The sequence below is a fragment of the Telopea speciosissima genome, chromosome 6 (genome assembly GCF_018873765.1).
Source record: "Telopea speciosissima isolate NSW1024214 ecotype Mountain lineage chromosome 6, Tspe_v1, whole genome shotgun sequence".
NCBI classification, from domain to species: Eukaryota; Viridiplantae; Streptophyta; class Magnoliopsida; order Proteales; family Proteaceae; genus Telopea; species Telopea speciosissima.
In genome coordinates this window covers 57771420-57893315 of record NC_057921.1, presented here as the reverse complement: position 1 = coordinate 57893315, position 121896 = coordinate 57771420, and the positions used below count along the sequence as shown (strand labels likewise).

General features: G+C 41.7%; 8 protein-coding genes and 1 long non-coding RNA gene across 19 annotated transcripts; 5 read left to right on the top strand and 4 right to left on the bottom strand.

Annotated features, from left to right (window-relative positions):
• The first annotated feature begins 1890 nt into the window (after nucleotides 1–1890).
• On the top strand, nucleotides 1891–4540 carry LOC122666252 (receptor protein kinase-like protein ZAR1). The gene is made up of 2 exons (XM_043862413.1): nucleotides 1891–3642; nucleotides 3775–4540. The coding sequence occupies exons 1-2, from the start codon at nucleotides 2187–2189 to the stop codon at nucleotides 4446–4448; spliced, it is 2130 nt and encodes a 709-aa protein (XP_043718348.1). The 5' UTR covers nucleotides 1891–2186; the 3' UTR covers nucleotides 4449–4540.
• An 823-nt stretch (nucleotides 4541–5363) lies between these two features.
• Nucleotides 5364–26391, bottom strand: LOC122666253 (protein NONRESPONDING TO OXYLIPINS 2, mitochondrial-like). Of its 4 annotated transcripts, XR_006333518.1 has the most exons (5): nucleotides 26144–26391; nucleotides 25857–26024; nucleotides 7380–7454; nucleotides 5794–5841; nucleotides 5364–5558 (listed from the first exon to the last, which is right to left on the bottom strand). XR_006333518.1 is itself a non-coding variant. In XM_043862414.1 (3 exons), exons 1-3 carry the CDS (start codon nucleotides 26311–26313, stop codon nucleotides 5533–5535), a joined length of 315 nt encoding a protein of 104 aa, XP_043718349.1. In that variant the 5' UTR covers nucleotides 26314–26391; the 3' UTR covers nucleotides 5364–5532. The 4 variants fall into 4 exon arrangements, 3 of the variants coding, with proteins under 3 accessions (XP_043718349.1, XP_043718350.1, XP_043718351.1); XM_043862414.1 differs by lacking the exons at nucleotides 5794–5841; nucleotides 7380–7454 and having other exon boundaries at nucleotides 25906–26024; XM_043862415.1 differs by lacking the exons at nucleotides 5364–5558; nucleotides 7380–7454 and having other exon boundaries at nucleotides 5721–5841; nucleotides 25906–26024.
• Nucleotides 26392–28202: 1811 nt separating this feature from the next.
• On the bottom strand, nucleotides 28203–53400 carry LOC122664231 (NO-associated protein 1, chloroplastic/mitochondrial). 2 transcript variants are annotated; one of them, XM_043859965.1, is made up of 13 exons: nucleotides 52900–53400; nucleotides 52585–52770; nucleotides 50715–50801; nucleotides 50517–50596; nucleotides 46877–46958; nucleotides 34510–34530; nucleotides 32428–32473; nucleotides 32141–32256; nucleotides 31795–31908; nucleotides 31616–31711; nucleotides 31462–31518; nucleotides 30067–30176; nucleotides 28203–28532 (listed from the first exon to the last, which is right to left on the bottom strand). In XM_043859965.1, the coding sequence occupies exons 1-13, from the start codon at nucleotides 53326–53328 to the stop codon at nucleotides 28280–28282; spliced, it is 1677 nt and encodes a 558-aa protein (XP_043715900.1). In that variant the 5' UTR covers nucleotides 53329–53400; the 3' UTR covers nucleotides 28203–28279. The 2 variants fall into 2 exon arrangements, with proteins under 2 accessions (XP_043715900.1, XP_043715899.1); XM_043859964.1 differs by having other exon boundaries at nucleotides 31429–31518; nucleotides 52900–53399.
• LOC122664234 lies at nucleotides 31429–31789 on the top strand. The gene is made up of 2 exons (XR_006333314.1): nucleotides 31429–31514; nucleotides 31612–31789. It is a non-coding gene; the product is annotated as an uncharacterized LOC122664234 (long non-coding RNA).
• Nucleotides 53401–57740: 4340 nt separating the features above from the next.
• LOC122664232 (probable plastid-lipid-associated protein 11, chloroplastic) lies at nucleotides 57741–67164 on the top strand. Of its 6 annotated transcripts, none has more exons than XM_043859966.1 (4): nucleotides 57742–58292; nucleotides 58380–58445; nucleotides 63010–63123; nucleotides 66955–67164. In XM_043859966.1, the coding sequence occupies exons 1-3, from the start codon at nucleotides 57781–57783 to the stop codon at nucleotides 63107–63109; spliced, it is 678 nt and encodes a 225-aa protein (XP_043715901.1). In that variant the 5' UTR covers nucleotides 57742–57780; the 3' UTR covers nucleotides 63110–63123; nucleotides 66955–67164. The 6 variants fall into 6 exon arrangements, with proteins under 6 accessions (XP_043715903.1, XP_043715901.1, XP_043715902.1 ...); XM_043859967.1 differs by having other exon boundaries at nucleotides 66940–67164; XM_043859972.1 differs by lacking the exon at nucleotides 63010–63123 and adding an exon at nucleotides 60315–60428 and having other exon boundaries at nucleotides 57743–58292.
• A 6480-nt stretch (nucleotides 67165–73644) lies between these two features.
• On the top strand, nucleotides 73645–74308 carry LOC122665021. The gene is made up of 2 exons (XM_043861073.1): nucleotides 73645–73806; nucleotides 73892–74308. The coding sequence occupies exons 1-2, from the start codon at nucleotides 73709–73711 to the stop codon at nucleotides 74184–74186; spliced, it is 393 nt and encodes a 130-aa protein (XP_043717008.1). The 5' UTR covers nucleotides 73645–73708; the 3' UTR covers nucleotides 74187–74308.
• Nucleotides 74309–81750: 7442 nt separating this feature from the next.
• On the bottom strand, nucleotides 81751–83029 carry LOC122665001 (metalloendoproteinase 4-MMP-like). The gene has a single exon (XM_043861047.1). The coding sequence runs from the start codon at nucleotides 82892–82894 to the stop codon at nucleotides 81785–81787; it is 1110 nt and encodes a 369-aa protein (XP_043716982.1). The 5' UTR covers nucleotides 82895–83029; the 3' UTR covers nucleotides 81751–81784.
• Nucleotides 83030–98687: 15658 nt separating this feature from the next.
• LOC122666329 (squamosa promoter-binding-like protein 8) lies at nucleotides 98688–121266 on the bottom strand. 2 transcript variants are annotated; one of them, XM_043862528.1, is made up of 4 exons: nucleotides 120662–121266; nucleotides 120240–120406; nucleotides 119927–120160; nucleotides 98688–98716 (listed from the first exon to the last, which is right to left on the bottom strand). In XM_043862528.1, the coding sequence occupies exons 1-3, from the start codon at nucleotides 121255–121257 to the stop codon at nucleotides 119928–119930; spliced, it is 996 nt and encodes a 331-aa protein (XP_043718463.1). In that variant the 5' UTR covers nucleotides 121258–121266; the 3' UTR covers nucleotides 98688–98716; nucleotide 119927. The 2 variants fall into 2 exon arrangements, with proteins under 2 accessions (XP_043718463.1, XP_043718464.1); XM_043862529.1 differs by lacking the exon at nucleotides 98688–98716 and adding an exon at nucleotides 115481–115496.
• On the top strand, nucleotides 99161–112213 carry LOC122666328 (squamosa promoter-binding-like protein 7). The gene is made up of 3 exons (XM_043862527.1): nucleotides 99161–99730; nucleotides 99847–99965; nucleotides 111723–112213. The coding sequence occupies exons 1-3, from the start codon at nucleotides 99180–99182 to the stop codon at nucleotides 112181–112183; spliced, it is 1131 nt and encodes a 376-aa protein (XP_043718462.1). The 5' UTR covers nucleotides 99161–99179; the 3' UTR covers nucleotides 112184–112213.
• Nucleotides 121267–121896: the final 630 nt, after the last annotated feature.

The following is a 121896-nucleotide window of genomic DNA, read 5'->3' as shown; positions in this document are numbered from 1 at the left end:
ATAAATTAAAACAAAAATGTGATAGCATAGAAATGATATCATGCTTAAAACACGTCCCAACCGATTTTATTCACATGGCTAATGATGTGATAGTTTTCATCTATTGGTAAGGTCCATTATGGATTAACATCGGTCAAATTATCTGCAAAAATTCAATCATTTGCCCAACTTGTATCCAATTATGCTTGTGTATGTTGAACATCCATACTTGAATTGTGTTCAAATTTTATAGGTAGGCAAGATATGATGGGATCGTTATCCTTTGCTGTCCGCTGCCCGAACAACACCTACTATCCCCTGACATGGGGGCGAAATGACGACTTAACCTCCCTGCCCGAACACACTGCCCGAGGGAGGTTAAGTCATCATTTCGCACCTCATGTGAGGGGACAGCACTGTGTTGTTTGGGCAGCGAACAACAAAGGATAAAAGGGCCTACTTTTATACCAAATGATTACGAAGTAGGGCTGCAACAAGGTCGGGTTAGACCAGATTTTTTAAAAACCTAGTCCAATCTTGAGTCCTCTTAGTTGGGCCAACCCTGAATCAGAGCCAGAGAAATCCAACCCAGACCCACCCTCAGAGCTGGGCCAGATTGACCTTGATTGATACTAATTAAACATGGGGTGGGGGAAGGGAAAGGGCCACAGTGGGGAGAAGAAGAAGGAAGAAGAAGACAAGGTTGGGGTAGGTCGGGCTGGGTCGACAGGGCTAGAAATTCTCGATCCTGACCTGCCTTCAAGACCAGGGTATCTCAACTCAAACTCTATTCAAGCTCAGGACAGGCTCGGGCTGTTAGGGCCAAACTTGCACCCTTAAGTGCACCACAAAGCGGGGTGTACTCATAAATCTCTAATAGGAATATGTGATCGATGGCAAGAGATAAGTGCCTAAGAGGAATCCTCTCGAGAAATAGTGAAGGAAAGAAATAGTACCATTCACCATTCACCACTGCCTTCCTTTGTGCAGAACTGGATGATCTATATAGTGAAAGACTGCTTTCTTTCTAATAAACTACATATCTATTCTACTCTTTAATATAAAAGTAGGATTAACAGAAGAAAAGGTAGCAAGTTTTGGGTTGTAAAGAAAGAAGAGATCTGATGATGTCTGAACTCTCAACCTCCGACCTCTAGGCGAAGTTATTATTGACATGGGTGGGTGATGGCCCTCTCTGCGCTGTGCAGCTCTTGAGCTCCTCTTCAATCCCCACAGGGCACAGACCCACACACCTTTACTAATAAATGTATTTGGTTTTCTTTAATTTGAATTCCTTTATGATATTTTTTCACCTGGGGGTTGGGGCTTTTCAAACTTTATTAATTTGGTAGACCCACACAGCATGGTACACATGGTCTCTGTTATGTCGTCGGATGTACAACATCGCTCCGCCAGTACTACACAGAATTTTAATACTGTAATATAAGCATAGAATCCATAATAAAGTGTAGAGAGCAACTCGAAATATCCTGTTTAGTTACATCATATGCATTCAATGAGGGCAAAATAGGTACAATAATATAATCCCCAAGAATCAAAGCATATCAAAAGCCAGGAAATTAGATTACTAATGTTTTCTTTAATCAAGAAGGCACATTAACACACCCAATACCATTATTACGAAAGTGCCCAAGTGGGGTTCAAACTTTCACTCTACTAACGGCTACTTCCATTTGTCATACTCTCATTCACATGTTAACTTTTCCAACTATTTCTATTGGAAAAGGTTCTGTACTACATGGTCCGACCATAACCTTGGTTGGACCCTTGTTACATTCACATGGAATTGGTTCGCTCATGCGGGTGGGATGGTCGATTCACAATTGTTCTGGTTCAACCGATTGGTCTGATTTGTAATCAAGTTATCAACCCTGTTGCCTCTTTCATCTGGTCTTTCTTTACACTTCCACAATCTCTTTCCAGTCTTTCCAGTGCTCTGCAAGCTGAAACGCTTTCCCATTCTCCAACCCTTCTATCCTACATTGCTATCAAAGCTTCAAGAGTCCAGATACCTGTTTACTTATTCTCTCTCTGTATCTTCCTTCTCCATCGTTTCAAGGCCACTTCAGGCTCATTTATATAGTTTCTTTGGACGGGAAAGTAAGCACTGTAAGAGACAGTATCTTCTATGCTTTGGGTTTTGCTGCAACGGTCATTTCTCTCCACAAGTCACAGAATTTGCAGTAATGGCTCTGGTTCTTGTATGGTTATTTCTTCTTCTCTGCAACTCTTCTTTTCTTGTGGGCTCTTTGAATGATGAAGGCGTAGCTCTTTTGTCACTCCTACGGTCGGTTAGTGATGACCCAGAAAGGTCATTGAATAACTGGAACTCCTCTGATGACAACCCCTGTTCATGGAATGGGATTACTTGCAGAGAAGGTAAGGTTGTTTCTATTAGCATACCTAAGAAGAAGCTTGTTGGGTTTCTTCCTTCTGCTCTTGAATCCCTCAGTGCGCTCCGGCATGTCAATCTTGCGAACAATCAGTTCTATGGGAGCTTGCCCCTTGGCTTGTTTAATGTGCAGGGACTCCAAAGTTTGGTTCTTTACGGAAATGCTTTATCTGGGTCTATTCCTCCTGATATTGGCAAGCTTAGTTACCTTCAGACCTTAGATTTGTCGCAGAATTTTTTGAATGGGTCGTTACCCACTTCGTTAATTCAGTGCAAGAGATTGAGATTTCTCGATTTCAGCCAAAACAATTTCACTGGTTCTTTGCCATCTGGGTTTTGTACTGCTCTGGAAAAACTCAATCTTTCATACAATAAGTTGAGAGGTTCCATTCCTAGCGACATAGGTAATCTCTCGAGCTTGCAAGGTGCTGTTGATCTGTCTCATAATTTGTTCAGTGGTTCAGTCCCATCCAGCCTTGGGAATCTTCCAGAGAAGGTTTACATCGATCTTTCTTACAACAATCTAAGCGGCCCGATACCTCAGAGTGGTGCTCTCCTGAACAGAGGACCTTCGGCCTTCATTGGGAACCCAGGTCTCTGTGGACCTCCATTGAAGGACCCCTGTTCTTCAGACACTGCTGGTGCCGGTGCTCCATCTTCTTTTCCCTTCATACCCAACAATGACCCCTCTACTATGATCGGAAAAAGCAGAGGACTGAGTAAGAATGCTGTGATTGCAATTGTGGCGAGTGATGTGGTTGGAATTTTCCTCATTGGGTGGTTGTTCTCTTACTGTTACTTGAAAGTGTGCGATTGTGGGAAAGGTAAAGATGATCGTGGAAGTAATTTTGAGAAAGGATCAAAGGGGAGAAAGGAGTGTTTGTGCTTTAGGAAAGATGAATTTGAGACTCTCTCAGAAAATATAGAGCAATATGATCTTATTCCATTGGATACACAGGTGGGATTCGATCTGGATGAGCTTCTGAAGGCATCTGCCTTTGTTTTGGGTAAGAGTGGAATTGGTATTATGTATAAAGTTGTGCTTGAAGATGGAATTACTTTGGCCGTGAGGAGATTGGGTGAAGGAGGTTCCCAAAGGTTTAAGGAATTTCAGACTGAAGTAGAAGCGATAGGAAAGCTCAAGCATCCCAACATTTTAACTCTTAGAGCCTACTACTGGTCTGTAGATGAGAAGCTACTCATCTATAATTACATACCAAACGGCAACCTTGCCACTGCTATTATTAATGGTAAGCCAACTAAAGCTCAAATTTTCACTCATTTCTGGTTATTTTGATTTGCCGCAAATGTGTTTCCATCTATGGCGGTTACCATTTTTAACATTGATGATGATGTAATAAGTTTTCAAAAAAAATTATCAGGGAAGGCTGGAATGCCATCGTTTACACCCTTGAGGTGGTCTGTTCGACTCAGAATCATGAGAGGAATAGCGAGAGGTCTAGCTTATCTGCATGAATTCAGCCCCCAAAAGTATGTTCACGGTGATCTGAAGCCAAACAATATACTGCTCGGAAAGAACCTGGAGCCTCAAATTGCTGACTTTGGAGTTGGGCGCCTTGCCAATATAGCTGGAGGCTTCTCAATGCTGCAATCCAATCGAATGGTTTCAGAGAAACCAATGCAACAACAGAGTGCACCATCCGCCGAAGTCATTACGATTAGTCCAACTCTATCCGTAAGCACAGGATCTTGTTATCAAGCTCCTGAAGCCGTGAAAATGGTGAAGCCATCACAGAAGTGGGATGTGTATTCATATGGGGTGATTTTACTGGAAATGATTTCTGGAAGATCGTCAGTGATCCAAATGGGCACATCAGAAATGAATCTTGTTCAGTGGATACAGCTCTGCATTGCGGAAGAGAAGCCACTATCAGATGTCTTGGACCCCTTTTTGGTTGAAGAATTTGACAGGGAAGAGGAGATGGTTGCAGTTCTGAAAATTGCTCTGGCCTGCGTTCAGACTAGTCCTGAGTGGAGACCTTCTATGAGACATGTCTCAGATGCTATGGCTAAATTGACCACCTCTACAGATTGAGAAAGAGAGTCAAACGAAACAACAATAACTTCTCCAGAATTTGATTGCATAGATATGGATATAATGAATTATGGTTTGATACTTAAAAATCAGGTCATTCTGTTCATGAATAATGTATGTTATTTGTTGATTAAGAATGTATTTTTTTCCCCCTTACGGGAGACGGAGATTTGGGGGAAAGAAGTGTATCCATCAAAGTTTAGTTTGTTTGAAAGGAAAGGTTTGTTATGGTTTATCTTCGAGAGTATTCGGTTTGTATTGCTGATTTTTGATTGGGGGGGGGGGGGGGCATATCTGTTGGGTAGTATGCGGTTGCTGGAAAGGGTTCTTCCCCCTGAAATTTGTATGTTATGATGTCCTTGCAATCCGATTCTACTTCCAGATGATCCACAATGAGAGACATGACCTCCAGAAACTCATTGCGGATGGCTAGCACCGAAAATCCCAATCTCTGAGTTCGTAAAAGCCAAGGTTTCTATAAGGTTGCAGATAAGCACCCCAATTCCACCTATCTGGTCTGCCGAAGGTAAAGAATGTTTTAAAGTTGGCAAGAACAACCACCCTAGTTTCTTTTTTGGCCTAGGTAGGATCCTCTCCAATCACTTGAAAATACTAGTGAACCAGAAAGGGAAGATTGAGGAGTGTTGGATTCACCGGACCCCACAGCTTCCCCCAACCCGCCCCCCCCCCCACCCCCCACCCCCCCACCCATTATGTTTTGTTTCACCAGTACTTCAAGTGACTGCAGAGGAGCTACACCGGGTTTTCTTGTGTAATTAACCCTAAAGATTGGTAGGGGTTTTTTTTGGCCTCAATTAAAAACCACGTAAAAGGGAACAAAAGAGAGAGCAGAAGCAGAGAAGCCATTGAAGATGAATTAATTGCATGCCTTATGTGAACAAATGTTTGGCCACCTTTTCTTTATCAAAAAAAAAAATAGTTTTATCTCAGTTGGTAAAAATCAAAACCAGTTTCACTGCTCCATAATGATTTCCAAAGCAGTTGTTGAGTAGGAACTACAAAAGCCTCATATGTCTGAATGTGAGAAGATAAATGTCGTAACAATGGTTATCTGCTTGCACTGTCACCTTGGAACGGATAGGCCGAGCTCTAATATCACAATCAAAGAAAACTTAAATCAGAAAGTGAAATGAGGAGCAATGATTAAAATTCATATGTTACAGTCCTATCAACATTACATTTGTCAACTCATTATGGCACGATGGATTGTCTATACTAATAAGCAAAGCAACAAAATGGTAAAATGATCAATTTGATGATGAGGGAAAATAACACCACAATTCAGCTGTTTTGTGAATAAAGCATGTACATGACAGGAACCCACCTTCTAAAACAGCATGAAGCAAAACGATTCACGTACCATCAATTCCATCTGGGAAAAGGAGCAATTTCTGTTACCATATTATTACTATTATTAATCTACATATTAGTACAACCAAACCCATATGCAACAATTGAATGTGCAAAAACTCTGACTAAAATTGGCATATTCAATAATCTGATGTGCCCACATCATCACAGTCCCTCCACAATTGGAATGTTATCAAGGCATCGAACTTGGAAGACTGCATGCCATAAATATCAAGTTTGGTAGGGCAGCCCAAATCTTCTCATCCAAACATCACAAGTACTTCATCAATGTATATCTTACCCACCAAACAAATGGATGCCTACACTGTAGAAAGTAGTACTATTGGGAGTTGGGACTGGAACATCTGGCCAGTGTGATCTGGGAACTATATCAGGCGATACAATCAATTGATTTCACTAAATATCACAACGATGCAATCACCAAAAACTCATTGTATATCAAATAATCTATTACTGATACAATTTGCTTTTTTGTTTTGTTCTACTGTTTTCCTTTTGGATTTGATCAAACATTTAGTTTAGTGCATATGATACATTGTCATGATTTTGCACGTGTTTCCCTAGGGAAACCCTAAGAAGGGGATAGATGCAAAGTAGAGACACCAAAGAATCAAGTAGAAACCAAAAGTAGATGGGCACAAAGTTAGAAATGATTTCCACTCCCCCCCCCCCCCTTTTTTGGGTTTTTAATTTGTAAGATTCCCCTGTGGCTTCTGTCATCAATACATAGTACCAAAATTTCATGGTACATTTAGTCAATGGTATATTTCAATCTTCAAGGATAATTTGGACTACATTTTCTTTGACCAAAAAGAATGCAACACACACACACACAGAACTGGCAAATATTTAAGAAAAACAAGGAAAAAGAAAAAAAGGAACTTCGTCCATTATTATATATGAATGTGTGGAAAATTAAGGAAATACTTCAAAAGAGAAAGAGAGAGTGTCTCATGTCTTTGGATTGCATTCTCCCAGAAGGCAAAAACAATTTCTTTTGAGTTTTCAGAGGAGGAAGGATGGAAATTTGGTGGCTTTTCTCTGCTGCTTACTGCTGATTTTTCCTCCCTAGGCAAAGTCGAAGGGAAGTGTGCACTTGGGGGGGGGGGGGGATGGAATTGTATTTTTTTTTTCTGCAACTTTGTTTTTTCTTTGCAAATAACTGGAGCCTTTGGGCATACATGGTCAAGATAAGGAGTTTTCCGTGTCAGATAACTGACAAGAAGACACATCATTGAGATTTCAATTGTAAAAAAAAAAAAAATATGCAGAATACTTTGAAGGTGCATTACAGAATAAAAAGGGCATACATTTTTTCCTAAAGGCGTACATCTAATATTGACCAAGGGGAAACAATAAACACATAAGAATAGCAGATCTCAAGATGAATGCCTCTATTTTCCACAAAAAGGAACCATCTTCCACATCTCAAATTGTAAAGAAATTCTAGGTACATTCAGATGATTATGTTAAATGATACATGGATAAGCAATCAATTGGTAAATATGTAACTAGTCTGACTGTTAATGGTGTTCGTACTTGATGATGCTGTGAATCATGGTTCGCAGGTCAAAGCCCAATCTATTTCTTTCAATCATTGGGAGATTCATGTGCCTGCAGGAACCAAAGATCTCAAGTTGGTCTCCAGAGATGGTGAAAGTGATGACGTCTAAAATAAACAAAAGAAACCATCTCATCACTTCTCCCTTTACTTAAGGAAATTCAAAGCATCTGGTCTCACATATATGGAATGCACAATACAACAAACAACTCCTCGAAGTCATATGATAACACAATGTTTTTGTGAAGATTGGTCTTTGGACAGAAATACAGAAGCAGAGGATGGTTCTTTACATGTGAAGACATGAATTTATTTCTTTCTAAAACCAGAGAATAATTGAGGTTTGACATCCCATGGTTCTACTGTGAAAGAATAATACATTATTATTTCACCAAACCTAGTCCACTAATGGTCAAAAAACGAGATCAAACCATACGCCTTGTGCATACAGATAAAAACAAGGAAAAAGGCATCCACAAACATAGTGGTTTTGATTGACATCCGAATTATTTTATAGATTTAGATGCATATAATCCCAGCCTTGAACACACTAACGGATCAGAAGCTGATTGGAATTGTCATCAATGGATTCCATTCAGGTTAGAATTATCTTATGCTGCAATGTGTCAGCGACAATGAGTTATTGTTATTTATTTTCCTTCAAAGAAAAGAAGACTATCTTTAACATTGGGTTTGAGGAATATGGCAAGCAAAAAGCAGGCATCAATGCACCACATGAACGTGATTGTAATGTAAGACTAGAACCTGAATAGGTCTAATCCCAGGCAGGATCAAATAGAAAACCTTTCCATAAATAAGAAATCATATGAGGGAACCAAGAGAACAATGGGAACTCAAATGAAGGAACAATCTTCTTGGTTGAAGTAACAAATAAAAACCCACAAATTTGTAACCTGTTGACGCAGCAATGATCTTGATGTGGTAATCTTCAAGAAATCGATGTGACAATCAACTGAAAAAAATCCCAGCAGCTTGTAGCACTTTTGAACTCGATTCAAACAAAATTAGGGTTTGGATTCAATAACCGATAGAAGGGGATGGGGGAAGGGAATGGCTATCTCAGCTTGGGCATCTCACCCATCCTATCTCAGGATTTTCACAAGGCTTTCATGAATCAAATTCGTGTACAATACTGACCTCCCTTGCAAACTTATATAGAAGAATCAAAAATAGACTTAGACATTACAAAGGAAAGGCCTAACCCTATCATTTACTAATAAGGTAACCTAAACTAACTAGGAAAGCGAAATAATAAAGAAAATAGACTCAAAATAGGACTTTAACTAAACTAATGAAGCAAATCCATTTCCCTACTTTCTATTTTAGGCTCATTAAATTGGCCAATTACAAAGTAAACCTATGGGCTCAAAGTAGGGGTGTCAACCGGTCGGGCTCGGTCGGGCCTAGCCGGGTCTCACCAATTTTACAGGCTGCACCGTGTCCGACCGTTTAGGCATTCAGGCTTACCTTGGGCGGGCATGGTACGATTTCATTTCAGTCGGTCGGTGTTCGGTCCTTAATCGGGGCAGCCTTATTTGGACGAAACGGGCCTAAACCGGATCTAAAACGGGCTAATGAACCGTTTAACTCTAAACGGTGTGGGCTTACTAATTGACATGCAACCAGAATTTTAAGTTCAAACCATCACACCGTTGGGCAGTCACTGTACACCTCAACTCAAAGTCAAATAAAGCTTATCCCAACTAAATAGCAGCACAACACTGAATAGAAGAACATCTAACAAAGTAAGTAGAGGGAAAAATAATAGTAGCACAACACCGAATAGAAACACATCTAACAAAATAAGTAGAGGGGAATAAAAAAATAGCAACACAACACCGAATAGAAGCACATCTAACAAAGTAAGATCTAAAAACTAAAACTAAGCCTCATCTCACCTACGTTAAGTATATCTAACCAATAAATGTCAAAGACCAACAAAGAAACAAACAAAAAAATGGAAATTTGGAGGGAAGGGGAGGGAAAGTTTATAAGTTAAAGGGTCGGGCTGGGTCGGGCGCGATCTAGGTCGGGCCTGGAATTGGTCGTTCTAGTCGGGTGGCCTATGGGCTAGGACCCCACACCAGGACCGCCCGATTACTAAACGTGTCGGGCTTAAGCCCAACACGTTTAGTAATCGGGCCGGGCCTGGAATTGACACCCCTAGATCAAAGTCCCAATACAAATATAGCCCAACCCAAAGCTTATTTTCAATAAAATAAGCCCTCTAAGTGACTTATCTACATCAGATTGTCTTTTCTTTGGCAGTGGGTCAGAGGGTCAAGATGGGTTTTCAACCAGTGGTGTCAACTCACTCACGATTATAAGCAACCAGTTTGCATTCAATACCATATTCAGAGTTTATTCAGAGTTTTTCATTGATTTTCTTCGATGATTACAATAGAACTGATAAGCTGCTTAAATAGAGAACACAACAAACCCGCGTTAGACAACCGCGGTTAAAAGTCTTCAACTAACCTAACCATAGTTGGTACAACTAACCTAACCATAGTTGGTACAAAGTCTTCACCTAAGCGTGGGTTGGTACAAAAGTCTTCACCTAACTGTGGTTGGTGGACAAAGACACCACGACATGGAGTGGTGTCGACATACATGATACATACTCGATACTTGTCGGATACGACATACATGATACTCACTACATACATACTCAATACGCAATACAGACATACATTCAAAAATAAAAACTAATCCGTATCAAAGTCGGTATCGCTGGTGTAGGGGATGAAGAAGTCTAAGGCATGGTCGACCTCGAACTCCATGTGCTCGCTCATGATGCGGTGGATGAACGGATGTTGCAGGACGTTGTTGACCTCCCATGTTGTCATCGGTACTTTGCGAGAAGCGAGAGGGCAAGAGCGGCGGATCAACATGGTTATGGGTGCACATAGTTGTCATGAAGGAAAACCATCGAGCTTTATGCTCGTCGTCGACGGTCACGATGGATAAAGATATCCCGAGAGCTGGATTCATGGAAAGAGAAGGTAGGGTCAGAAGCAATGAGATTATGATCCAAAATGGGGGGAGTAACCAAATGATGATGAATGAAATCAGGTGGTCGATGAAAAATATAAGTGACAAAGGGAAGTTCATCAAGGGCTGAGAGGCTATGGAGCCAAGTAGGAATAGGAGCAAAGAGGCGGAGAAAACGGGCTAAGCACTGGGGTCTTTGGAGACGAAAATAGGCTGAGCCTGTTGGGTTGGAGAAAATGGTGGAAACGGTGCTGAGGTAATGCCAGAGGGTACGGTGAAGGATTCCGCTCAAGCCTCTTATCTTATTTCTGGCCGAGAAAAAGAAAAGCGTCTTCTGGAAGAACAGCTCCGATTAGCCCAAACTCAAACTTATCCGGCTAGTCCAACCCGGTTTCCTGACTCTGTCGTACCCCCTGTTTATCATGACTATATGGCTCCGCATAGCTTTCCTACAGCTATGTTTAAGGAACTCCAGGATCAGCAGAGACATCTGGCTGCACACAAGGCACGATCCGCCAAACCCAAGCGCTCTCATGCCTCGTACCCATCAGACTCCCAGCCAGTTTTTCAACCTTCTCCTATAACTCTTGCTAAGCCTATGGTGCAACCCACTTTCCAACCTTTACCCGAGCAACCTTCAGGACCTCCTGGTTTTGTCCCCTGGGTTCCTCCCAGATCTAAACCATCACCTCCTGACTCCGCTTATACTGTCATCCCAGCACCTTCCCATCCAAATACCCTTAGCAATTATTTGACCCAGTTAACCTTAGCTCCTCCAGCCATACCTGCTTTATCTCTCTCTAAGGTTTCCTCTGTCACTACTTTTACGGACTCAGACTCCCAGTCTTCGAGCCCTATGCCCATCTACCAGACCAACCCCTCGTGCACCAGAAGCAATCGAACCCATCATCTATAAGCGTGTGGCCGGACACCGCTCCACAGAGCCCAAAGCTCGACCTCGAGGCCCAAGATCCCACGATGCCTCCTCGAGATCAAGCTCCAAGCTCTTTTGGCAATCAAGACCCAAACACTGCTTACCTTTGATGGTCTTCCTTTCCATAAATGGCACGACGCATCTCCGAGTTTCATGCCTGGCTCATGCGAAATGTTGGTTGCGGTGCTCTGGACAATCTCTGTCATCACGAAGTTTTTGGCCCGTTCCCATGGTACTCTCGAGAGAATGGTTTATGGCCCTTGGTGGTTATCGGCACTCCAATGGACTCGGATCCCATTGATGTTTTCATCGCATCAATTGTATAATGAAATGATTGGCCCTATTGAGAACAACCGCATCAAAGCTCGTGAAGAATACTTCCAGATGAAGTGCTGCTCTTTCCAAAAGGCTGATCTCGCCAAGCATTACACTCGTACGCTGGACCGTTTCTACATCTTAGGTGGACTGGATGATCCTAATATGAAACAGGTTTTCCTCAACTCTTTTCCTGAACCTCTGGGAAAAGAAGCTTCAAAATCTTTACAGCAATTTGGCCTACGAATTGATCGAAGCCCCTATTGACGTCTTTACAAGAGATCCTCGGTGCCTGCAGGCTTTGTGACTAACACTCTTCTTCAAGCATAGGAGAAGACTACCCATAAGCTCACATGCGTGTGATACCTCTATCTCAAGATCAAATGTAAAGATAAGGGATTGCTCATGTCCTTCAGAAGAAGTCCCATTTCTCTAAAGTCCATCCCGTGAGTTCCGTTCTAGACATGACCGGCCTCATCGGTTCAAACGGAAATCACAACGAAACTGCCTTACAAATTCTTCAAACGCAAGAAGTTCGGACAAAAGACTTCCGCTAAGTGCTATGCTTGCGGCAAAATTGGGCATTTTGCTAAGAATTGCCCTGACAAGACTAAGCAAGCTAAGCTCATGCATATGCTTGCTCCCTTTTCCATCACAGATGATCCTGATGCAGACGTTGAATCTCTCTACTCTATGGACGATGATTTTACGCCAGATCTACTGTTCGTTCTTGAAAATTGGAACGAAGATCCAGATACTTCTTCACCCGAGTCCGATGGATTTGACCCCATCTACCCGCTTACTTCACCCTTATCATCTTCAGACCCTCCTAAGCCGCCAGTTTTGGCTATCACCAAAACCCCTTTACCACAGGCTCTTCTCTCTATTCTCCCTACAACATGGGATCGTCCTATCAAGGTTATTGGCTATTTTGATACCGGATGTTCTCTGACCATCCTAGCCCCCCATGTTCTTCCTTGAGACAATTGGAAGCCTCATCGTCGGTTTTTCTGCACGTGATGGTCAAACCTTCTCGGTTGATCTCATTTCCAGACATCCCATTAAGTTGAGATTGTTCCCCAATCTTACCATCTCCCATACGGTGTTAGGTTCCTCTCTCCCTGGTCGAGATGCCCTTATTGGCTTTGACGTCTTATGCCGCTTACCCCACCTTCGATGGAGTATCCATGGCCTCGGTATAAGAAGCATTTTATCCCCTGGACCACTATTCCCAAATTGTTACTAATGGCTCCTATTGCGTATCGAGGACCAATTAATCCTTCGTTGCGGTGCGGACAATCATAATGAGTTCCTCACAAAGTGTTCCAGCCCCCTCGGCGAAATACTAAGTTCTTTATCCGCTCTTCCTTTCAAAGAACGAGGATATCAATCCTACTAACGCCACCATTCGTACGTGAACCCCGAACATCTCACCGATCACCGTCGAGATCGCCCTCTTGGAAGCCCAAGGTCTCATCGAGAAGACATCTTCCCCGGGCCTCGCGAAGCTTTCATGTCAATAAAAGAGCGAGAACAACGGCGCGCAAGCTCCGCCTTGTGATCAATTATCGCCTCTCGATGCGTTTCGCTTGATGACAAGTTCCCATTACCAACCAGGCCAGCTCTTCTCCTCCAGCTATCCAAGGCCAAGTTCTTGACAAAGTTTGATCTCAAGGCAGGATTACGCAGCCTTGGTATCCATCCCGAAGATCGCCCCAAGAGCAGGTTTGTTTTCCTGGAGGTCATTACCAATGGGTGTTCTCCCTTTTGGATGAAAGTGGCTCCATCGTTGTTTCAAGCGAGCCATGTTACAAATCTATACTCCCATTCAAGAGCATGCTCTCATCTACATTGACGACATCCTCCTTTTTTCTACCACTGAGGACGAACATGCCCTCCTCCTTCAACAATTCTTGGACATTACTATGACCCAAGGTATCATGCTCTCTCCAACGAAGATGGTCGTAGCAGTCAACACAATTGATTTTCTTGGTGTCACCATCTCCAATGGACAATTCCAGCTACAACCCCACATTGGTCACTCCTTGCTCGAATTCTCGGACGGTCCCCTTACCCGTTAGGAAGTACGACAGGTCCTCGGCATCATCAACTATATGGCCGAATTCCTTCCTCATCAAATCCGTATGACTAGTCATCTTCACCGCCTTCTGAAGAAAGATGCACCACCATGGTCCACTGTTCATACTTCGGCAGTCAAAGATTTGAAGACTCTGGCTCAGGATCTTCCCACTCTGCAGATTCCTTCTACAGGTCTCCGTATCATCCGGTGATGCTAGTGATACACAATGGGGTCTTGTTCTCCTCGAAGAACTCCCATGACATACCACGACGTATGTCGTGGATATCGTAGTGGTGAATTCAGCTCTCCGAAAAACATTATCATTCCACATTGAAGGAAATTCTGGCGGTCCGACGCGGTATTGAGAAGTTCCAGTTCTTCCTCATCGGACATTCCTTCCTGATAGAAATGGACATGGCAACTTTCCCAAAGATGTTACAGATTCAAATAAGCGGCTCCTCTGAATCTCGGCTCCTTCGATGGGCTCGGTGGTTTTCCCAATGGTCATTCGAGTTCACCATGTCAAAGGCAAAGACAATGTGCTGCAGACTTCCTCTCTCGCGCTAAGAAGAAATTACCATTATCTTCTTCCATCCACATCCTTTGCATGCCCTAACTCCAGTGCTTCCTCTTCCTCATCCGCATTCCACCACTTTGATCCTTTGCTTGAGCCTACCTACCCTGCTACCGAGCTCTCTTTTCAATGCAATCTCTCTCTTCGCACTCTGAAAGCATATAGTATCTCTACATACCGGTCTATTCTTCTCTCCATTATTCATACCAGTGGACTCGATTCGGCCCAGGTTGTACATCGCTTTGAGACTATCCATTCCTTACCCCATTTGCCATTAATCCAAACTCTTTGTTTGATAAAGAGTGTGGTCTTCTTACGGCACCTTCTTGCGATCCATAAGGTAGCTCTCACCTTCAACCGTCATACCCTCTCGGCATTACCTCGGCACCGTTTCCACCATTTTCTCACCCAACAGGCTCGGCCTATTTTCGTCTCAAAGACCCCGTGCTTGGCAGCCCGTTTTCTCCGCCTCTTTGCTCCTATTCCTACTTGGCTCCATAGCCTCTCCTACCATTGATGAACTTCCCTTTGTACTTATATTTTTCATCGACCACTGATTTCATTCATCATCATTTGGTTACTCCCCATTTTGGATCATAATCTCATTGCTTGACCCTACCTTCTCTTTCCATGAATCCACTCTCAGGATATCTTTATCCATCGTGACGATCAGGACGAGCATAAAGCTCGATGGTTTTCCTTCGCGACAACTATGCGCACTCCATAACCATGTTGATCCGCCACTTGCCCTCTTGCCTTACGCAAAGTACCGCGTCAGATGGGAGGTCAACAACGCGTCCTGCAACATCCGTTCATCCACCGTGCATCATGAGCGAGCACATGGAGTTCGAGGTCGACCATGCCTTAGACTTCTTCATCCCCTACACCATGATACCGACTTTGATACGGATTAGTTTTTATTTTTGAATGTATGTACGTATTGCGTATTGAGTATGTATGTAGTGAGTATCATGTATGTCGTATCCGACAAGTATCGAGTATGTATCATGTATGTCGACACCACTCCATGTCAGTTCGGTGTCTTTGTCCACCAACCACAGTTAGGTGAAGACTTTTGTACCAACCACAGTTAGGTGAAGACTTTGTACCAACTATGGTTAGGTTAGTTGTACCAACTATGGTTAGGTTAGTTGAAGACTTTTTTAACCGCGGTTGTCTAACGCGGGTTTGTTGTGTTCTCTATTTAAGCAGCTTATCAGCCCTATTGTAATCATCGAAGAAAATCAATGAAAAACTCTGAATATGGTATCAGAGCCTTGTGAGTAATCTTTTTGGCTCTTGTTTGTTGGAGCTCTGCTCCCTGCTCCTCTGTCTCTTCTTTTGGTTTCTGATGGTTCTTTTTTTGTTGCCTAAGTATGCTCTGCAGTTGCCGTCCTAGACGGATCCTCTGCATCAGAAACAGGTGTGAATGATTAATACAGGTCTTCCCAATCTCAGGTTGGTAACGTCCATTGAGGCAGGTGTGGGTATGCAGGCATGGCCGCTATAAAATCCCGGCACAATCGGGTTACCTCCGACCTGGGTCTAAGAAGCCTATTATTTATCATTTTCTGCTATATTTAACCATCTCCTACCAAATTTTTGACAGCCGGTCCAGGTGCATCTCTCGCAAACAGTGGTCCTTTTTCCCTTCAAATTTATGGCTTTACAACCTCCGAATACTCTTCCGGCTCCAGTCACTCTTAAGCAATCCCATGCGTCTAAGGTGGATTACTTGTATGAACTCAGTTACACTCCGGCTGAGCAACAGATTCATCCGACGAACTTTCCAATCCTCAATCCCTATGATGTCTTCCCACAGACGTCGTCATCTTCGGTTACCAGGAGGCTTCGGACTATTATTGCTCCCAAGAAGACTCAGGGTCTTAAGGAGTATGTTCAAGCTCCTCCGTTTTCGCAGAACCAGGTTACTGCCAGTGGCAAGGAACAATACTTCCCGGTCAATATCAGTCCAGACTTGATCCGCCAATGGATCCATCTTGGCTACACTCATCTTCATTTGGGTGCGGTTAAGATAGCAACAACTTTCCACGGTCGCAAAGGACTCCCAGTGGCGATGCGTCTCAACTTCCTGGACACTCATTTCCGGAATTTCCCTCATGCCACTATTACAGATGTTCAGACCACTCTGAACGACGGCACGATCTTCTATCGTATACTGACTTCTGATATTTCTCTTGAGGATCCCAATCGAGCGGATGCACAGCGGTTCTTGACTCACAAACTACCGGTGCTCCTCGAGAAAGAATCAAGTTGATGCGGCCGTTGCAAAATTATCGAGATATGCTTTTCAGTTGCGAAATCATGCATTGAATCTGTATTTTGGTTTCTCCGGTAGCCAATGATGCGGCTCTCTTCGTCAGGATCGGCGAAAGGAAGCGGGATCCCAGCGATAAAGCTCATGTCCCCCGACCAGTTGATCGAAACAGCTCATCAAGCTCATCCCGAGTCTTGGATCACGACTACGAATCTACCCACTGACTTACTGCTGCTTTCTGACCCCTCCGTTGTGACAGAACAAATCCGTCTACAAATCACTCGAGGACGGACGTACCATGCGAGTTATCCACGCCCATACAGATATGGGTATGATTCTCCCCCATTCCATCCTCGGATGGCGGTTTGATCAAGTGATGATCTTGATGATTCCCCTCCTCCTACGCCGCCTCCGAAACCTAAAAAGAAGAAGCGCGGCCCGGACTACCTATGGCTCCGTTATCAAGCAGGCTGCCCTAATGTTGGCCCTCTTGCGGAAGATCGTGGCGATGCGGTCAGTTCATGTCAGTATGGCAGCAGCAAACCCTGCATTGCATGGATGTTGTTACTTGCTTTTTGATTCTCATTGACTCCTCCACGAAATCCGCTCGCTTATGCGAAGCCCGATCTACCACCTGCTCCTCCATCTCCCCGGCGGAACACTCAAGCTCGTGCTTTAGCGGCAATGACCCATTCCATGTTTTATGGCTACCCGATTCACGCGGCATCAGAAATTTCCCCTCCTCGATTGATTATGAGGATCTTTGATACTTGCCCGTCATAAATGGAAGATCATTCCACACTAATGTTCTTGGCAATGAATGGCCGAGATGGCTATAACTCCTCTGTTGAAGCCTCAACTTCAATCGGGCGCGAGAGAATGCTCGGTTCGAGAATCGCACTCACCAAGCTTCTTCATACCAAGAACATCACACGCTTGCTCTCGACGAGAATGAAGGCGACACAATCCGTTACTTGAAATCACGGATTGAATCCCTCCACCAGAGCTTATGTCCATAGCTACGACGGTGAAGGATTCCGCTCAAGCCTCTTATCTTATTTCCTGCCGAGAAAAAGAAAAGCGTCTTCTCCTCGGAAGAACACTCGATTAGCCCAAACTCGAAACTTATCAAGGCTAGTCCAACCACCGCTTCACTGCTGCACTCGCTTATCATGACTATATGGCCCGCATAGCTTTCCTACGACTATGTTTAAGAACTCCGAGATCGCTAGAGACATCGGGCACACAAGGCACGATCCGCCAAACCTCAGCGCTCTCATACCTCGTACTCCATCGAGACTTGCGGCCAGTTTTTCAACCTTCTCCTATAACTCTTGCTAAGCCTGGTGCAACCCACTTTCCAACCTTTACCCGAAAGCAACCTTCAGGACCTCCTGGTTTTGTCCCCTGGGTTCCTCCCAGCTCTAAACCATCACCTCCTGACTCCGCTTATACTATCATCCCAGCACCTTCCCATCCAAATACCCTTAGCAATTATTTGACCCAGGGCTTAACCTTAGCTCCTCCACCCATACCGCTTTATCTCTCTCTAAGGTTTCTCCTGGTCATCATACTTTATGGACTCGATCTCCCGCCTTCTCGAGCCCTATGCCCATCTACCGAACTGCAACCCCCTCGCACCGTATAAATCGAACCCATCATCTATAGCAGCCGAGCAAATGGGCTGACATCGCTTCCACGTGCCCAAGAATACCAAAATGCCCAAGATCCCACGATGCCTCCTCGTGATCCAAGCTCCAAGCTCTTTTGGCAATCAAGCACCCCAAACAATGCTTACTCTCATGGTCTTCCTTTCCATAAATGGCCTCGAACGCATCTCCGAGTTTCATGCCTGGCTCATCGGCAGAAATGTTGGTTGTCGGTGCTATCGATCGACATACCGCTATCACCAAGTTTTTTGCCCGCTCCCACGGCACTTCGTGAGAATGGTTTATGGCCCTCGGTGGTTATCGACACTCCAATGGACTCAGATCCCCATTGATGTTTTCATCGCTCAATTGTATAATGAAATGATTGGCCCTATTGAGAACAACCGCATCAAAGCTCGTGAAGAATACTTCCAGATGAAGTGCTGCTCTTTCCAAAAGGCTGATCTCGCCAAGCATTACACTCGTACCGCCGGACCGTTTCTACATCTTAGGCGGATCGGATGATCCTAATACGAAACAAAGTTTTCCTCAACTCTTTCCTCGAACCTCTCGGGAAAAGAAGCTTCAAAATCTTTACAGCAATTTGCCTACGACCGATCAAGCCCCCATCGACGCCTTTACCAAGAGATCCTCGCGCCCCGCAAAGCTTTGACCAACGTGCTCTTCTTCAAGCAATGGGAGAAGACTACCCATAAGCTCACGTATGCGTGTGATACCTCTATCTCAAGATCAAATGTAAAGATAAGGGACTCGGCCACGTCCGCCCAAGAAGAAGTCCCATTTCTCTAAAGTCCATCCCGACAAGTTCCGTTCTAGACATACGACCGGCCTCATCGGTTCAAACGGAAATCACAGCAGCAGCGGCCTTACAAATTCTTCAAACGCAAGAAGTTCAGACAAAAGACTTCCACTAAGTGCTATGCTTGCGGCAAAATTGGGCATTTTGCTAAGAATTGCCCTGACAAGACTAAGCAAGCTAAGCTCATGCATATGCTTGCTCCCTTTTCCATCACAGATGATCCTGATGCAGACGTTGAATCTCTCTACTCTATGGACGATGATTTTACGCCAGATCTACTGTTCGTTTTCAAAATTGGAACGAAGATCCGATACTTCTTCACCCGAGTCCGATGGATTTGACCCCATCTACCCGCTTATTCTACCCTTATCATCTTCGACCCTCTAAGCCGCCGTTTGGCTATCACCAAAACCCCTTTACCACGTGCTCTTCTCTCTATTCTCCCTACAACATGGGATCGTCCTATCAAGGTTATTGGCTATTTTGATACCGGATGTTCTACAACCATCCTAGCCCCCCATGTTCTTCCTTCAGACAATTGGAAGCCTCATCGTCAGTTTTTTACTGCAGCCGATGGTCAAACCTTCTCGGTTGATCTCATTTCCAGACATCCCATTAAGCTGAGATTGTTCCCCAATCTTACCATCTCCCATACAGTGTTAGGTTCCTCTCTCCCTGGTCGAGATGCCCTTATTGGCTTTGACGTCTTATGCCAGTTACCCCACCTTCGATGGAGTATCCATGGCCTCAGCTATAAGAAGCATTTTATCCCCTGGACCACTATTCCCAAATTGTTACTAATGGCTCCTATTGCAGGTATCAAGGACCAATTAATCCTTCGTTGCAGTGCGGACAATCATAATGAGTTCCTCACAAAGTGTTCCAGCCCCCTCTGGCGAAATACTAAGTTCTTTATCCGTCTTCCTTTCAAGAAGAACGAGGATATCAATCCTACCAACGCCAGCCATTCAGGCATGAACCCTGAACATCTCACCAGTGCCCGTCAAGAGATCGCCCTCTTGGAAGCCCAAGGTCTCATCGAGAAGACATCTTCCCCTTGGGCCTGCGAAGCTTTCTCATGTCAATAAAAGAGCGTAACAACGACGCGGCAAGCTCCGCCTCATGATCAATTATCGCCTCTCAATGCGTTTCGCTTGATGATTAACAAGTTCCCATTACCAACCAGGCCAGCTCTTCTCCTCCAGCTATCCAAGGCCAAGTTCTTCAGCAAGTTTGATCTCAAAGCAGGATTCTGGCAGCTTGGTATCCATCCCGAAGATCGCCCCAAGACAGGTTTCTGTTTTCCTGGAGGTCATTACCAATGGACTGTTCTCCCTTTGGATGAAAGTGGCTCCATCGTTGTTTCAAAGCAGGCCACAGCAAATCTATACTCCCATTCAAGAGCATGCTCTCATCTACATTGACGACATCCTCCTTTTTTCTACCACTGAGGACGAACATGCCCTCCTCCTTCAACAATTCTTGGACATTACTATGACCCAAGGTATCATGCTCTCTCCAACGAAGATGGTCGTAGCAGTCAACACAATTGATTTTCTTGGTGTCACCATCTCCAATGGACAATTCCAGCTACAACCCCACATTGGTCACTCCTTGCTCGAATTCTCGGACGGTCCCCTTACCCGTCAGGAAGTACGACAGGTCCTCGGCATCATCAACTATATGGCCGAATTCCTTCCTCATCAAATCCGTATGACTAGTCATCTTCACCGCCTTTTGAAGAAAGATGCACCACCATGGTCCACTGTTCATACTTCGGCAGTCAAAGATTTGAAGACTCTGGCTCAGGATCTTCCCACTCTGCAGATTCCTTCTACAGGTCTCCGTATCATCCAGACTGATGCTAGTGATACACAATGGGGTGCTGTTCTCCTCGAAGAACTCCCAGACAAGACACGACGTATCTGTGGATATCGTAGTGGTGAATTCAAGCTCTCCGAAAAACATTATCATTCCACATTCAAGGAAATTCGGCGGTCCGACGCGTTAGAAGTTCCAGCTTCTTCCTCATCGGACATTCCTTCCTGATAGAAATGGACATGATAGCTTTCCCAAAGATGTTACGTTCAAAAGGCAGCTCCCTGAATCTCACTCCTTCGATGGGCTCATGGTTTTCCCAATGGTCATTCAAGGTTCACCATATCAAAGGCAAAGACAATGTGCTTAGACTTCCTCTCTCGCACTAAGAAGAAATTACCATTATCTTCTTCCATCCCTCGTCCTTTGCATGCCCCTAACTCCAGTGCTTCCTCTTCCTCATCCGCACTTCCACACCTGATCCTTTGCTTCAGCTTCTACCCCTGCTACCAGCCTCTCTTTTCAGCAATCTCTCTCTTCGCACTCTGAAAGCATATAGTATCTCTACATACCAGTCTATTCTTCTCTCCATTGTTCATACCAGTGGACTCCAGTTCGACTGGGTTGTCTGTCACCCAGACTATCCATTCCTTACCCCATTTGCCATTAATCCAGCTCTGTTTGATAAAGAGTGTGTGGTCTTCTTCTGGCACCTTCTTGCAGTCCATAAGGTAGCTCTCACCTTCAACCGTCATACCCTCTGGCATTACCTCAGCACCGTTTCCACCATTTTCTCCAACCCAACAGGCTCAGCCTATTTTCGTCTCCAAAGACCCCAGTGCTTAGCCCGTTTTCTCCGCCTCTTTGCTCCTATTCCTACTTGGCTCCATAGCCTCTCAGCCCTTGATGAACTTCCCTTTGTCACTTATATTTTTCATCGACCACCTGATTTCATTCATCATCATTTGGTTACTCCCCCCATTTTGGATCATAATCTCATTGCTTCTGACCCTACCTTCTCTTTCCATGAATCCAGCTCTCAGGATATCTTTATCCATCGTGACCAGTCAGACGAGCATAAAGCTCGATGGTTTTCCTTCATGACAACTATGTGCACCCATAACCATGTTGATCCGGCCACCTTGCCCTCTTGCCTTCTGCAAAGTACCAGTACAGCATGGGAGGTCAACAACGTCCTGCAACATCCGTTCATCCACCGCATCATGAGCGAGCACATGGAGTTCGAGGTCGACCATGCCTTAGACTTCTTCATCCCCTACACCAGCGATACCGACTTTGATACGGATTAGTTTTTATTTTTGAATGTATGTCTGTATTGCGTATTGAGTATGTATGTAGTGAGTATCATGTATGTCGTATCCGACAAGTATCGAGTATGTATCATGTATGTCGACACCACTCCATGTCAGTTCGGTGTCTTTGTCCACCAACCACAGTTAGGTGAAGACTTTTGTACCAACCACAGTTAGGTGAAGACTTTGTACCAACTATGGTTAGGTTAGTTGTACCAACTATGGTTAGGTTAGTTGAAGACTTTTTTAACCGCGGTTGTCTAACGCGGGTTTGTTGTGTTCTCTATTTAAGCAGCTTATCAGTTCTATTGTAATCATCGAAGAAAATCAATGAAAAACTCTGAATATGGTATCAGCGTCAATTACATGGTTGCATTGATAATATTTGCACTTCAAGATTATAAGCAGACCAGTTTGCATTCAATACACCCACAATAGTGTCAATTACATGGTTGCGTTGATAGTATTTGGACTTCATGGCAGCAATAGGATACATAGTTTGGGTCTTAAACGTATTGTTAGACATGAAGGCTCACTGGTTCTTCCCACTCCCACACAACACAGCCCCCTGGCCCCCCGCCCAAAAGAAAAGGTCAAAAGAATTCTGTACGGAAGTGTGGCCTATGCCAGTCTCCCATGTGTCTTTCTCTCCTCCCCACGTGAAAAGACATTTCTGCCCTTTGTTTTGGGAATGAGAGAGATACATACAGGGAGTGCTGGTGTAGGCTGTGCTCCCGGACAGAGAACCACTTCCCCAAAAAAAGAAAAACAAATGGTAGCTGGTGTGCCCAGGAGCCATATTACACAAGCCACTCTTAAATTGCAGATACTAAATTACAGAGCCAATTTCAAGAATGAGAGGGTATAAACAATCAAGCAAGAAACTGAAGTACTTGGTAGTAGTTCAGCAGATCTCTTCATAACTTGGCTACTGAAAGAGAGTATTTTTTACCAAGTTAACTTCTGAGAATTAGGAATGTGTTTCTGCACCAAGATCGATGAAAAGGCTAAACAGTTGACCAAAATAAAAAACAAGATGATAAATTAACAACCTTTTTTTTTTTTTCTGGGGCATGCTAGGAATATACAATCGGAAGCAGACCAGCTCCATGAAAAGAAAAATGGAAAGAAAAACATAAAGTATAACCATCTGCCAGAAACCAACTAGACTTCAAAGCAACTTTCATGCACCCATATAATTCCCAGAAGCACACCACTGCACATGGTCATATGTGAATGAATTTACATTACATATATTCATAATTCGAAATCTCAGTTAAAACCACCGAGATTTTACGAAAGATTTCGGTCTCGATGAAGGTCGAAATGAAACTACGTACAATTCAGTAGGAAACCGAAATTTCGGCATTTTGGGCGAAATTTAGGTTTTGACTCGGTTTCAATACCAAAAAAAAAACATATAAAAACACTTTTTCAATCAAAATTTCTGTTTCGACTTGGTTTCAAGTTGTTTCGTCTGTTAGAGGGGGGAAAAACTCCAAAAAAATCCCAGACTCGGTTTTTTAGGCCAAATCACCTACATTTCTTGGTGGAACATAGTGTTGGGGACTACTACAACGTATCCACAGTGATATAGAGTTGAACGAACAGTTTCGCATGGGAATTCTAACCTTGGTTGTACATTTGTACAATTGTACTAGACTACTTATAACACTTGTACACTTATACTTGTAATTGTAACACTTTGACATTGTGTAATATCAAATGCTTTTCCATCATTTCTAATGCATATCTCTATTGTTTTCATTGAATTTTGTGCGTTCTAATACTAAATTATGTGTAGAATATGCTACATCTGACAGTATACAGCATGGTACAACATACACTACAAACCTAGAGTACAAAACTACCCTACCATTTTTGGGGTGTTTTTTTTTTTTTTTTACAATCAAAAGGTTCCAAGATGTATAAAAATGCTTAATTAGGGTTTCCCTGAAGTTTCAGGCCAAAATATGACCATCTGACCACTGAAATGGCCAGCCAAAACATCCATAGTTTCAGTCGAATTTCAATCAAAACCCGAAATCTCAAACCTTGGCATATATTTAGCTGATATCCTTTACTGTTTGCTAAAGAGAAAGTCTTCATTGCCCATAAATCTCTCATTTCACAGGTGATTATTTGATGCCCCAAAAAACAAACCAAGAGGCTATTGTTGGATGGACCAACTCAACTCAATTAAACTAAGCCTCTTTCCAATTAATGAAGTTGGCTACATAATCTTGTTTCACCATTCCACTCTGTTTGAAGCCACTTTTATGTCGAACCAAAGAAATTTCCTAACCACTTCTTCCCAAGTAATTTTTGGTCGACCAATTGGTCTTTTAACTCTTCAAATCTGATTCTTACCACTGGTGCACTCAAATGCCCCTAACATAGATATTTGGAGTCCCGAATAATGCAGCATTTCCTCATCATTCAGGAACATTGTTCAATTGATTTCAGCTTCCACTGAAAACTGTCAATGGATGAACTAGGTTGAACAGGGCTTGCTTTTCGATGAACAATAAAACACTATTAGAAGAAAGAAGGATGCCTACAAGAAGGCAATACCGTGATACAACTTAAGAAGCAAACAAGACTAGCCAGCCAAAAGCATCCACTTACAACCATAGAATAGCTGGACAGGCACTTAACACAACTGAAGATATTGACTAATGTTTGCAATTCACTCCCGCACCTAGTTGCTTAGCTAACTCATCATCTAATGAATTACTCCCTTTAAGTAGCCAATGAAAGGGTAAACTTAATCTCGACCACAGGTCAAAGTCATCAAAGGTTTCAAAATCACAGCAATAATCCCCACGGTGCACTTATCACAAGACGCCATCCAACCTATAACTGCATATTCCTTCCACCTTAAGCTACAACATCCATGAGAAGTCAATAAGCTGTGAATGACAAGGAGGGCTATAGTCTCCATATTGTTTGAATTCCCTGGCCCCAGCAGGCCCACAAAACAAAGAAAATTTTCATCACTATCCACAAAGACACTCCTAATATTTGAAGAACCTGGATTGCCAAGAAGGAAAGCTGTTGAGATGAGATTGACAGAGTACACCTGAAAGACGGGGAAGCCCAATGCCTAAATGTCTGAAGGGAGAGCAGAAATAAGTCAATCTATTGCTAATGCAATTATGCATGGGAGCTGATGCATCTTCCCTGAAATATATCCAAAGTTGAACTCCACCGAGTAGTCTCAACAATGTTGGAGTCAATAATTGGCCAAGGAGAATAACCAGAGCCTAACAATCCTAGTATGGCTATTCCTGCCAAGTGCGGGAGTACTGTCGCATGACTCGATTCTTGTTAGTGGAGAATGTTCCGATGCAAAGGCGTTTAGTTTTAGGGAACAAGATGCTTCTAGATTACCTAATCAGAGAACTGGGTCCCCTTGCCAGTTATAATCTAAGAAGATTGTGCATAATTTCATCTTCAATGTTCTGTTCTTCACATCCAAAACTCACTCACTCCAATGGAAGGCCAACAAACACTTATCAAAGAGGTCAGTTTCAGTTTGCCTTAAGTTTTGCTTCAGCATACGTTATGGCAGAAAATGACTAATTCATAGAAATAGAAAGGGGAGAGGGGGACCGATCAATTCCTGATAAAGCATAGTTAGTGAAGCAGCTACTCACACTCAAACAAAAAAACATTAGAGTCCGGGAGAGGTACGGCAGAGGGTACCCTGTGAGAGAGCGCGGCAACTCCTCGAGTTCGAGCTCAGACATGACGTAAGCTTCGCAACTGCAACGGCGCTGTGGAGAGGCAACAGAGATTGCACGCCTCCAAGTTCCGCTGGAGATCTATTGGACAAAAACCAATGACAGACCACAATTAGTACAGACACCAGGCAGATCAATACCCAATCAACCAAACACAAAAACGAACCAATAAGAACGATCAAGAAAGAATTCTGAGTGACCTGCTCAACAAGGAAAACCGACGACCAGGAGCTGTACAGTTTGAGAGAGGGACTCTTGAAGCTGGCGCTGTTACAGTCGCCCCAAGTGATGTTGTTCGAACATTTGATTTAACGGCGGATTTGATGAACGGAAGAGCCGTTCTTCTGATGAACCTACATGCAGACGCCATGGTAGGACTACACTCCAGAGACGGTCAAAAGCTCTTCGAACGCGAATGAAGTTGCAGGCTTTGATTCCTTTACTAGGGTTTTACGTCTAGTTGCAACTTGCAAGTAAAAAGGAAGGGAAAGGAAGTCAAAATGATTCAATGGAGACTAAAGAGGGTTCATGCCGCACAGGAAGCGGAGTAGTGGACTAATAAGATGCGATAACATGGTACTTAAGGGCAGATATGCCATTTCATGTCAGGAGAGCGGTTCCAGGTGTGAACCATAACCGAACCAAATCGATTCTGAAAAGCGATACTCAAACTAAACTTGCTTGGTTTGGTTCGGTTTCAATTCTTATACGATTTTGTTCCGGTTCCTGTACTCACTTCGTACAATAAACGGAAGAGTTTTATGACCCTACATGGGTGTATTTTTCCGTCACCAACAGTGGAGAAAAACTTTCTCCAAAAATAATATATAATTATGATTATAACTTGGAAAAAAGATCTCTACTTTGCGGTGTTTCCTACGCCCTCTCACAGGACACCCTGAGATGACATCTCTACTCCTGAATAGATATCACCCCCGATGGTTTCTCTCCACTCACCACCATTATCTCATTGTTACTCTCATCTCTATTGACGAAGGTTTAAAATATCTATTTTTTTGTTCCAAAGTCGAATTCAAGCGTCAGAACCCATGAATAAAGAGATTCTCCCTTCATTGTGGGTGACAAAAAACTCAGCCCTAACTTATTTTGGACTAAGTTTTTTGTCACCCACTATAAAAAGAGAATCTCTTTCACTTCATGTGTTCTATCGCTCTGAGGAACTCCTGAAACAATGGAGAAGGGTAATTCAGCCATTCACATACAACAAGGAAGTCATTATGGCCTCTTAGTCAAGGATGTATTTCACGTATGTTGATACCAATATCGATACATATTGACCTGTATTGAGTTGGATACAAGATCAAAACACTATTTTTTCATAAACCATATTTGTATCAAGTAGGTATCTGTATTTCTTTTGGTATTTGTGTGTGGTTTGTGTGATTACACTTTCATAAAAAATTTAAAAAAAAAAAAAAACAGGTAACCGTATTGCTCACAATCAATATCGATACATGGCAGGTGTTTAGTTGCGTGAGTGGAAAACCAAGGAAACTTGTTTACCTACAAGGCAACCATTTATCCCACCCCACCATTCTCCTAGGTCTCACAATTTTTTCTGGAGGGAGTGGGAAAGGAAGGGAATGACTTTATTACATGTGAGGCCCGAAACTTTATTACATATTAGAATAAAAAATTATCAAATTCCATCATTTACCATAGTTTCAAATTTCCTTTTCTTCTTTAACCCTATTACATATGATTGGGGGACTAAAATCCATTTAGTGATCTCTCACATACTCCCTCTCATCATCACCAATTTCAACACAATTATTGGGCTTCTTGTGGATTATAGACCCCCTTCCAGTCTTTGAAAGCACCACCTCCTTGTACCAGCTAGGCCCTGGTGGCTAAGGGCTAACCCTCCAATTTGGATCCTTTGCTGATGCCTGCCCGTGCGGCCGGCATGCAGCCTCACACAGGCCCGAGCACCCTGCCTGGGTGGAGTCCACGCCCTGCCTCTGTGAGGCTGTACACCGGCCGCATGAGCAGGCAGCAGCAGAGGATCCCAATCCCTAACCCCCACGGTTCAGCTTGAAAGCTATGGGGGAACCAAAATTTGAAAGACAAATCAATTCGTGAGAAGAGACTCATTCTTTTCTGTAATGAAATCCATGCCTAACCAACCTTTTATCTTGGGAAGCCGAATATCTTCCTACTGATGAAGTGAACTTTCATCCCCTCTCACAATGGTACAAGAAATACCTCACTGAGAACTAAACTGACTCGTACACATAATTACAAATGATATTCAAACAGGAACATTGACGCCAAAATTGATTTATACAGCATTGGAAAGTACAGATTTGACAATATCAAAAATACCATTTGGGCCTCAATTCCTCTTCCTTCTCTGTCAAATCTCTGTACTCATACCACTCTTCTCCAGTCTTGCCCACAGGGATGGAAGGCCGAACAAAAATCTCAACTGGCTTTGGAACATGAACAGCCAAATGCAACTGTTCTGCGTACTCCTCAGGACTTGATAAATCAGAACTCTCAAGCAGTTTGTTTATTGGCTCCACAGTTATCCAACCTAGACCTGAGATGGCAACATCACATGCAGGCCTGACAAATAGTAAAAGAAACAAGTAAGATTAAATACTAGCTTTTCAATCAAAAGAAAAAGATTATAAACTAACTTGTTATAATGAAGACCTCAAGTAGAACCTTACCATCCATTTTAATGGATTGTTAGTACCAGTAAGAAATTGTATTTTATAGTCTAATAGCACCACATATTGTTGGCTAATTAAGGGAAGAGAGATTAATTACTATTATAAGGAACAACGAACAAGTTCATTGCAATATAATAAATCCTAATTTAGTATTTTTCCTTTTAGAAGGTTCTTTAAGTGACTGTTTTAGTAGGTGTAGCAGGACAGGCAGCCTGAACGAGCCAAGTGGACGGCAACTGATCCTACTCTAGGATAGATAGAAGGCCCTCAATATTGTCCACACGTCAAATTTCACACCACATCAAATGTGTGGTCCAGATGAATTTGATTTTTCCCTCTCAGTATTTTGCAAAGCCCAAAATACAACATGAGTACAAAAGATGGGATCTACCAATCTGTGCTTTTTAGGATACCTGCCCTACATTTATCAGTTGGCCAATGAAATAAATAAGCTAGATTAATATCATTTTCTACAACCCAGAATAAAGAGAAAGTAGTGAAGCTAGTGAAGAAACTAATGTCAACTCAAATAATCTAAACACTGGAGTTTTGGCAAAAGGTTTCCTGGAACAGATGGGAATCTATGGACTGTCCACCTAATTGTGCCATGTGGAAGGTGATTGGCAATACCTACCTTTTCTTATAAATAAAAAATTGGTCAGAGTGGCTACTCGTCTAATTTCTAACTTGTATTTAATCATATATATTCCCAAGTATGCACCTTCTCTGTAGTCCAACTGTATGTATTGCGATGCACCCATGCACCTCTGGATTTTTAATATGTTATCTTGCCACTTGGACAACTCATTTAAGATTGAAACTCGATCACCAGGGGACCTTGGGATCTACCTGTCTGCAAACTTTCAGCCCGATCTGAACTGCAATGTGCCAGATATTTGGGCTGGTCCAGAGATATCCTTTGAACCGTCAGACAAAGAACCCCACACTACCAAGTTTTTACCTGACAATTACAGGGAGTCTATGACTAAAAACAGAGCACCTATACGTCAGCTAAGACTGATTATGGCTAAATGAATATTTTCAACGATTGTAAGAGCTACTTCCAATTAATTTGAGCTTGCCACATGAATATGTTCATTGGTTGGGACAGACACAATTAGACAGTGTACAGGGAACTACTGAGCACACACGTGGGATAATAACTCACTCAGTTTGTCGCTACAAATGGTTGCAGCGTTTAAAACCATTCAGTATCACTTCCTATGCTTTCCTCCCCACTACCTGGAAGAATATGATGCTAGAATGGAAGACTTTCAATACATAACTTGCAAGATACTCCGTCACGAAACCTACCTTAAACTCACTTCCATAGCCACAAAAATAGTCCTCTATGCGCAGCAACGCAGCTTGAAGAGGAAAACATAAGACTTTCACACCATAAAATGCGAGAGAATCAATCGTACCTCTTCTGATCTTCAATTTTTATCTGCAATTCTTGTACTGTTTGAAGTCCAGCCCAGTTGTCAGCACTTTGTTTCCCAGTTGGTGGTGTCAACAGAACTCCAACTTCCCGCTGGAACAATCAAAGCATATTGAGATATCCATCCATATACGCATCAGCATAAGAGAATAAAAAATGAGCATCTATCTACTTACAAAGCAAACAATCTATGCACACTCATGCAGTCCAATGTGTAAATTATGATTCTAGTAATCAAGTTGCAGACTTCCTCTCAAGATCACATAATGATTCCAGGGAGACTCAATAGAAAAAACAAAACAACAATCCTAAATACATCAAAATGCAACATTCAGAAATTTTATCATTACAATTATCTCTTATCATTACTGTGTTAAAACACTCAGTAATCTTCCAATCATTCTTAGTCATGTCCACAAAGAGAATCAACTACTCGATTAGCTTCTATCTTCATTTCTATACTTCCAATAACCTGCAGTGCAACAAGGAAAGTAGAATTCCCCTCCCACTCTGGGAACTTGGTGGTACAAGAGGAAAGGGAAACAAGTGTTAAAAAAAGAGTTGCAAATAATACTTGCATATTTGGGCGCAACCAAAGAAGCTCGAAGGAAAAAGAAAAGAGTAAGTAAGTCAATAAACTAGGGAACTGGCTGGACTCCATATACCAGAGTCAAACTGAATTATAAACTAAAATGTGGGGCATGAAAAATAAAATTGACCCCAAATATGCATGTGAAGGTCATCACTATTTTTTTCATGACTCTACGGTTGCTAAGTAAATACACAAGATCATGCTACACATGAAATGAAAGAGACTGCAGCCCTCGCAAACTAAAACTGTCATGACCATCCTGAAGCTATGCAAATAGCCAAGTTGTTTATGCCTGGAACACTCATTGCCAACAAAATTTATCATGAAAGCTTGCATTCCAGAGAATCATGTCATGACAACAATAAGCACGTGAAAGAACCTCACATGCATTCAACTCCACCTTCAAGAAAATCAGAACTAGTTTTAGGCCAGCAACCATCTACACATGGAAAAGCTTATGAACAAGAACAAGGGATATCTTTCTGGAGAAAAAGGTTTCCTGACAAATGAGAAGACAGAATTCAACAGTACATGGATTATATTGGTTACAAGGGCACAGTTGCGCAATTATATTCAGAGTCCAGGAGAAGATTTTTCAGCAAAGCAACCAGGATTATCAAACACTCGAAATCATTTTGGTTAAGAATAAGATAACAAGAACTAGAATTAATTAGGATGAAATGCAAGCAACCCAATAAAGTAGGTCAGAATTTAACAATTAAAATAAAACCATACAAAGAATAATAACCTTACCTGGTAAAAGTCGCTTGCTTCAACAGTAGGTACCATATGAATCTGCAGTGCCTTGGGTCCATAAAATGTCAAATGTGTCAATGGATGTACCTGAAATTTCGTGCACCATAAGTTTGCAACCAAAACACAAGTAGAAACTGGAGAAACATTCTGGCTATAAAATAAAATTCACTATTTTAATAGAAACCTTTAAGACATCAATTCTGACAAGACCTCCCCAAAATAGTGAGTATCCATTCAAGCCATTCCCTTTGATTTCACCATTTCTCTCATGAGAAGTTACCTGAGCATTCCAATAATAATCAAAGTGAAGTTGTTCAAGGAAGTTTTAATGATGAAGAAAAAAGGAGAAAAAGAAAAACATACAGGGAATGATTGACCCCTGAGACGACTTCGAGGAGCAAGGGCAGGTAGATCCTCTGAATGGATAACTGCTGCTTGCTTATGGTGGAGATGCACTCCAGGTGTGTCAAACAATTTCTGAAGTATATCAAAGAAAAAGTTGTCATGGTTCTAGTTTTGGGAGGAAAAACCATATGATAAAACATTAATTAGTCTCAGATTACTAGGTGAATACAAAGGATATGGTGATATTGTGAGATCTGAAAACATAAATGTTAACACACAAGCAAGAATAGAAACATGGTCAAAGCAATAGGAAAGCTAAAAACATATTCCCAGTCACTTCCAATATTTAGATAAAGGAACATACCCCTCCTACGAAAGCATCAATTTGGATTGGGCCTAAGGTAGTTCCAGGAACAGCAGATTGGATTGGTTTGTATTTTCGTGCTGCTGCAGCTACTGGATCCTTTTCTGCCATCATCTCTAATTTTTTTTCACAAAATAGGATATAAGTACAGAGGTTGAGAATTCCCTTTTTCTTTTTTCCATATTGATAGTTTGCAACTTTCCCAAGGGAGACTTGGCAATTAAAAAATCGGGAAGAAGAACTGGAAGGAAGTTTTTTATCTAGAGCATAAACTGAATAACACTTACTCAGTAAAGCATTGATGAATGCCGATTTTCCAACATTAGCTGACCCCTGTAATAAGCAAGAATGAGAATTCCTATATATACCATACAAACAGAGAGAAGCACAGAACAAGTTGAAAGCAGGCTCCAATGACAGCTAAACCTTGAAACAAGGAGACATTGAGTTTGAGCATAAGTAAACAGTGGGGAAACAAAACAAGCAAAGTAAATGAAATAAAAGGAACTACTGTTGTTAATGTTTCATCATAAGGTCTAAGAAGGTTAAAAGCCATGACTAAGTAGAAGTGCAAAAACAACTGCATCATTATGAAGTTCATGATATTTCCTTGAGGTGGAGGGGGAAAAGAAAGGCACCTACTCTTAAGGCTAGAAATGCAGCAGGAGCATCTATATATCGTCAATACAACAAATTGAGGATGAGTAAAAAATAGGTTACTTTAAGTATTTTTATTATCTATTAATTATGTAAATAAATTGCATGACCCTTCCAATATGTGAATCCCAAATTTCATACCAGAAAGACACCAGATGTGAATTTAGGTTAAATACAGAATTTGACTTTGCAATACAACCTTCATTAAGATGATTAAAAGATGCATATTAATTTGTCGAATGATATACTTCGTGCAAATAGTCAAGCATACCACAAGTAAATGGAATTGTACTAAGAAACTCTATCCAAGTCTTGCAACAGGTTTGAACTACTTGACGGAGAGGTACTGACCTTTTTTTCTTTTATTTTTTCCCTTTCAAAGGCCTCGAGGTTCACATTCTTTTCTTTTCATTTCTTTGTAAGAAAATTATATTAAGGAAAAGAATAAGTAAGAGAGATTAGTGGAGTGAATCCTTTATGAACAAAATTTCACATTCTTTACCCTCTTTGCCCGGTGAGTTGACACTCTTAGCATCTAGAAGCAACTCCACTTGGAAAATTTTCATCTAATAGTAATTCATACAAGTTTGCATTCCATTGCAAGTTTTTGATATATGATTATGACATTGCAAGTTATTCTATACAAAAATACTAAACAACTACTAATAAAATAAAACCTCCAAGAATTCCCACTTCTTCAACCCAAGAGACGGGTTAAAGAAACCAATATTGATGCTCCAGCTTCCAAAAACATATAATTGAACCACTTAAGACTGGACAATTCTTTGGGGGGATAAATTGAAAATGCACTAGCTTGCCAATTTGTTCCATGATATGGTATTCCAGGAAACATGAAGCACTCCTTGGAAACCAAAACATCTTTAGTGACCATATTCTTATGCATATCTGGCTAATAAATTACTTAAAATATATTACCAAGATGAAACCTAGATGGCTAGATTAAGTAAAAAAGCATCTACACAAAACATCCCTTAGAAATAGTTAAAAAATACTCAAAACATAATGAGACCCTATTGTGTTACAAATGTGTAAATTGACACGTGACCCGTAAGGCCCTTGCAAGTTGCATCGACAACCTAGCATATGCACACGTCCAGGCATGGAACCTTGCCACACAGGATCATGTGAACAAGTAAATGCAACCATAAGAGAAGAAAAAGGAATTGTATTCCCATTGACACCGTCTTCCTAAGAATCAACCCTTTCTCTTGAAAAAGAAAAATCAAATGAAAGCCACTAAAAGATTTGTGTTTCATCATAAAGAAGACAAGTATAATTACTATGCTAACTACCAAAAGTGGAAATACAAAATGAACACTCAGTCAAATAAAGCTAGAAGTATCCAATAAACAAATCTCAGACGGTGGAGATTGCAGGAGCAAACAAGTGCAAGATGTGGCACAACAATTGCATAAAGAGAATTGATATGATGTCCATGAAACTGGAAAAAAAAATGAAAAAGAAATAAGCATCTGATCTTAAGAGTCAAAATACCATATATACATAAAAAAAATAAAATCTCTTCCTTTTTCACACCATGATCCATGTAAATAGAGCAACAAAAGAATTTAAAATGAAGCCAATAATGCCATGACATCTCAGGGAAATATAGACTAGCAGGAACCAGAATTTGGTGACAAAAAATACTTTGCACATTAACTTCAAGCTTTGCAATTCAGGAGCCTACTAACCAGGATGTAGACATCCCGCCCCTGCACAGCAAATTTTACTGTCAGTGTTCAGAATGATACTGTTTCATGTCAAAATATAGAGATAACAACATCAAGCCATCAGAACTAAGATAAGACAAATCTGGATATTCATGAATCCTGAATCTCCCAAAAAAAACTGACTGAAATCTTAAATATAACTAAAAGAGCAGATTGCTGCAAATGAATGATAAAATTGATGGAAGACAAAGTCTCGTGGTGATCATTAAGAATTCAACTACCGAGAATAAATTTGGACAAATTTGATTCAAAAAATAAAAAACCAATAGTTTCTCAAGCTCTTTCTTAAGACTAGATACTATTGAGGAAATAAACAAAATAGAAGTCAATACGCAACTCATAAAACCTGCCGTTCTTAGCTACTCAATGCTGCCCATACGTTAGATTTGGAAAACATGAATTATAATGACCATTCTGTCTGCAAAATCTCACTAATAACAGCAATATTTTGAAGATTTTTGAGGAACTACTTTTATACCTAATCAAAGAGCTAGAGCTTCAACGGATACTTTGCACCAATATCATTAAAAAAAAAATTCCAGTCTAGTACATCCATTATTGGAATCGTTCAATGTTCCCAGTTATAACCTTGAGATGGGATAGTGCTATTCTAGAACAAAGAAGTCTACAGGTGAAATCTAGACACAGAGATCCAATGTTTCTAGCAAACTGATCAAAGATGGTTTTGTGACAAATTATTTCAAAAATCACAGGTAAAGTCTAACCTTTGCTGTTTAAATGCTTTGGTATCATTAGAAACAACTTCACTGCCCAAGCAATAATTCAACTTCACTGTAAGGCATGATGCAGGTTAAACTTCTAAACCAGACACCATCAGAAATCAAATAAGAAAATGTATTTCTTACTTTTTCTGTAGGAGTAAGTTCTCAGTCTTATATAACAACCAATTTCCATAACTATTAATCAAATCTTTCAATTAAACTGATAATCAACTTTGCATCAGCCACCTCATCAATAGGAGGACTACATCCCAATGAATCGTGGAACCAGGAGCTACCATTCCCTTCAATTGATATTATTAAGACATACATCACTTCATCCACTGTACTCCCTCCCTGTTCTTGAAAAGAATCTTTGAACGGCTAGTAACAAAAGAGGCATAATATTTTATAACCCAGACCTCCTCCTTCAGAAAGCACCGGTGTTTGTCTTCCCATACTCCTTCCATGACTTACTACTCCCTTTGTCTTCATTCCAAAAAGCAGCACGCAAGTTGAGGCTAAGATAATACTAGGTGGGTTCATCCTATATTCTCAAAGATATTTTATATCTCAGATTTCTTGAATCTTAAGAATTATCATTGCAATGGCAAAGGCACTAATTTCTCAAAAATATAAGATAACGAGAAAAGCCACCAATGGCAAGCTCGTGTTGCATTACCATTCAAAAGACCAGATGGAATCATAGTTGTCACGGCGTCTAGGCGACCCAAGGCATTGGAGGGGGCTTGAACGCAAGGCAACACCAATAAGGCGACCAATGCGCCTGGGAGCCAAGGCGTAGCCTGGGCGACGCCTTGACAACTATGGATGGAATGTACATCAGGTCGGCAGCCAGAATAAAGTTTTGCCAAATCCCCATGCATGAATCTTAAGTCCTAGTTTTAGTAGAATGCCAAAACAAGGTTACGTAATCAAACCCAAATCATAAGAATGAGGAATCGAATGATGATGACTAAATAAAGTCGGGGACACTCGCAATCATCACCCATCTGTTCCTCTATTCTGAGTGGTTGTCATAATTGACAGTTTTGGAACTACACTTGATCAAGTCACCTCCTACGATGCTTTACTTAGAACCATATATCCATCTTCATTAATGACCTCCAATTGCCAAATATGATATCATAAACTGAGGTAACAGGGCCCTTCAATTTACCCAAAGAACACAAGATGACAAGGGTATGGGTGTGGAGAATGTGTTACATCCTTCAAATTTATACCCAATTTCTCATGTTGAACTTTTTTCGATTATTATGTAGCCTTTATTTGAAGATACACCAACTTAAACAATGGACTAGAATTTTTCTACAAGTTCATACCCTTTTAACCTTACATATTCTAGATATTTAGTACACCATCACACTGGATTTCTTGATGCCATGTTGCAATTGGCAAGTTTGAGACTGCAAACCCTGTCACTTAATTTTATTTTTTTTGTTAAATGGAATAAATAATGGATGCATGAGTGGTATGGATCAGCAATGATGTATGAAGCTGAATGTTGGGCAGTGAAGAAACAACATCTAAACAAACTTAGTGTATCTGAAATGAGGACATTGAGATGGATGAGTGGTAAAACTTGAAAAGATAAAATAAGCAATAAACAAATTTTATTATTTTTTTTTGGTTTAAGGAATAAACAAATTAGAGCTAATTTAGGAGTAGCTCTGATACGTGATAAGTTGCGAGAAAGTCATTTGAGGTGGCATGGACATGTGCAACAGAGGTCTTTGAATGCTCCAGTACAGAGGGGTGATTTGATTTAGATTGAAGGAGCCAAAAGAGATAGGGGTGAACTTAAAATGACTCTAAGAGAAATGGTGAGGAAAGAAACGCATAGCTTAAGACTAATAACAAGTATGACTTTGAATAGAGCTGATTGGAGAAAAAGGTTCCATGTAGCCAACCCCGTTTAGTAGGGATAAGGCTGAGTTGTGTTGAGTTGAGAAAAATAATCAATGCATCTAGAATATTAACTTGCTTGCTTACTTGGAAGTTGTATATAATTGTTGTTCGCTACCAACAAGAACAACAACAGAAAACTCAGCGTTATCCCAACTTAATGGGGTCGGCTACATGGATCCAAACAAAACAAAGTAGGGAAAAACTGAGGTCTAAACAAAAAAAGGGGAATGAAGAGATGAGAAAGAGGAATGTGGAATGAAATGAGAAATGGAAAATGGGAAATGATAAATGAAAGATGGAAAATAAAAAGAGAAAGAAAGATGAAATATGAGAGTTTGAGGAAAGATGCACAACCCAGCAAGTCAAGAGAATCTCAGCTTAATGGGGATTGCTAGATGGATCCTTGCCCTCCAACAGGCTCTATCCAAGGTCATACTTGGTACAAGACCTAGACTATGCATGTCCTTCCTCACAACTTCTCCTATGGTCACTTTAGGCCTGCCCCTAGTTCTTTTAGCGCCTTCAATCATAATCATATCACTCCTCCTTACTGGGGCGTCCATAGGCCTCCGTTGCACATGACCATACCACCTCAAACAACTCTCTCGAAGCTTGTCATTGATTGGGGCAACTCCCAAGTCAGCTCTAATACGTTCATTCCGTACTTTATCCTTCCTAGTTTTTCTGCACATCCTCATCTCTGCTACACATAGCTTCTCAATATGGCATTTCTTAACTGCCCAACAATCTGCCCCATACATCAAAGCCAATCGTACAACACTCATATAGAATTTTTCTTTAAGCTTTAAAGGAATACGTCAGTCGCGTAGCACTACGGATGCACCTCTCCACTTCATCCATCCCACTTTAATTCTCTATAAAACATCATCCTCTATGTCATCTTCTTTATTTATGATTGACCCCAGAAATCTAAAATAGTCACTTTGCGATATCTCTTTCCTCAATTCGTACCATGTCAGTATCCACCATAGAGAGTGTCACTAAAGTTACACATCAAATACTCCTTCATTCTACTAATCTTAAAGTCTTTTGTTTCCAAGGTTGATCTCCATAGCTCTAACTTAGCGTTAATCCCTTCTTTTTTCTTATCCACCAAAATGATATCATCGGCGAAGAGCATACACCAAGGGACCTCGTCTTGAATGCTCTTAGTTAGTTCGTCCATGATAAGCGCAAATAGGTAAAGACTTAGAGTTGATCCCTGATGTAACCCAATTGTAATTGGGAATTCCTTACCTTGACCTCTCGTGGATCTCAAACTAGTCACCACTACCTCATACATATCTTAAATTACATCTACTTATTTACTCGAGACCCCTCTTCACTAGAACATGCTAGATTAAATCTCTAGGGACTCGATCATAGGCTTTTTCCAGGTCAACAAAGACCATTTGGAGAACCGTCTTGCTATCACTATATCTTTCCATGAGCCTCCTCAATAAGTAGATAGCTTCTATCATGGATCTACCTGACGACGATATGAGTCTCTCTTCTCAAACGGGCTTTAATAACCTTCTCCCAAAGTTTCATAGTATCGCTCATTAGCTTTATGCTTCTATAGTTATTGCAGTTTTGGATATCACCTTTATTTTTGTAGATCGGGACTACAATGCTTCTCCTCCATTCATCTGGCATCTTTCGTGTGTCCATAATCCTGTTAAACAGATTTGTTAACCAATAAACCCCACAGTTCTATTGGAATCTCATCTAGGCCTGGTGTCTTGCCTGTTTTCATCTTTCTGTCAATTCTACTCAACATATCTCCATTTAGTAGTTCACATCTCATCCCAACTCTTAACAATGTCTTCATCCCTTACCAACACTCTTTCATCCTCACCTGATCGAGATCTCTACTCTTTCTTTATCTAATCTTAGCTATCTTATACATAGTTTTTTCCCCTTCTTTTGTGTTTAGGTTGATATAAAGATCCTTGTATTTCTTCGCCCTACCCATCCCCACAATCTTCCTAGCTTCATTTTGGGCACCATTATACCTCTTTTTATCTTTCGTATCGTTAGTCCTTTGCCAAGTCTTAAAACAATCTTTCTTAGTCTTAATGGCAACTTGGACCTCATCGTTCCACCACCAAGTCTACCTAGGGGCCTGACGACTACCCTTTGCTTCCCCTAGCACATCTTTTGCTACTTTCTTAATACAACTCATCATCTCGTTCCACATCACATTGGTGTCGCCCACAAAGTCCCACTTTCCTTGTTTGTCGACATTATCAGTAAATGTCCTTAAAGACTCCCCTTTTAATTTTCACCATCTTATCTTAGGGTGGCTTAGGTTCCCTCCTTCTACCCTTCTGAGCACTGAGGCACAAATCCAGGACCACCAGTCTATGTTGGGTTGTTAGGCTCTCCCCAGAGATAACCTTACAGTCCTTACATGCCATTCTGTTTGCCCTTCTTATTAGGAAGAAATCTATTTGGCTGGTATGATTCCCACTTTTATAGGTAACTAAGTGCTCCTCTCTTTTTTCAAAGAAAGTGTTCACAATGGGAAGATCATAACCTACCGCAAAGTCTAGGATTGAGGTTTCCTCGTCGTTCCTCTCCCCAACCCCGTAACCGCCATGGACCATAGTTAGTAGTTCGGGAACGGCAATAATACGGGAACGGATACGTACGGCAGTCATACGGATTATACGACAATAATACTTTGCAAAAAATCCGGCACAATAATACGGTACGGCAATAATACGATTTGTGTTTAATACGTGTATAATACGGTTGCTCTGTAAAAATCCGAGAGCAAAAATACGGGCATATATTCTGTTACACCCACGCCCAAAATACACCCTAATATCCCAAGCCAAATTGAAATTTTGCTGACGGGTGTCGCCACGATGCCAATGCCAACGATCAACTCCTGTGACCTTGGACCGTAACAGTCAAGGGGAAAGCTCAAACACAATGATTGTATTCACACCTTGATGGGCGAGTGGACTACACAATGGGTAAGCTTTGAACCCTAAATTTTTGGTATACATACTCCCCTTGAAGTCCTTGAAGTGCGGGTCAAAGCCCCATATCCCCTACTGTTGATTTCGGCCTTGACAGCAGGAACGGAACCATGAACGGATCCACTACTGGTGAATCCGTCCGATAATCCGTCCGTGCTGTCATGCTGGTTTTATATGTTTTCTCATGTAGGGCCCACGTGCCTGTGCTCCAGACATCGTGGTTAGGTCCCCGGACATGGTGGACCCCCACCCTTACCTTCTTTTGCATTTTTGGACCTTGTATGTGGGGCCACAAGGCCCAAATATGATTTTAATGAGTTTTTGTGGTAAAGGCCTAAACCAAACAAGACTTAAGACCTTAGCACTTAAGGTTTTAATGAGAAACCAAACGGACCTTAAGGCCCATGTTTTATTCTAAAACTAGCTTTAGATGTGTTTCTTGTTAAATGAACTTTTAAGCTACCCTACCCAAACAGGCCTTAAGTTACAACTAAGAGACCCTAGCCAAACAAGCCCTAGACTAAAACACATTTTTGGGCCTTAAGCTAAGCCAAACATACCCTAACTAATTGGACCTAAGAACCTTAGCCAAACTGGCCTTAAGGCCCAACTTGAGTTAAAATAGATTTTGGGGTTTAAGGACCTAGGTAAACGGACCCTAAGGTCCATTTTAATCATAAAAGGAGGAAGCTCTTAAGCTTTTCCTCATTTCTCCAATTGCTGAAAACGTGGGAAGGAGAGGAGAAAAGGAAAGGAAGAAGAAGAAGAGAAGGGAAGGGAGAAGAGAAGAAGCTGCTGTCCTCCCCTCTTGCTGTCCGGAGAAGGAAAGAAGAAAAGGAAGGAAAAGAAGGGAGAAGGAGAAGAAGAAAAGGAAAGAAAGGAAGAGGAGAAGAAGAAGGTGAAGGAATGAGGTCAAGGGGGCTCACCTAGCCTTGGATCTTATTTCCCTATTGGTGGTAAGTTATATTTCCAACTCTCCCTCTCTATTTCTCTATTTATTAGCTTAGGGTTTTAGATTTTGGGGGTTGGGGATGACCTTGGATTCTACTCGGGACTCAATGCCCTTATGTGAGGCTTGTTCTTAGTCACTTTGGGTGCCATTGCACACCCTTAATCCTCCCAATGGTGTACTATACAACCCAAGCCATGAAAACTTAGGGATTTCACCCAAAAACCCAAGTTTGGGTTGAGGAATTGGGTATGGATCATAGATGCCTTGATTCATTGTGTCATTAGGGTTATTAGGACCCTAATGAACCTTAGAAGCCATCCCTACAAGCCCTTGAAGCCATTGGGGGCCTTGGGGATCAATTTGGATGAAGTTCGGAGTTGAAAAACTCATTCCTGCTGCGAACGGACTCAGCGACGGACTCACAATCATGCATCCTTCCGTGGATCTGCCCCTCTCAGGTGTGTCTCAGGGTTCGAACGGATGCACGGGCGGATTCACACAAGTGGATCCGTTCGTGAATCCATCCGTAGTTGACAGCTTGACTGCTGTTCAGTATTTTGTCTGTAACTTTGTCTATACATATCGCATCGACGTGATTCAAGTTGCGTTGTAAAGTAGACTCAAAGGGCTACATTTTCTATGAAGGAACTGTGGACCCAATACAAATAAAAGACCCTCAAAAGTGGGCCCAAACCTAGCTGATGTGTTTTGACAGCAACTTTAGAACATAACTCTAATCCAGTGACTTCACCCACATTGTGGCTGCTTGTGTAAGACTTAATAAATCTTATTGGGGGTTAATTACCACCTAAATTGTCCCCAAATATATTAATTAATTGACCTATCGAGGTACCAAGGTCTACCCTTGATACCTTCAAAATCCCCCTTGCTGTCCTAAGGGACTTGTGACCTCATCCTAGAATTGGAAAACCCTAAAGTGATTCCAAACCCGTGAATCCCAAGACTAATGCTTAGGCTAGGCCTTGATGGTCTTGTTGGACCTTGATGTGATCCTCTTAAGGGCCTAAAACCATAACACCTATAGAGATGAAGATTGGAAGTGAATGACTTAAGAAGTTTGTGTTGTATTTTGTCAAACTTAACAATAGTAACACTTGGGGAATCCTCATGGGATCCCACCTACACTCTTCTGCCACTATTCTCACACATCCCTAGGTTACTTAACCAGTACAAGAGAGCGTGTACTGAGGCAAACCTTATTAAATACCTCAACCGTGATCGAACAACAGGTGAGTGGGTTTTGGGTGATGTTTGGGCTTGTTATATATATATCTATATAGATAATATGACTACTCTTATGCTTGCATCCATTCTTAACATGTTGCATTCTTGCATATAAACTATGTTGGATACGAATTGGTGCAATGTGGATATGTTTATTTTACATCATTGTATCGGGTTACGGTGCCGGGTATGCCGGTGCCGGAACCCCAGAAATGCTTACGAGAATTATTGATTGTCATCCTGATCTGTATGCGCCGTGCCGTGCTGCTACCCGGGTACTAGATGGAATGGGATGTTGATTCACCCAGAATACCTTTCGGGACGATAGGACTTGCATGTAGTATATCTGTGGCTAGGATTATTATTCTCTTATGCTACGACCCTTGCCAACAGGGGTTTATGTGTTGGATAGTCTGAGCACTTGTTGCCTGTGGAGGTGGGAGAGGCCAGGTTAGGGGTAGTGATGGCTATCGGGGTCTGCCACTAGGTGGTCTGATTGCTTCTACCAGCGAAGGCTCCCTTGTGATAACTGAGGTTTCCCTTGGGCGATAGGTTAAGTGACCCTTAGTGTCTCCCGAGTTATCACAGTAACATACACTTGACTTAGACTGTTTGTTAGGTGGAAAATCTATTAACATTTACATGCATCATGGACTATGTGTGAATTGTATGTTTGTGCATGCCCCATCCCCTCACTGGGCTCAGTGGAGCTTACCCCCGTTGCCCAACCCTTTTTAGCTGTATGCAGGTGATGTATGATGGTAATCCTCTTTTGATGTGGACTGATCGGAGCTCGTGATTTTGGATATTGATGATGGCGTACACTCATGGACTGTGCCATTGGGGCAGGGCACAATTATATCTTTTATTATTTTTTTATCATGAGTACTGTATATATTTGGTAGTATTTCTACTGTTTCAGTTTTTAGTTAATCCTTTTGGGGGTCGAAATGTAAAACATTAAACTATCTATCACGTAGACTTTGAATCCTTTGTATTTGTAACGCTTCCGCTTATTTCTGATCTTTTGGAATGAAATATTCCTTTACTTTCCGCACTCTAATATTACTGTAATTTAATATTAGTTTAAGACTGTGAGTTGACCACTGCATCGAGATCCTGGTAATGATTAGGATGTTGGTAAGCATCCTATCATACCCCTTTTATAGTATTTTATCCTTTATTGGGATGGGGGTGTGACATATTCACTATGCAACAGACATGTACACCTAATAAACACAATAATAGCATTTACTGATGTGCCTAAATATATAGTTTGATTGGTTAACAAGCCTAGATTCATTACATTCTTTATTGTAGGGCTTAGACTGGCCAATCAAAATGGATGATTGAAATGAATATTGCTCATATCCCTGTTAAAGTCCAAAAAATAACAGTTGAAATGAAAACAAAAAGGCATAATCCAATTAGCTGTATTTCTTTAATTGGGTTTCACATTTCAATTCCTTAATTAATTGGCTTAAATATCTCCCTAATCTCATTTGTAAAGGTGATTCTGTTTCTTCAGTTAGGATTCCTTATAAATATATATATTATATTAGATGAACAACAATATATTAATTCTGTGTTCTTCTTGTTCTTCTCTTTTCTTGTCCCTTTAGTATTTTCTGGTTCGATTCACCATTATCTGGGATCTCTGAGAGAGAGAAGGATGGGTTGTGGGATGAAACTAGTGTTGTTGGGTTTTCTTATTTTGCTAAATAGTTGCAGCACAATTGATGGTGCAATTCCAACTACTACCATGAAAAAGATAAAGAAACAAAACGAGAGAAGGAGGGTTTTCTCCATTACCATGGACTCAAAAGGGCATAAAGGCATTTCAAAACAAAGTCCAATTAAAATAACATCAATGGTCATGAATATATAATGGAATAAAACTTTCATCAGTGGGCAGTATGCTTGCAGAAACAGACTTGGATGGAGCATATTGTCACGGTGCAGCAACAATAACAATAGGTTTATAATACCTTGACTTTACGAAGAACAATATCAAAATTTAAAAATTTATCAACAAAGATAAATCTATTACCAACAAATCAGATATTTAGAGAAGGCTTTGATTCCAGAGAAACCAACCACAGAGAAGAGGAAATGGTCAACAAGAATAAGCCACTAAATCGCCGGCTTGACGAACGCAAGAAGCACCGCTGCAATCGCCGGCAGAACTCAAGAACTGGAAGAAGAGAGAGAGAATGAAGGGGGGGAACCAGCTGCTGAAGGTTTGGTTTTCCACTGGAGAAGACGAAGAGCCTAGAGTTTGATACATGGTAGATTTGAGGTTTTAATCTAACGGTTATTATTAGAAATTTAGAATTGGTTTAACAGTTAAGATGGATTTTAGTTTATATATATATATATATGAAAACGTATTACACGCGTATTATACGCGTTTCATTCGAGTATAATACGTCGACCCTTAAAATACGCATATTTATCCGACTCTGAAGTATTATACGCAATACGACGTCTTTTCCATTCAAACGTTCGGGTACACATATAATATGCATATTTACTAACTATGCCATGGACACTTTCATATCCTCTACGATCACTCCCAACATGTCCATTTAGGTCACCTCCAATAATAATCGATTCATCTTGGCCAAAACCCTGCATTAAATCATCCATGTATTCCCAAAATTGACGCTTACTACGTTCATCCAGTCCTACTTGGGGTGCATAAGTGCAAACAATATTGACAACCTCTTTTTGCAAAACCAGTTTGATGGATATAATCCTGTCACCCAATCTTTTGACCTCTACTACATCATTCTTTAGATCTTTGCCCACAATTATGCCCACTCTGCTTCTATTACTATGATCTCCTGAATACCAAAGTTTGAAGTCATCTAACACCTTAGCTTTTTTACCTTTCCATCTTGTTTCTTGGATACAAGCTCAAACTGTTAGGGAAGGGCAGCGCCATCATAGTTCGAGAACTCGCGAGATCTCGCAGAGTTTCTCGGTTTTTGGAAAAAACGAGACGAGACGTAAGGCGAGTCCCAAAAGTGTGAGACCTCGGATCTTGGTTCGAGATCTCGTTTTGAACCATTTTTATGAGGTATCTTGTCCATATCTCCGCGAGATCTCAGATCTCGGGTCGATATCTCAGTTTGATCCAGTTTTAATGCCCATTTACCCTTTTAATGGCCCATCTAACATTTTAATGCCCACCTAAGTTACTCTTTTAATGCCCATCAACCCTTTTAATGGCCCATCTACCATTTTAATGCCCATCTACTCTTTTAATGGCCCATCTACCATTTTAATGCCCATCTACTCTTTTAATGGCCCATCTACCATTTTAATGTCCCATCTACCATTTTAAACTATGTGTAGAGTAGGGTATTTTAGTACGTCGTCGCCCTTGACGCCTACCAACCTATGGTTCGAAGTGAAACTCATATTTGGACTTTGTTTTTGCAAAATCTGATAGTGCCATTATGTTTAAATGGCCTAAAATAGGCTGAATACCAAGTTTCAGACCCAAACTAGGTCTAAAACCCACTAAGATGAGGCTTCGAGTCGGGAAAAAAAAATGCACCAACTCGGCAAGATCTCGACTCGACACGGTTTTTCCCAAAACCGAGTTGGTACCGAGATCCTAGTTTTAGAACCTTGAGCGTCATTGTATACATCCACACTCCCCCACACGTGCAGGTCAAGATTTCATGATCTTTGCACGTGGAGCTCACATGGCACTTCCTTCGCGCGGCATCGAGGGAGAAGAAATTTCGGGATAACTCTTCCAATGCACTTCCCAGGAGTCGAACACTTGACCTCCCTGCTTTGATACCATGGTCGCTACCATTTCACCTCAAAGCTTGAATAGTTAAGGAAGGGCAGCGTCATTGTATACATCAACAATTGTCAGGTGTGACATTTCCATTTACTGGTGGTACCCAACAGCAGATCTGTATTAGCTAAGCCCCAGCATCCTCTAATTAATGGTCAGGAAGATTCAACTGTTAGATACATAACCATACCCGACACCAACGTCAAACCCATGTAAAACAAATTATAAAGAACAATAAAATAAGGATGGGAAATCAATAACCAAAATGTAATTACTGCCATCTGTTAAAGATTTTATATAATTTTCTCAATGAGGTTCCTGAGATGGAATATATGTACAGTAAACATGTCAAATGAATGGAATACTGGACAGTCCACATCCTCCGATTATGTGAAGTTTGTACAAATGCTTTAGTTCAGAAGCCAATATCAGGTATTTTGTAATGTGGACTTCTGCATAATTTTCTCCTCAGAATCAATAAGTAATAAATGATCTAAGGAACACAGTTTCTTGAATATCAGATATAAAATCAGCTATTACAGCTTACAGAATGTAATACTTCAGTATAATGGATTAAAGTGGTTCCTGTGAGCATCACTTGCATTTGTGCTTCTTGTTCAGTGCAAGCAGTAACATAGAAATGAGGTCATAATTATACAATAGAGAATTTATGGACCTTTTTCTCCTTCTGAATGTCTGAAGCAACTCCAGCAATTCCCACCAAAGACTTTGAACTCGTCAAGTGAACACTGAGGACACTGTAAAGAATGATATACTTAGGCTGCAGTGCTTTTGTTGGTGAAAGAATAACATCTGAACGTCAGTTGACATGCTTGAAGAAATGGAGTCAAAGAGGGTAAAATATTTAATATATCTAAGATTGATATAACAGGAGTTGAATTCTCATACAATTTAGGACAATATTTTATTACAGTTCCATCCAAGAATTTTTTGGAAAATTTGAAATCATGACTCCATTTTGCGAGACTGTATAACAGTATCTATTGAAAGAAAATATGCAACGCATGTTGTAAAGCATAAATTAGGTTTTGTGAAGTATCATACATGCATAACCTGTACTTAGGAATGGTAATAGTGATGGTCCCAGTACGTCACTTAGAGGGGGTGAATCAGTGACCCTTAAAAATTATGTTACGATACTAATCACACAGACACACTGATTGCAGTAAAACAGATTGCTTGGAGCTGACCTTTTTAACCATCACACACAGTTGCATGCATGGAAGAAGAACTCGGTCGAAACTGCGCAGGCTACCAAGACGAGTTAAGGGTCGAATTTAAATTCGACCAGGTTTCGATGGGTTTTGCATGGTTTCGACACTGTTTTGGCCATATTTCGGTAATTTCACAAGTTTTGACCTGAACACCTATATAAATTCACTTATCCCCATCGAAACTTGAGGAAACCTGGCTCGAAACCAGGACAAACACTTATTTATGAATAATATCTTAAGTAAATGAATAAAAACGTTTACTTAGATGATATTTGGCATAAATAAGCAAATACCCCCCTATTTGAATCCAATAAAAATAGTTAAAAAATCAAATTCTAAAAGATAAAAATTCAACCCCTCAATTAAAGAACAAAAACTGGATTTTTTAAGATAGGTGCAATTTTCAACTTTTAAATGCTGGATTTTTTCTCAAATCTAAAAATTCCATAAATCTTAATATGATAAAACATTGTTAAAAACCAAAAGAGCGGTAAAATATTCATTTGTTTTGATGTCTAAAAATTTATTCCATTTAGAGCGATTTTAAACAACATTCGTGCACACCAAATTAAATTTGATCGGAACATAACTCCTTCAATATAAATTAGATTTAAGCAATCTTAGATTTGTTGGAAAGCTTTCAAACAAATCCAAGATTGTTTAAATCTGATCTATATTGAAGGAGTTATGTTCCGGTCAAGCCTTATTCGATACCATGTCCAAGAACAATATACACTATCAAACTTGGGTCAAAACCACAAGTATTATTTTGAGTGTTCTCTATGTGAAACTAATGCATGTATTGGGTTCAAAGTGTCAAAAATAGGTAACACAACATGAATCAGGACAACAAAAACAACTTTTGGGCTTCGAAACCAAGATTTCGAGTTAGCCTAGAGAAAGTACCAGGTTTCAACTAAGATATGGTCAAAATGTGGGAAATCTCGGTTTTTGGCTGGTCGAAACCAGTGTCAGCTCCCAGTTCTTGAACCTTACTCGTATGCAACACCTTGCCTTTCAACTACATGCATTCACAAACATGAGGTAAAGTGTACCCGGTGTGCAAATCCATCCTGCATCAAACACACTCCAAATATATCTACACAATCGCACCACAAGAAACAAGATTTTTACATAGTTTGGCAATGTGCCTACATCAACGGAGCAACGCTCTAAAAAGGCTTCGTATATTGCTCAATATACTAACACTATTTTGATCGCTACAACGACCCAGGAGCACCTACACCAGTTACAATCTTTTGCACCCACAAAAGAAAAGGTAATCTACCAAGCACCCACTTGATAGTGATTACAAGAATAATCAAAGTAAGAAAGCAAACCTCAACTACTATTACATTCAATGAACTATTACGCACTCTTTCAAGGGTAGCTGCTTCTAGGCAAACCTCTTGGCTGTCTCTGCACCCCTACCTCCTTGAAAGGAAGTTAGATGATCAGCAAGCTCATGATCTGATTCAAGAGGTGACCCCTGAAGAAGTGAGACAAGCTATGTTCTCTTTGAAGGACAACAATTGACATTCCCTTTTTTTTTCATTTTAGTTATTGACATCCCAAGGGGATAAGTAAGAGCAAACAGACTTGAGTTGATTAAAAAAATGACTCATGGCTCAAGCAGCGACCCTTCTTCACCAAAACGGGGTTCCGCATTCTTGCAGCGTCAGATGGTTAAATCTTGCTCTTCCTGAACTTCTCAGAGAGACATGGACTTCTCAGATTCACCTTCTTGTCGATTTGGAACTTTTTCCGTGTTTGACCTTCTACTGATTTGTGCACCAATGAGAAAATTGTCATATCTCACTCTCCCAATGTTGGATTGATCTGATTCCAGCGACATTGGAAAGGACTCAAAGATCTACATTCCTTATGTTTTGAGCTTCCACAAATTCCACGTGAAGGTCAACTCTAAACTCCCATCAAGTCATGCTTTGTGCAGAAACAAGATTCTGGGCACGATGTGCAACAACTGCGTTCGAGAGGACCTTTATCCGCCGCTGTAACTGGAGCGCTGCTGTGCGCATCGTGCAGCGCAGCAGAGGCCATGTGTGCACAGTGGGGGCCGCTGTGCACACATGGCCGCTGCTGCGCCACACGATGCGCACAGCAGCAATCCAGTTACAGCAGCGGATAAAAATTCCGTTCGAGATCATAGCTTCCTCATCTGAACTCGGATTGACCCAATTCTTTAGGCATTGCGAAGCTGCTGACTCATAGGAATAGGGTCTTTTAGTTTTGAGCTTCAACTAATTCCCCATCAATGACAACTCAAAAGTCTCATGAAGGTTCCGTACCATGCCAATCTCCCTACAAATCACTGCACTTGACGTTCAAGCTTTGCCTTCTTTCCAGTCTGTCCGCCTCATCATGCCAACTATCTAAGCCATGCCATACACATTTGTGAGTATGAGTTGGCTCTAAAAGGACCAAGATGTTGCCAACAACAATAACACTCTATGCTTGTTGTCTACTCATGCCATGTGCCCAACAAATAGAAAAACGGGGAGAAAAATAAAGCTACTTTTCTCCACTCTTTTCCTATACTTGATAGTAGTTTCTTGTATATGTGAATTTGAGTTAAAATAATTGGTAGGAATCATTATTCAAGCTCTTATCGATTCTCTATAAAGCATAAACATATCCTTTTTATCTTTGCTCATAACCTGGATTAGAACAAAGAGGTCCCACTGTTAAGGAGGTGGATTATATCCTTGTGTTGTTCCTATCAAAATGTTGAAGCATACTTGTGTTTCATGTCTTTAGCATTGCAGCATGCTATTTTGATACAGATAACTGTGCATGACTTATTACACATTTCATGCAAATCTTGTTAGAAGTCCACATGTAATGCTTCCACATGACAAAAATCAATGCTGTATCAAAATGAGAAAATGACACAGTAGCAGGATTCAGAGCCATGACTCAAGTTTCATTTAAGAACACTACCTAATTGGAAAAGTCTTAAAATCTTTAGCCTGTAAAGTTTCTTAAAAAATTCCAGTCATGGCAAAAGATAGTGTATTTGATATGCAAACAAAATGCCTATGCAACAAGCAGGACACTTACTTGAGTTTTTTCTTCATGGTCGCTTCCACAACCCAATCACCAATGCAATTTAAATTAGTCCCCTTTGGAAGGAGATCAACCTTAATGAAAATGAAAGAAATAATTATGGCAGGGTCTTTGATTGGAGAAACAAGAAGAAGAAAGCAACTAAAACAACTAAGATAAGGGAAATAAATTTCCACAAATGGAGAGAATTACCTTAGTTACAACTAATATAATTGGATTTGCACCAGCAAGATCACGTATTCGTGTCAAGAAACTGCCATTAAAGTCAACAATATCAACCTACATATCATTGAGGAGATAAACAAGAGGACATCATTATCAACATTAACCAATTTGCACCTAAAGTCAGAGGCATCGTCAACATAGCAAGTTTATTTGAACTATTTTTTAGAAGAAAGAAAACAACAGTAAAATAGAAACAATAGGATTCCCATGGGAAAATAAATGATGGTAGAAAGATTTTGACAGCATAGGCAATTCTTTAAAAAATAAGACTTCTGAGAAATCAGTACAATGGATTCAATTCAATATTTCAGAACAACCATTACATTAATTAACTCAAACTACTACTTCTACTATACCCCCTTTTTTTTTAATCAAAACTTAAATTATAAAATTGAAAACATGGTGAAAGTTTTCAAACATACCCCCTCAACCGTAGTCGAAAAAAATGCAATCATAGATGAAGTGACAACTCTACCTTGTTAATCCAATAATCTTTGTGGTCAATATGATAACCTTTATGGTTGATATGTGCATTTTTACTTAGCACATACCTCTATAATTCATTAATAACTGACTATCTAATTTAATAGGATAGCCAATGTACAATTACATAAAGAAAAAGAGTTGGTGTGATTGGCATTCTCTTTACTTCCATCTTGATGGAAAATTGAACATTGCTTGGGCTAAGCTGGTAATTAAATGTCATTGATGCATCTAAACTACCAGAAGACCACCTAGAACTAGAGAGAAGGAAATAAGTTTGCTGATCTATTTGCTTCTCATGCTCTTCAAATAAGACAGGAGTTTTCTGATATCAAAGTCAGCTAACATGACAAAATTACTATTTTTCATGTACTTAGGAGTTAGGCTTAGCTCCCTCCCATAGTACATAGATTCTTTATACTATCAGTACAACTAGCATTAAGAGCATCCCTAAGGTCTTGAACTGTGTGAACAGAGCACTTGAATTTTCAGAATTCTGCCATGTTGGTCGCTGGCTTCTTTTCTAAGCCTGTAAAACTCCATAGGAGGTGTTATTTCACACACCTTATTTCCATGTCAGACAGTAGTGCCCATGTCTTCGTTCTTGTTACTTAGGTCATTATATATTTTAAAACAACAAAACTATTATGACAACTAAACTACATGAGGGTGCGGACTAGCTATGGGTAACGTCAACTTACATTATTATCTAAATCAAAATTTAAAGAATAATTTATTTTAGTCAATAATAACCTGTTACTTTTTGTAAATAACTTCACTGTACTCAGTAGTACTGACTCTTTCTCTTCAACAAATGTTCAGGATGTGATGGAATAGTACTAGAATCAATTTAGTTTATCGTATCTATCAGTTAGTAGGGATAGGGTGAAAAATCAAGTCTGTCGCTTTTTAATGGGTATGTAGCCCTGTCCTCCATCTTCCTCCCACTTCCCCTTCTTACCAAATGAACTAGTTTCATTGTCAAAACACCAACAAACTAAGAGATTTGGCCAGCAAAGTAACATCCTCCAAGCAAATACTTACCAACCCCCTCAAATCCCACCAAAAACAAAAAGTATTTTGGCAGAATTTCATTCAATGTGAATGTAACCCTAGACAATATATGGCGTCTTACTCGGCAATTGTAATGGACTACAACTGCTTCATTAAATCAACAATGGCATTGACATCTGCACCATGTTTTTGAAAGAGAGGGGGGGGGGGGGAGACAGAGAAGCCAACCCTCAAAATTTAAATTCTTATGGAGGTAGGTTGATAGCGTAAGCATTTTCATCTTATACCTCTCTCGGATCATACATAAATGACAAGTCAAAATATTTCCCACGGTTCTTACCAATTTAATTATCAAAGCCTTCTCATGACGTAAGTGGGATAACTTCTCCCTAAGCTCCTCCGCTGAAATAAACTGCTTCCCTCCAGAATAACCACCATTTCCTCCAACAGCAGTTACCATATGTCCATGAGAAAGAAGTCGACACCTCCCACAAAGAACAGTTTTAAGCTGGCGGTGCTTCTTCTTCTGCAAACAAATATAGGAATTTGGAAGCAATGGTAAGTAACTCTTCAAACGCATCGTGTTCCACAAACCAATACTTCAGAAACCAAATTCTAAAACATCGACAAGCAAATGAAGAGTAAGATCTATTACCAATTCGTAGGTCTCAAGATTGACATAACCCGGGGCATCAACTTCTGAAGTCTGCAGTGGAGCACCACAGCCATAACAACAAGCGATAGCAGAAGAAAGCTTTGGACTCTTCTTCCCCTTTTTCTTCTTCTTCTCCGAAGCAAGAACGAGCGCAGCGGCTGCCATGGATTGCTGACGTTCCAGAAATAGCTGGCCACGAGTCGTCGCAGCCGTACCAGTTCCTTCCAGCTCAATGTTAGGGATGGAGACATGAGGTTCAGAGATTGGTCTCTGTCGTTGTGTCTCTGAATCCGTGGTTTTGCAGGTGATAAGAGTAGGTTTGTGAGGATGAGTTTTGAATACAAGACATGGAAATGGGTTTCCAAGTTTGTGGGAAAGAGAGAGTGGAGATGACGAGATGGAGGATGAGAAGAGGGAATTGGGCGCCATTGATGGCCGTTGTGGACGCTCTATCAGTTGGATTTAGTCGACTGAGCAGAGTCCGCAGCTCCTAACCGTAGTGTAGTTCGAGAAAATCATATTCTGTAAGACTTGCACATACTTCGCACGTGTCACCACATATAGCTGAGGTGGATTTTTCTCTTCGGCCACATGGCAATGTGTGCTGATGATATATGCTAGCTGGGGTGGTTTTTTCTGCCAAGGGGCTATTTTTATTGAAACTGATGAGCAATACTATTACCGACCAATCCCTAGGTGACGCGTGGTAGAATAGAACGGCTCCGACCATTTGCCCGGCCCAAACTGAACCATGTGAATTACCTACGAACCAGATCAAGACGGATTTAATCGATCAGGACGGACATCAGACACTGGCCTAACCTACCTGATCGATTCCTGATTTGGCCGGGAGGCCGATCCGAGGAGTCGGCCCAGCCCACTCAATCAACTCGGAGTCCACTCACCATACAGCACATGACTCCACGTCATTCATACTCGATAGACAGTGGACGAATTCTAAGCTTGGATGACAAGGAATCAAACTCCTGCAGTGACTTAACCTAACCAAAGCTCGAACTGATTAAGGTCACGCCTTCTTCATGACTACCATTTCGACAAGTGTCTAACTCCAAAAGTAACTTCCATACATATACAAGACGTTCCCTACCATCTCTGATCGAGGAAATCATACATCATCTACCATCTTAACCCTATAAATAGCAATGCCTAGCTAGCCCAAGTAAAGGGGTCTCTCATCTCCTATTTTTTGGATTTGAGTTTTATCTATTGTAGAGGTCTAACTTAGGCATTGGAGCGTCCTAATCGATTCAGGCCGGTACTCCTTTGTTTTGTGTTGTTCTCTTATGCAGACCAGATAGGCCAAAGAGGACATCAAATCAAACTTCGCCGCAACAAAAATAAAAAATTTGTGGATTGTGGTCCACCTCGTCATCATGCCATGGCTATGTTCCAAACTAATGATCTTAGAACCTTTAACACACAAGAGAGAGAGAGAGAGAGAGAGATCCCTCTTATCCTGAATCTGTTGATCATCTCCTCATCCTTTGCCCTATAGCTCGAGCTGCTTGGTTTGGAAGTAATCTTTCTATTGGTATCCTTGCTGATGGCCCCTTCACGCTTCCTCCGCTTTTGCTTCACTGGCCAAACCTGAATTTCCCTGATAAGAGAAGCAGTGAGGATGTGTTTTGCCTTCTCTCATTCATGTGCTGGAACGTCTTGTTGGCCATAAATGAAATGGTGTTTGGTATCAAAGAATGGACCCCTGAGGATATTATCTCTCGTGCCCAAGCGTCAGGTGATGAATTCTTGTCAACAACTAGGGGTACCACCTCCCTCGATCGAAGTAGACATGAGGTCCAATTTGTAAGCAGGCAGTGGACTCCTCCAGAACCAGGTATTACCAAGATAAACTGTGACGCTGCTTTATCTTTGAATGATCCTGGCAGTGGTATCGGTGTGGTGCTACGAGATCATTGGGGTAATCTTATTCAAGCAGCATCTAAGCCTGTTCCGTTTCACGAGGTATTGCTTGGCGAAGCCCTTGCTGTGCTCTATGTTCTGCAGCTGGCGAGCATTGGAGCATTCACCAAAGTCTACATTGAATCAGATAATGAGGACTTGGTGTCGCTTATTAGGGACCCCTCTAGACCCCCCCCCCTCTTTTCTTACGAAGCACTCTGCAGGATATTCGGGTGCTTATTCCAAGCTTTAGTATTTGTAACTTCTCATCTATCTCTAGAGATGCAAACCTTGTTGCGCACTCTCTAGCTCGGAAGGCCTTGTCTGTGGCAAGTCAGACTTCTTGACCTATTTCCTTTCCCTGGCTTCTTGATTCCTGTTGTAAGGATGCCAGGTGTTTTGCTTGCCCCCCTTTGCAATAAAATTTTCACTTACCAAAAAAAAAAAAGAGACCAATGATTTTTCTTATAGTTCTTTAGTGAAAATTTGCCTTCAAATATAATATTAGCACTATTTAGTTTTATAAATAAAATTATAAGATAAAGAAAATTGAGTATCATAGTGTAAAGACTAAGGAGAGGGTTTCCTGAAGGCAGCATGGTGTTGTGGCCTATGCGCCAACAGAGGCCAATGGGAGTGTGTGTAAAAGCATCAACAGGGGTGAGATTTCCACCTGTCATGGGGAGGGGTTGTCATTTCACGTTCCTCTGTGTTTCCTGGAAAGGCAGCGTGACCGCTATGCCAAGGGGGGCCAAAGTAACATGCATCAATAGGGGTGAGATTTTCACATTTCATGGAGCGGGGCGGTCATTTCATGCCCTTTTGTGTCTAGGCATAAGGGTCATGCTACCTTTCAGGGTTATTTTTTACCTATATTGTAATATCAAAGCTTCTAATCTCCATGGTGAAATATGCATCAAGATAAAAAAAAATCTACGAAATATATGGCGATGCACACAACATGTATACGAAGTTGCAGCTTCAATCAAAAAGACACATGTGTGTATACACAATTCTTCTTCTCGTCTCTCTTCACAAGAGGAAGTAAAGTCTAGGACTCAAAAGTTAAGGAGGCTTTCTAATAAAACACATGGAAGGGAGCTTCTACATCTAATAAAGGATTGCTTATGCTTGGACTGATGATGCTAGTAAAATAACTAGTAAGTTGATCTTTATTTTGGGAAAAGGGTATTTGTGTACTTTATTAAAATGGAAATCACAAACAAAAAAAGTATTTAGTTTAACATATTTAAAATGGTTCAAAATTTGAGTATAATGATCAATCATACAGTCAAATATGTTGAGAATGGTATAGATTTTAAATGTTTAGATTTAAAAAATGGTAAACAAAAAATAATTAAAATTAAAATATAACATTATTTTTATCATAAAAATTTTTTATTTTTTTTTTGAAGTTTCACTTAAATGGTAAAAATTAAAAATGGATGGTATAGATTTTAATTATTTGTTGGGACTAATCTACCTAATTCTGATCTTGATCAAGCAGATCCCTGATTCCCCCTTGGGGTACATACTTTAGCTTAAATGCAAATTGATATGAAAACCTTTGAAAATAATGATTCTCTTTTGTATGTCACAACTAATTTGCAATTTTTTTCTAAAAAAAAAAGAAATTGCAAAATTTTGGATCTTATACCAACAACATTCAACTGAGGAATCTTAGAAAAAAAAAATGAATCTCTTTCTTAAAAAAAAAAATCCAACCAACTGTTTGGGATAGAAAACGATAGACACAGGGCGTGTGAAATGACCATTGCACCCTCAGGCATTTTCGTTTGTTGATGGGGTGTGGCAGGCATTTTGCATGGCCATGTGTCTAGCGCAGGAGCTGCGCGTCGCACTTGGACCAGGTAGCTTCTTTCTCCTAATTTTTAAATAATTTTGCCTGAGTAAATATGGACCTTTTTTTTTTCATCAAATTTTTTTTTTTGGTAGAAAGAAGCTTCATTGACAAACAAAGTCCTTACAAGCAGCGACATCTTTATCACATAGATTAAGAAGCCATTGAGAGGTAACTGGCCAATCAATCGGGAACTCATCCGAAAGGGCCAATTGGGCCAAGGAGTCTGCAATTGCATTAGACAACCTTGGAATGAAACAAAACAAACAAGACACAAAGGAAGCTTGAAGCTGAAGAATGTCAAAACCCACATTGTTGATCTCCACATCAAAACACCTGGATTTGATCTGGTTAATGAGGCTAGAACAGTCTGATTCCACCACTACATAAGAGAAATTATGCTTAGCCGCTAGGAGAAGACCTGCTCTAATGGCTAAACCTTCAGCGCATATCCTAGAGGCACACTCAAATCCCAAAGAAAAGGCCTGAAGAAGACTTCCCTAATGGTCCCTGATAATAATCCTAGACCTCCTTTACCTGACTTGCCAACCCAAGCTGTATCACAATTTACTTTCACAAAAGGCTCTTGAGGGGGAGACCAAGAAGGGGTAGACCAAGAAAATTTCGACCAGGGAATACAGCAAAATTCGAAAAAGGCTTGAGGCAAACTGAAGAAAATTCCTGTAAAGCTTTCTCTGCCAAAGAAATAACCTGTTGGGGAGACCACCGTTGATTATTAAATATTAATTTATTCCGGGTTTTCCAAATAAACCACATGATGAATGAAGCCAAAGAGAAACTCTCTTGCGCCAACTTCTTATCCTCACTAAAAATCTCATTCCATCACTCTAACCAGTCACTCATCTTATAGGAAGAAGATAGATTTGTTAAAAAAGATACTCAAACCAAATCGCCTGGCAAAAGAACACGTAAACAGCATATGCCCCACTAATTCAACACTCTCTCCACACTCACGCCGGATTTTTTTTTTCCATCATAAACCGTCCAAAATGGATCAAAGATCACAAAACCACTTAAACTCTAACAACCTTACAAGTTACAAGTGAGCTGAATGAGCACTGAATGCGAGAGCGCAGCTCATGGCATTATCGTTTCTGCTTCCGGCCTCTTCTACAGCCGTTACTTCGTCGAAGCTCCGAATATCTAACCCAAGAAAATCAAACACTTCGAGAACTCATCAATGGCGCACTTCGATTATTGTCTGCTCGACGAGAACGGACGAAGCTACTCTGGCCAAAAACGATCTTCTTGAGCTGATTTCAGACGAGGAGAGAGGGGTTAAAACCCACGGAGACCCTTCGAAACAATCGAAGATCATAAAAGCGATAGATGCCATGGAAGTTCTCGGGAAAGGTTCGGTTACTACTGCTCCTTCTCTGTCGGCTACATGGAGGATGCTCTGGACTACTGAAAAAGAGCAGCTTTTCATAATAAAGAATGCCCACATCTTCGGGACTCAAACAGGGGATGTTTTACAGGTTATAGATGTCGAAAGAGGTATTCTAAATAATGTAATTACGTTCCCTCCATCCGGTGTTTTCTTTGTTCGATCAAACATCGAAGTTGCTTCACCTCAGAGAGTGAATTTCAGGTTATTCCCCCCTCCCCTTTTTGTAAATATATTTTTTGATGTCAAACTCCACTCCTTTTCTCTTATAAGTTATTTGGTTTGTGACAGATTCACAAGTGCAGTTCTACGCGGGAAGGACTGGGAGTTTCCTCTGCCACCGTTTGGACAGGGGTGGTGAGTGATTTCTCTTTACCTTGTTTCATTGTACTTATCGTTGTGCTCTAGAACATAATCAGACAAGTCGAGCTTATCATCCGATCTACCTATAAAGCTCTGCTTCATATAAGACTAGTGTGTTACGATTGCTGGACACCCCCACGCGAGTATCGTTACCATTTTTTATTTCTATGCCCTTGTAGTTTATATTGTATCCTCCAAGTTTTTCATCTGCCACATGCGAAGAGAATGACTAAACAAGTGAGCCCTTTCTTATTAAAAACTTATACCATTACTAATTCATTTCTTTGTTTCGCGGTGTGGAAATATAGCTTTTCTTTTGTTTTCTATTTACTTTGTAGCTTTGCTTGTTTTCTGGACATCAATTTCTACTCATTTGCTGGAAATTGATTCCTCCCTTAAGGTCCCCTCCCTCCCCCCTCTTTTTTCTTATCATCGAAGTTCCTTTTTTCCCCCCCTGAAATGAATGAAAATACCCCCTACCCCTGCTGATCCATTTATGATAGATGAATGGGAGAAAAATCCACATTAAACCCCATACCTTTTTGGTTGATTTCCTTGGGGGGGGGGGGAATTGTGTGAACCATTTTGGTTAGGCTCAAGTCTGGCGGGAGTAATATTCGATGACTAGCAACTCATTTATTTTCAAACCTACCCATTTACTATCTATTATTTGATTGACTAATCCTTTATATTGGAATGAGTGAAGAGTTAAATGTTTTGGTAATTCCTCATGGGGGGGGGGGTTGAATCAAGATAATTTTGAATTAGAGCTCTGGATTTTTGTTCATCCCTCGTCGTAATAATATCTCGGCTAAGGTCTTATCATCAAAATTCTTACTTGAAGTTGAATGGCAATTGCATCTAATAGGGTCCCAAAGTAACTTGCTAATATTTCTTCCTCCCCCCCACCCTCCCCCCCGCCCCCCGTCCCCCGTAATATCCTTTCCCAATTTGTTCATTTCACATGTAGTAAGGTGTTGCCTTGTGATTTTATCGCATAACAAGGTGGGACATCATTAATATTATATATTGTGAAATCAATTCCCCCTTGTTCTGGCCCTTCTGGGATGCTGTAACTTTTATTCACCCCACAGGTTTCCCCACTCTCTAAGCCTCAGGACTTTCATAAGTAAAGGCAACTTGATATGTATAAATACTTTGTGTCTAGTCCTCTCAATCAAAATCTTTAGTATTTTGTTCCTGTCTTATACTGCTATGTTGAAGGTCGTGCTTGGCGCGTTGGTCAAGTGCTCACTTGCTGAACGCTTGGTCACGGGTTCAAGTCCTGGAAACAACCTCTTTTGGAAACAGGGGTAAGGCTGCGTACATTTGACCCTCCCCAGACCCTAATAAACGCTTGAGCCTTGTGCACTGGATATGGCCTTTCTTATACTGCAATGTTCTACACAGAGGAGTACTAAGAATTTTCTACAATTTTATGCCTATGGAATAAGAAAGGTAAACTGAATATAAATTGTCATTTTTTAGCATCATATATTATATATTTCAGAGATGATGGATTTGAGTCAAATCACATTTTCAAATAGCTGAAGTACAAATTACTGTTCCCTTTAAATTTCATGGAGAAGCTGAAACTTTTTTATCCGCTTTTGAACATGGTATTAAAATGATCAACTTTAGCATAGTCAACAACACAAGTTCCCCTCACAACACCCCCCCCCCCCCACAAAAAAAAGAAGAAAAGAAATACCAGAAGTTCTATCATAGCTCTCTTGGTTTTCCCTTCAAATCATGCATTATTTGCAGGAATTGAGGATATTTGTCAGATTTGTTATATTGACCTGTTTTATAATCCGCACTTCCCTAAGTATATAGAGCCATGTGAAATGCCTCTTTGTGTAGGTTTGAATCTGTCTATCTCGATTAAGAGATTCGAGTTGTAAAGGATATCCGAGGAGATTATTTAGTTGTCGATCGTGCTCCTTATAGTTGGAAAGAATGACAAGCATATAATTGGTAACTTTTCACTTTATCGTTTCCTTTTTTTTCCAAGATGTGGAAGATATCATGGGTTGACCACTAATCGCAATCAAGTATATTGATTAACTTTCCTGAACATATCTGTTGCATTGAGGTACTGGCTGCTATTATTCCCTTATAAGACTTCCTCCTCCTAATGCATCTGAATTTTCTTGAACTGCTCCCTCTTCGGCAGGGAAAGAATGAGTAGGGGCGTAGAGCTTCCATGACAAAACATAAAGACTGACCGGATGCTTAAGTCATGAATGTGGTGCCTGATACATTTAAACTATGTAATGGATTGCCTTTGGTTGATGTGAGAAAATTAGTGTCTGATAGCAATTGTCATGAGTTGATTGCAGTGTAAATAAAAAACAACCTAATACTTCATTTTGCATGGTGCTGTAGACCCTTAGAGGTACCACAGCTAAATTCATATGAGTGTAACAAATGCTTTAGGACCAGAAATATACATATACTTTTACTCAAGGTACTAAAACTCGGAACTCGGTACCAACTCGGTCCCTTGAAAAACCGAGTCGAGATCTCGCCGAGTTGGTGCATTTTTTTTTTTGACTCGAAGCCTCAACTCGGTGGGTTTTAGACCTAGTTTGGGTCTGAAACTTGGTATTCAGCCTATTTTAGGCCATTTAAACACAATGGCACTATCAGATTTTGCAAAAACAAAGTCCAAATAAGAGTTATGTACCGGTCAACCTTAATATGATGTGCACGAATGCTGTCAAAATCGCTCTGAATGGAAATATTTTCTTGGACATCAAAACAAATGAATATTTTACCGCACTTTTGGTTTTTAGCAATGTTTTACCATATTAAGATTTATGGAATTTTTAGATTTGAGAAAAACCCCAGCATTAGAAAGTTGAAAATTGCACCTACCGCCGAAAATCCAGTTTTTGTTCTTGAACTGGGGGGTTGACTTTTTTTCCTTTTGGAATTTTATTTTTTAACTATTTTTATTGGATTCAAATAGGGGGGTATTTGCTTATTTATGAATAATATCTTAAGTAAATGAATTTTAATGATATTAGGCATAAAGAAGTGTGTGTCTTAGTTCCTGGCCTAAATAAGTGTCTGTATACCAAGGTTTGCATAGATAGGTATCTGTATACCAAGATTTTCTACCAAGATCTCGAGATTTGGCACTCATATAAAGGAGTTTGGGTCGAGATTCTCGAGATCTCGAGAACTCGGCGGAGATCTCGAGATCTCGGTCGAGTTGTTGCACATTTGCAACTCGTATGCCAACGCGTCTCGGTTTCTCAAAAAACAGAGAAACTCGCCAGTTCGTGCACACCAAACTCGCCAGGCACTTTTGCAACTGAATGAAAATATTTTCTTTGAGGAAACCAAATGCCACCAATTGATGCAGTTCAAAAGAACAAGAAGGCCAGTAGCAAACCAGGCCATTGGACTGGACCAAGAATGGACTAATATGTTTAATTTTGAGTGTCCAATGGGTTATATAGGCCATGGGCTTAGTGTTTTTGGTTTACTTTGTAATGGGCCAATTCTATAAGCCCAAATGCTAGGGATTTAAGGCTTATGAGGGATTAGTGTTAGTCTCTACTTTTGTAAGTTGTATTCCTTATTTTTGTGTTTCTAGAATGCTCAAGTGTCCTACATTCTAGCACCTAGTTTCTAAGTTCTAGAATAGTTTATATTTTGAAGCAAAATGCCTTGCTTATGTGGTTTCAATCTCTTCTTGATACATCAAACGAAAACTGAACTCCCTGATACAAATGTGAAAATGTGTGATTATATAGTCACTGAGTAAGCAAAATGTACTACAATTTTATCTACTGAACTGGTGAGGCTCTTTGTTAAACTAATTTGGCATAAATGTACAAATTCATGGATGTTTTAGTCTTTTAGATGTATTACTTCTGATTCCTTCATCTCCCCCCTCCCCTTTTTAGTATTATTTAATATTAGCTGTTATGGTTCTGACCTTACGTAGGCCCAACATCCAATTTTGCAACTTACAAAAGTAGATTCCTGTTTAACTGTGAGTGAACTAAAAACTTTATTATAAAAGAAGTTAAATATTTTATTTTTGGGAATGGACATCCCTCTTTTTCTTCTTCCTCTGCCATGTATCTACAATTGCTGGTGCTATTGTCACTGTCAACTTATGCATTTCTGTTACAGGGTTTAGTAGGACTCCCACATTTTTTTTTGTTTGCACTTTGCATTGAACTTTTTTCTTTAATTCTTTCCTTTTCGACTTGGGTCATCATTTCTTTCTCTTTTTTATTTTAAAATAATTTAAGGACCAGATTTACATATTTTCTCTGTAATAGTTATTTCTTTTGGACACTTTTTTTTTCTTGTAAAATTTTCACAATTCTGCCATGCTGGACACCGTATTTTTGTGTCTTTGCTGGACACCAGTCATTCTGTTACCTATTATGCCTATATAATTTTTACCAAAATTTCTGTTTTGGGGACTCTGTATCGGTGTCTGATTCTTACACCTCTATCTGTTTCATTGTTACCTTCTGTATTTTGTAAATCTCTGGGACCTAATCTTGAATCTGCAACTCATGTTATGCAGGTTTGAATCCATCTACCTGGATGATGAGATTCGAGTTGCAAAGGATATCCGAGGAGATTATTTAGTTGTTGATCGTTCTCCTTATAGTTGGAGAGAATAAAATGCAACCATCTGGTAATAGACACTTTTCTTTTGTTATTGTCTTTATCATATTTCCTATCTCTTGGGACATTATCATGTCAGTGAGATTACTTCTATTATTGAGCCATTGAATTTTCTGAAATTGCAATATTTATGTCAATGGAAAGTGTGTAGACTACATTATTTTATATATCCACTTCCTATTCCCTTAACAGCTCTTTCCTTGCACTGAGCCTCATAAAGAGCTTTTCTGTTATTGCAATATGGGAGGGGGATAGGCACGCTAGTGACATATAATGGAATCAGGTATGTAGGCACTTCATTTACCGTCATATAAAGAGGTTTAAATCTCTACCTTTCGTTGCCGCTGCCACTACACCACCTGCAATCCACCGGCAGTATGCTGCTGCACTTCTCCCATTCTGCCGCTCTGTAACCTCTGCCAATATTGCACCCTCCTCACCCTCACTTCTGCTAGGCATAGACACCAACACTGGGTCTGGCACCGACACCAGCTCCAGCTTTGGCTTCCCCTTTGCACTCCCCACTCCCCTGCCCCCGCCCTGTCCTTCCTTTCCATCTCTCTCCCCTCTCCCCTCTGACAGAATACAAGAGAATCAAATAGGACAGAATACAAGAGAGAAACTCCTACTTTCGAAAACTGAAAACCGAAATTAGAAATTACCGAACTAACTAGTAATTACAAGTAAATAATAGGTAATCAAAATAGAAAATAGATAATGATCTAAAAGATTTCAACCACAACTTCCATTCTCCTCCATGCAAACTGTCCTTGTGTTATATATATAAGATATTCTAAGAGTCTTCTATCGCAAGTAACAAATCTCCAACAAAATCTCCATGCAAGCTGTCAATATGGGCCGACACCACTGTTCATGTGAACAGTACCACGTGAACAGTTCCAGTGTTCACATGAACAATAGCTCGTGAATAGTAATTTTTCCTGAATTCTATTCTGGTCCTCTTCTTCGTCATGCTTTGATCTACATCAATTCTCCCCCACTTAAAAGAAACTCGGCCTCAAGTTTTATTAAGTTTAGGGATAAGCTTTGTGTGATGTACGTCTTGTGTAATCCCATAGCAGAATTCTGGTAGTTCCTTGACGTTAGGAATGAAGTCTTGAAGGTGAGGAGTCAGTTCTTCGAAGTATCCTCGTGGAATGACAACTTCTATGTGTTCTACTTCAATATCAGATGTGTACTTGACTGCCATATGCACAGTCTTCCTTTGTTGTGTCCTTGACCTCCACCTCTTCAAACTCCACTACAATGTTGAGCTCTTTGAGTTCTTCTTCTTGGTGGTCCACAGTCACCTCAGTTGTTTGAGTGCTTAGCATGTTGGACTCTCTCTCTCTCTCTTTTGGTGATATCACTATTCAGTATCCTAAGATAGCTCATTTAGAAGCTGCTTATAGGATCATCTATTGGAGAAAGGTGTTTTATATTATGAAATAGGGCATTTAGAGGTTGAAGAATATCTTCTCTTGATTGTGTTGGTTCTATAAAGCAGTTTGTGTTTGGAAGGTCCAATGCGGAGGCTGAGTTTGGAATAATAGTTCTCCCTTGACCACTGGAACCTAGGGGAGTATGCTTCACAATCTTGTCCAGCGTGATGGAATGAAACACATTAAACTTGATGGGGCATTTCATAGAAAAAATATATAGCTATTTAGGGCGATTTATGCCCAATATATTTAGTAGGGTTAGAAGTGTTCACTTTGGAACACGCACTAGGTTGGAGGAATGTTATGATTTAAGGATATTCCAGAGGGGCTATATCTATATTTGTTGCCATATGCTGTAAAAGACGTGGTCGGTTAATAAATCCAGGTAGAGAAACAATAAAAATTGCTGCTCTGCTAGTAGATGAGTTGCCTTATAACCCTTATTACCTGACCAACGGACATGTATGAAGGATACTTTCAAAAACATGATCGAAATGCAAATTGTCAGCAATAAGAGTTCTTATCATTATTACTTATTTCAGGCATTATCATCATGGAAGCTATCCTTTAAAATGATACTAAGATTCATCATAATACAAAGCTTGGATATGGATTCCAAAATTCAATGTTTGAAGTATGTTTTACCATGAATATGCCTCATTGAAATATTTTCCAGCAATATAAAATAGAAGGGTCTCACCTAAAACTCCAGAGTTTTCCCAGCCTAATCTATGTCAAGATAGCCGGCCTCCTTGGGTTTAATTTGGCATCCTCCAAGGCTTTTTGGTAGTTGATAAAAGAATGATGATCAAATGGTTTTTCATGAATTCCATGAGGAGATGAGACATGGTGTCAAATGCCACATTTGGTAATAGGAGAATCAAATTCTTCAAAGATAGTGGCCCGATACAGGCTCGCTTTGGGATCAGTGCCCAGATAGATCAACTGGCTTTGGATAGGGAGAGCAAATTTGGTGTTACGAGGCTCAGATCAGGCTGTTAACTCAGTATTCCACATTTTGAAGGCGACTGCTTGTCATGGAATGTGATTAACACGTTCTTCTCTTTAACCGGCTCCAAGGACTAGTTATGCATCTCGAGAGAAGAGCGTAGAATTTGGAAAATTGATCTGAAGAGGGCTTGTTCAACGAGATCCTTTTATAAGAGTTCAACTGGGGAGATCACAGGTAATTCTTTTTTAAATAATTTTTGGGGAAGACCCATTGTGTGTGGGGGTAGTTATTGGTAGAAAGTAAGAACATATTGATCACTTGAACGAAATGGGGTTAAGCATGGTGATTTTGTTAAATATTGTACCGTGAGGGGGAGTGTTTGATGTTGAGTTATTGTCTTGCTTTTAAGTCATTGAGTCACTGTTAGTTACTTTAAGTTGTCTTTGTCTTTATTTGTAATTAGACTCTTAGTAGGTTTCTAAAGAATATTTTCTATCGTGGCCTAGGATACTCTCCCCTTTTCTCCTATCATCTCTCTCTCGGTTCTCTTCTCTTCTTCACATGTCCTGGTTGTTAAGATCAAGTTTTGCCATAGAATTGATGCATTATGTATTAACATGAGAAAGAAGCTACAGTTACTCTTTTCATTCATTGCAATTCTACTCAGATTGCCGGTGTTATTTTAAGGCTCTGTTTGACACAGTATGGGTCCCTCCAAGGTACACACATTTCAGCTATTTGTCTATTGGATAGACATATAGCTAGTTACGGTATGCATGGAAGGGTCCCAGTGGTTTATGGTCCGTATCAAGTTGCAACTGGTTTGGGCATGTATATTGAAGGAAGATTCTAATCTGCTTGTTTCCAGGACAGATGGAGATCTATTCTATGTGGGTTGTAAGGTTAGAAGCTAGATTCATCAACTCTATAGTCTGTACTATGTTTTAATACAAATGAACCTTCATGTTTCTGAAATGAAATTGGTATCTAACCCGACATGGCTGCATTACAATTATAGGGTTCTCTATGAGTTAGTCATTGTTTTCAGGATTTACTGTACATATTTAATTGATGATATAAAAGGAGTAAATTTGCAGGCATAGTAATTTAAGATTGATATATGGGCTATATGATATGAACAACATAAAGTATCTAACCAACTCTAATGGCATTTATTATATATTAAATAAATGTTATATTTACTTGCAAGTAACAACTATAATTATGGAGAGTAAATCTTTCAGGGTAATATATGCCACCATTTTTGAGCATCCACATCCATTTCTAGCTGCAGTGTATGATATGAACTAATTGTTGTTCATGTGGGCTGCCCATTTTTTGTGATATACATTTTGTACCTCATCTTCTGATTTGGATGCCATTTGTACGTAGATTTGGATTCAGTATGTAATATTCTAAGTATGACTTTCAGATTCTGTTTTGACAGCTTGACAACTAGGCATCAGTGCACTTGTCTATTTACCATGTGGTGATTCAACTGTGCATATGGTTGGGACTTGGGATGAGGTTTAGTTGAGCTGAGTATTCAATTATGTATATCGATGCTTCTTTATCATTTGAAATTTCACCAAGTATTCTAATATTTCTACAATGTTCTCCAATATTTCCATGTTTTCCAGAATACTGGCATTAGTTCTTGACACATTCGAACTTCCGACTTGCCGAATCTTGCTCATGTACACTTCACTACTTCTTCTATTTTATCCAATGTAGATTCAAAAAGTTTGATATTCTCTGTGCAAATCCGAATTTGGGATTTGCCATTTATCTTGCCTTAAAAATTTTGAGCGGCCCAACCTGAAAACACACATTCACCAACAATTATTGATTGTCAGGAATTGTTTAATAAATAAGAGAGGTTTGTATGGGTATTTGTGGTTTGATAAGAAAAAGTTTGTCAAGTCTCAGACTGCTTGTTAGTCTATGTAACCAGAGGGTACATAGATTGTCTAGGATGGCATTACCCATATCAGACATTGGGTTAGATGAATAATTCGAAACAACATATTTTTCTAATTTTTTAGCAATTTCCAGGACTTCAAATTCTTAAGTTAAAGGACCTTCAATTAATATGGAAAAGACTGAAAGTCACAGGTTCAAGGCCCCCACACTCACATGCCACTGGTGTGCTGTACAATCGATAAGAAACAAGGTAAGAAGGTTCAAGAGAGAGATTTTCTCCCCATGTGAAGTTTGGCTCCACTAAATTATGTTGGATGATATACTGTAAAACAAGAAAGTATTACCAAGGATTACTCATGTTACATACATGCAAGTGATCCTTTTCCTATAAGTAGTAACTATCAAATATCCTGCTTTATAAGCATCCCCTTCATTGTTCATTCAGTGGTGCTGAGCTCTTTCATTTTGTTTCTTTATAATGTATGTCTTAACCTGCATCTGCTTTTGTAAATACATTTTTTCCATGCTGTTTATTTGCTCAATAAGGTCCTCGAGTATATATTTTGCGATATTGGCTTTTGTTTGTATTGAGCCACACTAGTCACATGTGATCTTGCTACTTAGGTTAGTTGTCTTAAATATATTATGTTAAAATTCTTTTCAATTGGCAATTCTTATTTTTTTTTGAGGGGGGTTGGGGAGAGGAGGGGGGGGGGGGTTTAGAATATTGGCAAGTATAACTTAACGGAAAATGAACTCTGTCCGGGAGTGCTGGCATGGGGAGTGTGGCATACGCCAGCACTCCCATGAATCTATCTCTCTCCTCCCCACATGAAAAGACACCTCTACCCCCTTGTTTTGAGGAGGAGAGAGATAGACACATGGGAGTGTTGGTGTCCTATAACTTAATTAATTACCTTTGTACGAGAATTTATCTTTAACTGATTGTTGTTACACCTCTGTGAGGAATTCTCTTGAATGGTATTGCACTTGAAAATCTCTAGGGGACGTTTCTTGAATCCCACAAGGGATCAAACATTTTTTTGTGAAGGTTTCACTAGTCTGTGCATGTGGTGGAGTCTTAATCAAGGTTCAAGAGTTTGGTTTCAACTGGGATTTTGACCCGGGTTAAAACTAAAGTATACCATCAAAATGACACTGAAATATGATCCATTTTGGCGAAGAAACCGAAACATTGAAGACTCTTAATCCACATGCTATTTCATTTCATCAAATGTCGAAACTGAAATATCTGAATCTACACAATTGGTGATATCACCATATTCAATATTCAAAAAGATACCTTAATGGTCTGGTTTTTATTTTCTCCTATTGTTCCTGATCATTCGAATAGAGAGTAATATGTTTCTCAGAAGCATGCTGCACATTACTTTTATTAAATGACTTTTCCTATCTTTCTATTTTTAGCTCCTGATTTGATCAGTGTAAGGTTTGAATGTGGAATTCCTGATTGAGCCAACAGCGGGGTCATGTCATCTCAGAGTTTTGGATTCATTGCATCATCTGTCAGTTCAAGGGGCAGCCTGGGAGGATGTTTTACTAATTTTGCAACTAGTTCAGCATTTTTTTGGACAAAAATACCCTAATTTTCAGGGGGATAAAACACTTGGCACAAATCCAAACTGATTTCTCTAACTCTGATTTTTTTTGGTGCTCTCCTCCCTGAAGTTGAGATTTACAACAGGAAAGTAGTTCCTTCTCTTGGGACTGGACAGAAACCACGGATATTCTGAACTGTGATTTGAATGGTAAGTCACTATCTATCTATTCAGTATGTGACAAGTGAGGGAGGGGGGGGGGGGGGTGAGGAGATCTTGTGATAGGACCCAGAAGATCTTCCTTGTGAGTCCTCTCCATTTGAGTGATTTGGAAGCATCCATCCTTTAATGGTTAAAAATGGATGCCACATGTTATGTTTGTTTGGGGTCATTGTGCGATTGCAGGGTCTGCACCACGTGTCTTGTTTTTCTGTCCATTTAAGTGTTTCTTATCCTTCGCCAAGTATGGTTCTAATTTAATTGATAGAACACTGCAATCCAATAACTCATCTCAGAAAATAAGATTAAAAAAAAGGTGAAATTGGGGTAAATCCTGAGGCATCCATTTTTTCTGATTTTCCATGCATACTCCGACTACTAAAATTTTATGGGTTTTTTTTTGAGTCTTTTTTTTTTTCCCCTTTTTTGTTTAATCATTGTTTTGATGTTTAATGTCACAAAACAAATCTGAGCCATTCATTTTCATGTTTATTTCTCTATTTAAATCAAAGGATGAAGAATTGGAATCAGATGAGAGAATTGATTCAAATCGGAATCGGTTTATCTCTATTTAGTTTCTTTATCACTTTAGGAGAGGTGCAGTGCATCGGGATCAATGATCTGTTAACGTTCTTTTTCCCTAAACAATGACAAAAATATATACATAAACCACAACCTCTTCCTCTTTCCTCAATCCCCACCCCTTGAACCTACCTCGTCCTCTCCTCTAGATCGGCTCTCTCTCCCCCGTGTACTTTCATTAGTCTTTGTGTTTCTGCAGGTTCTACACATGGCTAAACAACGATTCTTGCTCAATTTTTTTATTAAGGAAAATGTTACACTACCACCTCTCTTTATTGTGTTACATGGCCAGACTTCTCCTCACATGAAACGAACTCTGCCCTTTGATGTACGAAACCATTCCATCGCAACTCATTATTGTGCTGCTGTTTGCTTCTTGCTAAAGAATCGTCACCCTTTTCATTATAAAAATGCCCCAATTTTCATCCAATCCTAAAATGTGGTCTCAAACTTAGAATCTGCCCAATTCCCATCGATTCATCCGATCCAGTACTGAATCAGAATCGGACAGGGCCAGTTGGGACCTGACTTGTGGTTCCTCTAATCTTGATTTAAACCTTCTATTCTTGCTCATGGATTGGACAATACAAAGTAGTAGTTAGAGTATATACATATAATGTATTCCAGAGGATATTTGATTGATTAAACTATGAAATTTGACACATGACTAAATAAGAGTATGTTCTCTCCATCCAATAGTTAGAATAGACACATCATTTGTTCTCGTGACAAAATAAATATCTTGTAAATTTTTTTTAAAAAAAATAACTAAACCCTTGGCCTTGTGACAATAATATTTCACCATTCCCTCTTCTTTACAGCTTGAAAAGGAGAACCCACATCTGTTTTCCTTCCGGGAACACTTTCCCATAATGGATGCAATGTGACTTGTTTGATTCCCATACCTTGTACTGCTCTGCTTTTTTCAGCAAAGAGATGGGCACCAACCCTTACCGACCTCACCCACAACTCTATGCCTCCCTCCATGGTGGGTCTCAGCCCCTTGACTTAGCCCCAAGTTCTTGTGTTGTGTGATAAAATTGACCTCATTGGGATCTTCGTCTCTACTCTCCAATTTATGAGAAAGAGACGTTTTAATTAGGTTGGCCATAATTGTGTTGTGTTTCCTTTTCTTGTCCCCATAATAATCGTTTGAGTCCTGTGAGTCTGAAATTGACTCAATATTAATCTAATCTCAGAAATTACTTTTTCCCCTCTTTAAAACCATATGACCAAAAGGAAGGCTGAAAAAAGATACTCCTCCCTTGTCCTGTCAAGCTTACTAAAAGTGGTTCGATTAGTGCGACAGGTCACCTGAAGGTTGGGCCCGGTTTAAACACCGAAACCTAAATTAGGTTTTAAATTAAAAAAGCAAATTTTTTTGGACCAATTATAACAAGAGTTGGTGGGATATTGAACTTTTAACCACTCAAAGATCCAATGTAAAGAGAAGAAAGTTGTTACCTACATTCATTACTGAGGGACCAACTCTTAGGTGGTCCATGGCCCAGGAACTAGAATTCTATTAACAAGAATATGATCATTTTTTTCAGCCTTCCTATATCTAGGCCTTTGACACATGGTCATGCAAAATAACCATCACGCCTTCAAGGATTTTCCGTTCTTTTTCTCTTTAATTAATTACATAATCCCATGGAAGGATTAATGGATTTTCTCTCCTTCACTTATTAGTCAATAGCAACCCCTTCTTCCTTAACAAAATAGATTATACAAATTGCTTTTAGCTGGTGGAGCGAGATCCGGTGAGAAGTTTTTCCTGTGAAATTACAAGTAAGGCCTCGTTTGTTTCGTTGTAAAATTTTCTATGCATTTTACATGAAAATTTTATTCCATTTTAAAATTTTCTATTTGGCCTATGGTTTAGACCAGGTAGTCCAAATTAGTCATGTGTAGATGATCCTTTCAATACATCATTTTCATGGTCCCATTAACATTGAAGACCTGGAAAAAAAGGAGAAAAAAAGAAACCAAAAGAACATGAATAATGAAAAGTTGGAAACGAAAACAACGGCTTTACAAGTAGTAGTGATTCATCAAGTGGGCTTTGGATGTCAATGGTTTCACTTTCATCCATTTGTGGACCAAATTCTTCTACTAATGAATAAGATTTGTTAGATAGGTTCCATTTGTTTCCATGTTTAAAGGTGAAAAAGAAAAAAAAAAAAATCCTATAAAATATCTGTTTGTTTTAATATAAAATATGAAAGGGAGAGGGATAGGTACATCGCCCACCGCTCACGTGTGGTAAATTAGCGGGTGGCATCAATGGGGGCGTGAGACAGGGTATCATATATATAGGCGGGGGTATCGGGCAGGTGAGTCAGATCAAAAGAGAAAGAGAGAGATAGGCACAACAGGTGCTAGTGGGCAATGTGCCTAACCTTTTTCCTGTAAGCGAGAAATGAGGAGACAATTTTCCTTCACTCACAGTTAAGGGGTATTATCAACTTTGTATTATACAAGGATAGAGTATTTATGATCCTGCATGGTCTGGAACACCAAACCACTTAAATTTCCTCCTCCTATAGGAAAAATCATCAAAACTACCCTCCATTTTATTTTTCTTCCTATTTTGCCCCTTAAAATGCATGACCAGACCAACGAACCCTTTCCTGATTGAAAAATCATTTGCAATGACAAAACAAACAAATATGGTCATAACAGGGAAGGAGAAAGTTACAATCCAATATGGGAGAAGGAAACCCACAAGTCTAGAATCATTATTAATTTTCCATAGGCCAAATGTTTTCTGTGCCGAGGGCGCAGCCTACGCCCAGACACATGGGGGTGGGTGAAATGACCACCCTACCCCCTGAATGATAGGCCCATGTGACTGGGTGGAGGATATGCTGCGTCACAGAGAACATCAATCTTTTTCCATATGACCAAATACAAAAATGTCCATTTTTCGTCTATGACACTCAGTTTCATTCTTATTAATGCCAACGGTGAACGAATACCTATGGTGAAGAAAAACCATTTGTTGATGAGAAAGTCCGTCTTCTTTGTATTCTCTATGTTTGTGTATAGATTCTTCCACGGCCAAACAGGGATTTAGGAGTCGATATCAAATACAGTATTGGTCTCGGCCAATATTGGCCTGAATCAGATGCATCTACCCCTGTTTTTTCTTAAAACTCAGTTTTATTTAAAAAAAAAAAAAATTCTATCCTTGGTCCGTACCAATCCACTGATACGGGATCGAGTAAGAATCAATATCAGCCTTTGTTGAAACCAATACAAATCGGCCAATTACCGATTCCTCAAACTATGTTTCCAAGTGAAGGTGGATCAGTTGGGTAATCTGATCCATTGGGTGCTCTACTTTCTCCTCCATTCGTTTTTAGTTAAGAATTTCTCAGTTCTACCCAAAGAGAACAGAAAGAACAGAGACCTCCACAACATAAGTTGACCATTTCTTTCTTCTCTAATATCTCTACAGAACCTTTCACTTTTTTCCAATTTTATATTGACCAAATCACAAATCTTCTACTTTTACCAAAAAGAAAATTGACCAAATCACCAAAATATCAAGGCACGGTAAATAATATCACAAAACCACAAGACGACAAACAAGAGAAAAAAAAAGTAGATAAGATGAAAGTGAAATCATCAATGAAGCATGAAAGCCAGGTCAGGGATATAATCGTCTTTTCCGACTCTAAAATTTAAAGGTTCCTTACCCATATTTCTCCCTCTTTCTCTCTCCCAACCGAAAACGACTGCAAGCAACCTGTTGTGTATAAATAAATGGGATTTATATATCTTTCCACCGACTGAACCATTTCCTTCACATCTCTCTCTCTTTTTCTTCTTTCTTTGCTGCTTCTGTTTCAAGGTTTTCGAGGGTCTCTTCTCTTCTCTTTTAGTAGTAGTCCAAGCTTGTGGGGTTCGGCAATGGTGGATCTTCAAACAGTTTGCAGTATGTGCGGCGACGTTGGGTTTCCTGATAAGCTCTTCCGTTGCACCGGTTGCCGCAATCGTTTTCAACATTCGTATGCCTTTTATTTTTTTATCATCATTTTATTATGGGTTAATTATTTATTGAATTAAATTTATTTATTTTTTCGGAGATTTCAGGTACTGCAGTAACAATTATAGTGAAACTTCGATGAAAATAGAATTGTGTGATTGGTGTCAGAGCGAAGAGAGAAACACATCCAAACATGGTGGGGTGTCTTCAAGAAGGTCAAGCGTACAAGAAGGTAGTAATATTGGGTCCATCACGAACAGGTCTGAGTATTCAGGTGAAAAGATTAAACAACAGAACGACAAGGAAGACAACACCGACAAAGCTGGGAAAAGCACGAGTACTACACCTTCACCGAGGCCCACGGCACGCAGGTATAAGCTCCTCAAGGATGTAATGTGCTGAGAGAGAGAGAGAGAGACTTAGTTTCTGAGTCTCACTCCTTTCCTTTGCTTTAAGTGTCAACAGACTGTGTTAACGTGTGTGCACGTCACTTATAAGTCTTTATTATATATAATTTCCTTTCTTGTTTATTCCACTCTCTTTTTTTTTTTCTTTCTTCCGAAAGAATGCTCGGTAAAACCTCAATACGACTTGACTGACTGGAAGAAATATCAAAATGCTGATAAGACAACTACCTAGTTCTCAACATAGAAAAACAGCGACAGCTTTAATTATATCTCCACCAACTTGAACTCTCTTATTGCGGTTTGTTTTCGTCATCAACTCATCATCTCATGCTATTATTCTTCTTTAGCCAATTTGAGTTTTTCTTTTGAGAGTGTTTAATTAAGCATCATATACCATTGAAGCTTGATGGGTTTATTTTCTTCCATGGTGGTGTGGGGTACTAAGGATTATTGGGTGCATCTCTGTCACCCTAGGATTGGTTCTTGGGGAAGATACAAACACATTGCTTTTAGATAGATGAGAGTTGGGAGTTTCTGAAGTGAATTGAATGCACTTGTGGTGTCACTTGGCTAAAGGGTTCATGGCTCTTACTATGCCACCTTTTCAGTTTTCAGGTTCATTGAAGGTATTTATGATGAGACCTTCCATTATAAATGTCTCTAGTAATACTAATATAAGCCTTTTTTTTTGGGCTTCTTGGGAGATTTAAAATTTTCTATTTTGTGGGTTTTGGAAAGATGGGCTAGAACTTAAGCAAGGAAAAGGGCAACTGTGGTTGTACATTAAATGATAGATTGATGGGTTAGTGGGTTTTTTCTTGACCATTCCTTTAATTATTGGGTACTTGATATTTTACAAGTTTTGTACTCGTGAGTCATGACTTGTTTGTTAAATCAAAATCTCTCTCAAGTATATATAGTGACAAAAGCTGATAAGGTCTCTCCACTGTTTCAGTTTTTGGCCATTTAGGGGAAACCAACAAAGACCCTTTCCATTTGGTCTTTGAAGTGACGGTGTGGAACCATGCCTTTATGTACTCTTTTCCTTTATTTCATCCAAATCTGGATTCCAATTTCTCTCTCTCATGTTCCTTCATATGCATGGCTAACCCCTCCCAAGTGAACTATTTTAGGTACAAGAGCACCTCTTCCTCATGCTTAGGATCCGCTAGACCTTCATGTGGTCCTAATTTGAAGAGGAAGGAAACCCATAAATAAAGGGTCCTAACCCAACTTTTCTTTGTTTCCAAATTACTATCAAGAGTCAAATGGTTGCTTTGGGTTCACACACCCTTCCATCTTTCCTTATCCAACTTACAAGCAAGGTAAACTTAGAGGATCTCACAGTGATTAACTTGCACTAACAGTATTTTCATTTCTTTTCTTATCCATTGGGTGATATATTGTTTTTTTTTTTGGATTAAGAGCTTGTATAATAGGGGGGGGGGAAATAGGGGATGGGGATAGGCTCCAAGGTGGTTTGAACTCATGACTTCTTATTTGAGGAGTTGGTCTTTTGCCAACTGAGCTGACTCCTTGGGGTAGGTGTAATATATTGTTATCAGTTATCACCCAGATAATAATATGCTAAGATTGGATGCAACATCTTTTGGTAAACAAAGATTTACTGACAAAAACGTGTAGTACACATGGACTTCAAAATACATGTTTCAAAACCCATTTTAAATTTAAATTTTAGGGTGATGGTTTCCTTGAAGGCCTGAATATCTTCCATGCGGCATTTTGTTTGAGCTCAAATTTTGTGGCCATATTTTCAACATCATCAACTATTTATTAGTTAGTTTCAGTCTAATTTGATTCTTTCATGATGAGATATAGAACTATAGAAATTGATGAAGAGTTCTATTACATCAAATTTAGTTTCATATAGATTTAATTATTTAAAATATGTCCAAAATCTAAAGATCAAAAGTCATAATAAGTTAAGTCCAATGCGTACCTGAAGTCATAAAGATGAACATCAACAGTGATTGCAAGAGGGATAGGATCTCTCTATAGTTGCTGTATTATTGTTAGGGTAGAAGCCAGCTTCATAGATAGTCTTGGGCCTTCTAACCAATATAGGAAGTCAATTTTACACAAGATTTTTGAATATACCTACAATATACTGAAGCACAAGTTAGGAGATTTACCTTACCAGTTAATTCTTTTCATTTGTTTGAAGGAGACTTTGGTGGGGGTGGGAAAGTGCTGATATGACATTTCAAAATCCCACCCCAACCTTATTTGGTTAATCTGAGGTGATGAATTTACAAAAGTTCAGGGGACGACATTAAATATTTTGTCTGTTGATGTGACACTTGAAATCTCACCCGTATCCTAATCAAAGCCCCACCAAAGAATTTGGTTAGTGTTCATGGGAAAAGTAAAAATCTTACCCATGTTTTTCAATCTACACTGTGGGACCCAGTCCCACAACATTCCTACTCCATCCTCCCTATCAAACAAATGTCATTTGTTTCGAGGGGGAAGATAGAGTGAGATTGTTAGGAAGATGGGACCCGCATATTGGTGGGGTTTTATCGGGATGAAAATGTTTAACATTTCTCATGAATAGTATAAACTAAGGGTGGGATTTTAAGGTGTCACATCAACAGGTAAAACATTTAATGATATTCCTTGAGCTTTTGTAAAATCATACCCTAGGATAACCAAACAAGATTGGGGTGGGATTTTGAAATCCCCTCTAAACATACGGGACCTTAATGAACCCATGACTAAAAAGAAATGTGTATGTGTATGTGTATGTGTATGCTTGCTTTAATAATCCATACCTCGAATTTGACATCTAACCAATCCAAAAGAGGACTTCACATCCAACAATCAGTTTGAGCAATAGAAGGCTTCATGTTGATACAGAAAATGTGCATTGAAAAGGCTTCCTTGATGGGAAACCACCCACATAGGAATTTGCAGTGGTAGATGAAACAAGAACACTGTGGTCTATTAAATTTGTACTATGAGAAACAACTGAACAAGTCCATGTGTTTCAAGCTTCAAGTACAAAGCATTATAGAGCAGTGGTGGTATTAATTGTTCAATTGACTATCAAAAATGGCCGCAATTTGTAGGTGGACTTGTAAATCCCAAGCCACCTAACAAAGTCATGTGGCTGTGAGTGGTGATCGACGAAGAAAGGATAATGTAGACCTTTTCTATGTGCGACATGTGGATGCTATAAATGCCTTATTATATCCAAATTTTAATTCAACTACATTCTTGAAACTATTTTTCAATTGTTTTCTTAAGACATGATCTTGATAATGACAGTGACAATATTGAATGATGACCCGTAATTTAAGTTGGAATGTATTCTAGGTTGATTTTACAATCTTGGATGATAAAAATAATTATTTTATCGTCTAATAATATGAAATCGATCAAGAATATATACCAAACACAACCTTAATTGAAACATATTAAATTTGAGAACACATTTTTTTTCCGGGAGCGTGGTCCTTGTGCCAATGAGAGCGCGCATAAGAGTATCAACAAGGGCAGGTGGTCATTTTGCTCTTTTATGTTTGGGCTTAGGAACCACGCTTCCGAACATAGTCGTTTCTCCCATTAACTTTTTTCAACCGGACGATAACCTCCAGGGCACTGGGCACCCATTTGGCTGAGAGAGAGAGAGAGAGGGAGAGAGAACCTCTAAATCTCTAATAGTCTAATGTACTTACAAGGTAAAGAACGCTGCCAGGCTGCATATAGCGTACTCTAGCGCCTGTTATGTCTCTCTCTCCCCCTCCTATGAGGGGTAGATATGTCATTTTAGAAGAAGTGGGACAAATAGCTACATATAAGGAGGCGCTAGCATATGCTATGCAGCCGGACAAAGAACTCAATCCCCATAGAAATAATTCATGGGCTTTAGTTTCGTCCACGACCCATGTAGAAAGGCCTTCCTATACACCATACAGCCCTAAAATTATATGCCATGTGGCAAGTAGGTGGGGCACTAATTTTTCGAGCAAGTAGCTCGCAAGTCAACTTTTTTTTTTTTTATTAGAGCGTGTATGCCAATTTTCAGATCTAATAGAATTTAAAACATTGGAGAGGGTTTCCTACAATGCTAATGTAAGAAGTGTATGAAGGAATCAGCACACTACAACCAATGAGGGGTTGAAAAATGGTACCAATCATGTAAGGCCTATACAGGCCGACATGCTCAAAATAAGGTAGAAAAATATCAGTGTTGGTCCCACTTTGTCTTATGTGATGAGGGTATACATGAATCTGTATGTACAAGGGCAGTGTAGCAATCTTTTTTCTCTTAAAACATATCAAAATAATTGTGCCATTGAAAATTAGAAACGAAGATGTCAACACATGGAGGTATAGGAAAAAGATCCCCATGACAATATGGGGATGCTTTTCTATGCCCTCTCATATCTTGATCATTCAGGTCTCTCGTTGATACTCTCTTCCCTGACCATGCATTTGAGCTCTCTACTGACAAAACTGTTTCCCGCACTCTGATTGATTTGGCATAGAATATTTCCCCACACTATCGGTATGAGGAACCCTCTCCAATGATTGAATTTGGATCTTAATTTTATGGGCAATCTAGGGTTCACTCTATCTATCCAATGGTTGAGGAGGGGTTGTGGAAGTCCTTGTTTTTTGAGGATCTCTTCAAGTTCGTACTTATTTATTTGGGTAAAGGCTGGGCACGTTGGCGTTGTGCCTAGTCTGAGACTCTGAGTCTGTCTCTCTTCAACTCCTATAGAAATGATCCACCTGCCCTCCCCATCCCACCCTCTCCATTGCGCATAACCGCTGGCTCTCTTAGAGAGCTAGCTAGCGGCATGCCCAACCCTCTCCCTACTTTTTTTTGTTTTGCGATTTGAGGCCTAATACATTTTCCCCCCCATGGGATTGCACCCAAATCGGGGGCCTTAGCCCAGACTTGATTTCAGGCCTAAATATCTCAACCCCTGCCCAGCAAATGGGCTGAAATGTCAAGCCCAGACCCTTATTTTTCAGGGCGGGCTTGAGTTCGGTGGGCCAAACTTGCACCCATAAATTTTTCCAAGTAGGCTTTCATTTTGCCAACCTTGGCACAATGACCCACCTATTTGAGCCACATGGTTGATACGGAAAATTTCCTACCATGAAACTTAAACAACTGGTTAGATTTGGAATCTAGTTTACTTGGGCCCGATGGATAGACCTTATTTGGTTAGAAATAATACCCATAGACTGATTTATAATGAGCAGGAGTTCACAATGTTAGTGAGGATCCAAGTACCAATATAATTTATACGGGCCAAGTTACACAAGATGGGCCATCCTAATAAGTTTGTCAAGATAGCCCAAGTTTCTGTGACTTTCTGTGACGTGGCAGCTCGGATGAGGGACAGTTTTGTGGACAGGTAGACCTCCAGGTCGTCAAACTATTTGTCTAGTTTCAGTCCTAATAGATTAGAGGGTGCATGTACATACATGACAAGTGAACAATACAAAGATGCATACCAATACATGGGAGGGTATTTGATCGAATTTGATCCTAAATTTACATGTGACTAATCCAATGATAGATTTATCCAACGGGCTAGATTGCCACATCATCCTGCCATGAGGCTAAAAATTGGTGAATCACTCTAATAAGCTTATCATGACGTTCTGTCCTGATAAAAATTTGCTTAGTAATAATACTATGGGAAAAAAGATTGATGTCTGGTCGTGCAGCCCTTGCACAAGCGTGTTGTTGGTGAAGCCTGATTTGGTCCAAAAAGTGCGATTGAGACCTTCGAAGGGCCGTTTCGGCATCGAAACGACATCGGAATGCCGAAAAATGGCGGGGCTCCATGTTGGAGTTGTGTTAGGCTCGTCGAGATCTTTGAAATGAGTACTTTTGAGCCATGTGTTATGTTTTGGTTCGGCTCTGGTTTTTTAGCATTTTTTGAGCTAGGGGTATTTGTGTACTTTCTGGGGTTAGGGCTTCCCTATATAATGTTCTTATCTCTTTGAGATAGCGTTATGAGGATTTGTAACATTTTCAGAGAAAAATAGTGAAACCTGTTCTACTGCTCAGCCGTGGATGTAGCTTCCATCTTGGAGGTGAACCACGTAAATCTCTGTGTTGTGCGTTGTGTGTGCTCTCTCTATTTTTCATTTTTCTTCTGCAAATCGCCATTTTGGGCGCTGTTTTCTTAACAAAGCGTGCGTAAGGGAATTAACAAGGATGGAATTTTTTATTTAATAGGGGGTAGAACGATAATTTTATGCGCTCCTATGTCTGAGCGCAAGATCCACGCGACCGGGCAACGTTTTATTTTCGTAATAGTAATAACCTAACTCATCAAGTGCCAATATAATGAGACTAATAATACTGATAACCTAATTGACCAGCCAAACTAACATAATGAGCCCACATCTCAACTATTATTGGTTAATAAAAAAAAGAACTAATTGACCAACAAACTAACACAATGAGCCTCCATCTCAACTATTATGATCACCGTCCGATGCAAAATTAAGGGTCGATCAGAAGAATGATGGCAAAAAGGCACACCCTATTCCTTAACATTGAAGAAGGGAAGAAATAAGAAGGAAAAGGCATAAACCCATAATTTGACTCCAAGAGTAAGGCAAAAGGGAAACCCCAAAAAAGCTCAAAGCCTCTTTCAATTCTCAATAATCCAAAGTCTCCAACACAATAAAATGACCCCTTCACGCAACCAACCAACCCCACAGGCTGCCAAATCTTCGACCAAACTCAACCCCTTTTCTCTCCTTAGTTTTCCTTCTTTCCACCAAACTGAGCTCAGGGTTTCAGGGCTTTGCTTGTTTTGTACTTAAACTATCCAACCCAATCAATTGTAACTGTTCATCTCTTTCTAACTTTCTATGTGATTTTCAGCATTTCATTATCTTGTTGGGATTTGAGTAAAACACATCCTTAAAAGTTAACAGTTAAGCTGAGGTTGATAGGCGGAAACGATTCGGACTGTCCTACGTACCGATAGGTCGGTTATTCAAAAAAACACAGTCATTAGGGAAGGGAGATATTAATTACTTATAACCTCATAAATACATGGCCTCCACGAGGACTAAGGCCTTCTTCGACTTGTTCTTCCCTTCACAACAATAAATGGCTATCCGTTAGATTCTCAAGGTGATAGATTCAAATTCCGTCAGATTTCAATGTAGAAGATGAATGGGATTCAAGTTCTTTTTAGGGGAAGAGGATGGTGATGAAAAATTCTATTTACAGGGGAAGATATTGGTGAGAGATTCTCTTCGTTTAATGAGAGAGTTGAGTGATTAAATTCGTAAATCCTCTGCATATGCATGGGATATTTAAACTCTCACGTCCATACCTAAGTCATGTGGCAAATTCACTTTGATGGACACATGTCCGCCAACAAAAGTCCACAATTCATTACAAGTCTTCATATCAAACTACTCACATCCGATGTCAAATAATCAGTTTTGCATGGCACCCCAACACATCATGCATTGTTTGAGATGAGTTCATAAGGTAACAAAAGAAACTGTGAATAAAAAATTTCTTCTTTCTGCCCTATAAAGTAATGAAAAAAAATTAAGGAAAAATAATTTAAGAAGTTATATACAGAAACACAATATCAAGAGTAAGAGAGTAGTGGGCCACTTTGAGGTCCGAGTTCTTGAACCAACGGCTTGATTTATGGATGTTTCAGAAGCCAACAAAGAACTGATCCTGAAATTCGGGTTTGACCCATACAGGGCTTGTACCCCCTCCACGTCATCAACCTTCAACTCTACCTTCTTAGTCCTTGGGATCAAACTAGGATACATAATCGCCTCTTTAACTGACGAGTGGCCCAGCCCTAACACGTGTCCAATCTCATGTGTCACAACCGATTCCAAATCAACGGCCACCTTTGATTTTTCCGTTCCAAAATCAACGGCCCACCTCTCCGCTGCATCTATGTGGAACATCCCACTCTCAGGCGAAAAGGCATGTGCGAGAACCCCAAGAATCCCATCGAACGGCTGTCCATCTCCATGATCCCCACTATAAAACCCAATCTTGATATCAGCCGTGTCGTAATATTCCGTCTCATAGAAACTCACTGGTATAACAGCAGCCCACCGTGTAAAAGCCCGTTCAAAAACCGCTCGTATATCCGATAAGCTCAAGTATCGGATCATATTATCGGGTGAGAACGCGTAACTAAGGCTTATCGGAGTTAACCGAGTCCATCTCGGTTCACCCGGGAAGTACGCGAAGTGCCTTGTCGTATGTATCACGTGTGTATCGCTCATGCCACACCTAGGTAACATGATTTGCGAGAGCGTATCGGAGTTGAGCTTACCGGTAACAGGGAGACCGAGTTTTGATTGGTAATGAATCACTGCCGATTCGAATCGGTTGTCAAACGTCTCGGTGAAATTTGTATCGGGTACGACTAGATAACCGAACCCGTGGAAGTACTTCTTCAGCTCCGACAGGCCGCTGACGTGGCTGCCTCTGGCAGTGTCGAGGAATCGCTCGAAGTGATGCCATGTGGCGTTGATGTCGTTGATGCCGTTAATGTCGTTGACAGATAAAACGGTTGCTGAGTTAAACGTTAACGTTCCCGGTGAGAGTCTGGCGGGAAAACAAGGGGAGGAAAGAAGGAGAAGGGAGAGAGAGAAGAAGGTGAGGAAGGAGACGAAGAGAGAGAGAGAATAACTGAAAAACGGAAACATGGGTTCGTTTTTCAGGAGATGATGGGATTTGAAGATTGAAGAAGCCTCTCCTCCTCGGGATCTCAGAGGCAGACATGGATGGAGGGAAAAGCTTTTATGATTTAAGAGAGAGAAAGAGAGAGAGAGAGAGAGAGAGAGAGAGAGAGAGAGAGAGAGAGGGGGTTGTGGAAAAGGTAAGAGAGATACACACGAAACGATCGAAGCTGGGAAGATTCTTCCGTGTGTGTTTTTCCATTTGTGAGATTATAACTTTGATCACTCATCACTGATGACTTAATGGTGGTTGAACCGCTATTTCGCTTTTCCTTTTTTCTCCCTCTCTATCTATATATATCTCTTGGTTTCCTTTTTTTTCAACTCCCTGTATTTTTTAAAATAAGAATCTTAGATTACAATAATCCCTATATATTTTTAGGGAAAGAGATTGTTGCTTGGGCCTCTAGAGCCTGCACAAACGCTGACCAATGGGAGTGCACGTGCAAACATTGTTTTGGTTGTAATTTAACCTTTCTACGGGGGTAATGCAGTACTTTTACACGCTTCTGTATCTAAACGTAGGAGCCACGTGGGCCATGCGATCAGGCAACATTATTTTTCCCATATTTTGCCAACACACGTTCTCATTGGTCTCAATGGGCGCACATGGGCACACTCCCCCACAGAGAACGTCAACACTTTTTTTTTTTATAGGTGCCTATTGAACCCAAGACCATTTGGTAGGGTTGTTGAGATGTCTACGAAAAAAAATAGTCTCACATCAGATATGAATCAATTATGTATGTGTGTGTGGGGGGGGAGGGGGGGGGGAGGGGGGGGGAGGGGACATTTCTAAGGACTTGACAACTCTCTCCTTAATAGCTAGCTTTTAAATATGACTCTACCCAAGTCCTAACAAGTGGTATCAAAGCTAAGGCCTTTTATACCATAAGGTATGAATGTGTTATATGCTCCACATTTCTATAAGCTACGCTATGCAATTGTTCTCAATATCGGGTTTTTTAGTAGCAACTAAATAATATTTCATTTTTGGCTTGACTAGTTCGGTAGTCGTCCTAAAAAGGAAAAAATCTTGAATTTAGTAACAAAGTAATTAAAAGGAATAGAAGGGTTTCTTAAAATTATGACGGCTCCGTTTGGTTGCAAGAAAAATTAAGGGGAAGGAAAGTGAAATTTTCATACTTAACAAAAGAAGTTTTGTAATTATTATCCCATGTGACAATATCCTAACTCCAAATCATTTCTTATTTGATCATTAAATTCCACTTTACTTTGCATGCAATTATCTTTGGTTTAAATTGTAAAATAAAAATTACATATAAAATATATCATTAAATATGATAAAAAATTTAAGTAGTTTATACAATCACATGAGGTAATGATTACAAAATTTTCTCTTCCCTTCCCTTACAATCCTAAGATACATGGATGGGAACAAAACTAAAAGTTTTGCTTCAGCTGGTAAAATCTAGAGTTGTTTTGCTTCATGTGTCAAGGGAGGACCCATCCAGAAGGAAGCACATATTTTTTTTCTTCCTTATTCAATCCCTCTATATATACTAAGGATATTACTATTAATTAATTAGTTTATCAACAAATACAATTAAAAGTTTTTCTTCACTGTGGATGAAAAGAATCTAGCCATAATTGGGTTGTCATTATTCCATCTGCTCTTTATTGTACAACCCATAGATCAAGAGATTCAACCCAATCATAAAATAATAGAACCCATAGATCAAGAGAACATTCTATGAATTTTTATTTTTTTTCACCGTAACTTTGTATTTTACAACAGTAAGCTAATTAATTTTCTATTTAACACTTTCTCCCTGTTTTTTTCACAGTCTTTGAAACGCATTCTATTGCTCAGTCACTTTCTATTCCCTGGATGATGTAAATATCATAAAAAATCTGAATGACATTGTTGACCCCTTTGGTCCACTTGCGGTGGCGCACTTTCGCAGGACCGCTCGGCGATTTTGACGCAAACAAATTGGCGCCGTCTCGTGGGAACGACGCTGCCACCACCCCAGTGCTCTCGCCATCAACAACCGAGACCATGTCCCTCCGGAGGAGGAGATCCCCCTTAATGACCAATTCGTGATCGCCGAGCCCAACAATGACGAGGCCGACGATGTGGTGGTGGAGGTGACTTGTTTCAAAGATATTGAACAACGACTCTTTCGAGAATACCACGCACGTGCGACATCTCACCGTCGGAGGACTTCACCATCTGCAAGGGTGGAGTCCATACCTCAACAAGAGCCAAACCCTAGGAGATCATCTCCTAGGGGCGCGAGATCGAGAGACTTGCGCGACAGCAACCCCCACTCCGCGGCCAGGGGAGCCTTCCAAGCATCCCGAGGAGAACAAGAGACCTCTCGCCACTGGTCGTAACGTGGGAGGACGCCAACACCCAAGGCGAGGGTGTCTAGCCCGCGAGAGATCGGTCCGAGGTCCAGTGTTCGACGACGACTGGAAGAAGGTCACATACCACGACAAAGCCGGACTGCGAGAGAAGAAAGCCCCTCACCTTCACGACAGGGGTTCATCACGGCATGACCATTCACCATCCCGCCAACACTCAAGGCGGGAGGGGACATCCAGAGAGAGCGTGAACAGGGGTTGCGTGAACGTCCGGCTAAGGCGTGGGGGGACACGGACGAGGAGTTCGATCAAAGACTCTGCGACCTGGATGAGAAGTAGACCAAAGGCGAGACACATTCCAAACCAGGACAACACCCCTTCTCGGCAGAGATCATGTTAGCCACACTACCTTCCAGGTTTCGACTACCCCCCTTTGAACTCTACAGTGGTACCACTGACCCTAATGACCACATTAACTACTTTAATAGCATGATGACGCTGTATGGGGGGTCGGACGTGGTATCCTGTCGGGCATTCCCTGCGTCCCTCAAGGGAGCAGCCACATCATGGTTCTCCAGGCTACGATGAGATCTATATGCTCGTTCAGCGAGCTATGCGACAGTTCGTCACCCGTTTCCAAAGCGTCAAAGCGAGAAGAAGACCACCGTCAATCTACTAAACGTGGTACTGCGAACCCTGGGAATCTCTCAGGGAATACGTTACCGAGGTTCACCAAGGAGTCCCCTGGAGGTTCGAGACTTGGATGACCGGACACAAAGCATGCAGCCCTAGCGGGAGGTATTAGGGACCTGGACTTGATCAAGGACTGGCACGTCATGAGACCAGGACTATGAAAGAGCTCCTGGAGCGGTGCAACGAGTTTGCAAATATGGCCGAGGTACTACAAGCTAGAACAAAAATAATCGAGGCCAAGCCACAGGACAACAAGAGGTCGCACTCGATGATTTGCGCAAAGAGGGTAAGAGGTCGAGGACAGAGCGCCGACAGAGAAGAGCGACCGCCCATCTAGGAGGACAGACCGCCGCCCGAGAGAAAGTGAGAGGGCAAGCACCCCACGAGTTCACACCACTGAACACCACCAGGTCCCGGATACTCATGCGGATCCGGGACCGTGACCTACTCCATTGGCCACGACCCATGCTAGCAGCGCCGAGAGAAGCGAAACCCTAACAAATATTGTCTCTTCCACAAAGAGAATGGGCACGACACGAGAGGAGTGCTATCAATTGAAGAGAGAGATAGAACAAGCTGGTAAGAACAGGAAGCTTGAACAAGTATGTGAAGGGGAGATGTGACAACCGCTCGAGGCCAAGGAGATAGAGGTCGCGACGGAGACAGTGGGAACCGAGACGAGAAGAAAGAAGAACAGATCGAGAGAGACCGCCCGGAAGAGCGGAGAGATGCCACAGAACCTAGTGGCACCAAGGGACCTCCTATCCTCACCATACTTGGAGGACCAGGGCAAGAGTCCACCGAAAAGCTAAAGCTCATGCCAGGTTCGTGGGAGTGGCGGAGAAGCCCGAAGAAGATAGCCAAGGCGAGGCGGTGATCTCCTTCTCGGATGAAGACCTGGAAGGACTAAACTTCCCGCATGAAGATGCCTTGGTAGTACAAGTGGAGGTAGCCAATCGACCTGTACACGAACCTGATGACACAGGGGTGTCATTGACGTACTCTCCTTGGATGCCTATCGACGATTCGGAGTTCGGGGACGACCAGCTCAAACCAGAGCCCACTTATCTCCATGGATTCTCGGTGCCACCGCCTCCATCGGAGTACCATAGAGCTACCCGTCACCTTGAGTACACCCTCAACAAGTAACCATCATGGTAAATTTCATGGTAGTCAAGTCCGTGGTGTCCTTCAACGGCCTCTTAGGGCGACCATCACTAACGACCCTTAGAGGAGTCATATCACCACTTCACTGAAGATGAAGTTCCCCACCGAGAATGGGGTAGGCGAAGTCCGAGGAGATCGAGAAAAGCAAGGGAGTGCTACGCCACCTTCATGAAAAAGAATAATGGCAACACCAGTGGAATGGCACTCGCCTAGAGAGCATGATCGGTGACGGAGAGATGAACTGACGGAGAGAGAAGGGAAGGCCGGTGGAAGACCTCATCCCATGGCCCCTCGGCCCGAGGATGACCCCTCCAAGGTCGTTCAGTCGGCTCGCCGCTAAGCAAGGAACAGAAAGAAGGGCTTGGACACCTCCTCCAGCGAACATGGATGTCTTCGCATGGTCGACCTCCGACATGCCAGGAATACCATGTTCCATAGCGAACACCGACTACATGTCGACCCAACCAGGAAGCCCGTTCAACGAGCGGCGTAACCGCCCTCGACCGGCAAGCACAATCAAGGAGGAGGTCGAGAAGTTAAGCCGATCAGGGTTCATCGAGAAGGAGAAGTTCCCAACCTGGCTCGCCAACGTGGTCATGGTACCAAAGCCAAGTGGGAAGTGGAGGATGTGTGTCGACTACACCGACCTGAACAAGGCATGCCCAAAAGATGAGTACCCACCGCCCAGAACGACCTCGATCGACGCCACCGCCGGCCATGAGATGCTTGAGTTTCATGGACTCCTACTCCGGATACAACCGATCCTCATGTATGAGGATGATGAGTCTTACACCGCATTCCGGGCGGACAAAGAGAACTACTGCTACAACATCATGCCGTTCGGGTTAAAGATTGCAGGGGCCACCTATCAGAGGATGGTCAACAAGATGTTTGAGGAGCAGATCGGGCGCAACATGGAGGTATATGTGGATGACATGCTCGTGAAAAGTGTCCACGCCAACCAACACCTGACCGACCTAGAGGAAGCATTCACGATCGAGGAGGAACCGGATGAAGCTAAACCCCGCAAAGTGCGCCTTGGTGTGGCACGTCGAGGAAAATTCCTGGGGTTCATGGTCTCATCCGTGGAATAGAAGCCAACCCATCAAGATCAAGGCCATCCAAGAGATGGCACCTCCTCGAACAGTCGGGAAGTGCAGAGGTTAAATGGAAGGGTTGCCGCCCTTTCCAGGTTCGTGTCACGATCAGGTGATAAGTGCTTACCATTCTTCAAAACATTGAAGAACCTCCGAAGCCCTAAGGACTTCACATGGACGGAAGAGTGCCAAAAGGCGTTCGGAGAATTGAAGGAGTACCTAGAGAGCCCACCGCTTGGGCGACCTGAACCTAACGAAGAGTTGCGCTCTACTGCCACCGCCCTGTCGCGGTTAGCGCAGCATCTTCTTGAAGGAAGAGGACAAAGTCCGAGGCCCATCTACTACGTCGGCCATGTCCCGATCGATGCGAGAGACCAGGTACACTAGGATCGAGAAGGTAGCCTATGCATTGGTAATGGCAGCCAGGAAGCTACGACCATACTTCCAAGCCCATACCATCATAGTCCTCACAGACCTACCCCTGAAGAAGATACTGCACAAGCCGGACGTCTCCAGGAGATTGATAGCATGGGCGGTGGAGTTAAGTGAGCATGACATCAGGTTCCAACCCAGGACTGCCATCAAAGGCCAAGCCTTGGCAGACTTCGTCGTTGAATGCACCTTACCAGAGACAGAGCCAGAGAAAAAAAAAAAGAAGAGAGAGAGGCCAAGTGGCTACAGCCAAGAGGCCATGGCCAAAAGACCACGACCAAGGGGCCACGGCCAAAGGGCTATGGTCGTCATCAATGGACGTCACCTATCAAAAGAGAGAGGCCAAGTGGCTACGGCCAAGAGGCCATGGCCAAAAGACCACGACCAAGAGGCCACGGCCAAAGGGCTATGGTCGTCACCTATCAAGAGAGAAAAAAAAAAAAAAAATTTTGGGTGCCATCCGTCAAAGGCCGCTGCCCAAAAGCAAAGAAGAAAAGAGAGAAGAAAGAAAAATAAAAAGGGGGTCTTTGGCCATGGCCAAGGACCACAATCGACAAACCATGGTAGAAGTTCAAGGTTCGAGGTTCGAGGTTCGAGGTCCGAGGTCAGGAAGTTCAAGATGGTTCGAGTTCTAAGGAACGAGAATGCACTGTTGATGCACTTGTCCCGGCTAGCCAATGATGAACTCGAAACCTGGCCAATGCAACGTACGTGGAAATATTACATGAGCTAACATGCCGGGAGAAGCAAGTTAATGAGATTGAGGAGGGGCCTAGCTAGATGGACCCTATACTCAACTACCTACGGGACGACGTCTTACCGAAGACAAGGCCGAGGCAAGGAAGATCGGGATGAGAGCGCAAAGTACACCGTCCTAGACGGGTGCTGCTACAGCGGGGCAACAGCACCACTACTCCGGTGCCTAGGACCCAAGGGGGCGAGTACGCCCTAGCCGAAGTCCATGAGGGGATATGTGGAAGCCACATGGGGGGACGAGCCCTAGCCTACAAAATCCTCCGCCAGGGACTATACTGGCCACGAATGCAAGAGGAGGCCATCCAATATGCCAAGAAGTGCGAGCAATGTCAGTTGTTCACCCCAGTACCCCATCTACCCGCCACCAAGCTGACATCAATCCTCAACCCCATACCTTTTGCCATGTGGGGACTAGACATCTTAGGCAACTTCACCGCAGCACCAGGAAACAGAAAGTACCTGGTCATCGCGATCGACTACTTCACCAAGTGGGTTGAAGCTAAACCCTTGGCCAAGATAACAGAGACAGAGATGGAGAAGTTCGTCCACGACAACGTCATCTACAGGTTCGGGGTGCCACGGATCCTCGTCTCAGACAATGGAAAACAATTCAACAACCCTAAATTCCAAGCATTCTGTCACAGCTACAACATCGACTATCGGCCTGTGTCGGTAGCATACCCACAGGCCAATGGTCAGGTGGAGGTCACCAACAGAACGCTACTGGAACTAGTCAAGAAAAGGCTAGAAGGAGCCAAAGGCAAGTGGGTAGAAGAGCTACCAAGCGTCCTGTGGGCATACCGAACTACAGTACGGACGCCCACAGGAGAGAACCCATTCCGCCTAGCATATGGCACTGAAGCATTGGCGCCGGTAGAGGTCTGCGCTATGTCCCATAGGGTTCTGCACTTCAATGAACGCACCTATGTCGACGGACTGCGGGCGAACCTAGACTTTATAGATGAGGTCCGCAAAAAAGCACTACTAAGGAACGTCGCCTACCAGCAACGTACTACCAGGTACTATAATGCCAGGGTCAAGGAAAGGCTATTCCACCAGGGAGATTTAGTACTACGGAGGGCAAGTGCATCACAGCCACAAAAGGCAGGGAAGCTGTCACCCAACTGGGAAGGACCCTACATAGTCTCCAAGCAGATACGCCCAGGGACCTACCGCTTGAAGACTCCAGGGGGCAAGAAGGTAGACCGTACTGGAACTCACTATACTTGAAGAAGTACTATCGTGAAGTAACAACATGAGTTTGGCACCACCAACAGAGTAGATGGCATTACGTTTCAAAGATGAATTGAAAAAAATTCGGGAATACTCGGCTTCTTCTACTACTCAACTGAGGCTTTATGCCTAAGGCGATATGCCAACACTGAGGCTTCATGCCTAAGGCGATATGCCAACATTGAGGCTTCGTGCCTAAGGCGACATGCCAATATTGAGGCTTTATGCCTAAGGCGATATGCCAACACTGAGGCTTCATGCCTAAGGCGATATGCCAACACTGAGGCTTCATGCCTAAGGCAACATGCCAACACTGAGGCTTCGTGCCTAAGGCGACATGCCAATATTGAGGCTTTATGCCTAAGGCAACATGCCAACATTGAGGCTTTATGCCTAAGGCGATATGCCAACACTGAGGCTTCATGCCTAAGGCGATATGCCAACATTGAGGCTTTATGCCTAAGGCAACATGCCAACACTGAGGCTTTATGCCTAAGGCGATATGCCAACACTGAGGCTTCATGCCTAAGGCGATATGCCAACATTGAGGCTTTATGCCTAAGGCAACATGCCAACACTGAGGCTTTATGCCTAAGGCGACATGCCAACATTGAGGCTTCATGCCTAAGGCGACATGCCAACACCGAGGCGTCAAGCCTAAGGCAACATGCCAACACTGAGGCTTCATGCTTAAGGCGCCATGCCACCGCTGAGGCTCTACGCCTAAGGCGTTAACCCCCAAGGTCAGAGGATCACCAAGGCACGACGTCACTACCAAAATTCGAGGACTATCAAGGGTCAGAGAGCATCAACGCGCAAACAATCACCAAGAGACAAGGCAATCAAAGAAAAGATCACATAGAAAAGTCATAGTAGTTACAACTCAAAGTTCAAAAAAAAAAAAAAGGAAAAAGGTTGAGACGTCTACAGGATCGGGACGACCGTAAGGTCAAGGATCACGAGTGGTGGGTCACCTCCGACCCAGTGGAGACATCATGTCCACCTCGGGAGGACGCGCAATAGCACCCCCCTCGAGGCGGGCGGCCTCCACCTCGACACCGGAGCGCTCTCCACCACGGCTACACCGGAGCGCGACAAACTCGAGAGAACCCCAAGACAGAGAAGTCATAGTCGGGGTCACCTCCGGGACACAAGCGGCTAAGTCCGGACCCCTCCCTCATAGGCGGGCTGAAGCTGCGCGTCTGGCGTCGAGAAGCGCAGAGGATGCTGGAACTCAGCCACGGCTCGCTCACTGCGGATGCCAGCTCCACCTCATGCCTTCCCCTCAATGAATGAAGCTCCTCCTCCAAAGCAGAACCTAGCCAGGAGCTCTCGGCCGCACCGTGAGAGGTCACACGCAGCTCCTCGAGACACCTCTAGGAGCTTCCCGGAGGCCACACGAGCTCCCCAGACACCCTCTGCGCGTCGGCCTCGGCCATCTCACGGGCATCGACACGACCACAGAGCTCCCTCTCCCGTCACGCAGGTGCGGCTGTGCTCTGCACCTCACGAGAAGCGTGACCCTCCAGTCAAAGCACCGCCTCAGCAATACGGTGATGGACCTACAATCAACATGGCAAGCGATAAAATAATGTAAAATAAATGGAGTAATGGACATGATGAGACAGAAAAGGAATAACTCACCGAAGCCATGTCATGGTAGAGGGTCTGAGCCAGACAAGCATCGCTAAGCCTCTGCAAGGTCATCCTCGCGGTAGGGAGCCTGCCCCTATCCACCCACTCCCGCGACACGCCGGCCGGCCAACGTCGAGCCCTCCGGCCGCCCAAGGTGATCACCAGGGGACTCACCCGTGTGGGAAGATCGGTGCGATCACCGCGAGAGGAACTCACACCTTTCCCCTTGGAAAGGGGCATCTGAAGATCCGGAAGGAACAACGAGAGGAGGCGGAGGCACGAGCCTGGAACGCCATCGTCACCAGGAGAAGTACGGGGAAGGAGGACCCGCACGCGAGGAGCTCGTCACGCGGGCATGTCCTGGTCCACCCTTCCCCTTCGCTCCAACAACCACAGTGCAGAAAGCACCACTAACATCGGTCACTCCGGCCAGATGGACCACCCACGAGAAGCGGCCTTCCTCCGCGATTGCCGCGAAGCAAAGCGAAGTCCGAACGCGTATCCACTTGCATAGATCGACCAACCAATTAGATGACACATACATTCAAATACCAACATGCCAATCAAGTACAAAAGACAATGCTCTTACCAGGACTCAGCTTCCAGAGAGACAAGAAGGCCTCCGAGTCCAACTCCTGGGCGTGGAACGGATCGCGACCCAGGCACGGCAGGGAGTCACCCTCAAAATCACTCACTCAAGCCCCCGATTGACCCTCTTGAGGTCAATAACTTCCCCTAACAGTCCGTAATGGGCATCGGGGACCGTGGCAAAAAGAAGCGATCCCTCCAATACTTTACGTGACTAGTGATCCCCGTGAGAAGCTCCACGAGGCATAGGGCCCCTTGAGCACGCGGCGAGCAAAGTGATAGCATCCATGGTTCCCTTCTTCAACGAGATAAAAGTGGGAGAAAAGGGGAACAAGGCGCACGCCTGAGCGGCGAAGAAGACATAGAAACCCAAGATCACCCTCCAAGAGTTGGGTAACACCGCCCAGGGTGAGGTGCCAATGCTCTAACACTAACTCGACGAAGCGAGGGATAGGAAGGCGAAGGCCCTGGAGGAAAAATGAACGGTAGAGACAGATCTCCCCGCACGATGAGAGAAGGCATACTCGCTAGGCCGGGAGCACGCAACATGACCTCTGCGGGAATATGGAACTCCTCACGGAGGGAAACCAAGTCGAGAAGGTGACAAGATGCTAGCAACGGGGCCTAACCTATCAGCCAGGACCGGCGGTGAGATGCCGCCCGAGAGGACTAACGATCCCTACGGGGACCGGAGACACTAGAAGGTCCCACTCCTCCATCAGTATCACTAGGGGAGGGTATAGAGGAGGGAGTACCCACGACGGGGGATCCGGGGAACGCTCCTTTGAAGATCCAACCCCGATCAAGCAGGGGCCAAGGTCACCCGGGAGCGACATGAAGGACAAGAGGGGAACGAACTACTTACTCGAAAGCAATCTCCCAAGCGGGCAAGAAAAATGAAAAGAATGCCACCTGCGAAATATAAACAGCAGATCCATCACATACAAGAGGAAGAACAGGGAAGAAGAGCGAGGGTCCATCACACCCACGCCACGGCCACCATAGGCGAGGCATCACCAGCAAGGCGCAGCCACACCTAAGCGCGGCCACACTCAGGCGCGGCCACCCCTGCGCGGCCACATCCGCAGGGCGCGGCCTCACCGCGGCCACACCCGCAGGCGCGGCCTCGCCGCGGCTACACCCGCAGGGCGCGGCCTCACCGCGGCCACACCAGCAGGCGCGGCCTCACCGCAGCCACATCCGCAGGGCGCGGCCTCACCGCGGCCACACCCGCAGGCGCTGCCTCACCGCGGCTACACCCGCAGGGCAGGGCCTCACCGCGGCCACACCAGCAGGCGCAGCCTCACCGCGGCTACATCCGTAGGGCGCGGCCTCACCGCGGCCACACCAGCAGGCGCGGCCTCACCGCGGCCACACCCCGCAGGCGCGGCCTCACCGAGACCGAGGAGACACCATACAAAAAAAAAAAAAAAAAAAAAAAAAGGTGGGGATCGATTTACCTCAGAAAAAAGGTGACCGCGCGGAAGGGCAAGCACACGGCGATGACGTAGCCACACCACGAGGCACAATCAAGGGATAGAGGTCACAAGAGGCAAGGCACTCAAGCCAAGCACCACTCAAGCCTTCCAAGCAAACCAAGACACCAAGATAACACAACCCTAACACAAGGACCCAAAATCAAGCAAAATGGATACTAGTGGAGGTGACCCAAAAACAAGCACATTGTGGGCACCAAAGAGAAGACAAAAGACAAAAAGGGGGAATTAAAGGAGAGCAAAGGGGAGACAAAAAGTAAGAAAGAGAAATGAGAAGTGAAAGAAGAAGGAGAGGAAGGAACATATACCTACAAAAAAACAAAAAGAAAAAGTGTAGGAGGTAAGGTTTGAACCCCAACCTCTCCTACCTCATTAGTGGATTCTACAGGCAAAACCCCACAGGAAAGTCTATTCGCATGAACCCCTCACTATGCAAAGACACCTACTCTCTTGGATATCCTATCCCAAGAGAGTGGGGGGCAAATGATACATCCAATATTCACCAGGCCAATCAATGACCGCCACGTGTCACAGATGACCCGCTCCATAGCTAAGGGGAACGAACCGGGGTCCCAGCACCACTCGGGAGCGCGGCCACCACTCGGGGGCGACCACGCATCAGGGCGCGGCCACACATCCGGGGTGCGGCCTCACCCAGGCGCGGCCTCACCTAGGCGCGACCTCACCCAGGCGCGGCCTCCTCACCAGGGCGCGGCCTCACCCAGGCGCGGCCTCCTCGCCCAGGCGCGGCCTCCTCACCAGGGCGCGGCCTCACCCAGGCGCGGCCTCCTCACCTAGGAGAGGCCTCACCCAGGCGGCCTCCTCACCCGCGGCCTCACCCAGGCGCGGCCACACACACCCAGGGGCGCAGCTTCACCTAGGCGCGGCCACACATCCAGCGCAGCCTCACCAGGCGCGGCCTGCACCCAGGCACAGCATCATGGACACCTGAGGTGGGGGCCACCCATCTACGACCCGATCGTATCGATAAGACTCATGTCACTACCAGGACTCTAGACCGCCACTTAGAGGTCACGTCGTCCAGACGGATTCAAGCACCAAGGACGCTATCACCACACGCAGGTATCTATCCACCAAGTATCCTGATGCCACCAGGACACTCCCTCCCGCGGGAAGATGATCAATCAGGATAGAGCCCCGTTACCCAGGGCCTCCATCCACTCAACGGCACAATCGCCATCAAACTGGGACTCTCCACACCGCCATACGCTACTATAAAAGGCAAGGTACACAACCCCATCAAGGGACATCTAAACTCATACTGAATAATCACTATTCATTTATTTGCGCCAGGAGATCTAACTTTGGCATCGGAGAGCCCTAGGCCGGGACCACACCGGTTCTCTTTGTTGACCCCTTTGGTCCACTTGCAGGTGACGACACTCGCAGGACCGCTCGACGATTTCTTGACGCAACAGTATTTACATAAAGGTCAAGGAAAGTTATTTCATCATTTTAGTATTCTTTTGATAGTCAATGATCTATTGTGTAATTCGATATAAAAGATATGAGTGAAGTTTTTTATTCTTTTACGCATAAAAAATAAAATGACTATGGGAAAATGCCAGCTGGACATGGCTTCTTCAAAGAATGTTGTTTTAACTTTTAACACAAAACGATGGATCAAAAGGCTGTGAATCGGTGGGATCCATATGGGACTCATAAGTCACATCAGAAAAAAAAAAAAAAAAAGTTACAAGAAAGAATTAGCTTAAGCAATTGATTAATAACCAATTACCTCTGTCATTTTAAATTCATTGTCGTCCAATAAATAGGAGACACGTGGTAAGCCAAGAGAAGCTCCGGACACTTTTAAAGCCTCTCTCCTCCAACTTTGGAGGTTGTTAGTTACCTCTTACATGTGCCGATGAGTTTAAAGTTAAGAGTTAATTAGTTAATAAAAGCTAGCGATGAAGTAAGCGGATCTCTTGGGTGAACGTGACACCCATGTGGCGTTACCCCAAGACCCTTCCCCCCCATCCATCAAAGAGCTTCAGAGTTTAATTTCCTTTCTTTCTGTCGGCACATAATGACTCTCACTCCCCTCCACAAGGTGTTTGAGAAAATGACAAGCCAAGGGAACATGAGAACCTTTCAAGTTGGATATATCGATCGTGCTTGTCAGACTCATCAAGGGCCCTGCTCTGACTCTCACTCTGACTATCTATCAAATTATTAGATAAGATGAGATGAGATCGGACGGCTAAGGATTAGAAACAACAAATTGCGTGGTTGTTACACCCATCTAGCTGGAAGTCTCTAGAACACTCTAAATCATATAGACACATACGTTTCACAGAAAAAGGAAATTTTAGAAGCTTTTATATGTAATATAGTATAATATAGTTTAGTAGTGTGGTGCTCCTCTACTACTACACATGTTTGTGAGTTTGGAAGGAAGATGGGATGACAAAAGCCCAGCTTTGTAGCTTGTCGTACGTCGTCCATGAATTGATGGTTAGCGATGGTGTGTCATTTGTTTGGTGGCCCATGCTTATACCTAAGTACTCAAGCATCCTTTTCTTAGGATAAGCATGACAATGTCTTCTTATGCTAAGGTATTCTAATGTTACCCGTTACATTTGCCATATTCTCTCCTTTTCTTTCGAAAAAAAACCTTTTTTTGTTTTCCTGTGTCAAGTCTTGTGATTGATGTATGTCGTTAATTTATCGAATATTGATCACACACCCAGTTCTCTCCCTAAAAAACACAGTGAAAATTTTTTGGAAAAATCAAAAGAGAATGGATAGGATTTTGTGGTAAAAGGAGGCAAATGATTTGATTACATGTGGGCATAGAGTTTATTATACATCAAAATAAGAATTATGATAGTCCATTGTTTACCATTGTTTCCTTTTCTTTTCTTTTTTGTTCTTTAATCCCATTATTTATAGGGTCAAGAACTTGTCCCCTCCCCCCCCCCCCTTCTCCCTTAATTCAATCCCATGATCAACTCGAATTTTGTAATTCCTAGATATTCTGGACAGATTTTAGTTTTGGTTCTTATTTTTTATTTTTAAATTATATTTAAAAAAATATATATCTATACTAATAGTGTGAGATGCTTTTACATCCTCTCTCACATCGTGATCATGTGGGTTTTGCATTGACACTTTCTTTCTTATTTGATCATTTAAGCCTTTTAGACGAAACCATTTCCTACGTACACCATGATTAATATAAGAGAGTAGAATCTACCCACACTACATGGAAATCCTCTCTCATATGTTAATATCTTTCCTTCATACAAGAAATTGAATTTTTCCAAATTTTATGTGGATGAACAAGAAACCTTTGTTACGATTTACTTGAATTACTATATAGTAAATAGGATAAAGTTTTCCTCCACCCATAGAGGACAGTTCACCTACCATCCTAGGATTCACAAAATCCTCTTAAGATTTTAATATGTTCTAAAATACCTTCACGATACTCATTCCCACCTTCTCCAACCCCTTAGTGAACGAAATCCCATTCACCGTGGAGGGAAACTCAGCCCTAATAAATATTAAGAAAGTTGTCCTATAAAACTTGACATCATGTCCCTACTGCTACCACCATCTTTGAGAGCCAAAAGGTAAACTTTTTGGGAGAAGTATGTGTTTTCAAGTGACAAAATTGAGAGGTGAAATGATGCTATTTTGGCCCATGGTTTTAGTGCACGGTGAATGGGTATTGATCGACCTAGAAATTGATATGATATCAGATCGACATCAGCATGGATCATTCGTATCGGATAAATTTGTCCTTGATTCTCTTAAAAATAGTTTTTTATAATATTTTATCCTTTGTTTGTACTGTATCACCGATACACTATTGACACCGTTACATATCGACCATTACAAATGATACTAATACTGATACCGATACCTCAAACCACTATTATTACTCGTCATTCCATCCATTTAAGTTTGGGGAAACAAGATGTGAGCCAACCTTGGTATATATATGGGTCATGTTCCTTGTTTGAGTTACAAAAGAATGAATGAAGTGGGATCCGTATGAATGGGTCCCAATAACCAGTTCATGGGACACGGGGAAACATATAAGAAGCCCCTATAATGCAAGTGGGCCTGCCCAAACTCATTGAAATAGATAAAGGAACAAGAAAAATAAGAAATGATCTTGAATGCAGGCAAGGTTTTGATTTGGATTCCAAGCTTTTTCAGATTTTATAGTGAGGAAGAAGACAGAGAGAGAGAGAGATAATTGGTGCCCGGGCAGGTGTAGGGCAGCTCTAATTGCTTCTTTCTCTCTCTCCTGTCTTGTCAACCCCATCTGGCCTCTGCAACCTTCACTGACTCGTTCTGCTTTCTCGCTCTCTCTCTCTTTCTCTGCTTCTGCTTTTTTTCTGCATTCTTATAGCTTAAGTTGAGCTGAACTCAGTTTTAAAGTCTCGAACCCTTTCAGTCCACGTGTACGGCTAACCTTCGTCATCCTCCGCACGGGCACTACCGAATCTCTATTTCCCAAACTTCTCTCACGTGTCACCTCCCTCCTTCTTCCCCACATCTCTGCTTCTCTCTCTCTTTCTTTCTTTCGTTCTTCTACGTTGGAAAAGTGAAGAGAAAAGACTCTTCACTGTTTCCTTTTCTGAGCTCTGCGCCTGCGCAGCTTTGCCTTTAAACACTTACTTCTATTGGAGCAACAACACACAGGTGGCAGACCCTACTACCATTACTTCTTCTTCTTCTCTTCTTTTCTTTCCTTTCTTCTTTTGTATAAGCAACAAACTGATCTCTATCGATAACTCACCATCGTAGTTCTCTTAATAGCAAAAAAGGAGAGAGAGAGAGAGAGAGATGGAAAATGAAGGGAACGGATTTAACACCGGTGGTAGAGGGCAAATTGGTAATAGTAGCAACCAGTCGTGGGGATTTTGGGACGTCGGCACGTCTCGTTTCGACTGGACAAACCCTTTTTCCGATGAAACTACGCCGGCAACCCCGGCAGCGCAGACATTGATACACCACCACCACCAAGTGGACAATGCGCACCCGTACCAGTACCCATCACTCTACGCCGGGGTGTCCCATGTGCACCCTGACCCTCACCTCACTTGTTTGAAGCTTGGGAAACGCGATTACTTCGAAGACGGCACTACCACGCCGTTCCACCACTTGACGGCATTTCCACTTGGGAAAAGAGGGAGGCCTTATGGACTCATCGGTGGTGGGAACTCTTCGTCGGCGGTATCGGTGGCGGTGCCGAGGTGTCAGGTTGAGGGTTGCCACGCTGCGCTCTTGAACGCTAAGGATTATCACCGCCGGCATAAGGTGTGTGAGATGCACTCTAAAGCGCCTAAGGTGGTGGTTCTTGGTTTGGAACAGCGGTTCTGTCAGCAGTGCAGCAGGTGAACTTCCTTTTTCTGCAACTCCACACTTTTGTTATTTGGGTTTTCCATTTTTCTTTTGATCTTAGTTTGTAATGGATTTTTTTTGTTTGGGGGGGGGGGGGGGAGGGGTGTAGGTTTCATGTAGTATCAGAGTTCGATGATTCAAAGAGGAGTTGCAGGAGGAGACTAGCCGGACATAACGAGCGGAGAAGAAAGAGCTCTAATGATTCTATCACCAAGAACCCTTCTCGAGGTAAAGCTAACTCCGATTAAAATTTATTGCATTAAAAACCAGGCTTTGCAATTTAAGTCAAATATTTATTCTTTTGCTGTGGCATTTCTCTTCTCTCAACAATATTGGGATCTGTTTTGCTCAGCTCTTTTCCTCTATTGAGTTGGGGTTGGTGGCTTCTGTTTTACATCATAAGTCACAATCCATATTGTAGCCATGAATTTTATATTTATCGGGAATATCTTGTTATTCGATGGAAAAAAAAAAAAAAAAAACCAATTGTAACAGTTAGTGAAAAAGGAATTTTTTTTTTTTTTTAGTCTTTTACAACAACAAGAAGAAGAACAAACGCAGCCTTATCCCAACTTAATAGGGTTGACTACATAGATCCACACAAAACAAAGAAGAGAAAACAGAGTTCTAACCTAAAAAGGGAAGAAAATATGGAAAACAGGAATGGGGAAAGAGGAGAAATGAAGAAAAAAAAAACAGAAATAAAAGATAGTAAGAGAAAAGAGGCACAACCCAGCACGTCAGGAGATTCTCAGCTACATGGGGTTTGGGACATGAATCCTTGCCCTCCAATAGGCTCTGTCCGAGGTCATACTTGGTACCAGACCTAGACTATGCATGTCCTTCCTCACCACTTCTCCTATGGTCATTTTAGGTCTGCCCCTAGCTCTTTTAGCTCCTTCAATCGAAATCATATCACTCCTCCTTACTAGGGCACCCCTAGGCCTCCGTTGAATATCACCATACCACCTTAAACAACTTTCCTGGAGTTTGTCACTGATCGGCAACTCCCAAGTTTGCTCTTATATGTTCATTTTGTACTTTATCCTTTCTTGTTTTTCTACACATCCATCTTAACATCCTCATATCTGCTACACAAAGCTTATCAATATGACACTTTTTAATTGCTCAACATTCTACCCCATACATCATGGCCGATTGAACAATACTCTTGTAGAACTTTCCTTTAAGCTTTAAATGACTGTGTCAGTCGCACAGTACTCCGAGCGCACCTCTTCACTTCACCCATCACACTTTAATTCTTTGTGAAATATCATCCTCTATGTCACCTACCTTCTTTATTTATGATTGACCCCAGTTATCTAATGTAGTCACTTTGTGGTATCTCTCTTTCATCGATTCGCACCATATCAGTATCCATCATAATGTGACTAAACTTGCACATTATATGTTGCATCTTCCTTCTACTAATCTTAAAGCCTTTTGTTTCCAAGGTTGACCTCCAAAGCTGTAACTTAGAGTTAATCCCTTCCTTTGTCTCATTCACCAAAACGATATCATCAGCGAAGAACATATACCATGGGACCTCGTCTAAAATGCTCTTGGTTATATCGTCCATGATCATCGCAAAAAGGTTAGGACTTGAGGCTGAACCCTGATGTAATCTAATTGTAATTGGGTCGTGGTGGTTGCTTTAGAAGGGGGAGGGTAGTGATAACTTGGGGCTGAAGGTGTAGGTGACTTAGAAGGTAGGTGGTGGATTGGTGTTGGCTAGTCGTAGTGGTTGTCGAAGAGGTGACAGGGTTTGGTCCTGGGGAGTTCGTGGGTTGGAAGGCACGGTGCTGGTCAGTTAGAAGATCGTAGAGGGTAGGGTTTGGAGAGACAAAGCTTGAGAGGGGAAGGGTTGAGTCGTGGCTACAGTATTTGGGAATAGGTGTTAGGGTTTACTATAACATAATTGTTGAAACTTATTATTTCACATGGGCAATCAAAAAGCTTGCAAGAGAGTGACAACTCTTGAGACTGACATAATGGTAACATCACTTTCAAATTATTTTAGAAACCTCTAACTTAAAGAAATTTCAGAAATAAGACAAGAGGTAATCAAAAGAAGGTTATTTCTTAGTTCACCACTTTGAATACAAGAAAGTGCACCCATATCTATTTAGGGCTTTATGATTCTCTATTACTAGGCTGCCCTATGGATTTTTGCTGAATTTATAATTGGTAATGTAATGTAAGTGAAGAGTGGTCCTTATAGTTGATGATTAGAGAATTTGAGTTACTAAGTCGTTAACAACCAACTGGTACTTACGATGCAGCTCAAAAGGGGAGGATCCAAAATAAACTAGAAAATAAAGAAAAGTATAGGATAACAAGGGTCAGAACGGACCACTTAACTCAAAAGTTAAAGATGATCGCTTAACTCTTGGTCTCTTGGGGCCTCACTCAACCCAAGTGTGAGACTCAACTCTCCACAAGAAGACCTCAAACTCACAATGGAACTCACTATGGCATACCTACAAGGTCTAAATATAAAAATGATCAACTCTATCTCTTTAAATCAAAAGATACATATATATATATAAAAGGGGATAAGAAAAAGAGATGTTGAAATATAGACATTGGAAAAGAACCGCTGAAATACAGCTATTGGGAAAGCAATGTGGGAATTAATGTATCCGTTTAATATAGCCTTTGGAAAGGTCATGCAAAGAGTGCATTTGAAAAAAAGTCTTTGCTTGAGAAAGACATTGGAAGAAGGGGAAAATTGAGTGGATATTTAATGCTTATCATCATAACTACATCTACTTAAAAATTGTCCTACGTTACATTTTTAACAATTAACAAGTTAGCAGGTAAGGATGGATTTATATTTGAAATTAGTCTGCCAATAAACCAATAAACAATAAAGTTAGGGATTGCATCTCTTAAAATTTATAAAAGATCTTATAACAATGGTTACTATTATTATTATTATTTGTTATTGTTGTTGTTGTAAAGTATCTGTCACTTTTTAGACACAGGTGGACTCCTTTATCATCCGCCCACATTTCAAGTTTCAGCCCATTCGGGGTTTGCAAAATGGAAAATAGAGCTATAAAAATCCTGTGTGGAGGAGTTTATGGTAGAGTTTGAGTACCATAGCCGTGCATTGACATACGTGGGTAAAATTTTGTGAAACTTTGATGTTTATCTTGTTGAGAGTTATAGAGCTATAGTCCTTTATCGATTAAGTTCGATCCTTGGTGTCTCTATATACTTGAGGAGCTATCTCCACCTAATCTCTTAAGGTTTTGGGTTGGACTCTCTAACATGGTATCAGAGCCGAAGTCCGTTTGTTGTCCTCCATAAATTATCTATTCGTATGTAGATTTAGGTGTGCTGAAACTACACGTGAGGAAAGTGTTGAGATATTGGAGTTATAGAGGCAAGTCTCACATCGGTAATTAAGTTCAGTCCTTAGTGCCTTTAATACTTGAGGAGCTATCTCCACCTAATGCCTTAAGATTTTGGGTTGGATGTATTTCGTGGGCTATCCCACTACAGTAAACATGGTATCAGGGTCAAGTCTATTTGTTGTTGTCTCACGTGTATGTTGAAGCTACAAGTGAGGGGGAGTGTTGAGATGTTGGGAGATATAGAGGTATAGTCCCGCATCAGTTATCTTAGACCTTGGATGTGTCTTCATTTACCATTGGGCTATTTGATTTCATGTTAAATAAAGTAGGATAGCCCACAAAATACCACTTGAGGTTCAACTCAAAAGCTTAAGTTATTAGGTGGAGATAGTCCAATTGAATAGGAAGATATATCCAAGGTCCCAGATAATCGATGTAGGACCAAATAGACCTAGCTCTAATACCATGTTAAATAAAGTGGGATAGCTCACAAAATATCTGATACCATGTTAAATAAAGTGGGATAGCCCACAAAATACCACTTAGGGGTCCGACTCAAAAGCTTAAGCTATTAGATGGAGAGATAGCCCAATGGCATATGAAGACACATCCAAGGTCCCAGATAAACGATGTAGGACTATACCTCTATAACTCCCAACATCTCAACACTCCCCCTCACGTGTAGCATTGGCATACATGTGGATATACATCTTAAGGACGACAACAAACGGATCTGGCTTTGATATCATATTAAATATAGTGGGATAGCCTACGAAATACCACTTGGGGGTCCAACCAAAACCTTAAGGCATTAGGTGGAGATAGCTCCTCAAATATATGAACTGTGAAGGCTGACCATGTTAAATAAAGGGGGGGGGGTGGATAGCCTACAGAATACCACTTGGGGGTTTAACCCAAAAACTTAAGCTATTAGGTGGAGATAGCTTAATGGTATATGAAGATACATCCAAGATCCCAAATATCTGATGTGGGACTATACTTGTATAATTCCCAACATTTTAATACTCACTGATCTCAAAAGGCCCCTATGATGATTGTCAAGAAAGATCATGCCCAGATGAGGGGCGGATGAATGTCCTAAGCTTTATAACGGTGTATTCTAGGAAGGATAAACAAGGAACTTCCACAGTTGATTTGGATATAGAAAAGTTTGGATTCAAAAAACATAATGTCGTAGCCTGCTGATTCAGGAGTAAATCTGGTGACTTAGTTGAGTTGACTCAACTTCTATGGCTTAGGAGTTGAGCGAATGCCTATTAGGTGCAACTCAGCTCAGACAATGCCTGATTTGAGTGATTCTCATAGCTTTGCTTGACACCTTGAGTCAGTCCAAGTAACGTAAATTTTATTTTAGCATTATAAGTGTGAAGTTAGAAGATTGGTGCTTAAATCTTGAGACTAATACCCTTTTCCCACCATAACATTGCACTATTTTGTGTTTAATTTAGCTATGAGAATGAGTATAAATTTTTCTATTAACTTTGACTTTGACATGTAGACCTCTAGACCTGAAGTTCTTACTCTAGCCATTAGGGCAGCTCAAAATTACTCATTAGGCTCACTTGCTAACCTAAAGGGCTAAACCAATAAAAATAGTGCCTAATCAGAATTGGGTTTCGATTCTAGTCCTGTATGGTTGGCTCTGATACCAATTGTTAGATATTAATCCTTAGGGTAACAAGGGGTGCTTTGTTCTCTGATCCTACCAAGTATATCACTCTTACCAGACCAGATGTGGCCTTTGCTGTCAACTGTGCCTACCAATTCCTCTGATGACGACTGGACTCTTGTCAAACATGTTTTACATTACTTCAAGCACACCAAGACTCATGGTCTTCTCATGGAATATCTACATCTCTTACTCTACCGGCATTATTGATGCTGATTGGGTAGGTTGTATCGATGATAGGAAATCTACTGGCGGTTTGGAATTTTTTTTTTGGCATAAACCTCATCTCATGGTCATCTAGTATACAGAAGACTGTTGCCCGCTCTTCTACTAAGTCCATATACAAGGCTTTAACTGATGCCTCAGTTGAGCTCTCTTGGCTTCAGTCGCCTTTCACCACACTTGGTTTCTCATTACATCACCCTCCCATACTACGGTATGATAACATCGGTGCTACCTATCTATCAGCTAACCCTGTCTTTCACGTGTATACTAAGCATGTAGAGATCGACTTTCATTTTATTCGTAAGAAGGTTGTGCGTCAAGAGTTAACATTCAATTTCATTTCCACCGTTAATCAGATTGCAGACATAATGACAAAGGGGTTATCCAAGCAGAGGTCCCAGTTTTTGGTGACAAGTTAAAGGTCCGTCCCACCGGCCCTTCAACTTGAGGGGTGTTTTGAACCATATGCATGTTAGCTGTACCGCCTTATCTTAAGTGGAGTTGATTCACTTATATTAGGTTACCTTATCCTAGGACTCCTTCCTTGTTTAAGCTTTGCTTGATTCTAGTTACCTTGTAGATATCTCTTTCTTGACTATCAAGCCACATTGTTATCTTATATATTCTCAGCCTCTCTACGATTGTAGAGAAGAGCAAATACACAAAGAAGTATCAGTTAGGCTTTCACAGTTTGTCATGCTTTGTCATAGTTAATTCGGCTGATCCTGCTTGAACAGTCCTTCCTGCTACCGTGGCATGATTTATCTCATTCCATAAAAGGTATTTCATACAGTTTCCCCCTAATGAATGAAGAAGGCAACTAAACTAGAAAGAACTGTTGGTGCTTTCTTTGTCAATTTTTGATAGAATCCTCTTTCCTGTAATCCTAGGAAAATTAAAGAAAATGTGAAACTTGGAGTTAAGGTGTTATTTCCTCATGCCTGGTTATTCTTACTTCTAAATCACCTGTGAGCCTTTCAAGTTGGTCCCCTTTATCTCTTTCTATGGTTCTTATTTCTTTTACTTGCCATTGTGTTTGTTTAGAGGATTACCTTTGTGTCTATGGCATTTTATTTTGTTACAAGGCTTTGATTTAAATGCTATCCCTGGTTCCAGAATAAAATCTTGTATATAGTGGTTATGTTAGAACATTAGCAACTAAAAACAGAGGATATGGACACGTTCAATTTGTCAGTAACATTTTATTAATATACCATCTCTACCCACAGTTCTGTTCTTCAGTATATATGTTTCAGTCTTAAATCTCTCTTTTTGTTTCTTCTAGTCATCCAGTTTCAACTAGACTCACTCTGATTAGCCATCACTTGGAACTAGTTCTTGGACTTAACCCCCCCCCCCCTCCTCTCCCCCCTGTTATGGATATAGCTCCATGTATTAGTCCTAGTGTGTCCAGCTCATCACCTGTGACGTAGCTGGTTTGTTAGATGTCATGTGGACAGTTATTATTGTTTAGTTATTTGTTAGCTGTCACTGATGTCTATATAACCTGATGTACACATTGATTATATTATTGAGAAAAGGTGTTCCATTACTCTACATGGTATCAGTAGGTTTCTCTCCAACGAGTCTCTTTTTCTGACAAGTTCTTTCTGCTTTTCTTGTTTTTTTTTCCGTTCCTGGTTCTTGATGGTTCTTCCATCTTCTTCGGTGACGGTGGAGTCTCCACAACTGGTTTCCACCAATGTTTCACCTCAGCTTCCATTGAAGCTCAACTCCACCAACTATCTGCTATGGCGAGCCCAATTTTTGCCTCTCTTGCGAGGCTACAATCTCTTGGGCTATGTTGATGGATCATTCGTTCGTCCATCGCCTGATGCTGATTCCGCTGCTGCTGCACTATGGGAGCGCCAAGATCAACTGATCTTGAGCTGGATTATCTCCTTCCTCTCGGAAACCACCATTTCTCATGTGGTCAGTGCTCCGACTTCTTGTGATGCTTGGAACATTCTGGCGAGGGTTTTTGCTCCTTCGTCTCGCACTCGCATTATGGATTTAAAGGATTAGTTGTTCCGTCTTCAGCGAGGCACCGCTACTGTGACGGACTAGTTACTCTCTGTCCGATCCATCGCCGATACTCTGGCAGCGATTGATCAGCCGGTGGTTGATGAAGATTTGGTCCTCGCAACTCTGCGAGGTCTTGGTTCTGATTTTCGCGACTTTGCCACTTCCATCCTCTTGTGTCAGACGTCGATGTCTTTTGTTGAACTTTCCGGCTTGTTGCTGAGTCGTGAAAATTTTCTCAAGTCGTCCGAGGATTCTGCTACTCAGTTCTGTACTGCCAATGTTGCCTCTTCTACAACTGTGAGATCTGGTTCAACTAGTCCAGCTACGAATGCTAGATCTGGTTTTGGCTCTGGTTCTTACAATCAACGGCGCTCCTCATACCGTGGCACCAAATCTCAGGGCAATCGTCGTTATTATCGACCGGCGGCTGATCAAGGCGATCGTAATGATCGCCGCGCTGATGCTCCGCCTACTCGCTCTTTCGATCGCAGTGGTCAATCACCTGGACCTCGGCAGTATGCTGCTTCTCCTCCGGTCACCTCTGTGACTGGTTTGCAGTGACAAATCTGCCATCAAGATGGTCATCTTGCATCTAATTGCTCTCAACGCTTCAATCATGCGTTTGTTGGTACATGTTTCTTCACTAATTCTTTATCTTCTCCTTTTGTTTGGTTTTTGGACTTTGGTTCTAACAACCACCTCACTGCAGACATCACTAATCTTGCTATTAGTTCACCTTACTCTGGTTCTGACCAGATCATAATCGGTAATGGTACTCCCTTACCAATCTCTGCTGTTGGATCATCAACTATTTCTTGCTCTGGTCATTCATTCTTTCTTGATAATCTGTTGTATGTTCCTGGTATTAAAAGGAATTTATTATCTGCTAGTCGGTTGTGTGCTGACAATGATGTTCACATTGAGTTTCACTCTTCAATTTTCTTGATTAAGGACAATCAGACGAGCAAGATACTCTTTCGAGGCCAGAGTAACAATGGCTTATACGAGATGTCCTTCCCTGGTCCAGCTTCTGCTTCCTTCTCTGCTGTTCGTGCTCTGCAGTCTGACTGGCATTGCCGCCTTGGACATCCGTCCTTCAAAACAGTCCGGTATGTTGTTAGAAAGTTTGATTTATTAGTGTCCTCTGTTACACATTCCTCTTGTGGTGCCTGTGAGTGCTCCAAGAGCCACAAATTGCCATTTTCTTCGTCTTCCTCAATAAGCGTAACTCCTTTAGCTCTTCTGCATTGTGATGTATGGGGTCCAGCCCCAGTGTTATCAGTGGATCATTTTTCCTATTATGTAGTCATTGTAGACGATTATAGTCGATATACATGGCTCTATCCGATGCAAAGAAAATCTGATGTACTCTCCGTCTTCCAAAAATTTAAGGCATTGGTTGAAAATTATTTTTCCTGCACCATTAAGAGTTTACAAACCGATGGAGGGGGGGAATTTCGTGCACTTGACCCCTTTTTATCTGCATTGCATCTCACGCTGAGTTAGTTGTCCACATACGCAAGAACAGAACGGTGCTGCTGAGCGCAAGCACCGTCATATTATTGAATCTGGGTTGGCTCTTCTCTTGCATGCATCCGTTCCTTCTTCCTACTGGACATACGCTTTCTCTACTGCAGTGTATCTATTCAATCGTGTTCCGTCTTCTCTTCTTGGTCAGCAGAGTCCGCTGCATCGTTTATTTGGGGTTGAACCAGAGTACCAGTCTCTCAAAACCTTCAGATGCCTTTGCTTTCCATGGCTACGTCCTTATACGCGCAACAAGTTGGAGCCACGCTCCAAGGCCTGTGTATTTCTTGGATATTCCCTTGATCACAAGGGGTATAAATGCTTGGATACTACCTGCAACAGACTTTATATTACACGCCATGTTGTTTTTGATGAGGGTGTGTTTCCTTTCTCTGGTTCCAACACCTGGGACAACAGTGATCCGACATCTCTTACGCCTTGGTTTAATGCACCACCACCGGTGGTGTTTCCTTGTGCCACTCAAATCACACCCATTGTGCCTACATTACCTGTAATTGAGCATCCAAGCCTACCGGGTGAACCCAATACTGTAGTGGAGGCCCATGACAACTCACCATCCAACCGTGCTATCCCAACTGTAGCACCCGCGCCAGATTTGGCTCCAACACATCCCATGGTGACCAGGTCCAGGTCTGGAATTATTAGACCAGTTCAGCGTTTGAATCTTGTGGCTTCTTCAGCCACCCCGGATGTACTTGATACCACCGAGCCGACTTGTTACGCTAAGGCGATGTGTTCACCATTTTGGTGTCGTGCCATGCAGGATGAGTTTGACGCCTTACTGCGCAATGGCACTTGGGACTTGGTTCCATATAGTCCGGGTCAAAATATAGTTGGGTGCAAATGGGTCTTTCATATCAAAAGAAAGGCTGATGGCACGGTTGAGCACTATAAGGCGCGCCTTGTTGCAAAGGGGTTTCACCAATGCCCTGGGATAGACTTTACTGAGACATTCAGTCCGGTTATTCGCACCTCGACCATACAGTTGGCTATTTCGTTGGCAGTTACCTATGGCTGGCCAATCAAACAATATGATGTGCAAAATGCGTTCCTACACGGGACTTTACATGAGACAGTTTTAATGTCCCAACCACCGGGCTTTGAGGATCCAGCATGTCCTACCCATGTGTGCTGTTTGAAGAAATCTCTTTATGGGCTTAAGCAAGCCCCAAGGGCCTGGTTTCACCTGCTAAGTGGTTCGTTACTCTCTTATGGATTGGTAGCGTCCAAAACCGACACGTCGATCTTCATATATCGAAAGGACACTGTTGTGCTGTATATGCTATTATATGTGGATGATTTGCTGTTAACGGGTAATGATTCTAAGGCAATGGATTCCCTAGTTCGCCATTTGTCAAAGGCGTTTGCACTTAAAGAATTGGGTGATATGCATTACTTCCAGGGAATGGAAGTTACACGCACTGCCAAGGGTTTATTCTTAAATCAGCGCAAGTATATTGCTGATTTACTCTCTTCTACCACCATGGGCTCTGCGAAATCAGTTACTTCACCCAGTGCATGTGGTTCTCTATCCCTTGTATCGGGAGTTCCTCTAACCAATGGCACTGAATACAGACGAGTAGTTGGCGCTCTACAATATCTCACAATCACACGACCCGATATCAGTTTTGCCGTCAACAAGGTGGCCCAATTTATGCATTGTCCCACTGATTCTCACTGGACAGCAGTCAAATGTATTCTTCGCTACCTGTTACATACGCCCACTGATGGGCTCTTCTTTGTGACACAGTCCGGTATCTCCCTTGTTGGTTATTCAGATGCGGACTGGGCTGGGTGCCCTATTGATCGCAAGTCTACGACAGGCTATTGTATTTTCCTTGGAAATCATTTGGTCTCGTGGTCATCTCACAAGCAAAAGACCGTCTCGCGCTCTTCCACAGAATCGGAATACCGTGCTGTAGCGGCTGCCACGGCTGAACTCATCTGGTTGCGTTCTCTTTTCAAAGAACTTGGGGTTTATCTTCCCACAGCACCTATCATTTGTTGTGATAATATCGGCGCTACATACCTTACAGCAAACCCTCTGTTTCATGCTTGAACGAAGCATATCAAGATTGATTTTCACTACGTACGGGATATGGTTGCTTCTAAGCAACTCTTGGTTCGCTATGTGTCCACCGTGGATCAACTCGCGGACCTCCTCACCAAAGGTCTCTCTCGTCAGCGGTTTGCTACTCTACGTACCAAGCTCAATGTTGCATCACCACCATTGGACTTGCGGGGGCGTGTTATGGATATAGCTCCATGTATTAGTCCTAGTGTGTCCAGCTCATCACCTGTGACGTAGCTGGTTTGTTAGATGTCATGTGGACAGTTATTGTTTAGTTATTTGTTAGCTGTCAGTGATGTCTATATAACCTGATGTACACATTAATTATATTATTGAGAAAAGGTATTTCATTACTCTACATCCCCAACAATCTATAATTGAGAGTGATACTGTACAAAAATAACATAAGATGACTAAACATTTCAAAAGACAATACTTCATAAATGAAGGCCATAAACACACACAAACACTATTTCTTTGGAGAGATGGAAGGTCCTCAAGTGGAGCCATATATACATGCATAATAAACTAAATACTGTTATGTTTGTCTCGAATTCTTGTACCTGTTTCGAAAAATGACCCGCTCTGACATTTTTTGTGGCAATCTGAATGAAACTTTTTCTAAGATTTGTGATGATAGCAGAGGGCTTGGGCCGATGGAGGAGTATTTATATTCTTTACCCGCTTTGTTGTAAAGAGAGTGAGATTTGGGGTTTTCAATTTAGGATTTTTGAGAGAGAGCAGCAGTGCCTATTTTTGGGGTGTTCTTGAGAGATCTTCATTGTAACTTTATCCAATTTACATAGTATAACATCTTCAGCTTCGCCCGTGGACGATAGCACACCATATTGGTGTATGAACCACATTAAAATCTCCGTGTCTTCTTGCTCTGTTTTTCGTTTTTGTTTATGTTTTGTTTGGTGTTTGTTCTTACAAATACAATGTGTACCTGAAGCCATGTAGATGAACTCCGACAAGCCAAGCACTGTAATGGTCTTTTCCCTTCATTTATTTTCTGTAATTTACAAGCAAAGTTGAGAAAACTGGAGTTGTAATCTCTGCAGAAAGTAAATCAATAGGCGGAAGGTTATCTTGTTTATCATCGTCAGAGGGACGTGCTCTCTCTCTTCTGTCATCCAGGTCTGCATCTTGGGTTTCTTCTGCTGATCTTTCCTTGCGATCAAGTGCTGCACTTCGTGAGCTGATCGCCGAGAATCGCGCAGCAACCTTTGCCAGACAGCTTTTCTCCGACCGTGACTGGAACCACCACACAATGGGTGAGTTGGGTGGTGCACAACCAGAACTAATCCCTCACATCTCCCACCAACAACAGCATATGCAGCATCAGCCAGAAGAACCAGCTGAGTGGGACAGATTCCATGAATCAGGTGCACACTTGACGCTAGACCTAATGCAGACACCTAGTTCACCTTTCGGGTTCTTATCAGGGAGGAGCAAGAACAAAGAAGATGAAGACGAGTGTGGTGACATATGGAAGTCTTTGGAGGGAACCCATGTGGTCTGAATGCTTGATTGAGCTTGAGCTTCTTTCTTTGTGTTTTCGAATTGTTTTAGATCTCATCTGCTACAAGGGGCCTTGGAAGGCAGTCTCACCCCTCACTTGTGATCAAGAATTGGTGAATGAAGTTTACCCTGGATCATGAGGTTCATGAAATCTTTTAGATCCAGTATTGTTATTTGTAACTTAAATAAGTTGTTCTTGAGAATTTTCATTTGGGTAATCTTTCATTCTATGGCTTCTCTAGATGGGCTTGTAGATGCTCTATCGGCATATATTGTAGAAAGAATGTAAATCGTAGACAACAATAACGATGCACATAAGGATTTACATGGTTTGACAAGATTGCCTACATGCACAGTGGAGATGAGATCGACTTACTTCACTATCAATGGAGAATAGGGTTTGCAACCGCTTGTCCTCACACTTCTCTAACATTGATTACTATTTGGACCCCACAGCTTCTTAACGGACCTTTGGAATCAACCCACAAATGCAAGTTACAGAAAACAAAACATTTTAAGAGAGGCTGTTCCAGAAAATACTCCTAAAGTGTACTTATTCTCAAGAGTCCTTCTACGAATCATTATGCCTAGTGAACTATAATGCTTCACTATATGTAATTTGACAATAAATAGATTAGTCCACATACATCTTAATGGTCAAAATTTTAGCTCAAACTCTGCTTCATTAATAAAATTATCAAAATGCCATCAAATGAGTATGAATATAAAATATAAGGGGAAAAAAATGCTAACTGGTCATGTGGTTCTTATTCCCCAACGTAGGACCTCATGAATTTCTCGATCAACCATAGGTCTAATAATGACTCTTAGAGAGAGAGAGAGATACCAGTGAAACTTGTGATTTTAGGCACATGTCACTCAGCTAGAGGGCTACTTATAAGAACTTACAGATGAGGGAACCTGAGAGGAGAAAAATCCCAATGCAAAAGCACTGAAAACAAATATAGTGAAGGCAGATCATATTTAGGCCAAAAGAAGTAGATGAGTAGATCGCTTTCATGAATGAATGAGAGTCATAACATCCTTCCACAAGGCAAAAGTAAGCTGGGCGGCAGAGCTGAGTGCCTTCCATGTGTTGCTGTGCAAATTTTACTTTTTTTTTACTTTCTATTCATCTAGTACGCAGATTAGGGACATTATGGGGTTCTCAATGCCTAGATCCTAAGGATACTCTGCAGTACCGTTGGGTGTGCGGTGCACATCCTGCCAGAGAACCATTGAATTGTGAAATCCGTTTTAGTGATTTGATTTGTTCTAAGGTCTTTCAACTTATATACGCACCATGCTCTCCACCCAAGTAAGGTTCTAATTTTCTAAATCTTGACAAGTGAACCATTTCAGTCACTTTGTTCGCCTCTTGTATGCCTTTTTTGGTACTTTGAATTACAATTTCTGATTTTCTTTAGGCTCTCTTGGGTGTTATTGAAGTTGGTGAAAAATCCACTACTGTAAATGGTGGGCTCTGTCATTTTTTTTCCTTTCTTTTTCTATCCATTTCTCCAAAAAAAAATAAGAAGAAGAGAACCACACCTAGGTAAATATTGACACAACAAGGGGAGACCGCGAGAGGGAAGGGGAGGGTAATTTACAAATTAAAGGGTCAAGCTAGGTCAGGCTGTAACCTAACGAGCTAGGTCGGACACCCAATGGGCTAGGACCCCACACCGGGACCGCCCAATTATTAAACGTGTCGGACTTAATAATCGAGCTAGGCTTAAACCCGACACATTTAATAATCGGACCAGGCTTTAATCAAGCAGGCTCGATCAAACCTGCCAGGCTTTCATCAACCACATTTGGAGTAAGATCGTATAGAAAATCCTGCAGCATCAATCCAATCAGTTCAATCATCCCTTGTCTCCCTTACTTTCTGTTATAAAGAACACTGAACTCTATTCGATGCTGCAGGATTTTCCTTCAGAGTCCATATTACTCAATCATAAAGATTTTATCAGAGAAAAACAAGTTCTAACTACCCAAGAGAATGTATTGATGTCAGCAGTCTCATGGCGACCTGTCAATCTTCTCTCATTACCCTCTCCGACCATAGGCCGAGATATATATGCTCCTTGGCTCCTTGTGTCACAAACCCAGCTTCTCAATAGCGTTCTTTTATCACTTTCAATTCCACCATCCTTTTTTCTCATTGACTTTGTGCTGATCAACTTGAAATTCACAAACAAAATCAAGAAAATTCACTCAGAATTAAAAATTAATCTACACTTTACAAGCACAACATTTGTAGCTGGTACATTCCTATACACAAAATGGGGGGGAAAAAAAAATTTTCATTTACTTGTATGTGCACCAGCACCTTTCTAGTCTCCCTAATTATCATATTGATCAATAATAAGATTAGAATCAACAATCAAACAATGGAATCAATGCCCAAATGAAAGGTGGGTTATGGTTGGATAAAGATATGACACACAAATCAAATGATTTCTTAAAACTCTGCCAAGGTCTAACAAATGACCTTAAGCTTTTGTTAGTTTAGGATAGGAGGATATGGGGCGATGTTCTTTGCACCGCATTGCACAGGGGTGCAGGCTACGACCAAACACATGGGGCGGGGTTATCATTTCAGCCATTCAGGGGGAGTGGGGCGGTCATTTTACCCACCCCCATGTGTCTGGGAGAAGCCTACGTCCCAGGTGCAAAAACATTTTCCCTTAGGATATATTCAAGTTTAGGTCAAAAGGCCCATTAATAAAGAAGACATTAACCATTAAAATTAAAGAAGAAATAAAACTTTATTTTCTTGGTAGTAGAAATGAACCTTTTAAATTTTAAAAAAAATTATTAAGTCAAAAAAAAAAACCGCTTGGTCGCGTGGCTTTACTCCTTGACACAAGAGCGTACGAAATTACAACATCACCCTCTGTGTGACTTCAAAAATACCATCCATATTGATGCCACTATGTTACTCTCATTGCCCTCACATTGGTGCCGAGGTCAAGCAAGCAGGCAGCAAACTCTTGTCCAATAAATAAATAAAGGGAAAATAATATACACCATTCAATAGTAACAGTACACATCTTCTTGCACTCTCTCTCTCTCTCTCCTCTTTCTCTGGCACACTAGTCTCTTCTTCTTAACTATGTGGGTCTCATCCTTTATATGAAGCATAAAACAGTCCTTCCCTTGCACCTCTTGGCTTGACATGGAACATTTCTACCTGTGATTCCGTCTCCCATCAATCAATAAAGCTTCTATTCCTTTAGGAAGAGTGATTATGGGTGCTCAATATGTAAGAATACTTTTGAGAGCAAACTACTCTCTCTCTCTCTCTCTTTCTCCAATTTGGATCCTCTATAGTCTAGCTGCCTGGCAGACCGTGCTGCCTAGACACGGCGAGGTGTGCAATGACCGCCTCACCCCTGCCCGAGCACCTTGCCTGAGTGGGGGTAAGGCGATCATTGCGCGCCTCACCATGTCTGGGCAGCTGGGCAATAGAGGATCTGAATACCTCTTTCTCTCACATATGAGAGCAAATAATACTAGCTTGGAATTAATGAGCCATCCTGAATCGTCTTCCCACCAAAGAACCAATCAAGACTCACCTTCTCACTTTGATCACGTGAGTTGCAAGCTTAAGCATCTGGCAACTCCCCATCAGACAAGAGGACCCTCATTCACGAATTCAGATTGTCTACGGCCTGCTGCCCGTAGCAGTCATAATAGTGCACTAATGAGGCGCGGTGCAATGATCGCCTTATCCCAGCTCGGACAAGGCGCTTGGGCAGGGGTAAGACGGTCATTGCACCGTAAACGATCACAATCCCTCAATCACTCACTCACTAGTGAGATGACTAGAAGCAGTCCCACGTGTGCCCTTTGAAAGGTATTTGCCATTAACATCATCAGTACTAACTTTCACAAGCGAGTTTTTTTTTTTTTTGGTAAGAACTTTCACAAGCGAGTTAGCAGGCAATAATAATAAACATGGACCATCATCAGCCCTAGGGATGCGAGAGAAGAGAGACACAACTGGTGCAGTCATGGACCAATCTATATATGACTTTTAAGCTCATAAAAACACAGATCGAGAAATATAGTATGAAATTGCTGCGTATAAGAAATATTAGGGTAAATCCAGTGAAAAAAACAAAAAATAGTTACCATGGCTCGCTTGTTAGGCTAAGGAATAGGGAAGGAGGGTGGAGGAGAACAAGATCCGACAAATGAAATGACCAAAAAACCCTGTTTTTGCTGGATTAGATTCTTTAACTCTTACTACGGCTGGAGGAGAATCAGGTCCGGAATTGAATGGAAAAGAGACCCTTCTTGAACCGAAATATAGAAGAGATTCTTTGTTGGGTCGCTACTGATATGAAGCATTGGACGGATCCATATGGTCACCTTTCAAGTATCTCAGCCAAAAAAAAAAATGATCACATGGAACCTTGTTCACTATCATATATATTAAAAGGAAGATCATTCTCTGTGGGGGAACGTGGCTCCTGCCCATGCAATGACCAATGAAAGCAAACATAGAGTCATCTTGGGGGGTGGGATTTCAGCCTTGCACTGGGGGCAGGCAGTCATTGTGGCCCCCATTGTGTCTTGGCGTGGATGGTACACTCCCTCATAGAAAACTTTTCTCCATATGAAAAACAATATCTTTATTAATAGGTTTTTTTGTCCTAAGACTTTAGAGGTCTTTATTATAGCAGTTAAGTATTATATGTTTTGGTGTACTAACGATTGACGCTTCCTTGACTATATATTCATACACTGGATTCATGATGTTTGTTTGTGAATGAAAGATATGCTCATTAAAAAAGCTACTTCCCGTATAGGTGAATATCATGAGAGATCCTAATTTGATTGTGATTTGTCTAAGAGGAAAGTGTTATATTGGGAAAATGAGAGGGTTGGGCATGTCACCTAGGGGTGCAAGTTTGGCCCTGTCAGCCTGAACAGGGCCAAGGCTGATTGAAGATAATAATTGATAATATATTTCATTATAGTATTATTTTATTTAAAATTGATCATTTTCTTCCAGACCCAGCCCAACTCAGTCTAGTCCATGCATCTCTCCCTTCCCCCATTCTATGATCAGGGTCAACCAGGGTCAGCCCGGCCAGACCCTGAGGGCAAGTCAAGGTTGGATTTTTCAGGCCCTGAGTCAAGGTCTGGTTGGATCTGGGCCCAGCTAAGGAGACTCAATGTTGGGCTGGAGTTTTAAAAAGCCCAGCCCAATCTGAGCCTGTTACAATTCTAGTGTCACCAGCTTTCGGTAAGCTACCGGTAGACACCAATCACAAGATTGGACACTGAAAGGCAAAGGAATCTTTTCCAAAGAGGGAGGTAAGAGGACAACACATGTTGAGCACCCTAGCCACGTGCCCAGCTTTTTTCCTTTGAAAAAATAACTCCCATGCCTCCCTTACAAGGGGCTAGTAGGGAGGAAAGGACTACAGAGAATGGGAAAGGGACCTGTCTCCAACCAAACTGTTGAAGAGATTCTTTGTTGGGTCAGCATTGATACGAGGCATTGGAGGATCCATATATATGGTCACCTTTTAGCAAGTTTAATTTAATTATCTAATAATTCATGACTCATGATGTTAAATAATGCACCAATAAGGTTGAAGATTTTGACGGGTCGGACCTGTCACTTTGTAATCATGGGATTATTATCTTAGCTTCTTCTCTCCAAAAAGAACATACCCCGGGCATGAAGCTCTTGGCCTCTTGCCAGTGTGGGTCCGAAGAGGATCATAATCTATGTAGTTTTACCATCACTTTATAGAGATGTTGTTTCTTGATTTGAACCCATGGTCATAATAGAGCAACTTTACCGTTGCACAGAAGTCCACCCTCTTAGCGTCTTCGGAGAGAGAAAACATCCTTTAGCATCTACCAATTCCTAATCTTATAATATCGAATTTTTTTTAATGGGGTGCCTTATAGTATAACTGTAATTAGTTATGCCCTCTCATAGGGCACCGTGAGACGATGCCTCTACCCTTGGATAGATAACCAGACATGCTCACCCATTGGCCTAGACGCTTGTGTAGAAACCAAGCAAACAAGTAGAGATCTCTTATCCTGTAAATATATATTATGACAAAAGAACCTACCTTTAGTACAGGTTATTTTGTTTACATTTATTGTCTTTACGAATTCTCATCAGTTGGATTTAGGTTTTCATAGTTTAATCCCAATTGTAGGTTAATAACAATTAAGGATTTGGTTTTTATTTAAATGTGATCCTTTCAATAGCAAAAATGGAGTGTACTAGAACAGTTGAATTTGCTTTGACTAGACACCCCCGACTATATAAACCTTGAAACCTAGAAAAGTTTGACCTGCATACATGAAGGGTTGCAATTTTCCCTTTAAAACAACAAAATGTTGTTAGGGTTTAGGGTTTAAGCACAAGGTTGCTTAAAGCATTACACCCTCAGTATCGAGTTTAGAATACCTAGGTTGTTACCTCTAACTAGTATTTATAGGAAAACTAGGGTTTAGGTCAGATGGACTAATTACTAGATTACTCCTCACAGCTTGAGCATTAATACAAGTAGGATTATGTTATAACATATGAATAGATATTACATAAATACCCTTACAAATGTTTCACTAATGTCTAGATGCACTGTATTATTTCCCCTTTGCGTTTTTTTTCTCTCTCTTTTGTATTCGTGTTACTCGATTAGACACCTAAATGAGGACCTTTATCCCCTGAGGTTCGCTGACTGGTACGATTGTGTGGTTCCTCTCGTAGTGGGGGCTGAAATGATCATTTCACCCTCTGATCGAACACACTGCCCGGGTGGAGTCCACCCCCTTTTATTAGAGGTACAAGGGAACCGTACAGAACAGAGGAACCGCAGGTGATAAAAATTCTCTAAATGAGTGTCTTAACTCATCCGATTCGTAGCGCTTCCAATGAGGCTACATTAATTATAATCGATTGGGCTTTCCAACTTCTGGTTGAAGATATTCATTTGTTAGCGATATCACAAGTTTACTCCTCGATCTTCCTCCTTGTCTCTTTCTCATCAACCCTCTTATCCATCATTTTAGTATAAATTAAAACCGTATTTGGTATGCATTCCTGAAATGCAGTCTATGTTGATTTCGCATTCTCGAGCGATAGTTATTTTTATCATCAAAAAATGTGAAATGCACTTTGAATGCATACCAAACACTGCCTAAAAGTATAAAAAAAGAATAGGGGTTGTCCTATTTTAAGTCCAAACAATCAGTTTTAATTGATCGGCCAATTAATTTCGATTGGTTTCGATTATATCTGGTCAATTTTGACCTGATCATTCGAGTCGGTCTGCTTTTGTAAAACCTGTAGATACAGAGGACCATGGTTCGTGATCTCGGTATCGATTGAATCGGATTGGTCTCGACCGATATTGATACCGATCCAATCCGATACCTCAAACCATGCTGAGGACTATTGTGCCATTTATAGACTTACGCCGCGAAACGAAATGTCAGGAAAAGAATTTTTTTTAAAAGAGGAAAGGAACCATCATAAGAACCAGAAGAGAACCCAGCTTCCCACCTATTTTATGTAACTGAGACCATAAATTTCCTGGAATCGTATTTCTTACATTTCAGAACAGAAACAAAACCTAATTACCTAAAGACTCCAGATCATCTAAACCAGAGAGAAAAGAAACGAAGAACAAGAAGAAGAAAACTATTAGAATCTTAAAGCCGAAGAAGAGTAACAGCCTTACAGATACGGAGATTCCTCACTTCATAAATTCCGGTCCTCTCTTCCGTTCACGCTGATCTTCTTCCTCTTCATCCCAGCTCGAGCTCTGACTGCGCCCGTACGGACGAAAATTCCCCAACTGCGAGAACAGAGATCCACATGATTCCGAACCTTGGTGACTGTACCGGTACGAACTCAGCGACATTCTCGGAGGCGAGACTGCAGTTGTCACCACCGATAAAGATTGCACTACAGATCCTGGAGATGATCCTACACAAAAAGAAAACAACCCAGATTTTAAAACTTGATCTTGCGTAATGGATCAAAAGGTTAAGAAAAACTTAATTACTTGCAGGAGTTTCAGAGGGAGAACTCTGAGTGGTCTCTTGAAGTGATTGTTTCTGGCGTTGAGTTTCTGGTGGTTGGTTCTGTGATTTCCTCCTTCGACGATTGTGATCTGCCAACCTTTTCCTACAACTTCGCTTCCCTTGATCGAACTCCGACAGAAGATGAAACCTGTTTCAGTCTTTACAGATCAGAAGAAGAAACAAAAGGACACAAAATGCCCCTCGGGATTTCCCCATGTACGGTAACACCAATCATTACACTAGTTTCTCCACCCAAAAAAAAAAAAAAATCATTACACTAGTTCAAGCATGAGTTCCTCCCCAGGGCATTATCGTCTTTCTTCTTTCCCCCTTCCATGGAGGAGACAAACTACGAAATCGAAATTTAAGTGAAAGAGTAAGGGTAGGGTCGTAATTTCAGGACCTGCTGCACTGCTGGCAGAATCGCTGAGTCATGCCACCGGCTAACACAGTGGAGGCCTTGGAGTGAAACTCGCAGACTTTATGCCGCCGGTGATAATGCTTGGCATGTGTCAAGTCGGCGTTGCAGCCTTCAGCTTGGCATTTTGGGGAAGAGGCATTAGACGGTCCAGATTCGATTGGTGTGGACCGGCGGTAAAACCGGTTCACGATATCTTCCTCGGACGACGAGAAGTAGGTTCGACCTCCCAAATTCAATCCGATTTTCGCCGGGAAATCTAAACGCCCTGAACCAGACTCGTTTTTTGGTAAAACTACATAGCCATTGCTGCTACTGTTGCTGCCGGGGACAGTTTCCGGTGACAGAGTATGGGAGTAAGAGAGGGAGAAAGCTTGCGAATCGTAAAGGGAATGGAGATGGTTTTGGTTCTGCTGCTGTTGGTGGTGGTGGAAAGAGAAGGAAGAGGGAGGAGAGAGGAAGTTTTCGGCGATGGTTTGGTTGTAATGGTTGAAAATCTGACGAGTTTGGTCGGAACCTTGTGTGGAATCGTCGCCAGAGAGTAACATTGGAGACGAGTTCGCCCATTCGTAGTCTAACATTCTTGTCCTGCTTTCAGTGACACGGAAATCAAAGAAAGGATAACTTCAAAGGAGATTGTGAGATCTGTCTTGTCGAACAGCTATGACGTCATTTCCCGGTGAACTCAAGTAGCAACAATGTTGGACCTGCTATGGAAATAATAAAGTTAAAAACTTCCAAAAGGAAGCAGGAAGAAAGCTGAGAAACAGAAAATTCGTCAGCTTTCACTGTGTGCGATTGTTGAGTGAAAAAGCTTCACTTTTCTTCAATTCTTCTCCTTTTTTTTATTCAATTTTTCCCCCTAAAGTTGAAATTTAAAACTTGACATTTCTCTTTTTTACAGACATTTCTACTATCATACCTGAGAGTCTATCGTCGAACAGAGGAAGTTATAACAGAAACCCTATTCGCCATGGTCAGGGCTAAATCCCAGCATCGCCTCTAGAATGTAATGGCGTGTAGGTTAAGGAAAGAAGGAACCTCACTTGCTTTCATGGTTCTTTGAATCTCTCTGTCTCTCTTTAACTTTCTGAGTCTCTTCCTCTCCCCACCTATCACTGAGACACTGACTCTGAGAAGAACTAGAGGAACTAGTGAAGTAGGGCTGTAAGCGGTGGGTTTTACTGTTTATATAGATTTGAAATTACATAGATGACCAA

What these genes read in the sequence shown, in the direction of transcription:
- LOC122665001 (XM_043861047.1), bottom strand. Translation starts at nt 82,894, where the DNA reads ATGTTTCCGTTTTTCAGTTATTCTCTCTCTCTCTTCGTCTCCTTCCTC.
- LOC122664231 (XM_043859964.1), bottom strand. Translation starts at nt 53,328, where the DNA reads ATGGCGCCCAATTCCCTCTTCTCATCCTCCATCTCGTCATCTCCACTC. An exon ending in AGGCTTTGATAATTAAATTG is followed by an intron (nt 50,802 to 52,584) that starts GTAAGAACCGTG and finishes AATGATATGTAG; the next exon opens with GTTGATATTGTTGACTTTAA. An exon ending in AAGCAAGCGACTTTTACCAG is followed by an intron (nt 30,177 to 31,428) that starts GTAAGGTTATTA and finishes TGATTGTTCCAG; the next exon opens with CGGGAAGTTGGAGTTCTGTT.
- LOC122664232 (XM_043859966.1), top strand. Translation starts at nt 57,781, where the DNA reads ATGGCATTATCGTTTCTGCTTCCGGCCTCTTCTACAGCCGTTACTTCG. An exon ending in CCTCAGAGAGTGAATTTCAG is followed by an intron (nt 58,293 to 58,379) that starts GTTATTCCCCCC and finishes GGTTTGTGACAG; the next exon opens with ATTCACAAGTGCAGTTCTAC. An exon ending in CCACCGTTTGGACAGGGGTG is followed by an intron (nt 58,446 to 63,009) that starts GTGAGTGATTTC and finishes CATGTTATGCAG; the next exon opens with GTTTGAATCCATCTACCTGG.
- LOC122666252 (XM_043862413.1), top strand. Translation starts at nt 2,187, where the DNA reads ATGGCTCTGGTTCTTGTATGGTTATTTCTTCTTCTCTGCAACTCTTCT. An exon ending in TGCCACTGCTATTATTAATG is followed by an intron (nt 3,643 to 3,774) that starts GTAAGCCAACTA and finishes AAAAATTATCAG; the next exon opens with GGAAGGCTGGAATGCCATCG.
- LOC122666328 (XM_043862527.1), top strand. Translation starts at nt 99,180, where the DNA reads ATGGAAAATGAAGGGAACGGATTTAACACCGGTGGTAGAGGGCAAATT. An exon ending in TTCTGTCAGCAGTGCAGCAG is followed by an intron (nt 99,731 to 99,846) that starts GTGAACTTCCTT and finishes GGAGGGGTGTAG; the next exon opens with GTTTCATGTAGTATCAGAGT. An exon ending in CACCAAGAACCCTTCTCGAG is followed by an intron (nt 99,966 to 111,722) that starts GTAAAGCTAACT and finishes TAATCTCTGCAG; the next exon opens with AAAGTAAATCAATAGGCGGA.
- LOC122666253 (XM_043862414.1), bottom strand. Translation starts at nt 26,313, where the DNA reads ATGGCGTCTGCATGTAGGTTCATCAGAAGAACGGCTCTTCCGTTCATC. An exon ending in CGGTTTTCCTTGTTGAGCAG is followed by an intron (nt 26,025 to 26,143) that starts GTCACTCAGAAT and finishes TTTGTCCAATAG; the next exon opens with ATCTCCAGCGGAACTTGGAG. An exon ending in TTGCCGCGCTCTCTCACAGG is followed by an intron (nt 5,559 to 25,905) that starts GTACCCTCTGCC and finishes TTGTGATATTAG; the next exon opens with AGCTCGGCCTATCCGTTCCA.
- LOC122666329 (XM_043862528.1), bottom strand. Translation starts at nt 121,257, where the DNA reads ATGTTAGACTACGAATGGGCGAACTCGTCTCCAATGTTACTCTCTGGC. An exon ending in TTCTGCCAGCAGTGCAGCAG is followed by an intron (nt 120,407 to 120,661) that starts GTCCTGAAATTA and finishes AGACTGAAACAG; the next exon opens with GTTTCATCTTCTGTCGGAGT. An exon ending in TCCCTCTGAAACTCCTGCAA is followed by an intron (nt 120,161 to 120,239) that starts GTAATTAAGTTT and finishes CTTTTTGTGTAG; the next exon opens with GATCATCTCCAGGATCTGTA.
- LOC122665021 (XM_043861073.1), top strand. Translation starts at nt 73,709, where the DNA reads ATGGTGGATCTTCAAACAGTTTGCAGTATGTGCGGCGACGTTGGGTTT. An exon ending in CGCAATCGTTTTCAACATTC is followed by an intron (nt 73,807 to 73,891) that starts GTATGCCTTTTA and finishes CGGAGATTTCAG; the next exon opens with GTACTGCAGTAACAATTATA.